The following is a 141,175-nucleotide window of genomic DNA, read 5'->3' on the forward strand; positions in this document are numbered from 1 at the left end:
AACAAGCCAGCAAACAGAAAAATATTCATTTTGCCTTGAGACCCCCTGTGGCAGTGTGGATCGAGGCACATGGTTCTCCGGATAGACGTTCTTTGCGTTCTCTCCATAAGATTAGTTAAATAGGACTGTGGCTTTTGGCTTTTGGCTTTCAGTACAGTAAAAATTGTTCTCAGTTGTTCTCAGCCTTTGACAAAGAGACACAGAGAGGAGGGCATGTTAAACAAGACATAATACTATAGGGTGAAAACTAGTGTTGCGGTCCCACTCATTGAATGGCTTTGGGTGCAACTGTAAAGGTAAAGGGACCCCTGACCATTAGGTCCAGTCATGACCGACTCTGGGGTTGTGGCGCTCATCTCGCTTTATTGGCCGAGGGAGCCGGCGTACAGCTGGTCATGTGGCCAGCATAACTAAGCCGCTTCTGGTGAACCAGAGCAGCGCATGAAAATGCCTTTTACCTTCCCGCTAGAGTGGTACCTATTTATCTACTTGCACTTTGACGTGCTTTCGAACTGCTAGGTTGGCAGGAGCAGGGACCGAGCAACAGGAGCTCACCCCGTCGCAGGGATTCGAACTGCCGACCTTCTGATCGGAAAGTCCTAGGCTCTGTGGTTTAACCCACAGCGCCACCAGCGTCCCGCTGGTGTAGCTGAGGAGTCCACTAATACAGGAGGGGGAAGTCTTTGCCAGCCAAGGGACACATTTCCTTCCAGGCAACTTTCCAGGCATCAGACACTGGTGGAGGGAGGGGCCAGAGGTGAGGAATGAAGTGAATTTTACTTTTCCATGGTAGGGTGATTTCAATACACACTGGATGGTCCTCCATCCAGGCAAACCAAAAGTATTATGACTATGATTACCCACTCTTAATTGGAGGCCCCAGGGCAGGCTGCAGCCATTTAAAATCCAGAAATAATAACAGTTGGAACAAATTAAAGTCACAGGAATAGGGTGCGTTCTGAAAGCATCAATATCAAGTGTCAAAGGCAGGGTAGAGTTGTGTCTTCAGGATTCACCAAAAGCTATAGAATGAAGATGTCAGATGCATCTCTGTGGGGAGGAAATACCACAATTTAGGGACTACCACAGACAGGTATCAGGCCACTACCCTCCAAATCTCTGTTGATCTTAGCACCTGAGAGGTTCAGTAGGGAAGGAAGACACTTCCCAGTTATTTGAGGCCTAGGTCATTTACAGACCCTCCAAGTGCCACTATAGTTCAGGTACAGTCCCAGATTTACAGAAGCCATCCCAGTTTCTGATTTGATTCCGAAATGCCCCACTTTTTCGTAGGGCACCCCTATTTTCATTGGGAAAATGTTGGTGAGTATGGAGTTATCTGACCCCCCCCCGAGCCACCTGAAAGCAGTCCTGTATAGGGATTTTTTTTAATGTTTAATGTTTTATATATGTTGGAAGCCACACAGAGTGGCTGGGGCAACTCAGTCAGATGGGTGGGGTATACATAGTAAAAATATTGTTAATAAAATTATTATGGAATAGGATGTCCCTATTTTCATCAGGTAATTTAGGGCTTTAAATGCTAACATGAGCACCTTGAATTAGATCTGGAAATCAACTGGAACTACACTTGGCAACACTCTCTTGGCCAGATGTCAAAAGCCCATTCACCCCTTGGAAAAACTCTGGGGAAAAACAGCTACTTAGAGATACAATGGTGGTGGAAAAGTAAGCTTTCTTTTCTGCTACCACTACTACTTATTCCAAAACGCATTCCTGCCAGGCAAAAATACTAAAGAAGGGTCCACAGCAAAGTCAGTGAGAGGTGAACCTCAGGATGGGGCCTGGGCTGGGAGGAGTCCTGACAACCATTTAGACGGCGCTAGGGGCCCACATTTGACCTCCAGGCCTGAGATTCCTCATCCCTGCACTAATGTAATAGGAAGGGAGGGAATCTTCTCAATCCCTCCTCCCACTGTCCCCTTATAACTTGTTCTGTAGGTTCCTCCCCAACCTTCTGGACCAGATTGTGTTCCGGAGCTATATTGGGAAGAGAACAATTGCAGAAAATTGCCTCCCATCCTTTTATGCTTCTTCAAAAACTCATAATGTGAGCAGGATAGCAAAATTGGATTTCACCCATAGCTTAAGACAAGCCTTTCCCATGCACGTATTCACTCACACACACACATTGTACATTAGTGCTGCACCCAAAATCAATTCTTTCAGTGAGTATTCAAGCACAATGCAGAAGTGCATGCTTCTGGGAAGCAACTTCTTTTTAAAAAGAAAAGAAAAAATCTCTCCAGGGCAGGCAAGATTACATACTGAGATAAAAGGATAGTTTACAAGACAACATTGACTTAATGATGTTAATAAAGAAGAGCTATTAGTTCACTTATGAAAGTAGGCCATCCCGCCAAACCTGACAAGAGAAGATGATGAATGTAGATAAAACAAGCCTTCCCTTGCTTAGTTTCCAGATCAAAGAGCAAAATGTATTGAGTCCATCTGACTATCAGCAGCTTTGATTGATTACTTCTGACTTCTATGGTCAGCAAAGAAAATTTCCCTGTATCTATGGATGGAAATGAAATGGCTCCAAGTTAAAGTTTATTCTCGATCTAGTCTCATGGAGAACAGGTAGCATTATATTTCTGAATATTTGGAAAAATACATGCTGTATCTCTATTTAATCAATATTAAGACTGCCACACTAGAAATTTTAGCTGACAAATAGATTGGTTATTGATTAAATTAACATAAATTTGCATATAAAAACAACAGCTTTTGGGGGAGCTGAAAAGGGCTGAAACACATGGTACAACTGCATTGCCTAGAAGAGGCATGACCTTCCATATGTAAGACACAGAAGCATTTGTAAACTATTGCATTAAGAACCTTAACAAAACAGTCTGGTTATATCAGGGCCAGCTTATTAATAGATTGAAGCTGCAATCCCATTCCCACTTAACTGGGAGCAAGCCTCGTTGAATTTAGTAGAAGGTCTTCTGAATAGTGATGGGTAGGATTACTCTATAATTAACTAAACATATAATCAACTAAACATTGTAACCCTAATCAATATATGACAGAATACTAACAAAAATGTAATTTGTAAACCGACATTGGTTTTCATAGTATTAGTTAATACAAGTCATGACTTAGCTGAACTGTTCTTGTCAGAACTCACTTCGTGGAAATAGCTTCCGTAGCAGATTGACATTGACACTAGCAAATGTCTCTCCATAATTAGGGCAATCTGACAGGTGATATTTCAGACAAAAGCATTCTGCAATCAAAATGAAAAGCTTCATTGCCCCAACAAACTCTGGACTGGGCAGCCCACTGCCTAGGACAGTCAATCTGTCTTCCCGGACATTTGAAATCGCATAACAGAATATAATGAGCAGTGCGATAGGAGAATTGATTTAAAAGAAGGTCATGCTAATACTGCTTGCACGTAATTTTCAAGCCCACCTCTGTTTGCATCTTTGCACGTGAGGGAATTCCAATAACTGCTGTGCCCTAGCAATTCTGATTTGTCAGGCAATCTTACAGCAACTGGCTCAGCACTTAGGGAAACCTGTGCATCATCTTCAGGGCTAACCTAGTTTGGGATCTGAACTGCTTGACCATACATGAGACACAATATCTTGATTAAAATTCTACAAGAGCAGATATGAAAATGTCAATTCATATCTTACTTTAGCAGTGGTTTTGCTGCTACAAAATCATTTCCCTATATCTTGCTCTCAGGCTCCACTAGTAAATAATGCATTTCATCATCTTCATCATCATCAAACCTTTATTGGCATCATATACAAACATTCAGAATAAATAGGCCAGTGCGATCTCGTCACCATTTCAACAGTACAGTCATTTGCCAAAGGGAAGAAGAGGCGAGCAATCTATTTCATCTCTGTGGGTCTTCAGCAAGGACAGGATCCTGTAGCATACTTTGGCAATAAAAAAAAAAATCAAATAGAGGAACTTAGCTACTGTCTTGGTGAGCTCCTGGTCTCTCCCCTGTAATAAGAAGCGTATAACCTCTGTCTCTGGTTTCCATGTTGGAATACATAGATGGTCTAGAAATTGTTGGCGGAGATCGTCATAACATTTTACATTTAAGGGCCATGTGAGATAGAGTTTCCACCAGGTGGGCATCGCATGGGCAGATCCTATCTCCTTCTGCCAATAATGCATTTCAGCTCGTTGCATGTTGTTTCATTTCCGTGTGGTTTCTTGGATATGTCAGTATTCCCATGCTAGCATTAGCAGCCCTAGGTAGTCAACTAGGCTTTACTCAGAGTAGACCTACTGAAATTTATGGACCTAATTTACTCATGACTCCTTTGCAACTTGTGTTCCCTAGCCACTCCAAGCAGCTATGAGGCAATGTAGTGCAGCATTTAGTAGGAGACCATAGTTCGAATCCTTGTGAGCTTTCTCAGTGTAACCTACCTCAAAGGTTTGGTTGTGAGGATAAAATGAGGAGGGGAAGAACTGTGTATGCATATTGAGCTCCTGGGGGGAAAGGCGGGGTATAAATGTTATAAAATGAATGAATGAATGAATGAATGAATGAATGAATGAATGAATGAATTTTAAAGGCAGCTATCAGATCGCTTCATCAGATTATAAATTTATTTCTTTTTTGAGAATAGCATGCAGAGATAGATAAAAAAGAAAGAAAGAAAGAAAGAAAGAAAGAAAGAAAGAAAGAAAGAAAGAAAGAAAGAAAGAATCTGCACATTAACGTGCAAATGGAATGGAAATGAATCATAGAAGAGAGTTTGAATGGAACATTTTTAGAAATGGTACTGACCAAATTTAGACTGATCTGTCAATCCCCCCCCTCATTATTTTTAAAGCTATATAAATGTGATAGACTGTGTGAAAAATATTTCCCCCCCAAAAAAAGTCTAGTTTATACATTGAATGAGAAAGCATTTGAAAACTGCATGAGAGATTAGCAAAGGGGTGTCAGAACTGTTGGAGATCAAGTGTTGATCAGAAAGAATGAAAGATCTGAGAAAGACCAAGGGCTTTTTGGTGACACTGCAGAGTTGGATGAGGGAGTTAATATGGTGCTCAGGATCAAATAATATTTTTAAAAAACATTTGGGAAATAAGAGAATACAAGGTCAGCTGTCATGAATATAAATGCTGAAACTGCTCAGGGTAAGGAGATTGATAAAGAACTGGGCAGGATAATGAGAAGAATTTAAATGAGCAGCTGTGAGATATACCAGCACTGCTCAGGTATTTTAACACATGTACAATGAACACCCTTAGGCTTGTATGTGCTTCCTGGGGATTTGCAAAAAGCACAGTCCCACAACTGCACGTATGACCAAATGATGTATTTAGGCATGTTGGAAAAATGCACATGAATGTACATATGGTGGTGGCAGAGCTTTGTCACAATTATCCTACTGACCCAACATGCACATGGACAAACACTGTAGCGAGACACTAGAAATGGCATAGAAACCATTCTTGAAGATAGGAAAAATAAATCAAGGCACACATGGGGGTTTTTCCCCCTCAGAGTGCAGCATGCTCAAAGAAGGTTCACCAGGTCATTGGTTCAGATGCTTACAGGGCTGGTACTACAAGACACATAATAGGAACTTGCCTTACACCTAACTTACGTAGTCCCCAGCAGCCTACAAGCCCCAACCCTTTCAAGTACCAGTTTTAGCAGACTTACAAATCTCAGGAGCTCTCCTTGTTACTAGCATGTTTGCAACCCATGCACTGCCTGCTTCCTGCTCCACTAGGATCCTCAGCCAATATCAGCCTCTCAAAAACTTCTTTGAGAGACTTGCCCTTCCCCTGTTATCCCCAAAGCTCATCTTTGACATTTCCTTCCCTGTAGGATCTCCTCTTGTCACATTTCATCCTTATTTTGTAAATGCTGCTGCACGTTTTTGCAAATGATGAATTAATGTTTGGGTATGATAATGGTGCTTCGCCACAAGAGCAGGTAGCTTTTGACAGTAGGCAATATATAAAATGTTGGTGAATCACTTCGATATGACCTAAAATGCCATGAAATCTCAAATCTCATCTCAGTTTTGGTATTTTTAGGTATGCTGTTAGCTTTCATCCACACACCATACATGAATAATAATACTTGCCTACTTTATAAAAGAAGCACTGAGATAATGTATATTCAATCCTTCAAGATTCACAGACTGAATACTAGCACACACACACCAAAATTTCATCCTAAATATGCAAACCAAATGATACCCCTGAAATGTAGTGCCTCTGAAATAAAAGCCATCCATTGTGTTGTCCAGTGGCGTAGTGTGGGGGGTGCAGGGGGGCCAGCCGCACTGGGCGCAACATCTGGGGGTTAGGGTTAGGGGGGCGCAAATCCACGGGTTAGGGGGCGCAAATTACTTGCCTTGCCCCGGGTGCTGACAACCCACGCTACGCCACTGGTGTTGTCTAAGAGTTCTTACATTCTAGAAATATGGGGCAATCATTTTCCACTGGGGGGGAGGGAGAGCAAGTAATGTTGTAGAAGGAACTTTAAAAAAGAAAAAAGAAAAGAGTAAGATGTCCTTCCCACCTGCACTCCAGCTTGGCAGACACACTGGTTAGTCACAAAGCAAATCAGATCAAAGCTATTAATGTCAAATTAAGGCAATTCATTATTTCACGGAGCAAATAATCTTTCTACAAAAATCTGATCCCTCATGCATTGTAATGGAGTCAGTCTTCTGCTTTTCTCTGTAGTAGCCAGTCCAGCAAACCTTGCAATTCTTTGAATTTTTATACAAATCACATATTAGCATAGAACCAGGTGAAGCATTGCTCTGAGAAGGTGACTGGTGTGATTTTTTAAAATATTCCCTATTCTGAATGGTTCCATGCTGATCGCACAGTCCTTTGAGCAGCTGACCTAGTACTTACACCGCAAATTAGTACAGAGTTTGCTTTTAAATATTATTGAAGGTGAGCACTTCTGTTTGTTACTAAAATATACATTTGATTCCTCTTGGAACGTGTCAGATTAACAACCATGCTTATAAGAACAGGATTAGATCTTGGTTCCCTTAGAGTATTTTCATTGTGCTTGGGAAATCCATAGGTGATTTGTGGTGGAGCAGCAGACTAAGGGGTGAAGATGCTGGACTATAGATACAACATACATGAATATATCTTTAGGAGGCTCGTTGCTGTTACTCCTAAATCACTTTTCTCCTCTCACTCTCATGCACTCACTGATGCTCTCAGTCAGCCATGTTCTAGGCTGCATTGTAGTTGAAATAAAGGTTGCTGTTCTTTTAAAAGCTTGGTACTATCTGCCTGGTTCTTCATTCTGTGGACAGACTTTTGAAAGCTGGTCTACATATGACCCACATAGAAATAATAATATAGTCATAGGCAGCCTGGCCAGTGGCCAGTCAGGGCTTGGACAAGCAAGAGAATAAGAGACAACAATGGGGGCCAGTCTTAGCTGTACCATGTTAGGCATCAATGAGCTGACCAGATGAATGAAGCCACAATGCAGCCTGGTGCAACATCGGAGTGTGGGGAATATCTTAAGCTGCCATGCTTCTAACTGACAGAACAGCTTGTCAGTTGGAAGATCCCATTCTTTGGCTCCAACCATTTCTGGAACAGTATTTCCTGTCTTAAAACACTTCAGTTTTCTGAGCATTCATCTTGATTTGTTTGCAGGGAGGTTTAGATGGTGCCAGTTGTTTTTGGAGCATTCACACTGATTTGTGTATGAGGAGGTTATACAAAAACATGTCGAGCAGTGTGATTTGCAGTTGCTGCCTCTACACTTTCCAGTACTTTTCCTTATCACAATAAGTCTGAACCGGGGCGGCGGAGGGGTTGTTGTGCAAATCAGCTTTCATTGCACAACTCAAATGTGCCAGAATGAATCCCACCTGCAAATAGTGACAGTCTGGAAGTGCCCCTAATCTCCCCAGCAATTTTTATAGTCAGGAATAACAGAAAACTGTGTGAGTAAAAGGGCAAACACCTCTCTTGCTTGCCAGGCTCCTCTTGTTCCTCCTGTTTCTGGCTTGGGGTGAGGGATCAAGGAGAACATAAGAAGAATGTGCTGGATCAGGCCACATGCCCATCTAGTCCAGCACCCTGTTTCACAGTGACCAACCAGATGTCTCTGGGAAGCCCAAAAGCAGGGCCTCAGTGCAACAGCGCTCTTCCCATTTGTGATTCACAGCAACTGACATTCAGGGACATACTGCCTCCAACAGCAAAGGTAGGATGCAGCCATTGTGGCCAGTAGCTACTAGCCTTAGCCTCCATGAATTAGTCTAATGCTCTTTTAAAGTCATCCAAGTTGGAGAGAATTTCACTGTTCAACTATACACTGGGGAGCAGTCAGGGCAGACAAGAACATGGAAGTTCTGGACATTTCTCTTCATCCATTCATGGTGCTTGAAGAAGGGGAGCTAGCAGCTGTGAGACGGCACATAACTCTCCCCTCAAGTGGCCTGACTTCATACATAGGTTGTCAGCAGCCAACATTTCTGTTTTATAAAGACCCTTTTGCCATTTAGGTTTCAAAGTATTCCTGTTTGGGCTTTTGTAAGTATACTAGATATTGTCAATAAGACAGAAATTTATAATGAGTGTGAAGGAATTAATGTGATCTCCAGCATACTGTGGTACCTCGGGTTAATAACTTAATTAGTTCTGGAGGTCCGTTCTTAACCTGAAACTGTTCTTAACTTGAGGTACCACTTTAGCTAATGGAGCCTCCCGCTGCTGCCGCGCCACTGCCGCACGATTTCTGTTCTCATCCTGAAGCAAAGTTCTTAACCCGAAGTACTATTTCTGGGTTAGCAGAGTCTGTAACCTGAAGCGTCTGTAACCCAAGGTACCACTGTACCTTGTTTTAATGACTTGGCAGAAACCAGAACTGAAAATAGATGGTGAATATTATCACTTTCATTGCATGGAAGAATTAGTATAGCTAGGATTAATCTTAGATTAACAATTAACCCCCTGAGCATTGGCCTATATATGTAATTTCATTATTGTTTATTGCTGACATTTTGGCTTGGCAATGTTTTGGTGCAACCACCATTTCTCTTCATTAATGGCTGTGATAAGCAGCTCGGAAATAAATATAAAACGCTATTTAAAGACTCATTGTGGGCTAATGCTGCACTGAATGTTCAGTAAGATTTTATGTGTAAATTGGTAAAGTTCCAGGTTGTATGGTTTATCGTTCAGTCTCCTATTAGTCTAATTCATTGCAGTTTTTGCTTGTAAGCATGCACTGGCATACATAATTTTTACAACACGAGGATGTGGGATGCCATATGTGAAACGGCTTTGAGAAATCAAGTCTGTGACACAGGGCCTAAAGCAGACCTGATCAGAGATAGATATACTTAAGCCCATTGATTTAATCTGACACACTGAAGCCCATTGACATCAATAGACACCAGCATTTCTAACTCTGCTATGCCTAAAAACATGTAACTAACAGGTTATATAACAACTAAGTTATACTCAGAATATAATTGAAATTAATTTCAATTGGTCTCCTCTGAGTAGGACTAGCATAGTGCATATTAAGGATAATTGCATACAAAAATGAGGACATTAGGCAAAATTCACACATTTTTTTTCCTTTGGAGCAGAAAATTGCAAACCGATATGGAAATGGGGTCAACTACACTTAAGATTTTAAAAAAGAGAGAAACTGAGAAAAAATGAAATGGGACAATCTGTCCCTTCCTGCTTGGGACCTAATTTTGCTGGAAGGAGTATGCTAATGGCCAGATGCAGTCACTGCTTGTCTTAAATTGTGCTAATGCTGATGACTGTCTAGTCATGGTAACACAAGGCCAGTAGTTTATACCTCAATCCCTAATTCCTTCCTATTAAGGGCTTTAAAAAGATGAGAAGAATGCTATTGACTTTTACCTGAGCTGTGCTAGAATAAATATATGGCCATTGGCCAAACACTGAAATTCCCAGAGAGTCCTATAACTCTTAAGTCCTTCAAGAGGCATGTAATCAACGAGGCCTGTCAAATGCATTTTCAGAACACACTATGCCTAATATTAGCCACATAAAATATAATGTCTAGCAAGCTCATGCCATTCTTTGATCTAGACCTACAAAGGGGGAAAGCAGTGTGTTTCACATGAGCTCAGCTATTTCCCAAATGGTTTGCAATTCCAGCAGTCCAGTCAATGCTTTTTTAAAAACAACAGCAACACTAATCCAATTAAAAAACAAAATATGGTGTCAGCCCTTAAAATCTCTGCAGCCCAGGTTCATCATCCTTCTAAAGACCAACTGCAGTAATTAGAATGTTGTTGTTGTTGTTGTTGTTGTTTTTTTAATATAATTTTTATTAAGATTTTCCAAATTAAAAACAAATTAGATCCAATTCATACACTTTCTTCCAAAACCAAAGCTAGGACTTCCCCTTCCCGCCCCCAATTGCGTTCCAAATCTTCCGAATAAGCAATTAAATTCAACAAGTTTTTATCCCATGACTCACTTAACATCAATAACCCAATTTTTCCAAATTCCCATCCCCTAAGATCGATTTTTTCCCTTCCACGAGTTCCCCCTTTCAAAATTTTATAAAAAAAGAAAAAAAAGATATAAAGATAAAAAAATAATTTTACAACCTTTGGATTCCAAATTTCCCTCCCCCCTTTCTCTGTTGTGTTCCTTCTATCCCTTCATCCTAATGTCTTCCTGAAGTTCCTACCCACTTAATCCATGTCCCTCTAGTAGTTTGCCAGTCATATTTAATTACAAATGTCCAATCTTGGAAGGAGTCTGTCTCAAAAAGGGGCCCATTTTTTCTATCCAGATTTTTATATCCAGGAGTAAAAAACTCCCATTTAATTTCCATAAGCTTGTCAAATCTGGATGTCCCAAATGTTCCCAATTCTGTCCAGTTCATGATGTTTCCATATTCTTGTCATTCTCTCTCCTCCTTCTGTTTCCCTGTTTTCCCGCAAAAATGTTCTTTTTCCATGACCTTCTTATTTTCTGCAGAGGCTTGTTATTCAGAAGCAAAACATTATGTCATGTCCCTTTCGTTTTCCAACTAAAGAATCCATTGTTTCCTGTAGTTTGTAGCCCTCTGTAGACAAAACAATGTTCCATTTCTGCAGTTCCCAAGAGATTAAAAGTTACAACTGTTCAGGTTTCCTGAGAAAAACACATGCAATGTCGCTCAGCTCCTCTAGGTGGATCGCAGTAACTATGTTCCCTTCCAGATCGAATCCATTAGACCAAATAGTTTGTAAATCCTTATTTGAAACAATTTGTATACAATTTAAAACAAATGTAACCGGCAAAGTCCTCAAAGCAAAGTCCCTGCTTTATTCTTCCGTTTTGACAGCCTTTGACAGCTGTCAAAACTCCCGATGCTCTTCCCCAGGTAGTTTCGCGGATCACTCCAGGGATTCCGGGGGGGGGGTTGTTTTTTTAATACAAATTCCACTTTTCTCCTCCAGCACAGTCTTATAATTTTCCCTCGCGAAGTTGCTAGTTCATGAAGATAGAGATACGCTCGATCTTAGTCGTTCAGTCCTTTGTTTTGGCTCTTCTACAATTAAGGGGTAGGCTGACTTCCTTTTTTACACCTCCCCCGTTCGCTCCAGATTTTAAAAATTTATCCCTCTTTTTTAATCCATAGTCCAATTACTCACGGGTTCTTCTTTTAGGTCCGAATTTTCAATAGAAGAAGTCAGCGCTCTCCGCCGGATGGCATGCGGCTTCGCTCGGCAGGGATAGCAGAGAACTCAAAGCACCACGCTTCTCCCCGGCGCCCGATCCGTAGCCTTTAAAAAGGCTCCTTCACGAGCCGGGAGGGCGCTAACGGTGCCAGCCGAGTCTCCATGTCCACGGCCTCACTCTGGCCGTGGTTTTTGAGGGTCCCCGCATCGCCGGTGCGGTAGGACCCAGCCCCTGCCGAGCAGGCTCCCTCCGGAGCTCGGAGGGAGCCCGCCATTCGGCGATGGCGCCGACCCGGAAGTCCTGTTGTTGTTGTTGTTTAGTCGTTTAGTCGTGTCCGACTCTTCGTGACCCCATGGACCAGAGCACGCCAGGCACTCCTGTCTTCCACTGCCTCCTGCAGTTTGGTCAAACTCATGTTGGTAGATTCAAGAACACTGTCCAATCATCTCGTCCTCTGTCGTCCCCTTCTCCTTGTGCCCTCAGTCTTTCCCAACATCAGGGTCTTTTCCAGGGAGTCTTCTCTTCTCATGGGGTGGCCAAAGTATTGGAGCCTCAGCTTCACAATCTGTCCTTCCAGTGAGCACTCAGGGCTGATTTCCTTAAGAATGGATGCGTTTGATCTTCTTACAGTCCATGGGACTCTCAAGAGTCTCCTCCAGCACCATAATTCAAAAGCATCAATTCTTCGGCGATCAGCCTTCTTTATGGTCCAGCTCTCACTTCCATACATCACTACTGGGAAAACCATGGTTTTAACTAGACGGACCTTTGTTGGCAAGGTGATGTTGGCAAGCTTTTTAAGATGCTTTTAAAGATGTAATTAGAATGGTTACCTTAATTGCATAATATTGGTAGTGTAAGTGGCACTGGGTTATCTAATATCAAATGGGAGCACAGAGATGGAAAATTAATATAAATTAATTAATTAGTCAAATTAATATAAGATACAATCATATCTGCTTTCTAGGGATGCTGTTGGAGCGGGTCATGGCAGGGCACTTGCAGACATTCTTGAATGATATGGGTTATCTAGACCTCTTCCAATCTGACCTGACCCTTGAATTGAATCAGCCTTGATTCACCCTGATGGATGATCACTATTGAAAACAGAACAGCCTTGCTCCTTATTCGTAATATCTCTGCAGCCTTTGATGTTCTTGACCATGGTATCCTCCTGGACTGGCTCCCTGGGATGGGAATTGGAAGCACTGTGTTACAGTGGTTCTATTCCTACCTCTGTAGCTGAGTCAAGCAATTAGCTTTGGGGGTCCACTGGTTGGTAATGGTATGGAGTGCCACATGTTCTGGGGTGCACATTTGGTTTGAAGGAGCCCTGTTGGACTTCCCACCCCCACAAATGGTCCATGTACTGAAAATGCTAGAACCTTTGCTCCTACCCTTTAAAGCAGGATTCTCCAACTTGGTGCCCTCCAGGTTCCCCCTCCCCCCTACTACACACACACACACCTAGCCTTCTTCCCCAGAACCACATTCCATAATACACATATTAATCATATCTACAAATGATTTAAAATGATTTAAAATGATTACATTTAAAATGTGTTTGTTATCTGTCTGCTGTTTCACAGAAATGTCTAACTCATCACAACTCATTGTGCCTATCAGAGGCATCCAGATTCTGAAGAAAAGTAGCTAACATTATTGGTTCCATATGAACAGGTATTCCGTTGGGATATTCTGATCTTGCTATATAATCAATGAAGTCAGATCAAATGATGTAAAATGTGTCTTTTTTCTAAAGTCAGTGTCTCTGAAAATGCCAAAAACCATACCCTTCATACCACACCTCTATAGAAAAGCTCTCCAAATATTTCCAATAGCTAAAGATTAATATTCTTGCAGCCATAAAAAAACCTGACTAAAATTTTACTTTTCCCATTTTTGTTTTGATTGCTCCATATACCTACAAGTGGCAGTGAGGGCACTGGCAACAAGTCATGTGCTGCTGTTTGGTTGATTTCAGTGAGCACAGATTCCCAAAAGAAGACTCTCATCCAAGAAATTCTCATCCAAAGGTGGAAATATGGTCATTTATGCTACTCACCAATAGTTTGGGGAAACTGTTTTAGATATTTGAGTCAGTTGTATGGGGTATAGGACCATCATCATCATCATCATCATCATTATTTTGAGAACAGCTTCTTTGCTGAAATTATATTCATCATAGGGTTATCCGAGATTTTTCTCCATTTGAGAAATGGTTTCTCCCATGTCACTTTCCTGGCACCCTTTTAGGTTCTGTAGATTGCCAGAGTCACAAGACAAAAAAGACAACTGGAGACTGGTTGTGCCGGAAGTGGTGGCTGGGCTTCTGGAGCATTCAGCAGCACACTGTGAGCAATTTGCATGGCGCTATGAGGATAAAATAGCTCAGTGAATTAGACTGGTAAAAGCCATTCAGAGGGGCTTGACCCAACGTTGTTTTGGACGTAATTGGAGTGGGTAGATCTTCTGACTATGGAATGGCTTCAATAAATGCTCTTTGAATTCTGAAATAGCATTCATGACAAGGCAGAAAATGATACAGTATTTTGAAATGATTTTGTTCTAATCCTACAGGTTCATTGCTAAGTTTCCTCAATAGACCTTTAATTCAGAAAGCGGAGTATTTTATCATATGTGGTGGGATTGTAAGGTAATTAAAAAATTTTGGGAAATGATATACAACAAATTGAAGAAAATGTTCCATTTAACATTTGTTAAAAAACCTGAAGCATTTTTATTAGGGATTGTAGGGAAAGATCTGCCAAAAAAGCTGAAAAACATCTTCATGTATGCGACAACGGCCGCGAGAGTTCTGGTAGCACAAGGATGGAAGACTAAAGAAACCCCAACCAAAGAATCATGGCAAGAAAAATTGATGGACTATGCAGAATTGGCAAAACTGACATACAAGCTATGGGACAAGGATAACTGTGACTTTAAAGATGAATGGGAATCCTTTACAAAGTATTTGAAGATACAACAAAGCGTACTGGACTCCTTGGTTGGTTTTGAATAAACATTCACAAACTTTTTATTGAGCTAAATAGTTTGAGGATTTATACAACTGTGTATCATGCAGAAAACAGCATTTTTAGAGAAATCAAAGACTGGAACTGAGGGAAGTCGGGGGTGGGGGTGGGTGGGTTCTGTGGGGGGAGGGAGGGGGAAAATGGGGGGAATAAGGATGATATGTTTCTGGATAATATGTTTTGTTTTAATTTTGAATAAAAGTTATTTAAAAAAAACAGAAAGCAGAGTATTTTTAAACTACAAAGGCCTTTAGAAGTCTGTGGAAACTAGCAGATTCTTGAATTAATAACATGCAAAATACTCACCTGCACTTTCTGTATTTGTGCATATCATTAACATATAAAATGAAGCCTTGCCATCTCCCATGTGTGGAATTGAATGTGCTATGCCTACACAGTGAATACCTACACCTCCCTGTGGGGGAGATAGGGAGTCCCTGCTTCAGGCATTAACAGTATGTGCAAATGCTGAAGCATGACTCATGCTTCCAGTAGCTATGCATATGATTAACATCCTAACCATTCTCAGAAACAAGAGGAACCGAGTTGTTTGCTATCTGGCACTGTAAATGATTGGCTATGTGGTGACTTGCCTGTATGCTCAGTTCTGGAACAGGAGAAATTAAAAATAAAAAGCAAAAACCACTTTCGTTTTGACCTATTGCTATTCCAATTGATTTAGTAACTCTGCAGGCCTCCAATATAGCTTGTCAAAAATCCTGGTTCACTTTCCCACCCCTTTCCCTCCTTGAACTTGTATTGTGCAAAATCAATGTTTCCTAAACCTTTATTGCCCCCTGGTGGAATTTCCTAAGTGAACACCTACCAGCAGGCATGTCCAGCTGTAAACATCTGCTGTTTGATACAAACATACATGGAAAACTAACAATCATCTAATCCACCAATAAATATTTCAAGCCTTCCTAAGAAAGGGGATCTTCCAAAATGAGCACTAGTCTAATCCATCTATTTATTTTTATGCAATTATGGATGACAGCAAGGATGTCCATTTGCACAATGGAACTTACCCACCCTCCCTAAATCTGTTCTGGGTTTTCCCCCAACCATTTAAAGCAGATTTGGGGAGGGTGTGGGGTGCCGAGAAGGGGGACGTTCCATTGCTCGAGTGAAAACCCTTGCTCTGATGGAGCCACTTAGTTGAATACCACTCATAGTCTCTAAATGCATTTTTCAGACTTTTGTACAAAGCACATTACAAATCTGAAAAAAGACAACGATATAGCCTTAAACCCCTAACTTCACCCTCCTGCTGAATTAAAGTAACTAAAACTAGGTCAGAGCCATAGCTGTCAACTTTTCCATTTTCTTGTGAGGAATCCTATTCGGAATAAGGGAGTTTCCCTTTAAAAAAAGGAAACGTTGACAGCTATGGTCAGAGCACATTCATTCCTCAAGGCATGCAACACACACATAACCAGTAAAAACAGATATTAGCTTTCTTCAGTATACAGTGGTACCTTAGTACTTGTGTGGCTTGGCTCCCGAACAAATTGGCTCCCAATTGCCACAAAGTGTTCTGGTTTTCAAACATTTTTCTGAAGCCAAATGTCTGATGTGGCTTCCACCTGAGTGCGGGAAACTCCTGCAGCCAATTGGAAGCTGCGCCTTGGTTTTTGAACAGTTTCAGGAGTCAAATGGACTCATGGAATGGATTATGTTTGAGAACCAAGGTACCACAGTAATGTTGGTTCATTTATTTTATGATCTGAGGTTAATTTTAGTATTTATTTGGCATGGTCATGTTCTGTGCTAGGCCCATGGGGCCAACTACTGGGGGCTGAGGACACTTTGGCCTCCCAAATAAAATATTTGAGGGAAGCAGCCCCCCCCCCAAGTTGATGGGCATTGCCATTCAAATGGTGTGTGTGTGCCATGTCATGTGATTGTTTATGGGGGGCAGAGCTTACCTGTATTTTGAACCATACAAATTGAACACTTGCCAGGCAACTGTAGAAATGTCCATGACAGGGTCATAGATGAAGATCATTATTCCATCAAGCTGTGTATTGTTCACACTGGACCTGGGATCTTCTGCATGCAAAGTACAGTGGTATCTCTGGTTATGAACTTAACTCATTCTGGAGATCTGTTCTTAACTTGAAACCATTCTTAACCTGAGGTACCACTTTAGCTAATGGGGCCTGCCGCTGCGCGATTTCTGTTCTCATCCTGGGGCAAGGTTCATAACCTGAGGTACTACTTCCGGCTTAGCGGAGATTGTAACCCGAGGTGTTTGTAACATTGCTGTCAACGTTTCCCTTTTTTAAAGGGAAATCCCCTTATTCCAAATAGGATTCCTCGCAAGAAAAGGGAAAAGTTGACAGCTATGGTTTGTAACCCGGGGTGTTTGTAACCCAAGGTATCACTGTACAACCTTCCCCTTGCTAGGAGACCTTGCCATTAAACATTTTTCATCTCTAAAAGGCTGGCAACAATTCACAACAATTCGCTACTTTGCTACCTACTATATCAACAAAAAAATGATTGCCGAAGTGCCACCCATTGCAAACAAGATTATAATATTATATTAAACTCAGACAAAAAATCGCTGCAGACTTGTTTATGCTTGGGGAGTAAGAGTCTTTGAACAAGAGGCTACCTCTGAAGGAAAAGAAGATATAGGAATGAGAAATTTGTTAGCAGTTACTTTTATAGATGCTTTCTTGTGCAGCTCATACATGTGCAGTCCTGCACCTTCTTTGCACCCCCACTTGCAATCAATAAAATGGCTTTTTTAAGTGCCCTGGACACTAGCACACTTGTGAGGAGCAATTCTCATACGAAGTTCATTAACATGAGAAATTTAAATAGCAAAGTGATTCTGTAACAAATAAGCTTGTTTTTACAGTACTCTTACTAGGAATATGCAGTTAGGTATTAATAGCCACAATTGTTTGACTCTAAATAGCTGGCAACTAACCACCAGCTGTAATGAAATCTCATTTTCCTCTTTTGATCATTACGCATTAATAGCCAAAGGGAGGTGATAAGGACCCGAGCTTGACATCAACTTTTAACGATCTATTTGGTCATTATGCAGGCAACACACATAAGAATGACTCACTAATGGCTTCTGCTGTGAACTGTATGTTTAAACAATGAAAAAGACAGTTTACAGTGCTAGATGGCTTATCTTGCTTTGATGGTGGCTCCTTTTACACTTGTAAGATGGAATTCCAGGTAATTTGATGGCAGTCTTAATGGCAGGTTTTCTGTAAGTCAGAATCCTGCTCTACACTGCTGACCTCAGCACAGCCAAAGGTATATATGAGGAAGGGCTGGAAGTCGGTGACAGAGCATCCATTCCACAGACAAAAGCAGAGGAGTTCCCATGGGTTGGTGAAACCAACCCCACCAGGAGCAGAGGGAGTGAGATCAAACTCCTTGATGATAACATTAGCTATATGGCATGGTGTAATGTGAGCTGCGCTGTGGGTTAAACCGCAGAACCTAGGACTTGCTGATCAGAAGGTCGGTGGTTTGAATCCCCGCAACGTGGTGAGCTCCCATTGCTCGGTCCCTGCTGCTGCCAACCTAGTAGTTCAAAAGCATGCAGTGCAAGTAGATAAATAGGTACCACTCCAGCGGGAAGGTAAACGGCGTTTCTGTGCGCTGCTCTGGTTCGCCAGAAGCGGCTTAGTCCTGCTGGCCACACAACCCGGAAGCTGTACGCCAGCTCCCTCAGCCAGTAAAATGAGATTAGCGCCGCAACCCCAGAGTCGGTCACAACTGGACCTAATGGTCAGGGGTCCCTTTACCTTTACCTTTAATGTGAGCTACAGCCATACAAGCTTACTAAAGTCAAGCTTTTGGGGATAACATAGTAAAACATGTTGCATAGCCCCCAACATTTTGGGAGGGCAATTCAGGGCACCCCCACACACCATCCCGTTGCCCCCCGTCATTTGCCCTCTTCCTGCTGCCAAGCCCTTCCTCGCCTGCCCACTCGCCCCCTACCTTTGTCCGCTGTCCTCCTCCTCCGCAGCCTAGGGGGAGAGTCAGGAGATGCTGCAGGGAGAGGCATGGCCTACTGGAAAGTTGCACCAGCCTGTGCAGTGTCCGGAGATGACGCCACGACAGAAGGAGGAAGAAAAGTGGTGATGCACAGGGTTTTCCTTCTGTTTTTTGGTCCCATGCTCTGGAGTGAGCCAACTGATTTGCACCACAGCGCAGAACCCAAAAACACCCATCTTTTGGTCCTGGCATGGCCAGAGCACGAGAGCCAAAATAGGACATTCAGGATGTGGATCAGAAGCCAGGGTGGCTTCTGTCAAGTCTGTGATGTCCTGCTTAAATCAGGACACTTGGAGGGTATGTTGTTGGTGCTTAACATTTCCAAATATTCATGAAGGTAACAGGTGATCTCAATTCATATCCATTTTTGGTTATGGAAGAGAAGCAATTAATTGGAGAATCTGCAGAAAGTCAGAGGAAGGATATGATCCCCTTGATATATTTCCAGACTTCCCAGAAACCTTTGATATTGTTAACCATCAAATCCTTCTGACTTTCCAGGAAGAGTACCAATCGGGTTTTCTGGTTTTGCTCTTACACCAATAGGCAGTTCTGTAAGGTAGTTTTTGGACCAGTTTTTGCCAACCCGGTGCCCTCCAGATGTCTGGGACTACAATTTCCAGTGTTTCCCATGCACTTGGGTGTTTTGTTGCTTGTCTAGGATTCCCTGATTAATGTGCATTGGTTTCTTGGTTTAATCTATGTTATTAATGTCACTATGTTTTTTATTAGCTCCATGCTGCACACTGCCTTAAGCATAATTGTGGAAGCCTAAGATAGGAATGTAAAGATGAATAAATAAGCCTAATCCATAACTTCATCTCGCTTCACCCTGCAGCCTCAGCTTTATAAATGGTGAAATGGCTCTGGTGTTTAAGCACAGAAACAGCCTGTGAGTGAAATGGCTCATGCATATTGTGTTTTGTAAAACACTCCATGTGGTAAATACCGGCATTGTTAAATGGTGGTGTTTTATTCATTTAATATACAGCAAGGTTGCACACTTTACAGGCCCAGAACAAGAGGCTGATAACTGATGAACAGGTTAGCACACAACTATTTAGGAAAATGAAAGTAATCACAAGCTTAAGGATGTTGTCTTCGCTCCAATCCATAATCACTGGACATAATCTTTTACTCTTTAATGACTAAATACTACAGGCATAATAGAATTGCTTTTCAGAGTCTCTCACACACACTTCTGAGTGGATTAAACTACAACATGCTACTACTACCTTTTTATGTGCTTTACAAGCAATTTCTTACATTCCTGCTATCCCTAGAGAGTAGTTCTTAAATGACTCTGTTTCAGCCTCTGCAGTATTGATCCTGCATTCAATTCCCATATTGAAATTTGCCTCAGATTATTCATCTATTTAGCTCGGCACTGTCAACATGCACTGGCAAACATTCTCCAGGGTGGCAGAGAGGAGTCACCTTTTCAGCTCTTCCTGGGTTTACCAAGAACTGAACCTACGTGTATAGCACTTTTTATTATTATTGGTGACCTCAGCCCCCTGACATTTGCCCTGTCTACAATGCCCTTGATAACAGAGCTTGTCATTTCAGCTTCAGCAGATATCCTTGCTCTGTCAGTGTGTACTCCCTGCTCTACTGGTGAGTGTTTACCCCTGATTTTAGTGGCAGTGGCGTAGCGTGGGTTGTCAGCACCCGGCAAGTAATTTGCGCACCCTAACCCGTGGATTTGCACCCCCTAACCCTAACCCCCAGATGTTGCGCCCGGTGCGGGCGGCCCCCCCTGCACCCCCCACGCTACGCCACTGTTTAGTGGTGCTAATAAAATATTCCCATTTTACCTATTCTCAAAATTCTGGCACCAACATAATCCTATATGCCAAATTTATACCAAATCAGTACAATCTTCCTGAAATCTATAGCAATGGATTACTGGATTACTTTAGTGCTCTCCATGTGGGGCTTCCCTCACGCTTGATCCGGAAGCTGCAATTAGTGGAGAATGCTGCAGCGTGATTGCTGACAGAATTGAGGCCTTGTCAGGATCCCTGTGTTCAGGGATCTGCACTGGTTGTTTGTATGCTACGAGGCCAAGTTCAAGGTGTTACCTCAGTATATAGTAACAACTTTACAACTTGGGACCACTTTGCCTATATAATCACCTTACCACATTTGACTGCTCTAGTTTGTGGAACTGGCCCTGTTACAGATACCACATAATGCCTGTTCTGCATTTGTAAGAATGCTATCTTTTAGCGTTCTTACACTCTTTTCAGCGCCTGCTAAAAACATTTTTTTGTTTAGACAAGCCTGCCCAGAAATTTAGAAAGTTGATGTGAGTTTTAATCTGTTTTTAGTTTTTGTTATTTTAACTTTTTGGAAGTCTTAAAATTATGGTTGTTCATTCTTATTGTTAATGATATTATTTTGGGGTTGTTGTTTTTTGGTTAAGTACTTTGAGGATTGTTGTTGTTTTGCAATCAAGTAGTGCACACATTATTTTATGAACTAAATACACAACAGCATACAGTTGTCTGAACACGTTTATTATTTATTTAATGAGTTAATGAAATGGTCATTTACGCTGCTCTTTAACCAAAAACAAAACAAAACAAAAACTTCCAAGTAAGACAATCCCTGACCTCAGGCCTGCATTCTAAAAAGGCATAACACGGAAGAAAAAAGGGATGGATGGGTGGGTGGGGGGAATCAGGGCCCAGTCCTTAAAATTACAGTTCTTATCATCTCCAGCTAGGACAGAAACATGATGGCAGCCTGATGAAATGGCTGCAAATGGGTGACACTTGAAGGAGGACTAATGGCATCTGGCATCAATAGAGGCAATTACTGCTTCTTTTTTCTCCCTGCACTCTGTAGCCTGATAGAATGGTACCAAACATGTAATCAAACCTCAGTTAGGCGCATAGGCATTAATTTCTAGGAAAGGTGCATCCTTGCCAGAAGGCTGTGTCTGCCTGTTCAACAGCCTTTCCTTAATCAAGAAGAAAAATATACTCGGGTAGATTTTGACCCGTTGTAATGGACAGTCAGGGAGACATGTCCCTACACAGCACATTTCCCCACTTTGAATTCCATTTTGAAAGACTTTTATACACGCTAAGCTGCCTTCTGTTGTTTTCTTTTAGTGGCATTTTGAGGAGGAAGCTTGAACAGTAAGGGCAGCTTGTTTTGACCAACCTAAAAAGCCCTTGTTCTAAAAGTGCACAGAATATTGGGTAGGATCTAGCCAATGTTCAGTGCTTTTGAATCTCATTATTCAATGGGGAGTTTAAGCAGTGAGCTTAAATATATTCCATGGTAATCAATGGGACTTGGAAGTGTCTCAACTGTGGCTATTGTTAACAGAAATCAGTGCAAAACGAATGCTATTTAAAAGAGGTAGGAATGTGAAAGCGTTTAAAATATTTGGAAGCCTTGTGCAGCATGTGGCCACATTGATAACAGCTTGTTTTTAAACTTGAAATCTGATTAATAGCCAGTGTAAGTACAGCTATAAATGCACTACCTGCCCAGATTGCACACTTTCCTTGTTAATCTGTAGGGGCCCAATATTAGTTTCCTTTCTCTCTTTTTTGTTTAATTTTCCTAAAATGTTTTAAGGAAATAAACTGAAGGACAAAGTTATGAGACTAAAATATAGGGTTTTTTGCATCACACACCAGGCTCAGCATGCATTCTTTGGTGCTTTATTGCATTTCAAGGAGGCAGACTTAATGAAGGCATATTAAAGCAAAGGCTATTATCTAGTCCTAGAGATCTCATTGATCTTGGCATCAATTTATTACAAGGGTTCTTGAAATTTAAGCTAATTAGATGAGAGACCCTGCTCTCTCAGGGTAAATCCCCCCCCTTTTCTTTTTCTTTTATATTACAATCAAAGGCATAAATATGAAGTAAGGGTTATTAGAGAAATTTCATGCCTACTCAAGCATCAAATAATCAGCACTGTCCACTAATGAATTAATAGTGCTACTGAACTGGAGTTCCTGGTCTTCAACCCTTTTTGTTCATTCCTCAGTTCATTAGATGCAATTAGCATATATGCAGCACTCCAAAATATTCCTTTTGAGAGAACTGGTTGAACTGTGAAAGAGAATATTCTTGACTAGAGATGCCCACCCAGAGCGATGCAATTTACCAAGGGACAGAGCAGGAGAAGGCAGTGGTGGGTTTTCATAAGACTCAGAACAGCTTCTTTTCTTGCTGGGGTTGCACCAGAACTGGCAGGAACTGGCACAATTTGTGACAATTCCACCCAGGATAAAGCCCTGGCAGAGGCTCTGGGAGTGGAAGATGCTGTGTGAGCATCCAGCCCTCTTGGGACAAGCTCTGGGGGTATAATACTGCTTGGTACAGGAATGGAGGGTTAGCACCTTGAAATCCCATTGATTTCAATGAGAGAGTTAAGCATATCAGTGTGGCCTGATTCTATGCATGTTTCCTCAAAAGTATCACCTGAACTCAAGGGGACTTGAGCAAACATGTGTACGTAAGATGGTATCCTGACAAACATTCAACTTTGGCTGGATCATATCCAATCAGCACAAATATGTCCTCCTAGTGGTGCAACAAGAAAACTGCTACCACTTTTGCAAGGCTAAGCAGGGTCCAGTATGGTTTTGAACTGGATGGAGGACCACGTGTTGATATTATAGCATTTCAGGGGGTTGGACTAGATGAACCTCAGGATCCTTTCCAACTATACAATGCTATGATTTTAAGCCCTCTCAGATGTCAGGAATGCAGGACAATATTTTAAGCCTACACTGATGTCAGCACGGGTTCTGTTATTCCTTGGGTTATGCACCTGCCATGGAGCGTTAGAAATGGAATATATTAAGATATATGAAGCACAGAATGCTCCATAAGTCCAGCCAGACTCCTGCTCCTAAGGGGCAACGTTGCATTTGCTGACCTTCCAGTCATCATATATGAGGAGTGTGCTTTGCTTCACCTTTGACACTGATTGTGTATTGGCTCAGACTTGCCTTCCCATATTTCTTCTATCAGAGAGCTGTCTCAGTCCCCTGGGCTATCGTTTACCTTCCAACATTTTGCTCCTTTTTTCCTCTGCAATTTTATGCTTGCTGTGTATGTTAAAAAACCTTATTTTTTATTTTTATGATTCTGTTTTTCAGTTTTTCAAATTAACAATAATAATAATCAAATATGATGGCACGGGTGGTGCTGTGGGTAAAACCTCAGCGCCTAGGACTTGCTGATCGCAAGGTCGGCGGTTCGAATCCCCGCGGCGGGGTGAGCTCCCATCGTTCGGTCCCAGCTCCTGCCCACCTAGCAGTTCAAAAGCACCCCTAAGTGCAAGTAGATAAATAGGTACCGCTTTATAGCGGGAAGGTAAACAGCATTTCCGTGTGCGGCGTTGGTGCCGGCTCGCCAGAGCAGCTTTGTCACGCTGGCCACGTGACCCGGAAGTGTCTCCGGACAGCGCTGGCCCCCGGCCTCTTAAGTGAGATGAGCGCGCAACCCTAGAGTCGGACACGACTGGCCCGTACGGGCAGGGGTACCTTTACCTTTACCTATGATGGCATACATAGTTGTTTAGACTTCCCTCCTCCCCTTCCTTGGTTCCCTATATGAGCATTTGCAAAGCTGCATCTCTTCCTTAACTCCTTTTGTTTATTCCTCTTTATACTTCTTCCAAAGCCACCTTTTAATTGCTAGATTTTAAATTAATCCTGCTAATGTATTAACTGTTTACATTTAAATAATAATAATCCACATATCCACAATAATCCCCCATTCTTTGTTGAAAATTCTTTCTTCTTGATTTCTTAATCTTCCCGTGAGTTTTGCCATTTCTGCATAGTCCATTAACTTTACTTGCCATTCTTCCTTTGCTGGGACAGTACCTTATTTCTTGGTTAACCTGCAAGTTCTGAACTGGGGCAAAGGGGTGGGTGGGGATCTTGACTAATCTTATTTTACACCGCATTAACGCTCTCATCATCTTGTCCAGTAACTAAGGGAATTCACTACACGGAATACATAGGCTTCACACCACCGTAAAACTTTGCTCCTAAGACACACAGGTAGTCCAGCAGGATGCCATGGTAAACAACATCCAAAGCTGCTGAGAGGTCCAGGAGAAGCAACAAGGTTGCACTCTCTGGTTTCCTTCTTTAAAAAGTTTGTACATCCAGGCAACAAAGTCCAACTCAGAACATCTGCATCTGAACCCCCACCCTCTCAATTATCTTGCCCCCCACCAAGGGTGTGTTGGTGACTGAGTGGAAGTTGGCACAAATCTCTGTTTTCATGATGTTTTTTTCTCCCCTGGAATGGCCACACCTACATCCTCACACAACAGGCACCAACCCATAATGTGCTTTCGCCACACCCTAGATCTACCCAGTCAAGAGAGCATATAGGAGGCCACACAGCTGCAAAGGTCCACAATGCTGGGCACCAGTAACTTAAATCAAACTCAAAATCAGATAGGATGGCATATCAGACACTATCAGGGCCAGCCCTCAAATCCACATGGAGACAGGTGATTTCATCCTCAAAGTCCCTTGCAAAATCATCACAGTGGGCTTCCATTAGCTTTCCATTAGTTTCATCCCCTGCCCACCGCCCCCGGCAACTCATCCACCTTAAACCAATTCCCCTCCTTGCTTTGCTCTGTACCTTTCACACTATGTATGTTAACTTCCAGCCAAGGAGGAAAAGGGATAGACTGAAACTTTAAAAATTGGTGCTCATGCTTGCCTTTCTCCTCTTCCGCCCCCTTCCCTTTTTCTTTGTGTCATGTCTTTTAGACTGTAAACCTGATGTCAGGGACTGTCTTACTACTAAGTTCCAGGGTGGAAGAGCACTTATGTGGGTAAATAAAGCACTTATGTGCTTTGAGGCTGTATTATGTCTGAATGTGTGAAGCATAGCTGGGAGACCAGGGTTCAAATCCCCGCTCAGCCATGAAGCTCACTGGGTGACCTTGGGACAGTTACTGGCTCTCAGCCTAACCTCACAGGGTTGTTGTGAAGATTAAATTAGGAGGAACAGAACTATGAGGTCCTTGGAGAAAAAGGTGGTATAAAAATACAAGTATGGAAACTTAGCAAAACACAAGTTTAGAAATCTTAATCAGAAAGTGCATACAGTGGAACCTCGGGTTGCGAACGTGATCCATGTGGGAGGCACATTCACAACCCACAGCATTCGCAACCCGCAGCACCACGTCTGCGCACGTGCAGGTCGCGATTCGGTGCTTCTGCGCATGCGCAAAGCGTGACTTAGCACTTCTGCACATGCGCGAGTGCCAAAACCTGGAAGTAACCCATTCCGGTACTTCCAGGTTTGGCACAGTGCGCAACCCGAAATTGCGTAACCTGAAGCATCTGTAACCCGGGGTACCACTGTATCTAGTCATGATAAGAAAGTTTTAACATCCAATATTAGTGTTCTGTTGGGTTTCCATGGTAAAGCCTTGTGTTTCTGAAAGTCAGGAAAGAAAACAGAAGATATGACCTATTTTAGACTCTGCCTCAGATGCATCCCAGGAATAATGGCATGCTTTTTAACTGTTGTACCGATTATGGCTTTCCATATGTACAAAAGAAATCTGTGATGCTGTGATCGACAAGGTCTTTGGCTTTACTATGAAGTCTCTTCTCCACATCCTTTATCCAGGTTCTCTTCACTCTGATGTCAAAACAAGCTTCCCCCAGTCAAGAAGGGCAGTCAGCCATCTGGAAAGCTAATGACTCCAATCTCCACTCTGCTAGCTTTCAATATTGTTGGCAGAGAATCAGAACTCCAGTTAGCCTTCTGTTCTATAGATTTTTAAAAATGCTTTTAAAAGAGGATTTCAGAACACCGTACAAAAGATTCTCAGAATAAAAATCACATTCAAATCTGGTATCTAATACACATGTGTTAATTTTGGATGTCTTTAGTTGCATTTTATTCCTCCTTCCCTCCAAGGATCTCAGGATGGCATACAGGATGGCATACATTTTATCCTCACAACCACCATCTAAGGTAGGTGAGGCTGAAAGACAATACCTGATCCAAAGTCACCCAGTGAGCTTCAGGGCTTAGCAAGTATTTGGCCCAGATCCTAGTCTAATACTCTGAGCACTACACCACACTGCCTTCACATTTGCATAAGCTAGCACACTTCCCTCCACTGCAGCAAAAGATTATCCCAATGTGCTTCAGGCTACTGAAGCATGGCCAAGTTTAATGGTGGAAGCCCCCCATGATGCCATTTGGGGCAAGAGTAGCACCATAGGGGCCATTAAACCCTGAGTGTGCATCTGTGTTACAGCTCCTGAACTGGCCTCTCTTCCTCCCCAGCATGAACTCCAACATACAAAAATTCTCGAGAGTTCTCTGACTTGTGCACTTCAACTGTTTTCTCCCTCTTCCTGTGTCTTGGCTTGCACATGGGAGCGAGCAGCTGAGACTCATGATAAGGGGGAAACTGTACCAAAGCATCTGTTTGGAAGGGCTATAGTTTTTTACACCTCCAGGCAGGGCCAGGAAAATTCCTTGTCTGCAATCCTGATGACTTCTTTGACCAGCAAACAGCCCCACACAATCCAAAGGCCACCAGCTGCCAGTGTTCCTGTGCCACTGCTCCCATGGAGGGGACAGCTCTTTGAGGAGTCTCCGGGGTGAGTTAGGGGGCAGACCCATTTGAACACTGCTGGCCCTTGTTCAGTTTAAAGTGTGATCCCAGAGCCTGCAGTTGTGAATGACCCAGTATACATCAGCAGCTGAGACAAGGGAGGTTGTATGAATGCAAGTTGGCGTCTGTATCTTCGGTTCGTGTCCAGCTTACCGTTGCATTAGTAGAAGCCAGTACAAGGATTCCCACTAGCACAATGGGAATCCCCCTCCCCATGTACCCCATTCCCAAATCTGCTCTGGAGGGTTGGGGAAACCCCAGGGCATATTTAGAGGGCACACAAGGGGAGGAGAGGGGCGAAGTTTCTCTTGACAAAGGAAAATCCTTGCACTGACAGAACTTTGGCCGTATAACTTTGGCCGGAATGCAAGCCGTGGTTATTTTTAGCATGTGGTTTTCTAAGCTAAGGTTGGAGGCAACCTTCATTTTTTTGAGAATCTCATCAGATAATAATTAACAACCAAGGCTGATCATAGAGATACACAAACCTTTTCAAATTCTGCTTGCCATGCAGCTGCTATAACATTCACATCTAACAATGTTGCTCATTTAGCAACTACTATGAAGTGATGCAATCAAAGTATATATTGTTATACAACCCCCCAAAAAACAACCCACCACAAATATAAATTCTGTGTACCTAGGTTGCACAGGTAGCATTTGGAGGATGCAAAACAAGCAAAAATGTAGACACAAGTCCTTCTAAAACATCCAAAATTGAGAAGAACTCCGTGACAACATCACAGTGATGCTGCTGACAGTACAAAGTTCCCCGTCTAACACTGTTGCAGAATTTGAAACTATTATTAACTGATACAGTTAAAATATAAACCAGTATACATAAATACAAGTGTAAATGTTGCAAACATAGCTACATTATTGAGGGAGTGGGTGGGCTCAGTGACATACTATTGTCCTCATACTCTTGGGCTCTCAACACCTTTCCATGGTTAACTTGCTCTGAAATGATGTTATTGGCATCTACAGTTGTTCCAGCTCTATGGTTCTTTGGTTCTCTGATTATGTATTTAACAACTGTCAATATATTATGTGAACTCAGGCATTCATTTTACACCTGTCTCCTGATTGCACAGAGGGTATATTCTTGCTTTGCTTCACCACAGTCACTTTGCCAATATTGAATGAGCATTTGAACCCATAAAAGGGGGGGAAGTACAGCGCCACTTTTTATGATAGGTAGAATAAAGCTGATTCTGTCAGTTCTCATCAAGTTGCTTATCTATTTGTGGCATTTACTAGCAGTTTGAGCTTGGCCTTACTTCTCACTCTGCAAAAGAACTTTGAACATACTTAAAAGTAAATCATCACATCATAATAAATCTTGCAAAGGAAAACGGTTATCAATATCTCATTGATGTTGCAAACGATGGCCTTCGAAAGATAAGGAGATCATGCTTTAAAGAAAAATAGGTGGGCCTCTGAAAAGCTGATCCGATTCAAAGGACTGATATTCTGACAGCCAACAGCAAAAGATTCCTGCATTGCAGGGGGTTGGACTAGATGACCCTTGTGGTCCCGCCCAACCCTATGATCCTATGATAATAAGAATAGTTGGTGTGGGCGCTCCTTGACCTGCCTACCAATTATATACCACTGATATATAATTTTATGGAGTAATACCATAAACTTATATATCAGTGGAAAGATAATTCAATAAAGAATGTAATGCAACAAGGTTTGTTCCATTATCTGTATTCTATCAAAAGATATAGCCAAATAACCAGAAATAGGAGTGTTAAGAGAGCCAAGCATCTTGTTTTGGCTGTGATGACTCATAACACCACTTTTTTCTTTTCTTTTTAGTAATACCATAAAATTATATATTAATGGAAAGATAATTTAATGAACAATGTAATGCAATAACTTTTATGAACGATTATTTATTACAACATAAATAAGGAGGGCATTTCTCAGTGTGTTATTATTAATAATAAAAAAGGGGTGTTAGGAGCCATCAGACCTCAGAAATACACTTTCTCCAAAAGCATTCTACGATTTTGCCCACTAGTGTACAGAGGCTGGGCTGATCTCGCCAGTTTGGGGACTTCGCCCTCTTCCTTTCCCGAGAAGGGCCTGTCTGGCCAAGAGCAGCGCAACGCCCCGCCCCCTTCCCCGCGCCCTCCCCTTGGGCACCAACCTTCTGCCCTGATTGGCGGCGCCGGCGAGGGGGCGGGGCGTCATAGAGGGAGACCCAGCTGGGAAGTTCCCAGGGCTGCCGCCGTGGCCGCTTTGCCCGAGTGGAGAAGCCCGGCGCGGGCGCGGCGCTGACAGGACGGGAGGCGCGCGAGGAGGCTGGCGGCGCCCGGAGCTGCGAAGGGCACAGCAGCAGCAGCAGCAGCAGCCATGAGCCTCGACTGCGACGTGGTGGTGGTCGGCGCGGGCATCTCAGGTGGGTGAGCTTCCCCGCTCTTTGCCCGCCCGGGTGACCCTTGTGAGGAAACCGGCCTGGCGGTGCTGCGGGAGGCGAGGGCGGGGAAAGGGTCGCGGGAGACCGGCTGGGCGCGTTGGGGACAGTGGTGGCCCCGCCGGGAAAGGCGTCCGGGGTGAGGCGAGCTCGTGAGAGGAACTTGGTGGCGGAGGCTCCGGAGGCGCCTGGCCCCCGGCGGACAGGGACTCTGGCCCCGCCCCCTGTGAAGTCTGCCCAGGGCCCCCCGAGGCTCGGCGCTGGCTGCCTGTCGCGGACGGAGCCGGCTTCTGCTCGGGGTCAGAAGGCTGGTCACGCCGCGCGCCCCCCACTCCCTTGGGGCTCGGGGTCCGGAGGAGCCACAGGGGTTTTGTCAGGCAGTTTGGCGACTGCACCGCGAGATGGAAGTTCTTGCGAGCCGAGAGAGTGCAAGGGGGTTTCGTTTTCGCAGTGTTTCGTTGGTTCGTTTCTTGTCCCGCCGCGATCGGCTTTACTCTGGTCTGCTTTGAATCCAGGAGCTTGCTCTGCCCATCCCCGCCCAGCGCGCTTTGCACCCAGACTGATCATAGCAGCAGTGAGAGGAAGGCTTTCGCCAAAGAGGAGAGGGCAGGACCTGAGCAGGTGCTAGGGAAGACTTTCTCACGATGAGATGCTGTGATCCATTGTGTGTGTGTGTTTAAAAGCCTTCACTGACGGATAACGAAAGCAATACATTGAGCCGCCCCTTTAAAATACATACACACAAATTACCAAAACTGTTGACTTGCAGCGTTGCTCCCAGGAAAGCTGCTGGCACCTGTTCAGTTCCTCTTCTGTTTCTTTTCGCACCTGACCTGAGGCAGACACTGATATGGAATACTTATATCTCACCCAAGGGGGTTGGCATTTTTGTGGGCAATCCTACATGTGCCTACTCTCAGAAGTACGTCCCACTCAGTTTGGCAGTACAGTTATAGTTGATTGGCAGGTCTTGTGCAAAACACATACACTAGACTAGACTAGACACGTGCATTAAGGAAACTTACAGGAAAATGCACTGGAAAGTGTGAGGTAGCACTTGTTTTGACACAGCCATTGAACAAATCAGAATCAATGCTCTTTAAATAGCTGGTATCATCTAATTCCCATGCAAACAAGTCTGGATGGATGCTCAGTTAACAGGTTGTTTGAAAGCACAGTGCTTACCCCTGTTGCACAATATGTGCTCCCCAGCTACTGTGTGTTACATTAAAATTAATTCCCTTGGACACTTCAAACACATGGCGTCTTTTTTTGAGAATCACTCGTGTGCTAGAAATATAACAATGGAAGAACTATAACCCACTTACTTGCCTTATAACAAAGAGACATGCTCCCTGCAGGCGCTAACAGTTCTGTCCTGTTTAACAAGCCTGCACTTGCAGAAATATAATCCAGCTCTTGTATTACATTTTCAAGGATGTTCAAAAACGAATGTTGTCCCAAAGTGAACGCCCATGCCATTCAGACCCTATGTAGTGTTTTTACAGAATGGCAACATGGGCGTTTTCAAAGCAAATAATATACATATACATAGGAGGAGGAGCCTTTGCTACAGCCTGGAATTGTAAAATTAAGATCACAAAACACATCTATAGGAAAGTAGTATATAAACAGAATAAGGAAGGCCATGAGTCTGTGTACAAATACCAGGAAGTACGCCCTACTGAATTTCTTCTGAACTTACTTCAGAGTTTGCATGCACAATTAGGCTACACTCTTGCACACACTTGCCTCAGAAGTAAGTGCCTTTTGAATTTTGAAGGGAGGGGGTGCTTTTGAGGAAGTCTTCCTAGCATAGGGGTGCAAAGCTTCCTTTATTTAGCTGTTTCACTTTTTTTCTTCCAATGCTTCAGATTAGAAAAGAAAGGATGTGTTAGCTAAGGGAGCAAACACGCATAGTGCCAGCCTTGTTCCTGTTTTTCAGTAGCAGTTGGCTGTATCATATTGCTTTCTTGGATGCTTGCCACAGCGAGAGCATGTGGAAAACCTTTGATTGACCTCTCTCCAAGCCTCTATCTCAGGAAGCTACCAAAAATCAGACAGAGCCCTTCAGACTGAGAGCAGCATTATTATTCTAAATTAAAGGACAGAGGTCTCTTATTAAATAACAGTGGGAGTGGTGCTTATTTGTAGCTAGAACATGGCTGCTGAATTTGTTTTCAGGGCCCAGATCTCATGTGGAGTAAGAATAAAGGTGGTGCCTCTAAGCACCCTAAGAAGGTGCTTTCTACATAGTCCAAATGAATAGCTACAGCCAGCCCCAAAACAACAGGTTTTAAGGCTGTAGGGTTTACAGAGCATAACTTTGAACAACCTGGAGTCCCAGTCCACTTCATCTGAGAAATTTAGCATGCAAATCTCATGGATGGTAATAGGCAACCACACTTAAATGAACATAAAAGGGGGCCTGTTAGATCAGGCCAGTGGCCCATCTAAGTCCATCATCCTGTTCTCAAAGTGGCCAGCCCATGGGAAGCCCACAAGTAGGAGCTGAGTGCAACAGTACCCTCCAAAGCTGTTATTCCCAGCAACTTGTATTCCGAGGCAGTGGAGGTAGAACATAGCCATTGTGGCTAGTAGCTTTATCCTCCATGAATCTGTTTAATCCTCTTCTAAAGAGAGTGCAGTGGTACCTTGGGTTAAGTACAGTGGTACCTCGGGTTAAGTACTTAATTTGTTCTGGAGGTCCGTTCTTAACCTGAAACTGTTCTTAACCTGAAGCACCACTTTAGTTAATGGGGCCTCCTGCTGCTGCTGCGCCGCTGGAGCACAATTTCCGTTCTCATCCTGAAGCAAAGTTCTTAACTCGAGGTACTATTTCTGGGTTAGCGGAGTCTGTAACCTGAAGCGTATGTAACTCGAGGTACAACTGTATAAGCGCTTGGCTTATTATTTGATTTTTGGCTTCCTCCCCCACATGGTGCTTGCCATTCCCGCGACCCCCACCCAATCTAGTTGAGTGAAGTTCCACACCTACATCAGCAATGTCACACCCATTCATCTGGATAGAATAAGGCAGGATGTGCAAACAAAAAGTACAATATCCCATCCTGTTGATGTTGGTATCTTACAGCAGCAGAGCAATGCTTTATTAGAATTAGAAGTAACCTGTTTTGAAGCAGGGTGAGGTCCAAGTTCCATGTTATAATGGGAGATCTGTTGTTTTGTTAAATGCAGCTGGGGGAGCAGGGAATGCTAATTTGATCAGGAATGCTAATTTGATCAGGAAGTGGTGCCTTTTCCAGGTTAATATTGCTCCATGCTGGGGGGGGTGTAGGGGGATGGGGGAGAAATATAAGTCCCTTATTTTCATGTCTGAATTTTTATTCAAGACAGAGCAAATGCCATGTGTATGTGATATAAATTGGAAGATCAGTTCAGGGGCATGGGTTAAATACCTCAAGCCCTTTCTATTTATCTCCAATCAGATTAGTACCTCTGCTCTTCCATGGCTGACTTTTTTTTATTAAAAAAAAAAAAGCTTGGGAATCAGCTAATCATGCATCTTTCAGCCTAGCCTGTAGTTTGGCCTTGGGATAAGAATTCAGCCTTCTTTGTCATTTATGTCCCATAATTTCATTATTACTCTATGCTGTATTTTTATGGCAGCAATTATAAGTTCAGTGAACTGATGAAGGTCTTGAGACACACAGTACCAAAGATGGCCCCAGCCGTGAAGACTTACAATCTAACATCTCAGTCTCTAAGCACATTTCACATGACCCTCCCCATGAACCTGGAGATGAGTATTTCAAATCACTTTTGAACATTCATCCATCAGAAGGGAGTTCCAGATTTGTTAGGGGCCAGGACCAAAAAAGCTTTGTCTTAATTGTCCTTTCCACTACATGGGGTGCAGAGCCATCTCACCCACTCCCTCCAGCATCCCCATACATCCCGTTAAGAGAACCAGCTGAGGTGCTTAATTAATAATAGTAAAAAACCCCTTCTCTCCAAGCATTACATATTTCCGAGAGTTCTTATCTGCCTGCTGTACATTTTATTCATGTATTTTGTGTGCTAGTTTGTGTTGGTGCAAGGGAAAATAAATGCATATAGAAAGGAGAATTCCCTGGATGCCAAGATCCAAGTTTGGGGCAAGTACCCTTGGGTGAGAGAACCCAAAAAAGTTTAAAAATCACAAAATGTGTAAAACCTATGCATGCTAATTAGGGTTGTTTTTTAAAAAACAACAACAACACAAGGAATCTCCATAAAAATATACAAATAAAACAAAAAAAAATACCAGGGATAAGCACCAGGAAATAGGTGCTGCCTATTTATTTATTAAAATACATACATTTATATTTTGCTTTTTGAAAATAAAGTGTTTTGGCCACTCATATCCTTATTACTGGAAACCCTTACAGCAAACTTGGCTATTGTTAGTAACTCTATATTACAGATGGGGGAGGTGAACTAAGAGCGAAGATGTGTGGCTTGCCTAAGACCAATTCATGACTGAGGTGAAATCTGAACTAGGTACTTCTGACCTCATAACATTGGCCACTAACCACAGATCTTAATAAAATGCATCAACTGGGAACTTGTATTGATCTCTGATGGGATATTGGATGATAGTATTCCTATCATTCATGTATCCCAACTTGAGTTGGGTGGTGGTATTGATTATTTCCACAGTACAAATAAAATGGAGGTGAATACTGGGAAATGTTTCAATAATTTTTCCTAGTTCTGATCCTGCAGCATCAGCTTGAGTCAAATGTTATATAGCAGATCAAAGTACAGAGGAAGTTAATACAGGCCACTTCCCTGAATAATATTGGAGAAGAAGGATCTGAATGCATTTGTGGGCTGCTTTAATCATGGTCAGGATTCTGTGATCTTGTATTTGTTCTAGGGGTTATAATGGAAGTATGTAAGCAACATCAAAAAGAACCCTGCAGTCAGGTATATCTCTAAGTAAATTTAAGACATAGGAAACTAAGCTATGTTCATAATAAGCATCATCTCATTTAGTACAGAGGACTCTGAATATAGTAGTAAGTGGTTTGTTGCTTGGAACATCAAAAACATGTTGCCAAGAAAAGTGGCTTCTCAAATTTGCTGGTAGCAGTGGGAAATGAAAGTGCTTCCTATCATCTTTATCTATCAAACATGACCAAGTAGTTGAGAAGAAAAAAACTGAATCCTATTCCATTTCATAGAATTGCTCATCCAGCTAAATCATGATTTTAACTAGTTTTCAAATATATGAAAACAGAAAATATAGGTGTGCTTTGTGAATTCTGCAATGACAGCATCTGCAAATATCATATATGCTTTGCAGACAGGAAAAATACTCTGGGGTAGAAAATACAGACTATAGTTCCAAACATTTGCTCTAAGCTTGGGAGAAAGCATAGCCATGTGGGAGGGCGGTGGAGGGAGAGAAAGAGAGAGAGAGAGGAAGGAAGGAAGGAAGGAAGGAAGGAAGGAAGGAAGGAAGGAAGGAAGGAAGGGGAAGAAGCTTCATTTTCTTCCTCATGGAGGTAAGGGAAAGTGACCTAGTTTAGGAACAGAACATACCCCTTATACACTAGCTAGCTCTCATGCATTGCTATGTTTGACTGCAATTTCCCACAATATCAAAGTCATCTTGATAGAATACCAACAACTTTATTTACTATGCAATTACTTTTGTGTGATAAACATGCTGCCTATGGTCTTTGGGCTATCCACAGTGTCTGTTCATCCTCATGACTGGTTTATCACTGGGAATTACCGTATTTTTCACTCTATAGGACGCACTTTTTCCCCTCCAAAAATTGAGGGGAAATGTGTGTGCATCCTATAGAGTGAATGCAGGCTGCGCAGCTAAGCCCAAAGGCAGAACAGGGAGACGGAGCGCTGTGGAGCGCTCCGTCTTGCTGTTCGAGCTTGGGGGTGCCTACGCGGCAAAGCCTCTCCAGGGCAGCGGGATGAAGGCACCCCGCTGCCCTGGAGAGGCTAGCAAGGCTGTTCCCAAGCCAGAACAGCGAGACGGAGGGCTCCGTCTCGCTCTTCTAGCTTGGGGACAGCTGTGCGCAAAGCCTCTCCAGGGCAGCAGGGTGCCTTCACCCTGCTGCCCTGGAGAGGGTATCAAGGCTCTTCCCAAGCCAGAACAGCGAGACGGAGGGCTCCATCTCGCTCTTCTAGCTTGGGGATGGCTGTGCGCAAAGGAAGGCTGTTCCCAAGCCAGAACAGCGAGACGGAGGGCTCTGTCTCGCTCTTCTAGCTTGGGGATGGCTGCGCGCAAAGGTTATAGGGATCTTTAAGGCTGGCGGTGGGGGAAAGCAGCGCTTCTCCCCACCACCAGTCCCACAAGCTCGGGTGAATGCACCTTGAACGCACCTTGTTTTAGAGGGGGAGAACAAGAAATTTTTTTCCCCTGTTCTCCCCCTCCTATGGTCTGGTGCGTCCTATGGTCCGGTATAATCCTAAAAAGAAAGGGATTTTGACTATTGGTGGCTACCTAAAGATGCATTGGAAAAACAAGTCTAGGCCATGCATTTCAGTAAGCTGCTCTAACAAAATACCATTAAAACACAACTGCATATTGGAAAAGGGAAGAATGGGCAGGAAAGTTTATCCCTGGGGGGATTTTAAAAGTATTATCTGGCCCATATTGGCAGCTCCACATTTTACTTGGCACAGAGATTCCTGTTTGACTAATGAGAGCTGAAGTTAAGATGGGCCATTGCCAGATTTCATTTCTCAGTTGTGTGTAAGAATAATTAGATTCCCCATCGAGGAAGCAGTGAAAGTAAATCATGGCAAAAGTGCATCATTATGGTGGAGCTCTAATGTAATAAAGATACATCGATAATTAGCCTTATTTACCACTAACTGATGTGGACAGTGAATAAGAAAGGAGAAATGTTGGGAAATAAATGCACAAATAAAATGCAAAGACAAGACCATAAAGGGATTTTCTGTGCTTACTGTTCAGTGTTAACTAGCAAGGTGACTGCTCTAATAGGCCAATAACTTTTTTTTAATGCACCACGATAACCATAATCTCATGGAGGATGCTTGTGTTATCATTCTAGCATAAAGCTCATATTCGTGACTTATTTCTTTAGCTGTTCATTACTTTAGCAGTTTAAAAAAAATCTTGCTTAATTAGTAAAGAACTACACAGGAAAATCATATAAACCACCTTCCTCCTTTCTTAGAAGTAACCATTGATTTTATTTATTTAACAAAATCTATATGCTGCTCGATTCCAGGGAGGCGGAGGCGGCTCGGCGGGTGGAAGGGAGGATGTGCATGCATGCTCCAACAGCCCCGACACATGGAGGGGCCAGGCACCCTACCCCTCCTTCCCTCTCCACAGGCCCAGGGTCAGGGCATGCTCAGCATCCCTAAGCTGACCACAAGAAGAAGGAGGCACTGCTAGCACCCTAGCCCCTAAGGCCTGACCAGGTGCAGCTTGCCTCCCCACGGCTCTGAGTCTCCTCCCACCTGCACAGTGGGAGCCCCAGCAGCCAACACAGTCCTTGGTGGGTTAATCCTCTCCCCCCAGAGCTGGTGGAGAGGAGTGCTACATGATGTTTCAATGTATATTATGCACGCCTTTCGGTTAGTGTCCCATGCACATCATATATGAATAAGTGTTTTGACTTCCTTCTTGTCGACTTGCACCTTGCTACATCTCTACAGGCTTTGACATAAATAAATACATTTAGAACAATTTCTAGCTGAGAGATACCTGCACATATTAAATAGTTATTGTGAGGAGTATTGCAACAACAGCCCAAGTTTCACATGTTTGGATCTGTTGAGTTGGTTCCAGTAGGGAGCCTTGCAAATGGAATGCAGTTAACTAACAGTTTACACATGTTTTTTAAAAGTAATGCTAAGATAAAGCCCTCAGTCTATAGCTTGTTTACACAAGAGAAGTCAATTTAATGTGAATGGGGTTGCTACAGACCATATTCTGGTCTGCAGCCAAATGGATAGTTTCTACTTAGCACTCACGGTTCTTCACACACTTAGGATTTGTTGGTGATGAGAACAAGCAGCTCTTGTAGAATTTTGCTGATGTTTTGTTTTGACTTTTAGCTAAATTTGGGGGCAGCTGGGAAGAACTGGCTTGTAATCTTTAGCCTGACATTGGTTTATTTACCTTTTTATCATACTGGATCATAGCACAAATTGTATATATATCGCTGTGCATCTGTGTTTGGATGCAATGAGATTGAGGGCTTTTTCTAAAAGTAGGTCAGTTCTGGTGCTGAATGTGGCAGTTGCAGTTTAGTGTCTTCAAATGCACTGTAGAATCAAACTGGGATGCAGGTCCCCCCCCCTTTTTGTAGCACCTCCAAGCTTGAGTTGAGTTGCTATGGAAACGCCTGGGCAAACTGTTCAAGTGGCTATGACTTTTTTACCCTGACCAAATAATAAGCAGACTCTACTTTGCTAGGAGCTTGCGAATAAGTCAAATTTGTGATAGTAATGTTTTGTTGTGACTTTTGGGTGGAAAGGCTTAATTTTGTCAGAAAATGCCAAGGTCTATAATAAATTGTAATGGCATGAAGGTTTCTGAAACTAGGACTTTGTTTGGAAGACATGAGGGATACAGCTGAGTACTGTTCACCACTGCTGGTGAAGGAAGGAAGGAAGGAAGGAAGGAAGGAAGGAAGGAAGGAAGGAAGGAAGGAAGGAAGGAAGGAAGGAAGGAAGGAATCCAATCCCGCCGTTCCTCCTGAAGTTACCCAGGGTGCCAAACACACAATTAAAGCATCTAAAATTCCAACACAGTTGCAGACTGAGAACTATCTGTGCTAAAAAGTCATGTTGAAAGAAGAAGGGGTTGTATTCAGTGCAGTGCTTGCCTTCTCTCCCCCTCTTGGTGGTCTACAGCAATGTGCAGCATTGGGAAGCCAGGAGAGCAGTGCAACCCCAGTTGCACAGCCCCACTGGCCACTACTGGGAGGGGTAATGGTAAAATGCACCTCTCTCTGTAGCCAGACTCTACATGGTTGTCACCTGCTGTGTCCAGCTGCATTGGAATACTTGGAACTCTGCAAAAGAGAAACACTGTGGCAGGCAAATTAATTTGGAAACAGAAAAAGAGCTGGCGGGGAAAGGATAAAGCCCCATCCTCCTCTCTTCCTGCTCATCCACTCCTGAAGCTGCTTTTTGATTTTAAAGAAACATCACATGCACCTGTTTCTCATGTGTAGCTTGCTCCCCTCCCCTTCAAAGTTGGAGTCTTTGTTCTCCATGGAAAAGGCAAAGTAGTGTCTTACTACTTGGAGTCTCCAAGAACTAGTGAGATTCTGGAACAGAGGAAAATAAGTGGCATAAGGATAAAATTCCAAAATTGCTTGCTCGGTTTTCCTGTTTAGAACTCTGGGTTGTTGTAAGACTGCACTGTGTCACATGAGCCTGAGGTCCTTTCTAGGTTTGTGATGCTAAGCCTTGAGACTAGACATATGGGGCTCCAAAGAGCTTTTCCTTCCCTCCTCTGTGCTAGCTGATAGTACAGAGAGCCAATTGCTGGATTACATATAAGACTGGCAGTACACCTATTTCCTTCCTCAGATTGTTGGGAGCACTGAGACCTGCACATATTAAATTTGTGTACTTCCTCCTCACTCATAGTATATTCCTAGCTAATATATGGCTAGTTAACACTTTGCATATCCAGCCATTTTTGTATTTAAGAAGGTTTTTGTATTTTGAGGGGTTCTTTGTGTTACTTAGCTCTATCCACATGCAGTTATACATTTAAAAAGGGGGAAAAATTAAACCCAGTTCGAGGGTGTCCATTTGCACATTGCCCAAAGGGAGAATATGCACCATAAAAGGGGGGGGGGAGAGTAGGGCAGAAATTTGCATTAAATGTGCATTTGCCAGATTTTATTTGTAGGTACAAATTTAGAAATAATTGCTAGAATTTAAATTTAACTGCAGGCAAAACAATTTATTTCACTTTGAGATTACCCCAAAAGAGTTCATTTAATTTGTTTCTCACCTCCCGATCAAATGAACTGTTCAATAATTTTGCCCGGCATCATTAGGTCAACCATCTTAGGTTCATCATCCACAACTGCAGTGTGTGTGTGTTACGAGGTGGCCAGGGGATGGCGGTCTTTTGGGTTTTTTTCCTTCCTTAATCTAAACCCCAAAAGGCAAGCTGGGAGCTCAGCAACAGGTGTTCCCAAACCACAAATGACCTGGGAATTGGAAAATAACCCTCCTGGGTTCATAGGTAGCAGCCTTTTCTTTTTCCACATTTTATGGAAATGAAAGTACTGTAAGGGTACATCATTCTGCCAGGTTGATTTCCATTTTCCAGGGACAATCCAGATTGCTTCCCTTTGGGCATCTTGCAGCACAATCCTAGAATACCTGCTCTGTAACAAACACCATGGACTTCAGTGGGACATAACTATGACTGCAGTCTTATATACACTTACTTAGTTTAAGTAAATTCAATGGGACTTACTTCTTAGGAGGTGTGTGTGTGTGTATCTATATCTATCTATATCTAAGTGGTTTCAATAAAAACATTAACATTCAACATTTCATAAAATTCCTAAAAACCAGATTAAAATGACATACAAACTGAATGCTACTGTATGTCACAAATCAAACTGAGTAGTGTATAAAATGGAAAATTAAAATTAAAAATTAACTGAGTCCAGGAAAGTTTGGGTAAACATAAAGGATTCTAAGATGTGTTTAAAGGTCATTACTGTCTCCACCTCAAAGAGTTGTTCTGTTTGCACTTATTCAAGAAACTTCTCCTCCCCTCCTACTCCCCCTCCCTCCATGCACCCCACTCCCCAAACCTCTACTGGGGTTTCCCTGACCCTCTGGAGAAGATGCAGGAGGCTTGAGAGGACAGGGAGGAGAGGAGGTCCTTGCATGAAAGGAGCAACTTTGTTGGAGACAACCCAGTACTTTTTAATGGTAGAGGAAATAAAATAAAATACTGTTTTGTCTTTGTTTTAGGTCTGTCGGCAGCTAAGTTGTTGTCTGAATCTGGAGTTAATGTTGTGGTTTTAGAGGCTCGTGACAGAGTTGGAGGACGGACTTTCACAGTTAGGGTAAGAAACAAGTAGCCAATAACCATATTTTATGTAAATGTAGCATATGACATTCTTGAAAGAGGGTGCCAATTCTGCTAAAGGTTGTGCTTAATCACAAAGTTGTGTAGAACACATAACTGTGGTTCTAAGTTTGCATGTGTGAATTAGGCCTAATTCTGAGGTGGATCTTTGTTTGCTGCTATGAAACATAAGCACTTCCTGGTTCTTCCAGTGTGGAACATTCAGTAGGTTCTGTTATTCCTGCATTTTTTCCTCTTTTGACAGAACAAGCAAGTAAACTATGTAGATGTTGGTGGAGCCTACGTGGGACCTACCCAGAACCGAATTCTGCGCCTGGCTAAAGAGCTTGGCATAGAAACATACAAAGTAAATGTAAAGGAGAGAGTTATCCTGCATACAAATGTAAGAATTACATTTTCTACATCTCCTTTTGGCAGCAGTGTGCACAGGAAAACATTTGATGCATTGTAATATGAAGGACATAGATCTCTTTTCTGTTTGTTTATTGACAGTTGAGTGGAAATGTTTCTTATGCATTCTTTTTCTAATACAGTGGTACCTTGGGTTAAGAACTTAATTCGTTCCGGAGGTCCGTTCTTAACCTGAAACTGTTCTTCACCTGAGGTACCACTTTAGCTAATGGGGCCTCCTGCTGCCACCGCACCGCTGCCACGCGATTTCTGTTCTCATCCTGAAGCAAAGTTCTTAACCCAAGGTACTATTTCTGGGTTAGCAGAGTCTGTAACCTGAAGCGTCTGTAACCCGAGGTACCACTGTAATGGATCACATGGATGATCCATGAAGCACTGCTGAGTGAAGACAATTGATCAGGACTTAATAGATTCAGGAACCTGAAGATTTGCAGAACAATTTTTTTATTGCCCTCCAACAAAAAAAACCCCAAACTCGAAAACACTCATAAGAACATAAGACAAACTTGCTGTGTCCTGCCAGTGGCCCATCTAGTCCAGTTTCCTGTTCTCACAGTAGCCAACCAGATGGCAATGGGAAGCCTGCAAGTAGGATCCAAGTGCAAGAGCACTTTCCCCTCTTGTGCCTTCCAACAACAAGCATTCAGAAGCAGAATGCCTCCAACCATAGAGGCAGGGCATAGCCATCCTGACTAGCTGCCACTGGTAGCCTTTACCTCTATAAAACCTCCATGCATTTGTTTAATCCAGGCATAGGCAAACTCGGCCCTCCAGATGTTTTGGGACTTCAACTCCCATCATCCCTGACCACTGGTCCCGTTAGCTAGGGATGATGGGAGTTGTAGTCCCAAAACATCTGGAGGGCTGAATTTGCCTATGCCTGGTTTAATCCTCCTTTAAAGCCATCTAAGTTGTTCACCATTACTGCCTCCTGCTGTAGCAAATTGCATAGTTCAACTTTGCTCTGTGTAAAGAAATATTTCCTTTTGTCTGTTCTGAATCCTCCAGCATTCAGCTTCTTTGGACAACCACAGATTTTAGTGCTATGAGTTCTCGTGTTTCCAACAAAGCAAAAATGTCCCATCTTGGTTTTAGAAATTAAAGAGAATGCTTATCAGTGGAAATGCTTTCTGTGGAGGAACTGTCTCTTCATTCCATAAAACACAATCTTTAAAAAAAAATTGAATAATTAAATGACAATTACTAATAGCAGCAGAAATCCAGGTTCTCACTCCTCCAAACAGCCACTGAAATAATAGGGCTGTAACTAGTCACCTAAAAGTAGGAGGGTTTGGGGTTGGGAGAAAGAGTGTGTCAGTTTAATTCTTGTTTCCTTATATACACATTGTATTCTTGAAAATCAGTTACTGGATAGAGAAGAACCGAACAAAATCCTGCACTTGCATATCTATGCATCCTTTGCTGCGAGTGTGTTCAACAGGACACGGTGGGACTTACATCTGAATAAACAATCATGGGTTTCCATAGTTACAAGGCGTGATCTCCCCACCCCCCAATACACTGTAGACAAAAACAAGTTTTTGGAAGCTCAAATGTCATTAAAAAATAATAAAGCAATAAAGTGTGATAGCCAAAATTGCATGCAATAAAAAATAACTTCTGTCATGCCACCTTGGTTACGTTACATGCTATTCTCAACCTTCAGACCATAATTCCAGTCACTGGTTTAAGCACAAGTTCACTGTTGAGTTTTAAATCTGAATGCAGAGGACTTAGAAGATACAGCAAAATGTTTATTTCTAACTGTGGAAGAGAAATTGCTTTCTTGATTGATGATGTTTCCCCCCCTCCCTCTTGAGTGATATGGGAATGGTCATGTTCCTCCATTCCCAGAAGGTGTGTATCTTGTGATTATGAGCTAAGAAAGGGTTAGGACGTTTCCTACTTGGCTGTGATAACTGGACAAGTTTTCTCATGCTTCTGTAAATCCAATTGGATTATCTGTGTTACTTTGGATAAAAACTTGCATTAGAGCACTGCCACTCACATTTATCTCCCTGCCACTCTGAGCAGCAACACAGGATTAAGTGCCCAAAAGTCTTCTGCAGTTTTCTTATTTGGTTTCCTTACACTATGTTTATTTAGCTACAACAGTAGTTTTGGTGCCTATTCAAACACTGCGTTTCACATCCATGCAATAGGGGAGCAGAGATCTAGAAGGGAGTTCAGTGTTGCAGCATCTGCCTTGCATGCAGAAGGTTCCAGGTTTAATCCTCGGAATCTGCAGGTAGGGCTGGGAATTCTCCCTGCCTGTAATCCTAGAGAGATGCTGCTAAGCTGTGAGGACAGTGCAGAGCTAAATAGAGCAATAGTCAGACTCTGTATAAGGCAGCTCCCTATGTACCTTATCAGATCCACCCTCCTGAGACCAGTGTTATAGTGACCCTGCTGTCAGGAGGGTGACTTTGTTGCTCTGCCTCACCACAGTGGTTTTTATGGCATCCAGGGAAACACGGGACATGGAATTAATAGGCAAAGCCCTAATTTGTGCATGCTAGCCTGCTTCTCTACTGAGGTTTAGCAATTGGCAGGATGGGTGGGGCAGGTCTCTGTAGTATAAGAAAGCAATTCTATTTGCTTAGGAGATGAAGTTTTCAATTTTGGGTGTCTGTCCTAAAGACCAAACTGAGTACAGTTTGCAAAAGCAGAATGGTGAGAACAGCTGGAGAAAGAGAAGAAGAAGAAACTCTGCAGGAGATTTTGTTTCTGCAATACCTAGAGGTCAGAATACTCATCCCACAGTAATCATTAACCTTTATTTCTGAGGCAGTTGGACAATGAACTTGAGCTTTGTTTATTGCATTTATTATGTGTTCTTTGATTTCAGTTTGTTGGAGTGGATAAATGGGGTTGTTAGCTGATGCTTTATGAATATTTGAAACGTTCTGCTAACCTGTGCAGATGGATTATATAGAGCACACTTTTAAATGTTGCTTTTTAGAGCCGTTTCAAGAGCAGTTTCGATCTGATGAGCTACATGGCATGAATGTAAAGGGTTTACTCAAACATGCGTGCAAATCAGAACGAAGCTTTTTCTTGCCATAGCCTCAACCCAGATTTTGCAATGCATTTTGCTGACATTCTGGACACACACGCCCATATCACAACTTGGGGACACAAAATTAAATCAATTGGCAGTAGATTCAGCAGCAAAAAATTATGTTCTTCTCACAAGACACGAGAGCATTCATGCAGTCAGCAAAAGAAAATAGCAGACCGTAACCCTTTCACGCCCTTGTGGTCCTGATCCCTATAGTCCTAAAGTAAGAAGGGTGGCATTCACTTAAGAATATTCATGAAATCACATAAATGACATATGATGCAGCAATATTTGCATCCTGTTAAATATTTATTGATTAATCTGTATGTAGTGTAAAGGGTTTGTTTTGGGATCGGTCTGGCTTATATTTGAATATTATATTCTCACTAAAAGGAATACATTTCCTTTGATTTTGACTGTGGTGTAACAACATGTAGAAAGTTTAATTCCACACACCCGCACCCCGGAAATGGACATTACATTTTGGAATCTTCTGTGTATGAAAGCTACCTTAACTAGCTTTGCTTATTGGCTGATGTCTTCAGAAAAATCCATCTTTTTCTATACTTGGTGTTTATGGTGTTTATTTCCAATTTTGTTTGTGGATTGTAACTGATATGGCTGCTATGGAGACCTCAGATCCATGCCAGGAAACAAATCCATTGTTCCATATATTTATTTGTTTCAGGGAAAATCCTATCCATTCCGTGGTGCATTTCCTCCAGTGTGGAATCCTATCATATATCTCGATTTTAACAATTTTTGGAGGACAATGGATGAACTGGGAAAAGAGGTATGCTAGAAACAATGAAGGGATACTATGTATCATTATCTGCAATATTTCTAAAAGCTCATATTAGGGCTACATGAAGATAGCATTCAGTAAGAATCCATCAAGAATCAAAGAGAGTTCTTTATACTGTATAATCATTGTGTAGACATTGAAATCTTCAATTGTGAAATGCATTGGCTAAATGAGTTGGTGTCATCTGGCATGATTAACAGCCAAGTGTGTTTTACTTCAGGAAAATAAATTGTGCCAGAGGCACAGACCTGCCTTTACAGCACTATCCTAATAATGAAATACAGATAGTGGAAATCTCTTGTGTGTTCAGCTTTGCTGGCTCTGTTGGATGTGACCCAGCCCAGCTTCACTCTATTTTGCCCAGAAGCAGAGTTAGTGGTGTATAGTTTGTCCAAGCCAATTTTTCTTCTTTCCCTCCACCTGATAGTTTTTTGCGACAGCAGCAAAGAAGGGAAAAATAAAACAGACATAGTGTTGGGGTTCTTTCGGTGCATGGATGGAAGTTCACTTTTAACTGTGATGTATGTAGTCTGGCGAGTAAGAAGAGTGACTTATTTCCCCACATCCCACCTCTGGTCTTCAGATTCCAGCTGATGCTCCCTGGGATGCACCACATGCTGCAGAATGGGACAAAATGACAATGAAGGAATTCATTGACAAACACTGCTGGACCAAGTAGGTGATTTGATTCATTTTGAAAGTTTACCTTAATGTGATACTTGCTTCTTTGCTTGCTGCGTGCCATATTCAGGCTACATACATCAAAGCCTTATTCATGTTGCCTCTCTCCTCTAGTCATAGAAGAACCAATCACACATATACAGTGTGGCTAGAGAAATACATTTGGGAGCAGAAAGTAAAAAATGTAGAATATACTTAAAGTGCGGAACATGCTTGACAGATTGACCTTAGGCATCCATCCTGATTTGCTTGTGCAAAGCTTATGCACAGGTTAGACAATACCTAGTATTTACTGAGCATTCATTCTGATTTCTTTGGCGGGCAGTTATACAACAATGAGAAGTCATTCTGATTTGTTTTCAGGGTGTTCACACTTCTTCCCAGTAAACTTTGGTCCATCTCACACGTTTCAGTGCTTTCCCCATCACTTCCATAAACTCTGGTTTTTTAAAGTGCATTCATTGCGTCAATGAATAATAAACATGAATAGTGGAAGATGTATAGAAAACACGTTCCTGATTCTGAAGGTGAAAGGAGGGGCTTTGGGATATGGTATTATAGTACCCATTACCATTCCCCACAGTCTAATAGGTAGTTCCACTTGTTTCCCCACGTCTCAATGTATGCAGGCATTGAGAGACAGGAATAGGGAGAACTTTGGTGGACTTCAGGGGAAGACTCCTCACAATGAGGCGTATCTGCACTGCATGTGGTGGGGCAAAGCCACCCTCCTGCCATTGACGTCATTGCTGCTTATCTTGGCAGGGCCATGGTGAGGTTGGGACTACATGGTTGCACTGGCAGAGCTGCTGGATTTGTGACAGTGCTGCTGCTGCATGCTCCTGGCCTCACTCCAGCCCAAACCTGTCCAGACAAGAAGCCATGACGCCCCAGCCATGCCATGCCCCCCCACACACACCAGGACTGAGGGTTCAAAAGAGATGCTGAAAACCTTTTCAACTACATAAATGATGAGCTTAATGAGGCTCCCTTGGAGGGCAGAGCAAACATCACCACTAAATATGAAATACAGTTTTCCCCAAAGCAAATATTAATCTTTGACTGCAACCATTGAATAAATAAGGCTACAGTCCGTTGAATCCACAGAATTTGTACATACATATTGCTTTTGTAGACTAACAGCCTAGTTGGGAGCTACCTCAGATCATCAGCTGGTCAATTCTGGTCTAGACCAATATTAATATGCTATCTGCAGTTTTAAGGTCTTTGCAATTAACAGAGATTTTGGACAATTTATTTTTAGTGGAAAGTGATAACATCTAGGAACGTAATAAAGGCAATAAATTGTGAACAAATCAATAGCAGTACAAAATTAATGAACAAAGGAGGAGCTGTCGCTCATTCAAATGATCTTTCCTCATCAGATTAAGAAAACACTTCTCTCTCTTCTATTATTATTTATTAGATTTCTTACCTATCCTTCACCATAAGGACCCAGGGCAGGTTATAATGGCAGAAACAATAGAGTTTAAAACAAATGAAAACCAACCATCAAAAATAATATTTTAAAACCATTACATTAATTTACAATTTTCAGGTGGGCCACAATAATACTATTCAGTTATCAAAGCCCTGGATAAATTAGTGCATCTCCAATGTGTGATAAAAGCCAAATAATGATGTTGCTGGAGGCGCACCTCTGTTTGGTTGGAATTCCACAGTTTATGGGCTACTCATATCTCACACTGCCAACCCTCAAGCTTCCGAGGGTGACAGAACTACCAAGAAGGCCAATTAAATAGAATCTTTGTTTGGTCTCCTAATAAGAAGAAATAAAAAATTGTAGAGAAAAGTACTGTTGATAATCGCAAATTAATATCAATAGCTCTCAATCTTTGTTGTCTCTACCTCTTCATTGTATAAAGAACCACTAGGGATTTTGCTACACTCTTTGTTGATATCAACGTCACTTCGGAGTCACACATGGTCTCTGCTCTCTGGTTCCTGTGGTATGTGAAGCTGTGTGGAGGAACAACCAGGATATTTTCTGTAACCAATGGAGGGCAGGTATGTGAAATCATACATGGATTCTTCCTTGTGAGAAAAATGTGCTGTTGCATCTTCTCTAACTGACGGAGAAAGAGCATTTGACAAGAACTCAATGTGCTGGAATAAACAAACAGAAGACCATGCTATTTTGAACATTTAGACTCATGTTGAAATTAGATTAATATTATTTTCTTTCCCACATTCACACACCCCATAATATTATTTTCTCTTCCACATTCACACACCCCATACTATGGAGGCTTTACTGTGCTATTGTGATAGTGATCCAGTTTCGTTTCTATGGTTACTAGCCAGTTACTGTGTTCTTAAGAATTCTGTATCTCATCACCACCACCTCCTGCCCAGAGTCTCTAGTTTAATAAACATGCACCCAAAGTACAGTACTACTTATTGCCTGACTTAATCACAAGGGTCTTTGGGAAGGTCCCTCAATTAGAGCAGAATTTATAAAATAGTTTGTATAATTTCTGAGAACATGAAAGTAATAAAGAGACAATATTTCAAGGAAAACTTTGTCGGGAGCTCTGCTGTCCCCAGTAAAAGCAATATTTCATAAGTTGGAAGCTTTATGCTTTCCCTGTGCTTGTATTAATTGTGAATTCTTCTGACCTAGAAATGATAGCAAAATACTGTCTATGATTACCTCTTTCATAATTATACTAAATGTATTAGAGATACCATATCCCATAGAAGAGAGCTAATGTGCTTTTGTCCAGATATGTTTCTGGTTCAGGGCTGATGCTAGTAGTCAGCCAGGTCAAGCACATGTTGAAGATGTTTGCTGATTTTGATTACTTGGGAAATTCAGCTTTCAATGCCTTTTTCTCTCAAGCTTAAATAAAGATGGACTACACCATTTAAAAAAAACAACCAAAAACATTGTTATCTTATTTCTCTGATGGTGCTGGTGTTCCCAGGAGAGGAAGTTTGTTGGGGGTTCTGGACAGATAACAGAGAAGATAATGGCACTACTCAAAGGCACTGTGAAACTGGAGAGGCCTGTAATCCACATTGATCACTCAGGTGATAGTGTCATTGTGGAGACACTGAACCATGAGACATATAAGGTAATCCAATAAGAATAAAACATAGTATGCATTTAATAGGGGGCATGTCCGCTATAGCTTTTAAGCCAATGTAATCAGCCCCACCCTTGTGTATTACTCTGCTTCTCTCAGTACTGAGAAAATCTTTGAAATCTATTTTATTGATCTATTTATGAGAGCTTCATCAGCCTCTGACATTTTCCTGTCCTCACTGTCACTTGCTTCCTTCCTTTTATATTTATGTCACTGGACTGCCACTACAGTGCTCACAGCTTTTATCCAGTACAAATGTAAATGTCAGAATGATTGAAGTACTGAGCGAACATCTCTCAAAAGTGTGTAACATTTCCTCGTACAGATCTGTATGAAAAGCTTATGCCACGATAAATGTTACTCTTTCAACATTTAACAAAGCAGCGTTAGCCTTTAACTGCCATGGTTGCTCTTCCGGGATACGCGTCTTATGTTTTCCTGTTTACATTTTACAGAGCAAGTACGTGATTAGTGCCATCCCACCAGCCTTAACCACAAAGATCCATTTCAAGCCAGAACTACCAACAAAAAGAAACCAGTTAATCCAGCGTATTCCCATGGGCTTCGTTATCAAATGCATGATGTACTACAAAGAAGCCTTTTGGAAGAAGTCAGGTATGTGTGCTTTAAGAATTGATTCATTTATATCCCACTTTCTGCTTACTAAAACAGAGTAGACCTTGGCCTTTCAAATTTGAGTAGCACACTGTGCAAGGTGAAAATCTTGTGCCCCCCACCCACCTCTCACCTTCCATTTTGCTCAATTCACTATGTCATACTTGTAATGCCATGTGGAGCCCCCTAGGCTATAAATCTAGTATAGCAGAACCACTTAAAGAGTCACGGACGACTTTGGAGTTGGGGCTCTCATCTCGCTTTACTGGGCGAGGGAGCCGACGTTTGTCTGCAGACAGCTTCCAGGTCATGCTGCCAGCATGACTAAGCCGCTTCTGGTGAACCAGAGCAGTCTACGTAAACACCATTTACCTTCGTGCCAGAGCGGTACCTATTTATCTACTTGCACTTGACATGCTTTCAAACTGCTAGGTGGGCAGGAGCAGGGACCGAGCAATGGGAGCTCACCCCATCATGGGGATTCGAATCGCCAACCTTCCGATCGGCAAGCCCTAGGCTCAGTAGTTTAGACCATAGCACCACCCAATTATGCTGCCCTAAATCTGCCTCTGGTAGAGCTCAAGAAAGCTAACAACATTCAAAGTAAAACTGTAATAAGGGTGGAGTTAACAAGCATCTAAGTTTCGTCTGATGGGTACACAAGTTGTGTAATCCTGTCAATATGTACAATCACTAGTGTTGATGCACTTTCCCTTTCTAACCCATATTAATCACAACATAGATATGCAGTGTATTATCTCAGTAACTGTGTTTAATATAATTATCATTGTATATGACAATGGGAGACAGGGAGGCATATCAAAGAGTTTTTGAATATTGCAATGAGCAAAAAATGATTATTGTAAAGAATTTAAGATTAGAAAGTGCATTCCTTGGAAGATTTATGCAGCACAAGAGTTCTAAATGTGCAATGGCTAACAGGATACTTAATGTTAAAATAAATGTACATTTGTGCATGGAAATAGTACTCCACACTGAGTATTTCTGGTGGCCATTCTATTTTTCCTTTCAGATTTTTGTGGTTGTGCAATGATTTTGGATGAAGAGGCTCCAATTTCAATCACCTTAGATGATACTAAACCTGATGACTCTGTGCCTGCTATTATGGGGTAATGAAGCCTGCATTTATATATTAGATGCAAAAAAATATTGACAGAAAGACTTGTGCAAGACCAGCTGGTGTGAAGTTATGGAATGTATGCTAGGTAACATTAGAGAACCCTATAGAAAAATGTATTTATGCCTTGCTATTAGTTCCATCATGCATGTCCTGAGCTCTGTCCTTCATTTCACACACATGCAAACATTATATTTTAGCACTTGTTGCTGTGCCCACAAATCCCCACATACCACAAGGGAATCTACATCCCATTGCAGGAATCCAGTATTGAAGTTACCAATAAGTATAAGACTAGTTGCATGTAGCTCTTGCATATTGCTGTTCTTTTTTTAACATTTTGGTGGCATGTATTTTTTTCCCAATTGGTACCTTTGTGTATGCAATATTGACATGTACTTTCCTCCCTGTTTAGCTTTATCCTTACAAGAAAGGCATTTAGACTAGCAGATCTTAGCAAAGAAGAGAGGTAAGAATAAGCAACTGTTTGTATTCTCTAACAATAACTAATTCTTTATCATTGTATAGTGGTGCATTTTTAAGATGCAGAAGTCAGATTTTTAAGATACATACAATCAAACCTAACTTCATGGTTGTTATGAGATAGCACCTTGGACAAGGTAACCTAACAAGCTGAGCAGCAACTAAATAGCATGCTCCGACTCTCTGGAAGAGGCGAAAGTCTGCCATCTTTGTGCATGAACTTCAGTTTAGTACAAAAAATGTAGTCTTTTGAGTAAATACACTCACTGGAAGATTTGAGTTCTTCAGTGGTTTTGATAGTTGTTTGAAATCTTATTTTGCTATCCTATTAGTTTCAAAAACCTGATGATGGTGGATTTGGGCCCTTTCACATTTTGTCTGTTCCTTTTCCTTCTTCATGTAGGAAGAGAAAAATCTGTGAACTCTATGCAAAAGTCTTTGGATCAGAGGAAGCTTTACATGTAAGGAAGAAGAGCATCTAAAATTGGTGGAGTATTAATTATTACAACTTATGGTTTAGCTATATGAACATTTGAGGTCTATGTTCATATTATGATTTGTTTCTTAGGTGAAAAGGTAATAGATGACAACTATTTTTATCCCTTGCCATCTGAATGAAATCCTTAAATGTAAATATCAGGTGATATCCAGTCATATTCAGAGCAGACCCCTCAGAATCAATAAGGGAAAAATGCAGAATTGCATGCCACAAATTAGGAGATACAGGTGTGTTAAGTAAATTATCACAATCATTACGGGTGGAATAGGGTATGTGATAACAATCTTTTTGAAAATGAATGAAGATCCTTTTATATTATATTAGAATGCAAGACAAAATAAGGTGCCAGAAAACTCCCCTTTTTGTGAAAGCATTCTTTTCTTTTTATTTGGAAATATATATTTTACAGCATGTAATTGATTAATGTAGTGTTCTTTTGTTTATTTTTCCTTGTAAAGCAAAATACAAATCTAGCTTGAAAGCAGTGCTTCTGTTATAGGGAAATGTAATTTATCATATCACAGCAATCTTGTTAATGGTTTTGATTAATGTTTATGTGCCTATCTTGCCTCAAATGGGTGATTAGCAAAAGAAGCTTGATGGTCTTTAATTATTTAGAATCTCAGAGGCAGAAAGAGGCAGGTATCTTTGAGGAATGTTGTTTGGGGATCTGATGTAGGAAGAACCATGTAGCGATAGTCAACTACCTTTTAATCAGAGTTGCTCCATTGATATTTACGTAAGAACAAAGCTAAATTAAGTTTATTAATTTCAATAGGACTACCTATGAGCAAAACTTAGTTGGTAAAATTTACTTTTACTTTGGATCTATGTGGAAGCAACCATAATCTCAATGGCAATCATACCAATCTCTATACATCTAAAGATGATCAGAGCTTGTTTGCCTATGTTACAGACTATCCAAAGGCAACCCTGAGAGGTGGAATTATGCTTTCTTAAAACATGTTAACCGTTACTCTTAGAACATTGTTTCAGAAGGCAACTGCCATATTCTTTTGTACTGTTGAAACACTCTGTTTACGAAGCATTGCCTAATCCCTTGTATCCCATCATTGAAATCTTCAGAGGAGTCACTATTAACGACTGTCTATGGCTTGGATGAAAACAGCTCATATCCACCAAGAGCTGTGCATTCAGCATTGTGGTTCCAATCTTATGAAATTCCCTTTCAGCTGAGGTCTGGCAGGCGCCCCTCCCCCGTTGAGCTTCTAATACCTGTTGAATACCTTTTTTTGTTGTTGTTGTTGTTCCAAAAGACATTTTAACTGAAGTCTGGTTTTATAGTTGTAGCACATTTTTATATTTTCTGTACTGTATTCCTTGTACACATCTTAGAGATGATTATAGTTAAGCAGTATATAAATCATTTAAATAAATAAAAATAAGCCAAATCAATAAAGTTTAGAAAAAAGTAGATTCTGTTCAATACTGATAGGAACAAATTAATGCAGATTTTTCCCATTTGCATGAAGACTCTCACTTTTTCCTGGAGGGGGGGAAATTGCAGGGGGGGTCACTTCTACCAAGGACCGCACCCGTGGGGTTGAGGAGCATAACCTATGAGTCCATACCATAGGACTGTAACATGTGAAAACAATGCAAGTTCTGGAAATTAAAGTTCTGCTCCATTATTACCATTTCTTCATAGACATACTGCAAGAATAGTCATTTCTCTTACCTACCAATCCTCAAAGCACTCGGCTCTTCGGAGATATGAATCAGGATTGGTGTTAGAGAAATGCTTGAAAAATCACAGCCTGGTTCATATCCAGTAACAGTGAAACCCAGTTTAGTCCAAAGTATTGAGTCAGCACTGTGAAGTAGCATAAGCTCCTTCTCTGATTTATATGAATTGTATTCCGTTTGTAAATTAACACACCTCCCTGTAATCCAGTAATGTAAATATCCAGCATTTACAATGTAAATTCTGCCATGAATCAATGCCTTAAAAAACAAACAAAAAAACCTTGTTTGATTTATTCCTGCAGCCAGTGCATTATGAAGAAAAGAACTGGGGTGCCGAACAATATTCTGGTGGCTGCTATTCAGCCTATTTGCCACCAGGCATTATGTGCCAATATGGAAGGTACAACGAGCTAATAATATACTCTTGTTCTGTTGTTGCTAGCAGAAATTTGTTGAACCATAAAACCTTCTAGATATGAAGCCTGCTACACTTAGGCATACTAATACACTATCCTAGTGAGAAAAATGCCAGAAAACTGAAGCTATTGCCAGCAGGCAAAATAATAATATGCTGTAAAGCACTCTGTAAAAGCATTATAATCTATTTTAAGGTTGTAGATAACATGCTCCTGATTTAGGCATCATTGAGGAGAAACAATTCAATTACAGTCATGGGGCTTAACTACAGATTGCTAGCAAATATGTGGCTTGGGACCTCTGAAGGAGAAGACAGTTGCGGGGGGCAGGGGGGCAGTTTGGAGATTCCCACCCCCGAAATGGCCCACATATTTCCAGTTCCCTTTGTCTGATTCCTATTAATAGATGTTGGATATATTTAAACCTCTGGAACTGGGGATTACTAGTGCTGAGGCAAAATGGGAAGGCTGCATTTCATACAGCATTTTTGTTTCTTGCAGAACACATCACCCACTACTGTGTTAGGTTAGATGGTATGTCACCATTGGCTAGGCAACTGGACCCAATGTTCTCTCCTTCGGCTCCAGTCACAATTCGCAGAATATTTGGGCTAGAATGTGGACAGAGATTCACATCTGAATGTTCAACCAAGTCCACATCCTGCAACGATTAGTACTGCATGATTAGACGTGATAATTGGAGGCAGGGCAGAGTCTTGCTGCACAATACAAATTGACAATGATGCTGTCAACAGAACAGTCAAGGGTGGAACAGTTGGGAAGCAGAGATGCTTTCCATCTGAAACAATAGCCAATTAGGGTAATGGCGTAATCATGAATGGGGGGGGGGAATGAACAGTGAAGAGGAAGGTTCTGTGAGTTTTCCAAACATTTGCACCTTCCCTGAAACAACTTTCACAGTGTTACTGGCCACCCCAATCTCTGCCAAGCAGTGCATGAGATTTCAGAGGGTCTTGGTACTCAACCAGGGTCTGTGTTCCTTTGGAGAAAATGAGACACAGTGGAGTCGGCAATGTCTTTGAAATCTGATTTATTTACACATGTTTACACATATTTATACCAGATCTGTAACAATAGCAAAAGTTGAACATCATGAATATTTGATGCTATACTGCCTGCTACTGTTCAGTAGCCTAAATCTCTTTGCTCTCAGTGCCTACCAAGTGGGACTTATGTGTTGCAATGTTTGTTTTACAGGGTCATTCGTCAGCCAGTAGGTAGGGTCTACTTTGCTGGCACAGAGACAGCTACTCAGTGGAGTGGCTACATGGAAGGTGCAGTGCAAGCTGGAGAGAGAGCTGCCAGAGAGGTAAAGAGAGCCAGAACTCACTGGGCATCTTCATTAAAGACCTAAATGATATAGCTGTACCAATGAGATTTTGGGTCTTCTTGGTATTCAAATTCAATGTCACTGTGCTAAAGAGAGAATTCTCAGCAAATCAGAAGGACCAAAGAAGAACAATAGAAACTAACATTCTTTTATAACAATCAGCTGCTAATGAATCCGAACTATTGTTGTTTAATGTATCCTTGAAATGCCTGAATCAAAGTTTTTATGTAGAATAGGATTTTTTCAAACAGAATGCTAATTAAGCCAGAATAAACTTGAATGGCGTGGAGCAGCTGCTTTAATTTAAACAATCACTCTTTGTAGTCAAATGTGCACCATTCAGCTATCAAGTAAACCACTTCAGATGACTCAAACGATAAAGGTATTAGGTGTGTGTCAGTTAACTTCCTTGTGACATCTGAACCTCTTTTGTAAACATGTTGTGGTATTTTCTGTATAGGCTAGATATTGAGGACTTGGATCTATGAATCTTCCTAGCTTGCAGTATTTGTGGGAAGTAAACATGGAACCAATTCGTATCTCACCTCATTGTCCTACTGAATTATGAGTTGCCCTTGTGGTGTGTTTATTTTTCCACATGGTCTGGTTTTGCACCACCAACATACTGGTAATGTTTGAAATTCGGATAATTTAGGATGGTCAGACAATGTGGTGCTTACCACATCAGTGGTGTACCTTCTGGGAAGCCAAGAGAGTTAGCATGGAAGTTAAGTGTATGATCTGTCTCTGATCTTAGATCTGATCTTGCAATGTGGGATTCTAGTATGTGGAAACAGTGTTGGGACACCATGTGTGATGCAGGAAATGGCCCTCAGTTGTCTTTATCTCATTTCTGCCTTCATGACTTGCATGGTGATGAAAAGAATTACTGTTAGTGGGATATCATTTTCTGTCTTCCAGATACTGTGCAGTATGGGAAGGATTTCAAAAAATGAAATTTGGGCGACAGAACCAGAATCAAAGGCAAGTATGATTTCTCATGCTCTTTTTGTACAGCTGAACCCAACATTTCATTGTCTGGCCTATATGACTGCATCACTATAACTGATTGCCATATTATTATGAGGATACCTGATAGAAAAATAGCCATGAACTTAAAATGGAAATCTTGGCCTAGTTTCTAGTGTGTGCACATAAATAGTTTCCAGTTAGTTAAGTACAGTGGGAAAAGTCATTCCTATGCTTTGCAAGTCTCTCATTCTGCTCCTCAAACTGCCCATCTCTATCCCATAGTATCTGTCTCCACCTTGTTCTAGTTCCTGATAGTCTTGTAGTCTCACTCATTTGCTTACATACCAGATAGGGGTTCTTCTAGCTTTCATCTAGCAAGAGTTAGTTTCAGGCGCCCTGTTTAACTGCATTGTACAGTTGCTTTCTTTGTTGTTGAAATTGCTGTGCTCTAAAAATGACTGCCCATTCTACCTAGGATGTCCCAGCTTTCCCAATCACTACTACGTTTTTGGAGAGGAACTTGCCATCTGTCCCAGGCCTCTTGGGGTTCCTTGGATGTTCTGCTTTCCTCACCTCGCTGGCTGCCGCTGGACTTCTTGCTTATAAAAAGGGACTTATCTTCCGAGAATGCTTCTGAAGAAACTGTTTCAATTTCGCCCTTCATGCTGGGTATTGTATTTTTATCGTGGGAGCTGTATTTTTATCTGTTGCTTTTATAAGTGGCCTTGAGTGGGTGAGTTTTACCCATAAAGGTTGCCTATAAATATTTTCAATGAACAAATGTTGTTCTTGGAGAGAAGTATCAACACATCAAAAAGAGTTTTAGTGTCCATTTAAAAATCAAGTAGTAGTGAAGCAAAAGTTCTAATTTCTAGTTCAAGCCCCATGTTGGGCAAAAGGATCCTGCATAGCTGGGGGGTGGACTAGATGACTCACATGGTCCCTTCCAACTCCACAATTCTATCATTCCTCACTTACTTTTATTGATTAAAGTCAGTGGCCTTTTATCCCTTATGCCTTTTGAGAACAAGCCAGAACAGATACTTTGCACATTTCACAATGCTTTTGGGAAAATTCTGTTTGTCTTAATTTTTTTTTTTAAATCTCACAGTGAACAAATCAATGTTAAAGGCTTACTCTAGTGGCTCATTAAACTAGATGTTTATGCTGTCAAGTGCCTGTTGTACTTAGTGTACTGCCATTTAAAATGACAAAACTGTAATTTTGTAAATTTTGTAACTGTAAATGTAGTTACAGCTATTATAAGATATGAGGTTCAGCATGGATTTGACTAAAGAGAAATAACTAGCATTAAGTGCAAAAGCAAGGTAATAAAGTTGGCAAGAGAGATAATTTAGGATTCCCAAGGCTCTATAAATAAAAGTGGGGTTACGATACGAGATGTGTGTAATTATTTTACATGTATTACTTTACAGAAAAAGGTATAGAATCCCTCACTATATTCTGAACACATAAGATGTTGCTTTGCCATTTTTTAAATAGGAGTGACTTACAAACCCCTTAATTAAAAATAGAAACTAAGGAAGTAGAGTCACATTTGTGTAGAAAGCTAGACAAAATGTTTCCCTTCTGACACAAACAAATAAAAATAAATCAGCTAAATGAAAATGGGTTGTATTCTGCTAAGCGTCCTTATTTCTCATAACTCTGTGGGATAGTTTAAGTTGACAGTGAGTGGAATTAAACTAAGTTTCTCAGACTAGACCAATTGAAATTGATGGGCATGACTGAGTTAGATCCATTACTTTCAGTTGGTCTGTTCTGAGTAAAACTTAGTTGACTGTCCCCCAGAAACTGACCCATCGTCATCTAGTGAGCATGGTGGCTGGACAGGCATTTGAACCCTGTTCTTCTCAGCCTTACACAGTACTCTACGGGTAATCAGTGGCTACTAGCCATGATGGCTATACTCTGCCTCCACCATGATTCTTCTGAATATCAGTTGTTGGAAATCACAGGAAGGGAGAGTTATCTTGTGTTCATGTCCTGTTTGTGGGTTTTCCACAGGCATCTGATTAGCCACTGTGAGAATATGTTGCTGGACTAGATGGGCCACTGCCCTGATCCAGCAGCTTTTTCTTATGTTGTTAATGTCCAATGATAATGTGACCAATGGTTCCCGGAAAAGACAATTTACTTCAGGCAATGTTATACAGGTATGTAGATAACTGACAATTTGGTGATAAGGGTATCCAAGTCTGTTGGGTGCTCCTCTCATCATTAACTACCTTTATAAAATGGTAGATACGATTTGTGCCTCTTATCTGTGTAATTTAGTGAAATGTGCCTTTGAACATTCCTTGAATTGCCATTAAAGTATCCATTTAAAACACTCCAGATCATTCAAGCTGTGTCATTTTTATGTCTATTGAAGGGCAATTTGTCTGCTGCAAATTACACCCTCCCTGCAAATGCATATACGCACAGCTTTTAGGAAACATTTCAGAGCTCTGTAAAAGAGGATGTTGTGACAGCTCTAGATGCTAATGACCTTGGTGCAGGGAGAGAGGGAGGGAGGCGTTTGGACAGAAGGGTGACGCTCTCACAAGTGCAGCAATGGGTGCACACAGAATTTTGCTATGTTTGTGGCTCTCTGAATTGAAGCAAGCATGATATGTGCACAACTCTGGGGGAGTTGGGTGCTCAGATTCTTTCTTGGGGTTGGGTGTTAGAGGAGGGACAGCCAAATGGTAATGTGGCACTCAGGAATGCCCCGGCTCTTTCTGAACTCAGCAGGAGCCAGGGCATTCCTCAAAACAATGCTGCTTACCTGGCTTCTCCAGCAAGGGCAGGGAAGATGAACATCTATGATGCATGCTGGAGAGCCTCCCTCTCGACAGTGGAAGTGGTGGGGTGGGTGCTTCACCACGACTCATGGGTGGGCTGGCTCCGGCTCCAAGAAGCATTGAAGAGAAGACATGACTTTGCATCCCCAAGATTAGTATCCATTTAGAAATCTCTCTCTTTGGTGCAACTTCATGTTGAAGTTCCTGTTGTGTGTTATGGCTCCAATGCAGAATGGCCTTTTGCATTGTGCAGCCCACTTCTTCTGCAAATGGATCAGCCTTGCTGGTTTGGGGCATTTAGGGGGAACCTTTTATTGGCTTGCGAAGTGGTTGTACTGTTCTGCAGCTGCTATCTTCAATCACTTAACATTGCCTTGTGCTGTGTTCCAAAACTTCACACAGAGAAAAGCACTTCTCATGACTGTGGGAGCTGCAAATGGGATTTCGACTAAAAGACTTTCATTAAAATTGGCAGTATCCTGCTGCTTGCTGACATGATGCTCCTGCTGGAAGCAACATCTTTCTTTTGCTGCGGAATAAATTTATACATCCAATTTCTTCCTACTTTTTGATGTTTCTGACAACCAGCTCAAACTTAACAGAAGTAAACTTAAATCTTTCTGTAAAGTAGATACAGTGAAGAACATGCTGAGCTTTAGCTGCAAGGACAAAACCATTCTTCTCAGAACACTGGGCTGAATCCAAGTACTGTTGCCATAGAACTGCTGTTTGTGAATAAGTGCCCTGAGTCAGAGAAGATGTGACACTATGGATCTGTTGTTTGAAAAGCCAGCAGTATGAGCTGGAACTTCTCAATTTCATATTGTTTATCTCTGCGAATAGGGATATAAATAGCCCAGGATTTCTTTCATTAATTCTGTTGACTGGTTCTGTTTTTGCTGAAACCAGGCTATGAACAGGTGTAAACATTACAATTCCAAGGCCGTTGTGTAGCATATTGGTTACTAGATATATAATTGGTTGCAGACCATTGTGTTGCATAGTAAATGTTGGCTTCAAAAATACTCTACAGTGACATTGCAGGGCTCCTCACACTCATCAGGATATCAAAGAACTAGAAAAGTTGCAAAAATATTGGCAACCATCAGCAGTAGACAGCATGGTTGGCGGGGGGGGGGATGATGCTCATCTGACCTCTGGTTCGTCACATCCCTGCCTTTTAGGGGGAAGGGAGAGGCAGTGGCAAGTTCAGCATGATGCAAAGACACTGCCTGGAACACTGCAATGGTCTGCACCATGCTGACCTTGCTGCCACCTCTCCACCCCATTATGTAGCTGTGATGCAACCAACCGGAGGTCAAATGACTGGCATCACCCCACCATGGCATCCGCTACAAGCATCTAAAAGAATCAGGCAGATGTAGCATCTTCTCTAAGAGGAAAAGCTATGATATTCAGGGATCTTTCATTTAGAAAAAGGCAACTTTGTGAACTAAACATGCATGAACTGGGAGAATTATAGTTTTGCAGGAAGGGACTTGCCTCAGCAACAGGTGAGGGAAGGGTCAAATATTCTCACCCGCCACCACCCACCTCTTCTCTACTTTGCATTGCAAGAGCAAGCTGTCAAGCTTTTACAAAATTATTTGTTACCCAATAGCAGTGCAGACTGGGGTGGGGTGGGAGCTGTCGTCCAAAGGGATTGGAAAGCCACCAAGAAGGCTTGTTTCAGACTCTCATAGAGATCAGTGCTAAGACTCAGATGCAGGCTTGGCCTATTTGTTTTGTGTATTTACGGACGGGCTGGTGGCATCTGTTCATAGTTCATGTTCCCAGAGTCAGCTTCTTGCTAGGCATGGCTGAGTGTTTACTCTGTCAACACTGTGAAAAGGGGTAGGCAAATCAGTCTGTTCCAGTAATGCCTCTTTCACATTTGTTGATGCATAAATCTGTCTTGTCCCTTTTCTACAGTCAACTGTGTTTTAAATCCACCCTTTAAAACATTTTAAACACATATTTTTGCACATACACGTTTCTAAACTTATTTTGATAGTCTCTATCTTTTGAGCAGAGAACTGCACCAGAACATTCTGTAGAAGAGCCAGGGGACAACTTGGTCCCAATCCACACATTAATCTGGGAGGGAAGGGTCAGATTGGTTGCAGGTTTTTCTGTCCTATTTAGGACACCACTGATTTTTGTGGTGATGATTAAAAATATATATATCCAGCCCAGCTCTCTGAAGGGGAGGCAAATTGTCCTTTCCCTCATCAACTGATGGATAATTTGATGGACGGGGAGAGGATGATACTGCTCTCCTTGGCTGATCCATGCAGATCAGCTGTGGAGGTGGGGCTCCATGCTTCTCTGTGGACTTGCCTGTGTACTTGCATGAGTGGTAACATCTACCATTGTCATGTAACCCCTAGCAGGTTGGCCAAGGGTGACAGAAAGAGTCAGCCACCCCTGCCGTAAGCAACTACAAAATATGAGTGATATCCACCTCATACAGTAAACCCATTGATATCCATGGATGTAAATGCATTGGGTATCACCTGTTAGGATTTTTATCTATCCAAGCTGCTCCAGCGAGTGGTACTATGATTGTATAAATCATGTGAGTGTTTGAGAGAGCGTGAGAAAGGAAGTCCGTATTATCTTTTCCTTCTGAGTACTATTGGAAGTTAGTTTCACTTCTGTGTGCATCGCAGGTTTCTGTACTGGTGTTCAGAGAGCACAGATGTACTGATGGAGTCTCTGTATATAAGACTGTAAATAAAGTAGTTTTAGAACTATGATTGAATCTTTCTTCTGCTATGATATACCAGAAGACTGGCGTGCTCTTTTCAGGAGAGAAGGATCGATTATTACCAGCTGCTCTGGACTGAAGGAGATTTACAGCCAGAGAGGGGCACCGGAGAGACGCTCCAAAGACTTGGGAAGCTTGCAGCCTTCCCAGGGCATTTTTCCAACATCACCCTGTGTTCACACCTTGACCAAATCAATGCACCAATGGAATGCAAGGACTGCCAAAAATTAAAAACAACAAAAGACATTCAGTGTGGCAATGTTTATTCCTTTGAGTTGAACTTTTAAAAAGGTTCACAGCTGCCAGATAAAAATATCTAGAACAGAAAAAGGAACATAATAAGGGACTCAAGACGAGATAGCCACCACAGAGGCACTTAAGAAAACGCCACAATCATGTAAGGCACAAACAAACCATGACTGACTGAATCCATATCTTGATACTGTGATGTTACACTTGTACAAAACAGATACGACGACTAGTACTAGTATGTGATCAAAGGAAAAGAAAGCTCAGCTGCAGGTTAGGTCAGTATAATTTATTTAATTTAAAACCCCCTTTTTAAAAACTTGCTTTGAAGATTGTCACTTTTATTTCCACTGGAACAGAAGCTCAGCCATTAATAAAGTTTCAGGGAAGAAGGTGCTGGAAGGAATATTATGTTTAATCAATGGGTACATTTACTTAGGGAGAACTGTTAACTTTTAATTGCACTGTTCAAACTTGCCCGGGTCTCCTGCGGATTAGCTCTTCCAGTTTTCAAGCACACACTTTCCTAGTGTGTTGTAATTTCTCCTTTTCTGTGAAGCAAATATTTTATTTCTCCACTCTTCAAAATAGGCTTAAACTTTAGAAGCCTGCCTCTGGACACAGTTCTTATAGCACAGTAATATTCTAGACTAATGTTATGCTAGTTTCAGTTCCATAAACTGAAGCTCTTGGGGGAATGGGACTTTCCAGAAGATGAAATCAGCTAGAGGAAGTAGAGTCCATCCCTTTAGGATAAAATAGAGCCCTTCTCTTTCTGAGAGTGTTAATGAGCATGGAGGACCTTTCTGAAAAGTGAGCCACTATTTAAAAAATCCCTGCAGATTTGGACAGGCCAACATCCAAGACGGTGGATGTATTAATTCTCATGTGCATGTGTTTTTGTGGCCAGAATGCATGCATATAAAGTTTTTAAAGTTTACTTTTTGAGTTTGAAAAACTGAAATTTTACTCATGGACAGCTTTTTAGTGCCCCAGCCTTTAGGAGATGCATGCTAAATGTTCTTCAGATATCACAGTATTGCAAATTTTTCTGGACTTCTCCATATCTGCTGCCGGGATATTCCTACCAGAGAAAACTTAGTTAAAATAATTGAAAAAAAATATAAGCGCCATGCAGGCACCACTGCTCATATAGGCCCTGCAGAGTAGATCCCCATGCAGATCAGCTGGGGCCAGTACAACTTCAACTCAGTGTGGACACGCAGGGATCAGACCTCAAAGACAGATAAGAGTAGACATACTTGAAGCTGGCTGCTTATAGGTATGTTAAGTTAATCTCTATGCAAGCAGGTCAGCAGTTTTAAAATGTTGGCATTGGTCTTCTCTCCAGCGCTTAATAATCTGCTTGATTTCCACTGATAATTAGAATTCAGGTGTTATCTTGGAACAGGACATCTTGCAGCAAAGATGACAGTGTTTCTAAAGCCTTTAACAGGGTATTGCCAGAATATTCATCTGACTCAGTGCAGAGAGGGGCCCTTTAATGAACTATGCATCATTTCTCACTGCCAAGTGCAACAGCTGATTTTTCTGACCCCTTTGACATTTAAAACAGCAATACAATAGTTACAGCTCTGCAGTATATTAACAGATACAATGGCTTTCAAATGCATTGATATAAGGGGCAATTAGTGCACACTTAGCAGCACCTTTTTCTCTTCATTGTCTCTTGGACTCTCTGAGTTTCTTCCCCTCCAATTTTTGCAACCTTATCTTTAACCTGTAGGGCAGCACCATAGTCATTAACAGAAAAGATACAGTGAAATGTTGCCGTGCTCCTCTTATTCAACAGCCTTCATCGACATCAATGGTGCACGGAGTCCTTAGTTCACTATGTCCTAAGTGTCACATTCCCACAATTTGATACATATTGATCTGAGTACAGTGGTACCTTGGGTTAAGAACTTAATTTGTTCTGGAAGTTCGTTCTTAACCTGAAACCATTCTTCACTTTAGCTAATGGTGCTTCCTGCTGTCGCCGCACGATTTCTGTTCTCATCCTGAGGTAAAGTTCTTAACCAGAGGTACTACTGTACTTCCGGGTTAGTGGAGTCTGTAACCCGAAGTGTTTGTAACCCAAGGTGTTTGTAACGCGAGGTACCACTGTACTGCAATTGACAGTGGGGGTATGGCTCTATGCACTCTATGCCAAAATAGTTGTATTCATTATCCACAATACACACACACACACCCCTCAATAAACAAATGAAGTGATGAATGGATTGCCTCCCTCAAAAGATGCTGGCATTGTAGCCAGCTGCCCATTCCAGAATTGGGCAGGTACACACACACGCACACCCTTTGGTGATGTGTCTCAACAAGGCCCATCCAAACTGTGGCACTAGGGTTAACTTACAATAAGCACCCTGGTCAAATAAAACACTGACCCAGACATTCATTAAAAAATATTGTAGCCATAGCAGCATACATGCTGTCTTTACTGAATCACTGAAGTGCAGTTTTAAAATTGTGTCAGATTTCCAATCACATATCACAGAGAGTCAAGTGGCACTGCACAGAACAAGCACTTACTTTAAAATGTCATCAAACTCCATGCTGTGTTATGTGCCTTACAGTCCTATAATGCCTTTCAGAGGAAGTAATTAAATTCCTAGGGTGAAGGGAAATCTCTGTCAGGCCCTTCTTGTAAGCTCCACAGAGGTACCTAGCTAACCAATGGAGGCTGCAGTCCTATATCCACTTAAAAAGGTAAAGGTAAAGGATCCCTGACAGTTAAGTCCAGTAGCGAATGACTCGCTTTACTGGCCGAGGGAGCCGACGTTTGTCTGCACACAATTTTTCCAGGTCATGTGGCCAGCATGACTAAGCCACTTCTAGCAAAACCAGAGCAGTGCACGGAAACGCCGTTTACCTTCCTGCCGGAGTGGTACCTATTTATCTACATACACTTTGAGGTGCTTTCGAACTGCTAGGTTGGCAGGAGCAGAGACCGAGCAATGGGAGCTCACCCCGTTGCGGGGATTCGAACTGCCGACCTTCCAATCGGCAAGCCCTGGGCTCTGTGGTTTAGACCACAGAGTAAATCCCACCAAACTCAGTGGCACTTACTTCTAAGCAGACATGTGCAGGCTTGCACTACACATTGATAGAGTACAACCTTAGATGGACATTTCATCTGAGGATCCAAGCAAGGCAACCTCTGTGTTCTTTTCCTGTAATGTTGTATGACACCATACACATTTTTGTCCATAAACAAGAAATAGGATTCTAGTTAAAGTATGATGCAAAATAGTCGGTTGTAAGTTAACAAAACACACCTCAAAAGATTAAGACGCTGTCATTTTATGAAGTCTAACACAAGCAATTTATGAGGTGACAGCTTAACAGTTTGCACCTTCCTTCTCCCATCTGACCCTGATTTTGGTTCTGAACTCTCAGAGAAGTTTATAAATTCATGAGAATAAAACACTCTGCTGTTCAAGATGTTGGTCCTAGCCTGGTGGGTGAGTGGGGAATTGCAACATGCTGAGTGCCCAGTATTTGGCTTGTAAAACCTTCCTCTTCTCCTTTCCCCACATTATCTTAGGTATGATCAGCATTTATCAGCTCTGAAAGATTAATCACTTGGTAGATAAGAAGGTTGAAGAAAACATCATCCCTGTATTGACCCCAGTTCTTGTTTTCTCCTCAGCCAAAGAGGTGATTGGAGATGGCAGGCACTTTAAATTCTTTGCATGGTGCTGGAGCTTAGCGGTACCCGCACCATGTGTTGGCTTGGGGTTTTCCCATAGCAACCTTTTATACTGTTAGTGTAAATTCATGCCCAGGAACCTGTTTCCATTCATGGATTGATGTAGAAGAAAGTTATATTGAAATATGTGGGACATGCTTCCAAGAAATGTTGCTGAAAGAACAGAAGTTCAGCAAGTTCAACCTCTTGCCTAAAGGCAGGAGCATTCATCCACCAAATCTCATAGGCCAACTTCCAGACCCGAGGTAAGACTTTAATGTGCAACCGATTTCTGTTTCTGAAAAGCAGTTGCACCCCCCCCCCCTGCAAAGCTCCACATTCTCATTTATCTCAAGAAATGAGGAACTGAAGTAAGCGGGGAAACAAAACATTTGTGGAAAAGAATGATTAAATGGAAGAGCTGAGGATTTGTTGAGAGTATTTGAGTGCTTTTTTGAAAACGATCAAAAAGTAATCCACAACCCACCTTTTCATGCCTGATGGGTGAATTTCTATGACTGCTACATCATAGCTTAGTTAGAACAGAGGAAAGGGGTGCAGTAAAGGAAATCACATTTTGCATAAAATGTGCTGTCTTTGTTCCCCACCTCCCTCCATTCTGCCAAATACTTCTAGGGCTGCATGCTTACTTACAACAGTATAAGGAAATGCTTCTTTATGGGATACTAAAGCAGAACAAACCACATGCAGCTGTATGTTCACCTTCCCCTCCTCTCTATAAACTAAATATTACAGGTGCTACAGATCCTCTCATACTACCTGAATGGCCATCACTGACACCCAAGTTATACATAGGAAGAAACCCAGAGCTTCTGTGGTCTCGTACCTCTTTCCTCTCCATTCTTTGTAATTTCTAACAAAACCAGTGTATAAAGCAAGGTTCGGGGAGCCTTTGGCCCTCCAGATGCTGCAAAACTGCAATATTGCTGGTGCTTGCTGGGACTGATGGCACTCATGATTCAGCAACAACTGGAGGGTGCCCCATCCCTGGTATAAAGTGACCTCAGGTTGGTCATTTCTTTGACCCCCTGCCTCACATTATTGTCAGGAAAACTCAGTGTGCTAAAATGTCACATCGCATCATATTTTATAATGTCTAATACATTACTGAAAAACAAAACAAAGCCAAAACCAAACCCAGATAGCAAAGAGGCACACAGTTCCCTCCCATCTCTTTAGCCCAAAGACAAGTGTTTATGATGCTTCCAAAAGATGACTGGACTGTGGCAAAGCTCTGAGAGGATGAACTATGAAGCACAAATGTAAAATGCTTCATGACAGACCCTGAGGGGAAGAGGCCATTGCTTGGTGGATGAGAAGATGCTTTGCATGCTGACGTTCAGGTTCACTCTCTGACACCTGTAGCTAAAATGAATTCAGATACCAAGCTGCTACCAGCCGGAGTGGGCAATCCTGGGATAGATGGACCAGTGATCTGACTCTGCAACCTGTTATTATCACAGACTTGCCTTCAAAGACCCAACTGTGTGATACATTTTTGCATTTGGGTGAAATAATAATCAGACTTTGACATCCGATTACCATAATGTTCCTTGTTTAGAAATATCAATCTGACAAGTGACATTTGTGGAATTATTATTACTTAAGAAAAATGTTCAATTGAATTCAGTAAGATTTAGTCCCTAGTAAGTGTGCAAAGGAACACTGCCTTGAATTACTAATTTCTTTAATAATTAAAATGGAATTAGCTTCACCACTGTTTTGACGAACAGATTCTAATTAGTGATAAAGCCAAGCACATTCTGATGGATTAAAAGAAGCAATTGAACAGTGCTGATGAAAAGAAGCAATTGAACAGTGCTTGCTCCCTCTGTGAGAAAAAGGGAAGGATCTAGAATTGCTGGCATGGTCCCAGAACCCAGCACAGCCTTCAGGAAGATGAGGATATACAGGCTGTCCCGCTCGGGGGAAATCTTTAGCACCACCTCCTACATCATCCCAGCTTGAGGATGTGGTCCTTCCACTTTCCTTGGGTTCCAAATCTCCAGCAGCATCTCCATCTCTTCCATCTTGTAAACAAACAACAATAGTTCCAGAACACCGCAAGGGTCAATTAATGGAGCACAGCCAGGTCTTCCAGGGAGATGGGCAGACAGAACAGACCTTACCAGCTTTCATAATGCTTCAGCCCTTTGCTGAGATAATATCCCTCCACTGCCTGAAACTGGGAAGAGTACACTTCTGTCAGCAGCCCTTACTGGGTGTTCTCTGTGTTTCTGATAAGGCCTACCTGAATCTGGATATTTCTGGTGCAGAACCTGACATGACTCTTACCTGATGTGACACTGCTTACTAAAGTGTAATATGGCACCTTAATAGAAAATATTTAACTTAGGTAAGGTGGCAACAGGTAAAGTCTGTGATTGCTTTCACATGAGCCCTAAGCCCTGGTAGAACATGATAATTTCAGAACTCCAGTGTTCTTTAAGCTAGAGGTAAAGAACTTTTGGCCTACAACTCCCATTATCCCTGCCTATTAGCCATGCTGGCTAAGGCTGGTGGGAGTTGAAGCCCAAAACCAATCAGTGACCCGTGCTTTAAACCTTTTCAGTTTCAAGCCAGGAGCCACAAGGCTGGGTGGGAGAGAGGCCACACATAGACAGGTTGACTTCTCATTACTAAAAACCAACATTTACTACTTAAAAACCTGCCCCTCAATTGCCTGTTTGTTGTGGGGGAAGAAGGGAAAGGAGATTGTTAGCCGCTTTGAGATTCCTTAAAGGGAGTGAATGGCGGGATATCAAATCCAAACTCTTCTTCTTCTTCTTGGGAGCCCCCTCAGGTTCTTGCTATTGCCCTAAAATTTCCTCTGTACCCACGAATAAATTGTGGAAAAGTGATCCATTATGAAAAAAGGGAAAATAACTTCATAACAGCAGCCCTGGGATATTGTTAACAAACCTAAGTCTGTCCAAAGAATAGAAACAAAAAACATAATACCACCCAAAGGAAGAGGATGGTAAATTCATCAGGCCAAAAGCTAATAAACCTTGGCATACCATTTTAGTCAAGGGATGTAACTTGGAAGTTGGTATAAATATACATATGTAACTCCCAGGGAGTCACAATGCCATTAGTAAAAGGTAATCCTAGTTTAGAAAAAAATGCAAAACAACTTGACTTGGAAATCTTTTTGTAAGAACATGACTCTTTCATAATACCCCCCAAAAAAACATCATGTCTGTCCTATAGCTTGTTCCTCTGTCTTTCAAAGTCCTAAGAGATGCTCTCTCAAGTTAAACGGATGCCTTCAGTTCACAGTGGCACACTGCATAGCCAGAGCACAGAGAAACAGCCTAATTCTTGCCAGAGGCAAGCAACAGACTTCCCAACAGATTGAAATCTGACATTCTGAAATGTCATTCTAGTTGGCCGTCTTGATTTCATTGGAGCTACTTGAGCAGCAAGATGTTGCAGTTCCATTTTGTGGGTGAAAAATGGGCTTCAAGACCCTTCCCACAGTGTACTTCCTATGTGCCATCTCATTAGAAACCATGCAGAAGCACCTTCACACATAGAAATAATAAATCATTTTAACCAGACGAGGATGTTAATATCAGATAGGAAGTAAACATAGATTTTAGACAACAATAAGTGTTAGTTCCTACTGCAAATCCAGGAAGTGCAAAAGAAAGCTAGTATCATTTTTATACACTTTTAAAATAATGGATCTTCAAGATGATGCAAGTATGACAAGGTTCTTGAAAGGACCTTTCCCATAGCCTCAGAGGTAGACATGGACTCCATGTTATGTTTTAAGATACCTTTCCATATGGTACGGTTGTCAAAATTCAAAGTCAAGTATCTATTGCTGAAGCTGGGATCCTGAAACTCATGGATTCATTTAAAAAATAAGAAGCAGTAGTCAAGTGTCCAGTACTCATATAGAAAAGCTTAGAAATATTTGGACGCCTGCATGTTTTTAGAAACCAAAAATCTAAAAGGGAATATCTAGGGAGCTGAACTCTTGTACCATGCACAGTTCTTTGTCCATCTCAATATTATTTCCTCTCTTTTGCCCACTTACTGCTGGAGTTCACGTTGGCCCCTCCCTGCGTGAAGTGCAGCACTAGTTTTCTTTCCTCAGCTACTCACAATGCCAGGCATTTCTAAATGCTCAGGGTACACAAGTCTTCATAACACTGCAGTGGTCAGATTAAGATGACAGACAGGAATCTTTCACAATTCACAAAACAGTGTCAACAAGTTCCATGTGATAATCATCACAATGCTGTTTTGAGAGGCCATTGGCTGAGAGCAGGCTTGCTTGGGCTGTAGAAGCTCCCAGGTTACACCTCCAGCTTAAAGATCTAAGTTGTTGGGCATCTACTTAAGAACCAGAACCTGTTGGTAGATATTACTGGGCTAGATGGACCAATTTTCTGATTCAGTATATGGCTGCTCCTTGTAGATTATCATCTTTGGTAATTTATTCCCTGATTTGTACCACCAAAGACATGAGAAAGGAAAAGCAACACTGGAAATGAGCCCTAACTGGGATTTGCACCTGTATTAAGCCTGAGTTGATAGGTTCCTTCTTCGGGTGGAAGGATGTGTCCATTTTGGTCTCTCAGGTTTCACATTTCCCCCGTCTTAAATTCAGTTCTCAACATTTTGCAGAAATTTGCCATGTTTTAAGAAATACTCATGAAAATTCACTGGCATGTTAGAGCGAATTTCTCCTAATAAACACAAAAGCTTTATGCAACTTCGGCTACTGTACACTTTTTAACAAACCTATTTCCCCATCTGCATTTTAAATGTTATCTTTTTTTTTACTAATATCTTCCTCCTAATACCTGCATTATTGTGAACATTGCTTGATTGTACAAGTGCACCACAAAATGCAGGGAACTGTGCTCCGATTCACATACAGTCTCGGAAAGTCCAAATCTGAGTGCATAGTGATTTACACTTTTCCTCCATTCCTAGTTCTTCATAATGCCACGAGTCAAAGGCAGGAAATGGCAAGGGGGAGTCCCAACAGTATCAATGCCCCCCAATCCCCTCACATGCTTGAATCTGGTCCTGGTATTTTTAATGACCAGATTAAGGCTTGGCCATGTAAAATAAAATATTTGCAAACAAATAACTCAAGCCTTAAAAATGTGTGTTTTCATTTGTTGAATGCTCTTGCATTCTCGGAGTTAACACATGGTTGAATAGTAGGTTGCCTATGTGTTCTAGAAAATGTCCCATGGAGTGCGGAATCCTTAAAAAAAGAAGAAGAGAGAGACCCCTTCCAGCTTTTTGGCAACCCTTCTCTGCAAAAAAACAAACCCCAAGAACAGAAACCAAAAAGTACTTCTGAAGAAATAGACCCCTAAATTTGTGTAGAATGTTGACCCTGGAATTTATTCTCTCATATAATCTCTTCGTTTAATTATCATTCTCCTAAAACATTTGGAGGCAATGGAAATGTTCCATCAACTACTTTTCTCCCACTGTGCAATGATTTTTGCTTTGCACTGTGGTGAGATCAACATACATAGTAGTTGATTTTGTAAAAAGGGAAAATGTCATGGCAATACACTGGGCTCCACCAGAGCACTTTAAAAAAAATCCCAAAATAATAATAACAACAGCAGCCCACTTTGTACTGGCCTCAGAAATACATATTGGACCCTTTTGCAAGATAAAGTTTCATAGGAGAAATACATGGGATAATTGAGAATTGCATTCATCACTACCTGGCAAGAGTAAAATGACCGTGCAAATGCACACACACCTGCCAATTCTTATTAGATTCACAGATCGATTTTCAGTTTTTCACCAGAAGTCCCCTTTTAAATGTGCAGAGCCCAACTGCAGTCGCTGATGTCAAGAGAGCACAGAAGCCAAACAACTTGAGAAGTCCAGGTACAGAAGGCAAGTTCCTTTCCCAAAAGGTGGTAGTGATTGGCAGGGCTGGGACATCCTGGATGAAAGAACATTCGCTATTAGTGTAAGGCAAATGTGATGTTCTTCTTAGGTGGCAATCTCAGTCACATCTATTTGGGTATAACTAACAGCCATGGAATTATGCAGGACTTGCTTGTGACAAAACATGCACAGGTTTCACTGTTAGTTACAGATCCTGTATAAAGCATGTCACAAAATGGTTGATAAAATTAATAATAATGCAGCACTATTTCACCTTAAAGGAAGAACTGCAAACTTACGAGTGATTCTGGTTCTGACTTCCAAATTTCTGCTTCCGAAATCTTCCCCATTGAGTGCAATATCTAAAAATGAAGATAGCATTTACATGGCTTTCTTTTATTTCCAAATACGTTGGTAAAGGCTTCCCCAAAATTATACACTAAATGCACGCCAAGGTTTCAGATCTTTCTGAAATGAGTGGGAGGTGCACAGATTCACACGTAATGCAAATTTATCAGAAAGGTCCAAGATTTAAGGGCATATCAAAACAAGCTAGGCAAAACGTTGCCCCTACCGATGCTGCCATGGGAATAAATCCTGCATCTGCATACCAAGTAAAGTTTCAACTGACTTTAAAATGGACTATTGCCTGGGAATAGTCCAAAATACTGCAGGCCTGCCCTAATCCCTAATATCCAATTTCAAGCTCTCTTTCCAATTTTAAAATGTATTCCATTATTTTAAGCACAGTTACAAACAGAGAATGTGTTCAGCAGTCTGCAGCCATCAGAGATTCAGCTGGTGAGACAGGGCCTATTCAGTTTTGGCACCCATGTTCTGCAACCCTCTCTCAAGGGAGGCTCTGCTTTATTAGAATTCCAGTCCATTTTCCTTTCTTTTGTCGCATTTTGGGATTCATTTGACCACCACTACCCTTCCTTCTGTGATTTTATGTACTGACTTTCCCACTTTGGTGGCTTGCTTGTTTTTGTTGATTATTTGCTTTTAATGGGTGTCTCTTAAATTGCTTGGCCAAATCGTGGAATACAAATATTTTAACCAGCAAATACAATTGCCCTTTATTCAAACATATCAGCAGTGCAATCCTATATGCCCCTATGAAAGAAAAAAGGCCCATTGAGTCCAATGTGGCTTACTCCTAGATCCGTGACTATAGGATTGCAGCCTCAGAAGGCCTTTTTACTCAGGACTCACTGTACCTCTCTGACGGCTCTCTCTCCAGCCTGCACTGCACCTTCCATGTAGCCGCTCCATTCTGAAGCCGTCTCGGTGCCTGCAAAGAAGATTCTCCCAACTGGCTCACGAATTACCCTTTAAAAGAGGCACAGAATATGGAAAGCATGAGGGACCCATTTCTCTAAACGTAAGTCAGAGACAAGAGCATTCCTAATATCATTCTACCACATCAGCATTGCAACCTGTGGCAGATTGTTTCTGGCCCCCTTTCCCAACTTTATGAAATCCTTTCTGAGGAGAGGAAAGGTGACTAGAATTGAGTAACAGTCTTCTGATACAGAAAGTTTTCAAGGCACAGAAATCTGAGTTCACATACAGAGCACCCTTGTTGGGCAAAGGCATTGAATTCCAACATTAATTACGTAATTTGTTAGCTTACTCCTTTGATTTATTAGAGACATATTATAAACTCAAGGGTTGTAACTGAATGTTAATCAGAGCTGTTATGTATGCAAGGATGCTCTGGGCTGATGGCACTGATATAAGTAGCAACATAAAACCTTTGCTTCAGATAATATGCTTCAGATATTTCCAAATAATAAATGCTTTATCTTGAGTGAGGAAGTTACTTTTACTGAACACCTGCAAACTCTCACCAACACTTAGACGTTCTAGTACCCCTTTAATTAAGGATGCACACTTTCCTGGGATCTCTTGCATAGGACCGAGCTGTTTGGAGCTAATTAACTCATTAAAGGCATGGTCGCCAATCAACAACAAAACATGAATCTGATTACAGTTTTTATTAACTGCTGAAACAAACGCAACCTCCTGCCAGTCATCGCGTAATCACAAGCTGGGAATTGTATTTCAGGTGTTATAATCTCCTCAGGTTTCTTTCTGTAATGAAACATCCTTGCTTATTGTTAACATACCTTCCAAACTGAGTCATTATCCCTGGTGGGAAATAGGCTGTATAGCACCCCCCAGAATACTGCTCTTCACACCAGTTCTTCTCTTCATAGTGCACTGGCTAGAAAGGCAGAGTTAACAGGGTTAAAAGTAACAGAGGAAGGTTAAAAAACAAAACAAAAAAATCAGAAAACTTATTTCAGAGATCTGTGAGGAATACCCAGCGATTTCTCATGTCACTTCAAAATTTACACATCTATTTACAGATAAAGCCACTCCAATTTGAAAATACAGGTCAGGTAGCACATTTAAAAGTGTAGGTAAAACTACTTTAAAAGAGAAATGGGTAACACACACAAACTTTAATCCCTTTCTGCCCCACCACTTTGTTAAAGGTTTCTTAGAAATGTATAATAACAAGGTACGAAAAATATAGCAAGTGCTTGCTCTTCTCAGTCCATCTTTGAAAAAATTGAAATGCAAAATACATCTTTGAAAACCCTCACGTGGTTGACTGAGATCCACATGTGAAATATTCCCAAATACCAACACTCAAAGTGAACCTACTGGTTTTCTGAGGTCATGGATTGTGTGTCCAGCTTCACGGACCATGACCTCAGAAAACTAATCCAAGATGACTAGTCTTATAAATCTTCCAAAAGATGTTCAAGCACTGTCCTGGGGCCTCAGAGGAAGATTTGGTGCCAGATTATTGTCATACAAAAAAATTACTAGGATTCATCTGCTAAAGGAGGAGAATGCATGAAGCCCTGCTAACTGTATCATCAGAGCTAATCATTAATAAAAACAATATATATTATCCTCTTACATGCAAGGCTTCCTGGGATCCCAACACCTTTGCATAGAGCTCACAGATCCTTCTTTTCCTATAGCAGAAGTACAAGAAAAAACATATTGCTGAGCTTACGTTTCTGAAACAAACTATAGTTTGCTCTGAATCTGGATTTTATCACCTCAGTTTCTAAGATTAATATTTACAGGGATTGGTGCTATACATTCTAAAGGCCCTGATAAACATAATGGGCCTGAGCCTGCTAGGGACCACCACCCCACACAAAGTCTGCATACAACATCAGCAGCAACAAGGCTAGCCCTATTGTTAGGCTGCTGGCCTTCTGAGTGAGACTGCAACCTGGGGCAGCTTACTGGAGTGTCACAAACAGGCAGCAAACATTACTGTTGCATTTTTAAAGTGAGGGAAGGGAAAGTGGTGCTTGTGGGATTTTCTGCCTTGGGTACCAAAATAACTTGGCCAGCCTTGGAGACTCTGCCTTTTCTGCTCTTCCTCAGGTAGCAAAATTTCTCTGGATGGCCCTACTGAGTACCCACATGTGCAAACAGATCCTATGTGTGCCGTTTGAATAGATGGACCTGTATGCATGGAACAATTCCTTTAAAAGGCTAAAACAAAGCTTTGCCAATTGCCTGTTCATAGGAGGATACAAGCAAATGGAAATGACCCCCTTTCCTTTCCCCACCCAATGGCCGATCAGTGGGATTCTCACTTTTAAAAAAATGCATAACAGGCTGCTCTGTTGTACAGGCTGAATTGTATCATATCCCCTGTGCTTGCTATGAGCCAGTTACACAAATGACTCCCAGAAACTGATTGGGCACATACTGAAATTGCACAAAGGCACGGTGTGGAATCCATGCATGAAAATAAGCTTCAAGGCATCGTTGGTGGGTCTTCTGGACATGAAGGGAGAGGGAAGGGTTGTTTCCTATATATGCTCTCTATATCTTGTACCTTGTACTTAAGAAGGATTTTCTATATTCTCTGTACCTGGGATCTAAGTAAATTTCTGAGCTAATTTGACTTCTGCAAAAGAAGGTCAAATTAGCAGCTAGCAAGAAATAACCAGACCTGCAAAAGAGGCCCCTCGCTTTCCTATTTCAGGAATGTAAGATAAGAAAGACACATACGAGACGGGAGGACGGGATGCAAGACGCTTAGGGAGGGGGCTGCTTAGAGGGCTAGCAATATAGACATGCCATTCTATATTAAGAAATAAGTTGAAAACTTTCCAGCTGATTGGGGAAGTTTTTCTTGGAGGGCGTTTGGGAGGAGGGAGGGAGCTTTCTCAAGGTATAAGAATGTTTGCAGAGGCGTTTTTCTGGGCAGCCAGTTTTCAGAAGTGATTCTGCTGGCTGTCACTGTGCACAGATAATAAACTGCTTTCCTCCAAAGAAAGGATCTTTCCTGGAGCTTTCTTTCGCTCTCTCTCCGGATCTGGGGACGCGGGCCAACGATTCCCTGGCATGGACTAGGTTCAGCCTACATCTTGGTTCCCTGACCGGGAATCTGCCCCACCCCAGAGGACTGGGGAGAGCCAGGCTCGACCTCAGGTGAACAGCTCTGATCGGCGATTGCAGGCTCCACGCGCACCCTGCCAATTTGTGGGGGGAACCAGCCACACCGCTCCGGAGCAAGGACCCAGGTCGAGGGAGGAAAGAGGACTGGCCAGGGAAGGGAATCCGCAGCTGCTGAAAACGGTAAGCCCAAGGGAAAGGGCGTCGGCCCAAGGGAAAAGGGTGTGGGCCCAAGGGAAAAAAGGGAGGCCTGATCAGCCTCACCTGGTCGTGTAGTGGAGTACCGCCAGGAAGGGGAAAAGGGTGTGAAGGAGAACTGGGCGTGGCAGGTGTGCCACCAGTAAGGTTTGGTAAAAAGGGGAACAGAGGGGAAAATTATTTTGGTGTGTTTAGTGTGTTACATGTTGAAATTATATTGATGTGTTTTGTATGTTGTAATTTTGGTGTGTTTAGTGTGTTACATGTTGAAATTATATTGATGTGTTTTGTATGTTGCATGTTGCATGTCAGATATTTTAGTGACTGAATTTTCAAGTGTGGGCCAGGGCTTAGTGTCCCCCTTGGCCGAGCGATTGTAGGGCTGTAGTGTGTGGAGTGTGAAAGAATTTACAACCTGTTAGGAGCAGATTATCTGAAAATGGGGTCTGGGGCAAGCCAATGTAGTCCCCTGGAATGCTTTTTAAACAACTGGAAAGCAGCCACAAAAAATGATGACTGGGGAATTAAATTAAGAAGACAGAGAATGAAGACATTATGTGAGGTTGACTGGCCCTCGCAGCAAACTAACTGGCCCCCGGAGGGGAGCTTTGATTTGCAACTAATCAGCCCATTATATCAGAACATCTTGAATGTCCACCCAGATCAGATCCCTTATATTTCTACTTGGAAAACCAATGTAGAGAAGAACCCACCATGGTTGAAAGCCTGCCGAGGCGACGCCCCACAAAGTACAGTTTGTGCAGTTCGACCGACAGGGAAGTCAGAAAAGCCCCCAGTGATATCAGAAGAAGAAGAGGAGGGGGAAGTCATTAAACCACCTCCACCTTATGCTCCACCAACTGCCCCTCCCCTGGACCCAGGTCCCCAGGCCCCGGGAGGAGCTAGCCCCCAGCCTGAACCCCCCAAGGCTGATGAATCAGAAGAGGAAGAGGAGAATGATGAGGAATTTGTAAAGGGATTGGTGGAGTTAGCAAAGAAGGGGAGAGAGTGGACTCAGTATCAGTCTTTGAGATTGCAACAGTATGTACAACCCTATGCAGAAAAAGTGGATGTTAGCCCCCATGTGTTGGCTGCAGCAGGATGCTCCTCAACACAAGGGAAGAAATGGCAGAGGGAATGGATAGAAGCAGCAACCAGGGCAGCCTTCCATAAGTCCCATGAGGCACAGAAAAAGGGTGGGGCCGGAGTAATGCCCCTCCGAAGGGTTTATGACCCACCAGGACCTCCAGGGGCTAATGGAGCGGCAGCAGAACGGACCTACACGGTCCAGCATATACCCTTTTCAAGTGCAGATGTCTGTAACTGGAGAAATCAAAACCCATCCTTTGAGGAAAACCCAGCGAAAATCATAAAGCTGTTTGAAGGGATTTTTAAAACTTATAATCCCACCTTTGATGATGTGCAGTATTTGATGGATGCGCTGCTAACCACAGAAGAAACTAGACGAATCCATGCTGAAGCCCGAGCACACCTGAGAGCGCAGGGAGTGCAGGATCCAGCTATGGCAGCAGGATATCCAGAAAACACCCCGAATTGGAATTATCAGACTGTTGATGGCCAGAACACCCTCACTACCTACCGCCAGAATGTGTTAAATGGTATGAGAAGGGCAGCTAGGAAACCCACCAACTTTGTGAAGGTTAGAGAGATAGTGCAGGGGAATGAAGAGGCCCCAGGAGTATATTTAGAACGCCTGAAGGAAGCCTACCGCCAGTATACTCCTGTGGACCCAGATGAGGCTGCCAACGCCCCTATCATAAAAGCTGCCTTTGTGGCCCAAGCGGCGCCCGATGTCCGCCGAAAGATCCAAAAACACAAGGGGTTCATGGGCCACACCCTTGAGTGGATGTTAGAACTGGCTCAAACCACTTATAATCAGAGGGAGGAAGAGGCACAAAAGAAAAAGGAGAAGTACCAAGCAAAGAAGTTGATGGCGATACAGGCTACCGCACCCACCCCTCAGGAAAGAGGAAGTGCCCGGGGAGGAGGGCAAGGCCGTCTGGGGAGGAACCAGTGCGCCATCTGCCGGCAGGAAGGGCACTGGAAAAGAGAATGCCCACAGGCTCACTCAGGTGGAAGAGGACGAGGAGAGCGAATCCCAGGCCCAATCCCCGTGGGACCTGGACAAGAACTGAGACCTTGGACATCGGCAAATACAGGCAGGGGTAGAGGACGTGGACAGGGACCTCCCTGGCACCCTCCAGCCCAAAGACAGCCCGCCGCGATGAGCCTGAGAGAGGAGGAGGAAGAATACTAGGACAGACCGGGCCCAACTGATTTAGGTTCCCGTGAGCCCATGGTCAAAATACAAACAGGGAACCGAAGCCTCTGCATGAGTCAACCAGAGGAACTGAAAAGGACCCCTTTGTGTGGGGAGAAGAGCAACAGCATGCCTTCAAGGATCTGAAAAAGGCATTGCAGCAAGCACCAGCGCTGGGCATCCCAAATCCTGAGAAGCCTTTCTCCCTATTTGTGGATGAAGACCAGGGAACAGCAAAGGGAGTGCTATGCCAAAAATTGGGAAGCTGGCAGCAGCCCGTGGCATACCTATCTGAGCGCCTGACGCCTACAGAACAAGGTTTACCGCCATGCATGAGAGCAATAGTGGCAGTAGCCACCCTACTGAACAAAGCAGACAAATTTACCTTTGGCCAAGACACTGTTTGTGTGACCCCGCATGCAGTCCCAGCCCTGCTTGACATGAAGGGTACCTATTTCCTCTCCCAAGCAAAAATGAGAAAGTGCCAGATGCTATTGTTGCACCCGCGTTTGAAGTTTCAGGTTACCACCGCCCTCAACCCAGCTACCCTGTTGCCGGTAGGAGAAGGTGAGGAGCAGATGCACGATTGCATTGAAGTGATGGATGAAGTATATTCCAGCAGACCTGACCTAAAAGATGAGGCAAACCCCCACTGGCCTTCATGGTTTGTAGATGGAAGCAGCTTTGTTGAGACTGGACAGCGGAAAGCAGGCTATGCAGTAGTAGCCCTGGAAGACCAGGTGATCGAAGCAAAGTCACTCCCACCTGGAACATCGGCCCAGCTGGCAGAGTTAACTGCGCTTACCAGAGCCCTGAGCCTGGCAAAGGGACAGAAGATAAACATTTATACAGATTCTAAGTATGCATTCCTGACTTTACATGCCCATGGAGCCTTATGGAAAGAAAGAGGTTTGCTTACCTCCAGAGGAAACCAGGTGGCCCACCCACAAGCCTTATTGAACCTTCTGGATGCTGTATGGGAGCCCGAGGCAGTGGCAGTTATCCATTGTTATGGACACAAGACTGGACCAGGGGAAGTGGCCAGAGGAAACCGATTGGCAGACAGAGTAGCCAAGAAAGCAGCCCAAGAACTGGCCCCCGCCTCGGTTATTGCAGCACTGGTCCCAGAAGAGATTTTAAGCACTACTGACAAGCCAGCTTATACGAAGCAGGAAAGGGACACTGCGGACGCTCAGGAGTTGACGCTGTCCAAAGAAGGATGGTACCTTACCCCTGATGACAGGATATGGATTCCAGAGTCCCTTTCTCGGCAGGTCACTCAGAGATACCATGATTCAACCCACATAGGACCAGATGCTACAACCAAGCAACTGGAAAAATGCTTCTATATAGCCCACCTCTACCAACTGGCAGCCCAGGTCTCCAGGAAATGCCTGCTGTCAAAAGAATAATCCCAGAGCCGGACCACTGGCTCCCCCAGGGATTCAGCACAGTGGAACTGCACCTATGGAAGATCTTGTCGTGGACTTTACTGAATTACCCCGTTGTGGACTGCACCGCTACCTGCTGGTAGCAGTGTGCACCTACACCGGATGGGTCGAAGCATGGCCCACAAAGACTGAAAAGGCATTTGAAGTAACCAGGTGCCTGCTTAGGGAAATCATCCCTCGCTATGGACTGCCAAGGTCCATAGGATCTGACAATGGACCAGCATTTGTTCATGCAGTCCTACAGGGACTGGCAAAAGCGCTCCAGATCAACTGGAAGCTGCATACTGCTTATAGACCCCAGAGTTCTGGAAACGTAGAGAGAATGAACAGAACTCTAAAGAATCAGCTGTCCAAGCTGGTACAGGAGACCGGGTCTAATTGGGTGACCATGTTGCCCTTGGCGTTACTCAGGGTCCGCAGTCTCCCGTCAAAACGGACCCATTTGTCACCTTTTGAAGTTATGTTTGGGAGACCAGTTCCATATGTTAGAATGTTAACTGCATATGCTAGCCAAGATGTGCAATTGAATAACTATGTACAGTCACTCTCCCAAGTTTTCTCTTATCTCAATAGGTGGACCCAGGCTCGCACCCCATGTGTGTTAACTGAACCGTTCCATCAGTTCGAGCCAGGTGACGAAGTGTGGGTGAAAGACTGGCAGCGAGCCCCCCTACAGCCCTGCTGGAGGGGACCTTACACTGTGCTACTCTCCACACCTACTGCTGTGAAGGTTGCTGGCATCACCCCGTGGGTCCACCATACTCGAGTGAAGAAAGCCATTTCCGACTGGACAGTAACACCAGATCCAGAGAACTCCCTTCGGCTGACCATCTCCAGGCGCCCGGTAGACGACCGCCCTGCTGGTATCACTCCGGAGGCTGATACCTCTACGCATGGCTGAAGAATTGGATGGGAGGGGCGCCTGCGGGCAGCGCTCCCAACGTACCTGCTCTATGAACTCACCCACCTGAGAATATCCTACCACAGTACAGGGACAGAGTGAGACTTACAATAATTTGGGAAGGGGACCACCCCATTGGGCATTTGACTCCTCACCAGGCTAGAGTTTTAGCAGCAGTCTATTCTTGTGGGTGTGTTGCTTTTTATTTCTCACCAAACCCCCCTCCAGGAGGTGCTTCTCTTTCTCCCACTCATCGAAGTACCATACACCCAGTGGGCCTTAGAGAATTGGTTATATTCTTGGTTGCCCGAAGGTGGATGGATGGGGAGGATATTTACTATGGTGATAGGTCCAATAATGCTTCTATTGCTTTTTTGCTTCTGTATGCCCTGCTTGATGCAATGTATGCAAAATATGATGGAGAAGATGATGTCTCGCATGATGGGACCTCGCGTGATTGCTTTCATGAGAGATTATAGACCCCTACCCCAGAACGAACCTAAGTATTAGGTTGTTCATAAGAAGAGGAGGGAGTGAAGGGAGAGGGAAGGGTTGTTTCCTATATATGCTCTCTATATCTTGTACCTTGTACTTAAGAAGGATTTTCTATATTCTCTGTACCTGGGATCTAAGTAAATTTCTGAGCTAATTTGACTTCTGCAAAAGAAGGTCAAATTAGCAGCTAGCAAGAAATAACCAGACCTGCAAAAGAGGCCCCTCGCTTTCCTATTTCAGGAATGTAAGATAAGAAAGACACATACGAGACGGGAGGACGGGATGCAAGACGCTTAGGGAGGGGGCTGCTTAGAGGGCTAGCAATATAGACATGCCATTCTATATTAAGAAATAAGTTGAAAACTTTCCAGCTGATTGGGGAAGTTTTTCTTGGAGGGCGTTTGGGAGGAGGGAGGGAGCTTTCTCAAGGTATAAGAATGTTTGCAGAGGCGTTTTTTCTGGGCAGCCAGTTTTCAGAAGTGATTCTGCTGGCTGTCACTGTGCACAGATAATAAACTGCTTTCCTCCAAAGAAAGGATCTTTCCTGGAGCTTTCTTTCGCTCTCTCTCCGGATCTGGGGACGCGGGCCAACGATTCCCTGGCATGGACTAGGTTCAGCCTACAGACATGTTCCCACATACACAAAGACTGCTGCAGGAGGAGCTCCCCCGCCCCCGCCCATAGAGCTCATCATCTGTTGCAAGAGCAAGGCTGACTCCAGGCCCAGCCTCTCGCACTATGTTGTCATAGATGTTATGACTGTGCATTTCATATATCAATTTCTGGACTGGGGAGTTGCAGTAACTACGTACCGAATGAAGTACTTTAAACTTAGCAAATACCGGGTTTGCCCTGCCGGACTTGAGGTTATATTATGAATCTGCAGCCCTCTGCTGGTTGAAAGATTGGATTTTATTGGAGAACACCGATGTCCTCGACCTGGAAGGATTTGATAATGCTTTTGGGTGGCATGCATATTTGTGGTATGACAAGGTTAAAGTTCATAGATCATTCAAAAACCATATTGTCAGAAGGGCAATTTTTATGGTCTGGTCAAAATATAAAGACTTATTGGAGAGTAAAACTCCGAGGTGGCTCTCACCGATGGAGGCCAAAGCACGGAAAAGACTCAATATGGAGGCCCACTGGCCTAAATATTGGGAAATAATTGAAAAAATTGGAGATAATTGGAGGTTGCAGAGTATGGAAAAGTTAAAAAACAAGGTGCGAGATTGGTTACATTATGCTCAAATTCAGGAAGTTTTTAAAGCGGACAAAAAAGTGGGTTTCCAGGAGGAAAAGTCGAAATTAGAGACAGAGCTGCTTGAGCCAAAATCTAAGTTAATTTCGAGAATGTACAACTTGTTGCTTAAATGGAATACACAGGATGAGATTGTTAAATCCTCCATGATAAAGTGGGCGCAGGATTTGGGGCACAACATTATGTTTGAAGACTGGGAAAGGTTATGGAACACCGGAATGAAATTTACGGCATGTAGTGCCCTGAAGGAAAATATTATGAAAATGACATACCGGTGGTACATGACCCCAGTCAAGCTTGCAAAGATATATCACCTGTCTGACAACAAATGTTGGAAATGTAAAGAGGAGGAAGGGACATTCTTACACCTCTGGTGGACCTGCCCGAAGGTGAAGGCCTTCTGGGAGATGATACATAATGAACTAAAAAAGGTGCTTAGATTTACCTTACCCAAGAAACCGGAGGCCTTCCTCCTGGGCATGGTGGACCAGAGGGTGGTAAAGAAAGATAGAATTTTCTTTATGTACGCTACTACAGCAGCAAGGATCTTGATGGCAAAGCACTGGAAGACACAAAATCTACCCACATTGGAAGAATGGCAGACGCAGCTGATGGACTATATGGAACTGGCTGAAATGACTGGCAGAATCCGAGACTCGGGAGAAGAAGAAACGGAGGAAGTTTGGGAAAAGTTCAAGGATTATTTGAAAAAGCATTATAAGTTGTATGAATGTTAAAAAATGCTCCTTTTTAGGAAATTACAGCTTCAGCATCGGTTAATTTTTTGAATTGGAAAATAAGGAACAACAGGACAGAAGTGGTGTAATGAAATAATTTTATTGTGTTGAAACTAAAACAATGGATTTGGACTGAAATGTTTAGAGACCAGATATCACGATAAAATGGAAGATATATTATTATGTTTAAAATAAGTTAACAATTTGCTGAGGTTTTAAATTTACAGAGAATGCAGTGTTCGGAGGATGGGGGGAGTCCACTAGATTTATGGAAATAAGTGTTTGGAAGTTGGATTCTGTATACTATAAACTTAATAAAAATTATATTAAAAAAAAATAAACTTAGCAAATACCAAACAGCATTAATTAAATACCAAACAAATTAATTTTGTCCTGGGAGTCAAAACCTATATGAAATATATTTGCAGCCAAATCATTTATTTGTTTATTTACAAAGAATATTTGTATGCTGCCAACTCATATAAAAGATGTAAAGCAGTGCACAATATATACAAGCACAACAAAACACAAAACAATACCCCCCCAAAAAAAACCAATAAAATGAATGGCTTGTCAAGAAAGTTTAAGCAGCTGCATAGACCTGTTAGCGCATAAAGGTCTTTGCTGCTGAGCTTTACATGGGGCAACACTGGGAGTAAGGAGGAGGAACTTGACTGGCAGTGCAACCAGCTGGTCTGGCTGTAAGTAAGAAAGAAGGGAGGCAAGGGTTGGTTGAGGCCGGTGGAACAGTGCTCCACTTGCCCTAGTGAGTCAGTCTCCACTGATTCTACCACCATATGAATGAATGAATTTATTATTTCGGTCACAGACCAGCTATAGCTCACATACAAAATCAGGGAAGTCCATATGGGAATGGAAAGAAAGGAACATCTTGGGCTGCCAGAAAAAAATAATCCAGAGGTTTATTGTTCATACCTTTCCTCCGCGGTGAGGTGAGTCAATTTTCTGCATTTCCGAGCAAGGATAAAACTAAAATACAATAATATAGAACAGACTCTTACTTCTATCATCATAATAAAATCAATAATAATTTTAGTTTAGATTAAGACCATATGATGCCGGTGGTTTTCAATCATGTCCTAAAGTCCTTTTTCAAGACTTATGCAGACTCCGTCAGGTAGCATCTTTCCACGCGATGTGACAACACAGAAACACCAGCCGTCTCACTTTGTCTCTCCTTCCATGACATTGTGGAAAAGGGGAAGCATGGATTTTTCTCATGGAAGTGCCCAAGGGCACTTGACACCTGGTGGGCACAACTTATGCATTGTATACAATATACAGGAAACAAGAAACTCCACACTTGCCTGTTACCAAAAAATGTGTGAAAGAATGAGGGACCCATTCTTTCTCTTCCCATACTTCTACATAACATATGAAAAGGTATGCAGGTTATAGACTAAATAGGTGCAAACTCAAACATAATAATAATAATAATAATTTATTATTTATACCCCGCCCATCTGGCTGGGCCTCCCCAGCCACTCTGGGCGGCTTCCATAAAAACCAAAAATACAGTAAAATCACACGTTAAAAACTTCCCTGAACAGGGCTGCCTTAAGATGTCTTCTGAATGTCAGGTAGTTGTTTATTGCTTTGACATCTGCTGGAAGGGCGTTCCACAGGGTGGGCGCCACTACCGAGAAGGCCCTCTGCCTGGTTCCCTGTAGCTTTGCTTCTCGCAATGAGGGAACCGCCAGAAGGCCCTCGGCGCTGGACCTCAGCGTCCGGGCAGAATGATGGGGGTGGAGACGCTCCTTCAGGTATACTGGACCGAGGCCAGGTAGACTGACACAATAATTCTTCTTCACAGACAGCTTTTTATACCCCTACAGGACATATAAAACCAATGCCCTGTATTATGGTTGCTTTTCTGTAAAGAATTGTGTTCCAACTGTATGGTACAGTTGCTCAAGACAAACATGTATGGTACATGCTTAAGTCAAAACACAAATCATATTCTCTTCACATTTCATTTCTGATCCTCTTCCTCTCTTAAAAGATTCAAAAGGTGGCTTTTCAGTATTCCTTACCCAATTATTGCTGGAAAACTTCCATCGGGTTTAGTGTCATCTAGTGTCAAACCAATAGCTGCATCCTCATCTTCAATTATCATGGTGCCACAATAATCTGAAATGGGAGTGAAAAGTGAATCCATGTATCAGCAATCTAGATAGTTATAACAACTATGTCACTCTCATGCCTCTAAATAATATATCTTAACAACATCTCTTGACAACAGGGGCACCACAGGAACATTAAATTTAATGCAATGTATATGCAGCAATTTAAAAGTCACAATACACAGCTACTTAAAGTGGCTGGGAGAAACTACATAGCGAAAGGGCCTTTAGAAAGCCCTCCTAGTAGGTCCCAGGAAGAATTATTCCCGCCTAGACTAATGGGACTTGGGTGGCGCTGTGGTCTCTAAACCACAGAGCGCAGGACTTGCCGATCAAATCCCCGCAACGGGGTGAGCTCCTGTTGCTTGGTCCCTGCTCCTGCCAACCTAGCAATTCGAAAGCACGTCAAAGTGCAAGTAGATAAATAGGTACCGCTCCGGTGGGAAGGTAAACGGTGTTTCTGTGCACTCCTCTGGTTCTCTAGAAGCAGCTTAGTCATGCTGGCCACATGACCTGTATGCTGTATGCTGGCTCCCTTGGCCAATAAAGAAGGTGAGTGCCGCAACCTCACAGTCGTCCTGACTGGACCTAATGGCCAGGGGTTCCTTTACCTTTACCAACACTAATGTCCCCGAGATCACTTAACTGTGGATATATATTTTTGTATTTTAGGTATTATTGCACTTTCCTCCAATGAGCTCAAGTTGGCATGTGTGGTTCTGCCCCTGTCCATTTCATCTTCACAACAACCCTGTGACATAGACCAGGCTGAGAGACAGCAACTGGTTCGAGGGTACCCAGTCAGCTTCCTGGCTGAGTGGTCCCTCATTCTAATCACTATACCAAATTGGCCTTCCGGGAGATGCCAAGAGTTGAGCCCTAAGAGTGTCCTGAACAGCCATGCACCACCATTATGTTTGGATTTCTAGAAGTTTCTGAGATTCCTATATTGTACTCTGCAACTGTGTGAGGTAACAGCAGGCTTTAAAAAAAAGAGAGAGAAATGGATAGTCTTTGGGTGGCAGCCAGATTCTGGGTTACCATGGTAATTCTTCAGGCACAGAGAATATCGACATCTCTTTGCATAAGATCTTGTTCTCCATAGTGCACCACATTAATCATAAAGATAAAAGACGTAACCCCATCTTCAAAGCACCTTCCCCAGGGAGGGTCCAGTATCTTTTCGGCACTATTTGCTCAGGCCTCTTAGACTCCCTTTAAAATGCTGTCTTAGTAAGGGTTGTTTGCTGCCTTTGGTTTTAATATGCTTTGTCTCTTCACGGCTGTTCCACCATCTTAATGTTACTGTTTGCTTTAATTGTTAGCTTTAATTGTTTGCTTTTAATTATTAGAATTGTTAGTCACTTTGGGATTCAAGAATACACACATTTTATGCATCTATTTCAACATGTGGGATGGATCCAGACCCATACTGCTGAAAGGGAATGGTGGTGGAAGACAACTTTATCCACTTCCTCCCTTCCCCTGAAGTCGCCAGAGGATTGGGGGACCCTTTGGAACAGCATGGGAGGGAGGGGAGTAATAATAATAATAATAATAATAATAATAATAATAATAATAATAATAATATCACCTCCCTCCCTACCATGAGCAGGATCAAAAACCTTCAGTGAAGGAACCACAGACAGCAAGATTGTGCCTGTCTAGTCCTCCATCTATGTGTCTAACTCTCTAAGATGATGCTGAAGAAGACAGCATGAGAACAACATGTGAGAAAAAGTATAATTTAGGGCAATTCTGTATGTGCCCCTTCCCTTCAATCAGCATGAAATACCTTTTTTCCTCCAGAATGCTTCCTTGTAGTATACTATGCATTTGATGACTGATCCCATAGGAACCCGGCTGATCAACTGATTCCTCATCGAAGGCAACGGTGGGTTAAAGTGAATCTTCATACAAAGTGCTGGAGGGATGGCACTAATAACATACCGGGCCTTGAAAAGAAATACAAAGAAAAATCAACTCTATTTTCACAGGATACTTGAAACTGCTTGTGTTATTCTAGGAGACTTCCGATTACATTTCAATGAAAATTTGACTCACAAAAGAGGATACAAACTTCGCATCAGGTTATAGGTCACAGAAATTTAAAGTGACAAGCAATTTTTCCAATGATGACAGAAATGCACCTTTGAATTTTTCCAAATGGCTGAACAAATTGTTGAAAAGTCTCTTTGCAACACAAAGAACACAAGGGTAGTTTTAGATACCATTTAGATACCCAGGCGTCTCCTGGGAAAACATATAGGACAGCAGCCACAAGGAAGGAGTACAGTCACAACAGTCAAGAGAAATAATTAAAAGTAAGAAAGTAAGAAAGCACAATAGCATAAACTCATTAAGGAACTTGCAACCAACATGCATTTAATTACACATTAGTACTTTTTCTAAAAAAAATTTTTAAAGGGGACTGAAAGGGGGTAAAAAGGAAGAAATACTTTGGGATTCCTGCTTGCTATTGAACCCAGTGTGTTTTGACTATACATGATTTTGGTTTTATGCACTGTCCCCAGAATGTAACCCCCACATGAGTTGCCTGTACCAAATCAATTATTGCATTGAGATATGGCAATCAAGCCATGGCTTACACACACTCTTCTATCCTTTCCTGCTTCCTCAGGGTATGAAGGGAGATTAAATCTTGAATTCTTGGTTTGCAGCAACCTGCTCACAATTTTGTTGTCCAAACCTGGCAAACCATGGTTTGTGCAAACTCTATTTGCTTCTAAACCACAATCCCAAACCATAATTTGATCTGTGCTTGAGATCTGCTTTGTGGGTAAACTATGAGGAAGGAAAGTTTATCATCTCTTCTCTCACAAACAGAGGAAGGAGAGGGGGAGAAAGTGTACAGGTCCATGGCATAATTTGTTCATGTTTGTAACAGCAAACTGTAGATATTTAATTGAACACAATCGTTTGAATATTTTTGTTTGTTGGGATTCTTCGCCCAACTAACAAATGTCCTTGATATCCTCTTCTCCTAATATGACGAAAAGAGAATCCTTGTATATATTAGAACTGTAAGCTTTTAAATCACCTCGTATGTTTCATGATCCAGTGTCTCCACAATGACACTTTCACCAGTCTGATCAATGGAGGTAACAGGCTTCTCTAGTTTAACCATCTCTCCTAGATATTCCATGATCTTCTCGCAAATTTGGCCAGAACCTCCAACAAATTTCCTCTCCTGGAAGATAGAAAAAACACACAACATAGTTCAGCAGACCAAATTGGTCGCTTAAAATGATACCCAGATGGAACAGATAACCACAATAGAACCCCCTTCATATTAATATTTTTCTTCTGGCTGGGCTACACACACCCAGCACCTTCACATGTTGAGCATGAAGGTCTAAAGGTGGCTTCTAGCCATGTCTGGAAGCCTCTGTGCAGCTACGAATCCTGTTATCAGGGCTTTCAAGCTAGAAGAGGCTACTAAGCACATTCAGCCCCCTTCAGACCATCCAAACAAAAATATCAATGTCAGAGATGGTGTGGCCAGTGCATGGAGAACATGGAGGGCATATTCTGCCCTCTGGGGACATTCAACCCTCACTCAATCAAGCTGAACATCTGAAATTATTGCCATAATTATTGAACACAAATAACCGGGGGAGGAGGGGTATTTGTTCACTATACCTGGCCTCCATTGGTTGTTGAAAATATCCTGGATGTCCCACCGCACTGTTTAACATACCACAGGAACCACAGAGCGGAGACTTCATGGGGCTCAGAGGTAACATCAACATTGACAAACAGAGTAGCAAACCGCCTGGCAGCACTGCACACAAATCCAAAAGAGAGAGGGGAAATGTTGAGTCTGGCCTCTCCCCCTGCCCCACCTTCATTATAGGTGTGGAGGTGCAGGATTCTTGCTGGACAGCTCTTACTGCATGCACAGGGAGGGGTGGCTAATATCTCCATTTTCCCTTTTCATGTAATGGTGGCTGGGGGATCTCAGTTCCAATCATGGTGGGAGGGTGAGATGCCTTCCCAGTAAGAACTGGGATACACCCATGCCTGCTGAGTATTTAAAGAAAAACAAGATATGCCACTATCTCCAGGGCACATCATGAAAAGACAGCAAATGGTTAGTTAATTTATAGGGAGGGAAAGAGGTGTTTTTCCTGCCTCAGGTGCCAAAATAACTTTACCATGCTTGGGTATTAATCACTTTAACATGGGGAGGGGGAATGCTCCACTTTGGCAGTCCTAAGTTCAACAGCTACTGAATGGCTCTGTGTGTGCGCGCGCATACATGTACATGTATACATACAGTATGTACCTATATGTGTGTATATATATGCACACCCACACCCCAGTGGAGTGCAGCTAAAGATTTCTATCATAGCTATAAATGCCCTGTTGAATGGTGCTTTGAACTTTTCATTTACTATTCCACTTGAGACTATCAAATAATTCATGTATTGAAAGGAATATTTTTTTTTATAAAAAACCCACAGCTTTATAATTTTAATTCTTTTATAAACCAAGGGAGCCAAGAAAATGTCAAATAAGTGAAAACCAATGAGAAAATATTATTCAGGCAATGTTATTTTTTCCTGATTAGTTCTTTCCAGAAACCAGCATGCCCCATTTGTTCCTACCTGAAAGAGCACACTGTGCTTAAGGAAAGTGTTGGCCTCCAGGGAAGCCTGACATTTTGATCTTTTTGTGCATTATTTTGACAGCAGAGTATTATTTCTAAATGATCAACCACTGAAATAGCAACACTGCAATTGCATGCAATATTTATCACATGTTTTCACATATAAATCTGTTACTGTTCCTCACCTTCTTGAGATGCCTCAAACAAACAAGGCAATAAATAAGTGACCCAAAAAGGCTGAGAGTTCTTTCCATGATATTTGAAAAGCAAAGGAGTGAATTAAATATTTCCCTGGCATATAGTCTAATATTCTGTTATGAGAGAACCATAACTGGAAGCAATAGACTAGAGGTGAAAATTTTCCCTTGTTCATATTTTGATAATATTTAGTATTTTAAGAAATTAAGAGGAAACAAGGAATGCTCCAGTACTACCATCTTGGCAAAGGATGGGGACAGGATACAAAAATCCCCCTTAATGTTATAACCACTGTAACCATCAATGATCTGGACACAGAGTCAGAGGTGACAGGGACACCAGATGGGGAGTCAGCAGAGGGCTCAGAGCTGATTGCTGAAGATAGGGAAACCATTGCACCTGAGGTGATTGGACAGGAGGCCCCAGAGGAACTTCCCTATAGTACTCTCATGGGCATCTTCCCCTGACCCTGGAGCACTAGTTGCCTCCTAATGCACATCACCAGTCCAGCAGCACAGGCAATGCACCAGGAGAGAAGCTATGGAACAGGTGAGAAGTGACTGTGCACAGGCCAGAGAGTTGGGTCTTTAAATCAGTAAAGCTCACTCAAGGGAGCGGAAGCTGGAGGAAGCAGTCTGGAAACAGAGGCATAAAAGACCCCAGTCCGCTCCCAACCTTTGTTGGAGCAAGTCGCTCACTTGGAGCTGTCCATGGTCCAGTTTTGATCTGCCTTGCCTCCTTCTCCATGGAATCTGACATCAGACCAAAGCAGGGTACATAAGTAGTGCACAGTCCTGGTTTCTTTCAATCTACTGTTTCTGGCACAATGTTGGAAGACCCGCCCAAATCTCCCCCATGTTCAATATTTCAGAAGTGGGTCCTCAGAAGCACCTCTGAGCACACCATGCATCACATGCAGCTCTGTGGGTTCTGTCCTAAATAACAGCAGTCTTCAATCCTAAGTAGGTTAGTGGTACAACACATGCTTTCAATCTGTGGCATGCTTACAATCCTGAGAATATCCAGGTAAGGCTAGAAAAGACTCATATGAACAACCCTAGAGAGCTGCTGCCAATCAACATAGACCAGGAGTAGCCAACGTTGTGTCCTCCTGATGCTGTTAGACTATAGCTCCCAACAGCCACAACGATGATGATCCCAATGATCAGGGACAATGGAAGTTGCAATTCAACAACACTTTTGGCTGGATTGGCTATCCCTGGGCAGACAATGCTGAGCCAGATAGACCAGTGATATAAACAGCTTCCCGTGTTCCTTTGACTTCTTGCTCTTATGTTCCAATCAATCCAGAACTAGTGCTGTGCCAAAATATTTCTCCAGAGTTTTATTTCCCTGTGAAATGAGTCATTTTTCCCTGCCTTATTGTCAGGGCACTTCAGCATTTCTGTGGGTGTAGGATTTTGAGCTTGCCTTATAGTGGTGTGTGCATCTTTCCAGAAAACATTTATTCACCACTGTGCAGCCTCCCTGGCTGCCCCTGTTTCCTGATCTGAAAAGCCCCATGGAATGAGTTATCTTATGATGTGTTCCCCTAGGCTTTAATTGAAGCATGGGTACCTGGGCAGGCTGCAGAGTGCAGACTACTGGTGAGATGATTTGCAGAATAAAAGAAAGGACACTCAAGCTCACCCATTGGCCACCTTGAAAGCAAGGTAAGCACAACAAAAACCCTGTACACTATCCATGAAAATTTCACCAAAACCTTCTCTCGGGTTTGATTATTTTTGAATGCAATTTCTTAAGACTTGCTAGAGAAAGTTTAAAAAGTGAGAGAGAAAATTAGCACAGCACTCATTTAGAACATCAGTGCACACATGCCATGGTAGAGACTGCATGCACGCACTCCATGTCTCTGGAAGGTTATACTTCCATGCCTTTAGAATTAACTATACAGGGAAATGGATGGCTCCTTCTATTTTATTTGTATGTAATATGGCCCTTGTGTGATTCATCATTTGAAATATGTAAAGTTTATAGGAAATTATCAAACACACATAGCTTTCTGGCTGCATTAGAGCTTGCCAGACCTAACTAGGTACCTAATATATGTCATGCATCTCATTCCAGCATGCAATGCCATATAAAGGCAAATTTGTTCAATTTGTCAACAGAATGGAAGAAAAATGGAGATTACCCTTCAGCTCCATTGCATCCTAGAGAAGGGAAGCCATTTCAAAAAACATAAATCTTGATCACAAAGGCAGATCAAATGCATAGAAGTACACGAAACATGCACATCGATAGGCTTCTAATAAGAGAGAGAGAAATGAGGTTCACCCAAAGGTCTTTCCTGGGGCTTAATATGGGATAGGACTCAGTTTGTGTAGGAACCATTGGTTTTAATTCATTTTATCTAAACCACATTCTCCCGGAAGCTGAAGAAGAGTGGGAGGTCTCACAACCCTCCCAGCTGAGCATTAACTTAGGAATGCTCACTGCAAAAACAAAACAGTTAAGTGCTAGAAAAACAAATGCAGAAACAGAAACAGAAAAATAAAAAAGCCTAACACTAAAGTAGGGGCAGTGAACTGGATCCAGTGGGAGAGCAAGATCCAACCCTCCACAAGCCACTTCGACAGGCTGGCAGGGGCACCCATCTGTCAGTTACCAGGTATCATATGACACCAGGTAATTTAAAACTTTCATGAAGAACTAGGAGCACCTTCTGGGCCAGATAGGGAGGCATGGGCAGACCACCTTAGCCCATGGCTTGTAGGCTCCCCACCACTGATGGAATGTTGCTTGTGCTGTCACTGAAGAGTTCTTAGAAATGACCTCTGGTAGAAAATGGGACTAACAAATTGACCAGAGTTGCTAAGAGAAAATAAATGAATCAGCTCCCAGATTTTTTTTTAAAGGGCTGTGGCTTTCCAGATGTTGCTTGGCCATTGTCCATGCTGGCCAAGGCTGCTTGGAGTTGGTAAAAATCATACTTCGTAAACCATGGGTTGCTTAACCCCAATCTATTTCCCTGTTGCTAGTTTTATGGTGGCAGATAACATTTTTATTTCTAGGAGCATTTGAAGTCCTTTGAATTGCTGTTTGGGGGTTTGAAATTTTCCACTGCTAGTCTGTTTTGTTTATTTATTTTTTTACTCTTCCTAAACTCAGCAGAGCTTACATGAGTAGACATGTGTATGATCACACTGTCAGAGCAATATAGGCACATTTCCACATGCACATTATTTCACTGTATCTCCCAACTGTGAACACAATTCATCATTCACTATGATAAAGATTAATATTACTGTAGCAAATAGATAGCGTTACTTCTCAACTTAGGATAGAGATGTTTCCTCTAGGTACTATTGCTATTGAGCTTATCAATATGGAATGTATAAAACTGCATCTCACTTTGTCCAGCACACTTTGTCTATCAATTCTTGCATAGTCATTTTGTCCCATTCCTCTGCATGGGGCGCCTTCCATGGCGCTTCATTGGGAATCTAAGAGAGAAAGAGAGTCACATCTCAAGAAAGAAGCCACAGATCTCCTATGTAGAAATCATTCACTCTCTTCACTGGCTCCATTGCTTTCTCCACAGGAGCGCCATACTACTTCACTTCTAGACTACTTAAGACTTTAGAAGCAGAATACTAACAAGATTCTCTAGAAAAATAAACTAAAGTTTCATTTATCCATGACACCAAAGAGTTTTCACCTTCTGCAAAGCCCTCTGCTTCCCAGTTTAGTAAAAGAAAATAAAGCCTTTGTGCTTTGGGAATTTGTTCTGCCTATCAAACTGCAGTGTTCAATGGGCTGGACAGATTTTTCATTGAAAATCTTATAATACTATATAGCATATTTTAAATTAATTAAGTCCTGTACTCTTTTAATTGGGTTTCCCACACAATAAACTATTATTAAGTCTGCAATGTTATATACCCTTACATAGGAATAAGTTCGAAATAGCTCATTGAGAAGGTATGGACACAATGCTATGGATGGAATACTGAACTGAGCATCATGTGCATAATGGGCACAGGCAGTCACCTCTAGTGAGGCTGCAAGAAAGAGATAAAAAGCATTTCCTCCCATTTCAATTGAACATGGCCTGCCATTATGTCCAAAGTAGATAAATGCTGTTTAGTTTGAACTTTGATTTATCCTAACAAGCCAACTTCCAACCATGTCTTATGGACCTTGCTTGTTCAGATAAACCATAATTTAAAAAACCAACTGCACTTCCTAGTCCAGACCTAATATCAAGCTGTGGTTAGGTGAAATGGAAGAGGACACTGGAGGAGGAGAGGGGCGATAGGAGCCCATTCATTTATTGCTAAACGTGAAGACTCATTCTAGGTTTTTGTTTTGGAATAAGCCATTTAGAACTACGAAATGGATTGGCTTTTATTTGTCTTGCTTTATTTGTGAATTTTTGGAATTCTTATGCTATTTGTAGCCTATATATTTATTTCGTCCTACATAGTTCAATGAGACCTACAATCAAAGACCTACAAATGAATGCTGCATAGGATTGCAGCATTTATTGTTTGTTAATTTTGATTGTTTTTATTACAACCCACCCCCTCAAAGGGTTATCTTGATTATTTCTTTATCTTGAAATTAGATTTGTATGTCTGCTTCCCTCTAAGTGACTTGACCACTTCCAGATAGCAGAAAAATACCAATCCAGCAGTGCAGGAAAGGGGTCAAAGGCAAATTTGTACTGCAAAGGGGTGAGAGAGAGAAAAGAGTGTATTCTGGAGCAGGATGGAGAGCTGCAGGGGTCAGCAAACATTTTCAGCAGGGGGCCGGTCCACTGTCCCTCAGACCTTGGGGGGCAGGACTATATTTTTTGGGGGGGGGGATGAATGAATTCCTATGCCCCACAAATAACCCAGAGATGCATTTTAAATAAAAGCACGCATTCTACTCATGTAAAAACACACTGATTACCGGACCATGTGTGGGCCAGATTTAGAAGGTGATTGGGCCGGATCCAGCCCCAGGGCCTTAGTTTGCCTACCCATGGCTTATGGGCACTGAAGCTCAAATGAAAGGGTTCTGATAGATGTCACCAGTCTGGACAATAAGCTGGCGTTTACCTCCTTCCCCATTTCATCCATTGTCCTCCACAAATTGTTGTAATCCAAATAGGCAATGGGATTCCACATTGGAGGGAAAGGGCCTTTGAACGGATAAGATTTGCCCTGCAAAACAGAAGAAGCAAGAAAGAAAAAAAACCACTCAAATCCATTTGCTTATTTTACTCTATTTTGATTGAAAAAAGGATGCAATTCAATATAGAAGATCCATTTTAGAGAACAGATCTCTCAAATGAATATATAAAACAAGTCCTTGAGATTGCCATTAAAAACACACACATTCTGTCCAAGTTGATGCAAATAACTCTTCTTTGAATCATACATGTAGGCAGCCAACCAGGGCAGGAGCACCTCCTCCACCTTTTTGACACTTGCAGCTGACACTGGAAGAGGAGGAGAAAGTCCTCCATTACTCAACTGACCTTCTTGAAACTCCTACAGATCATCTTTGATGAGCTTTCTAAATGGCAATGATAGGTGCAGCCTGGATATGTATCACACTAGCCAAGCAGTTTCCTAAGATGGAAAACTCTGAGCCAATCCGTACCTTATACCTTAAAGGCCTTTGGAGAAGGGTCATAGCTCCAGGGTACTGCACCTGTTTTGCATGCAGAAGGTCCCAGGCTCAATCCTCAGCGTCTCCAGGTAGGGCTGGGAGGGACCTCTGAAATCTCAAAGAGTTGTTGTCAACAACACTTAACTAGATAGACTTCACTTGGTAGAAGGTAGCTTCCTACAGTATGCTCCAAACCAACTTATTTACATATCCCCCAAACTTCCCTTTAACATATAGATCAGCAACACTCTGTCTGTGGCAAAGGTGAAGGAGGGAGGTCTGTCTCTCTGACAGCCCTTGGAAAAGACCCAAGGGCTTCCAACTTCTGGCACTGCTGCTGGTGAATGCAGGATGGATGGAGACCTTTGGGCAGGGGGTGAGCCAGGAATTCTTCTCCGGTTTGGATTCTAAATCTGAAGCAGAATAATTCAGGAACTCGTAACACACATCAGTGAGCTTTGCTGATAGCCCCATTTATTAGTTTAAAATATTCAGGGCATGCACATAAAGGACATAGCATTAGAAATGGACACATTAACTAAAATCTGTACTGTAAGTCGGTGCAAAAGGGTTTAGGCTAGGTTGGCCTCTCTGCTTCCATCAAAACAGCCAAACTGCCACCCGCTTTTGTCGTAATTGGATTGTAGATTATGCCACTTGTGTGCATGTAATATCAAATTTTAATAAGTATTTGATTAAGTGTCCAGTTAAACTGGCAAATTAATTGAAATGAACTGCTACACAAGCAAGATAATATGATTTAGAATGTTAATAGATTGATCACAACAGGAATCATTTGATAGGAGAGATTTTGTGGATCAGTGTTATGTCTCATTTTATTTAGTGTCTTTAACAATAATCTTTGGTGAAAGGTAGCCAGCATATGTAAAGTGTGCAGCTGTTACAATTCATTGCCTTTCCAGCTATTTCTTTAAGAAAAGCCCCTGAGAGGCTAGAAATATCAACTCTACATACAGCACATAAAAAGCAGATACATTTTTTTATTAGCTTAAAGTCTTTAGAAATTGAATTCAAAGGAAAGTAGTAAAAGCAAAACCATGGAGACAAGGAATAGCAAACCTGGCCTGCTTGAAAAAGTACACAGTATTGGAAAAGACAAATTGAATGACCTGAAATAATATGTTCTACTTTGCTGAAAAAAATACAAGTTCTTGGAACATCTTACAAGAATTTTATCTGTCTAGCACTGTTTGTGGAATGAAAACCACCTTAGATGCCCCTGTGGGTGATCTATTCCCAGAGCGAAATGGGGAGGGCCTGATGAGGTTGAACATCTTAAATTTTTTATTTCATGATGTATGGCTGGACATGGGTGGCACTGTGGTCTAAACCACAGAGCCTAGGGCTTGCCAATCAGAAGGTCAGCAGTTCGAATCCCCGTGACAGGAGTGAGCTCCCATTGTTTGGTCCCAGCTCCTGCCCACCTAGCAGTTCAAAAGCATGTCAAGTGCAAGTAGATAAATAGGTACCTCTCCGGTGGGAAGGTAAATGGTGTTTCTGTGTGCAGCTCTTCCAGAAGCGGCTTAGTCATGCTGGCCACATGACCCGGAAGCTGTCTGAGGACAAACGCCAGCTCCCTCGGCCTACAGAGCGAGATGAGCACCGCAACCCCAGAGTCGTCCGTGACTGGAGCTAACAGTCAGGGGTACCTTTATCTTTACCTTTACTGCCTCTCATATCAGTCTGCCTCTGAATACCTGAGTATCAAGTGGGGAAGCTCTTTCTGATATCTGTTTGGCCACTGTGGGGACAGGATGGGGCTCTGGTCGGATCCTGCATAATTCTTTTTATATGCTCTTATTTTCAGCTTTTAGAAAAGGCCTTAGCCCATGTTCCAGTGGCTGGGGAAAACCTGAGAAGGATGACAACATCTTAAGTCATCTTGACTCTAATATTTATGCTTTAATTAGAACAGGTCTCCAAAGAAAAGTTTGAAAATGAAAAACGAAAGCAATTTCACCCACTCATTTAAAATCCATTTAAGCTGTTCTACTCTGATCTCTGCACATGGAAATGGCCATTTATTTTGTGGAGCATGTCAAGGATGAGAATAAATCAGAGTATTTAACTCTTACACATGTATCTCCAGCCATAAAAGAGATGCCACAAAATTGAATGTGTTCCAATACAGCAATCACGTACTTTGGGGCTAATTAAGTCTGAATGCTCCAGCTGCTTTGCATATTTTATTCATAAACAAGAAGACGGCAAACAACATTTTAATAAACAGTTCCAGAGCAGGAATGAAAATGAACAAGGCTTGAGAGAGCCTTGCAAAGTTGTAATTCAATGGTTAGAGCCAAGGAAGAAGGTAGGCTATGCACTTTACATAGAGACAGATTTGTGGCCTTGGTTAATATTTTATGGGAACCAAAAGAGGAAGGGAAGAGGAAAGTCAGAGAAAATAATAACCTACCCTCTTAATTAAGAAATATATACATGTTTGCAGATAAGATATTCATCACCTGATGAAGAATACATTTTGAACTGATTGAGGTGTTAATTTCCCCCCATGGTAAGGTAGGTGGAAGGGTGCAGAAGGCAAAAAAAACCCCATATTTTTATTTCAAAAGTCCCCAGACTACCACATGCCCTATTCATATTCATGAAAGTGTATGTAAAATTATATTGCTTCCCTCACCCCACTTCTCTGAGCAGCAAGCAATTGCCTGCATTTGGTTTCCTTTGGAGGAGCCCACTGGTGACTTATGCCGTTTTGTGATGTACAAATTTACTTACAACTACATAGGTGGAGCATAGGAGACATCAAATGGCCAAATCTCCAGCACAGAATCATCATAGTCCAACCCTCTGCAAATAAGTTTTCCAAATCTAAATACTGCGACCAGAGTAGCCCACACTACAGTGGGCTAAGCAAGAACACAGATACACCATACCCAAGCATACCATACCCAGAAGATCAGTCTTATAAAAACAATTGTGCAGCTGTAACTTATTTGTTGCATTGGAACCAGGTATCTTCCCTCCAATGCTTTGTTGCTTGATTATTTCTCCCCACTAGGATTCCTGTGAGGGCAGAGCAGAATGTGGTTGCAAGAATATCACCATCACAAGCTCCTCCCACTGGATAGGGACCATGACTTCATTAGCTGAGTGACAAAAATGTCTTGTCACACACACCCCACTATGTACATTTTAATTATCTGAAGAAGCCTTCTCTGAATAAAAAATGTGTTGTGTAGTGTGTTTTGTTTGTTTGTGTGTGTTTGTGTGTGTGAGAGAGAGAGAGGGGGGGGAGGGAGGGAAGGAGGGAGAAAGAATGAGAGGGAGAGAGAGAATAATCTCTTAAGAAAAATCACAGTGGACCCTCCTATTTGCCTCCACTCAGCCGCTTATTCCATAGCATAATAATTATTTTCTAACATACAGTCCATCCTGGTCTGAAATTTTTTTGTTAATTGGTATTAAAAGTAATTCATACTCCTTGAATTAAAGAGGCACCTCAGTTAGTGAACTTAACCAACTCTGAAGTATTCACCATCAGAAAAGAAACAGAAAGATTTTTATACAGTGCTTTTTAATAAGAAAAATAGTGCTGGTACCCACCATGAAGTTATTACACTGATTGCCACACTTTTAACATATGGTGGGAAAGGTGAAGGTTGCATACCCTTGAATACCCCCAGAAAAAATGCACTGGTTTTACATGACCCTCATTAAAACTTTCAAAGATAACATTTCTTGCTAAGGCATCCACTAATGTTTTAATCTGAAAGTATGACATCATTCCCATATTGGATTGTCAGACAGGCAGTACTTTTCTCTGTGGGTACGCAGGGGTACGCATACCCATAAAAATTTTGTGGATCTTTGAAGTTTTGTCCATTTACTGTATTTATTTTCCCGGATTTGAACTATAAAATGGTGATTTTCTTGAGTCAAAATGAGAGTACCCCTAAACTTTTTTTTTTAGAAAAAACATTTTGCAGGTATGCAAAATCCTGCAATACCCTTGTTATTTTTAAAAATAAATAAGGTAATTATTATTCCAGTTATACAGATGTAAAGTAAGCTTAATATGATGAATGACACTCTCATATCTGAACTAGAAATGAAGCCCATGTCTCCTAGGTGCAATCCATTGATTGCAATGCCTTGGTGCCAGTTAGCAAACAACACTTTTCAATAATTTGTCTCATATTTATTGATTAGTACACCAATAAAACATCACTTAAGGGCCAAAACACATAAAGCCAGCCCCATGTAGAATGCTTAACATCCCACACATATCCCATCATGCACTTGCTACATGTCGGTGGGCCTACACGCAGTATTACCAAGCCAGTAATTCCTGGCCTGCTGATGTGGTGATGATGGAGCTTAAATAGTAAATGTACTTAAATGCACTGGGGTATGCATAGAACATTTACTTAAACAAACATTTTACCTGTAATATACCAGTATGTATGTTATAGTGGTTTTTGCTTGGAAAACAGACTGATCATAGTTCTCCCTAATAACTCTTTGCTCCTATCAATATATATTGACCTTTCGGTAGACACTGTTTTGTTTGTTACTTTAAGTGATATTTAGCTTTTGTCATTCCACCTAAAGGAAAGAACTGCTATAACCTAATCTATACTGGATTGCGCTCAAGGCAGCAAAGCCTCAGATACCAATTGGCTCGAATGTTCACAAATATTCCAACTGCTCAGAGAACTAAACTGTCAGAATGGAAAGCTGTCTGCCTGCCTGGGATTAAATACTGACCCACAGGTCCCAGGAAGAGAAGTACTTATGTGGGCCAGACTAAAAGGAAGGGAGCCAAGGGACACCAGACCTAGACACAATGGGACTAAGAGAAATGTGCAGATTAGGCAGTAGAGTAAAAAACAGGAAGATGAATGAAAGTGCTATTTGGAGGCAAATGGACAGCTGAACTTCACATTTTGAATTTTGAACTTGCCCACCATATTTGCAGGCTCCTGTTGCTTCTCTGATGCACAAGATCCAGATTCAATATTCCTTACTTACAGCAAGCATTCTGCCCAACCACAGGCCTGAACACCCAATGCAAAAGTGAATGACCAGTTCAAATGTGAGTCCATCTGTCTACTTCTACCTTGGGCAGCAATTGCAATATCTGGGAAGCCAGAGGGTTTATAAACCATTTCCATTCAAGGATGATCACTATCTGCCCTTATTGCAACTGTAAAAGTTAGTGAGATACTGCCAAATACAATGTAATGTAATAACATGATGATTAATATTTCCGCCCTTATCTGACATACAGGTAAAATGGTCCAGGCGGTCATCATTAACCTTTCCCCATTCAAGAAAATGAAACTGAATTCGTAATATAGTAATCAGGCTGGCCCATGCTTAATCATTTAGCATTATATGCTGGGATGGCCTTTGAGACATAATTAGAAAGCTATCCAGGCATTAAAATCTCCCAGTATAACCAGGTCTGCCACTGGGCATTCATCTAAGAAAAAACCAATTAGGTTTTCTTCTAAGGCTCACTCAGATACAGCAGAGCTGCGACTGGGAAACTACACTTGCACAGCACTGAGGGGAAGGGACACTTAAAATAATAAGATAAATATTGCTACCCTTTACTGCAAATATCCCAACTAGATGATGCCAGCATGTTTGAACTGCCTGAAATTCTGCATCTAACAGAATTTTGCATATCTCTTTAGAAGGCATTAAACACTTCAAAACCCAGGAAATAACAGCCACCTCATTGCTTAATTCTGCATCTTGGTTATATACCTGATCAAATTTCAACAGGGTATCACTACAGTTAATCATATTATTTAATATTGCAATAATCCATCAAATTATTTTGATTCCACAATCAGATTAGATCACTTGATCCAGTCAAACTCCCAACTTCTTGCAGAAAGAATGATTATACATAGCCCCAGTTAGGCTTAAACATTGATCTTTATCCTATTTAGGGATTCCAATAAAGATGTTATGAGCCACCATCCTAATTCCAAAAACATACACATTCAGAAAAAAGTTCTGGTCATACCTTGACATGGTGAATGAGATGTTCTACTTCATTCACTTTATAGGTCTCTAGTCCCAGCTCCTTAGATAGTCGCAAGACACGGTTTTGTGTTGGCCCCACGTATGCCCCTCCTAGGTCCACATATTTGACATGCTTATTCTGGCAGAGAAGGGAACAAAGGAAACATTCTTGGCAAATGGCTATCAGACAATACTTGTGATTCTCCATTTTTCCCCTCAATACTGTGCCATGGGATGAAAATATTTTTTAATGTTGATGGAAGAAGAGTTTCTTTCTCTCTCTCTCTCTCTCTCTCTCTCTCTCTCTCTCTCTCTCTCACACACACACACACACACACACACACATACACATGCATACATACATACATACATACATACACACACACAATTTCTGCAGCAGTGAAGTGGAAAGAAAGTTGTGATACAACTGTGAAGATGGAAAGAAAGTTGTGATACAACTGTAATAAATAACACCATGGGAGAGGAGTTTTCAGCTACTCCACCTCCTGCCGCTGGAAGCCTTGTAAGAAACTGCTGCAAAAGGGGAACTGTGAACAACATCACGGGACTGGGGTTTCTAGTACCAGGAAACAGTGTTAGACTCTCTTGTTATTTTTGCTGTTTGCCAGGAGGTGTAACACTGTTAATGTAATGGTGCTGTACAGTACTGCAATGTTTTTTGGAGTTGCAATATTTGCTATTGTGTTGCTGTTTTATTATGTTATTATGAAATAGTTTGCAATGTTTGATTTTGAAATGCATTCTTGTTTTCTTTGTTGTGAGCCAATTTGAGCATCATTTTGTGATGCTTTGTGAATGAATGAATAAAAGAGATAAGACAGGAATACTTACTCTGACTGTGAATGTTCTACCTCCAACCCTGTCACGGGCTTCCAGGACCACAACACTCAATCCCGAGTCAAACAGCAACTTGGCTGCTGATAGACCTAAAGAGCAAACAGAAGGATGCATTACGCTCCATCCACAAGGCAGCGTACTCCCAGCTACATGAAATAAGAGTCAACCTTGAAAATGGATTTCATTAAATATTTCAGAGGTTTAAACCTCCCAATTACAAAGACTGAATAGTGAAGTGCTCCTTAGCCAGTGTTAAAATGCCATTATGAAATCTGGAATGCTATTGCCATGGATGGACATAGTCAATTGTTCACCAGATGGTGTTCACTTGAGAATACATCATTGTCTCACTCACGTCCTGCTTACAGGCTTTTGCATGGGCATCTCATTGGCCACCGTGAGAACAGACTGCTGAACTATATGGGACCTTGGCCTGATCTTGCAGGCTCTTCTTAGGCCCTTATTGTACATAATTCAGGGCAAGTGCTTGGGAAGGTCTTTGGACTCCAATGATGCAGTGTGACAAATGAGAGCACTTCGTAGCTATGCCGCCTTTCTTATCTATTTGAAGGAGAATAATCATTCTAATATATTACATGGCAGGAAACTAAATGCATCTCCCATACCTAACCCTAATAATAATTTCACACATACACAATATTAGGGCACATGCTCTCTGGCATATTTTTCTTGTTTGATGGTTGATATTTAGCAATATATTGAGATTACCTCTCTTAGCTTCAGTTCCGCAAATGGAAGTTAAACATGCAATTTTATGAAGAACAGTGAAGCAATCACATAAAAATATTCTGTGCTTAAGTTCTATGCAGTATCTCACTGCATACTCTCTTAACTGCTTTTATTTTTGTTTCCAGTTCCAGTGCTACAAAATGTTACTTTCCTCATTGCATTACCCTATAGATCCATAATTTGCACAGTAAACCATGGCTTGGCGTGATGTCCAAATTTAGCCATTGTGTGCCCTGTGGCAACTCAGCAGCTTTAACTCAAATTTCTCCAAGAGTTGCAGTGGTAGCAAAATTAATAAAAACAACTAAGAATTGACAAGGATGGATCTTATTTGCACAAAGGGCACTGCAACATTTAGAAAGAGGTGAAGCAAGGGAAATGCAGTAAGCCTTCATAAGTAACTATGGCAACCTGCTATAAAATTGCATCCCCTTAAAGACTGGCTTCTAAGGGCTTTTACAATGGAAATTTAATCTGCAAAGACTGCTTCCCTATCACAGAATAATCTGTATTCAAATTACTGTCTGACTGAAATGTCAGCAATCATAATTATTAACCAAGCTCAGATTTTGGCCTGTTGTATTCCTAGTGGTTCATCTTTCATCAATCAGAATTTTAGATTCAATCTACCCAAAACATCAGAAAGATAAAATAAGATGAACATTACACGGGTTCTCTCAGTTAGGCTCACCTTTAAAGATGAACTTTGTGCAGTTATAAAATATAAAACTGTAAATGATATTGCTGTATATGAAGGGAACTTGAGAGAAAGTTTGGTTAGTGAAGTATATACACATGTGATCTGACAATATCCATTCATTCCCATGGCCAATATTTTCTACAATTTTAACTCAGCAATCATCTTCTCCATCCATCCCTTTGATTGGAAGCTTCCTCTTTGCGCCTTTTGCTTGCCCATTTGCCTCCATGGCTATATGAGCTCCATGGCTCATCGAAAACCATCTTCTTCCCTTATGCCACAGGGCCTTATTCTTAGCATATGTGACCTATTAGTGGCTGCAAACTCCTTCACCAACCCCAAACAGATGGTGAAATGAGGTCAAGGAAGGCCTCAAAAGGCATGCTGAATGGCACTTTTAGAAGCAGCTTTTCAAGCATGAGTCCCAAAGACTGGGACATTAATGAATTAGACTAAAAACCATTTGCAAAAACTAAGATGCTTGATTTTGGGGCCAAGAACAAGCATTTCCTCTCCTCCACCCCACCCCCCTTTGGATTAAGAGCCCGTCTGGAATTTCATCTTTCCAAACCATCCAAGGTCAGGGTCACATAGCTGCTTCATACTTTCCAAAGCAGCCTGGGGGGGGGGGGAGAGAATACAAATCAGTGGTCCTTCCTCTTCCCACGCTTCTTGAGAATGTCAGAAACGGCTCCCAGGCATCTACCTCTGTAAGGAAATCAGTCTGCATTCACTTCTCCAAGGAAAGGGAAGCACACAGAGACAGCCAAGGAGATGCTAAACAAGTGTGGGAGGAAGTGCAGTTCATTTGTGTGTGTGTCCCCCAGCTTGTTCTGAACATCCAAGACAGTTTTGCCCACAGATAAAAATAGAAGTGTTTTCTAAAAAGCGCAGTCAGACAGTATACAACACTAGAATGTCTCAAAACGTTTAAAGACAGTTTCACGCAGAAGACTTTCCTCCAGATTGTTTTCTCTCCTAAGCACTCTAGAGAACAGCCACTTCAGGCCTAATTTGGAATTCTGAAGTAATTTCACAACTAAATCATACTTAACCGAATATTTGCTGCTCAAGTGAGACATTAAAAACACCTCTAAAAATTAAGGTGAACTGGGAAGCTACACTCTCACAATCACCACAGTGGTGAAAAGCTTTACATACTCAAACCACAGAAAGCAAAATAATTGATAATCAAATAACCGTTGACTGTGGAGCCATTGAGTTTATGTCCAATTAGGTAATGTACCCACTTTAGATATACACTGGGAAACCAGCTTGTGTTCTGCTACAATTACTGGTACCTGTTTGGTAAGGCTGGTCACAGATATTTTTGCAACTATTCAGAATAGGTCATAGTCAGACCATTGAATAGGTCATAGTCAGGCCATTGAAATTAATGGATAAGAGCAACTAAGGTCAGTTACTTCAATGAGTCCTACTATTAGTAAAACTTAGTTAAATACAGCCCAATGTATGTACTCCATATAGGACTGTCCTGCTTTAATTAATGAACCTAACTTAGTTTTGTCCATTCATTTCAATAGGTCTATTCAGAGTATGATTTAGTAGGATGACACCCTGTGTTACTTACTTATGAGGCACCCTCATCAGCAGACTGAACAAATGCCTCTTTTGGGAAGTGGATAGGCCAGCCCAATGCAGCTGTTTTTTCTTTGAGTTCAGATCAGTTTAGTCCATGATCAAATCAGACCCTTGTTATTTACAGGCTAACTTGCAAGTCAAGCACTTTCTTGAAAGCATAAGCACAATAAACTTTGCAGTTCACTAGAATATAGAGAGACAAACAAAAAATTATGTGATGCACAATGAGGGAACTAGAAAGGGTAAGCCTCTTGTGTTCACAGCTAGAAAGCAATTTCCCCAAGCTTAGATCTCCTTTCAAAGCCCCAACATTCTGCTTATTGCATTACTTTGCCTGAAACTTGGATTTAATAGCATTGGGGTCATTAGAACAGTCAGCACAATATAAACAATCTGATTACTGGGTTTCAGCTGAGATATTGAACTTGGCATCAAGTACTTTGATCTCTGTTCTTACTCACTGTCAGTCAGCAAAATTCTGTTAATAAGGTTGCACTGAAATTGCTCAACTGAACAGTTTCACATGTCTTTGAGTCTTCCTTTCATTTCTCTAACTTTGACAGATTGTTTTGGGGTTCTAAATTGTCTCTGTGTTGAACAAAAATCATGCAGTAGATGGGAACTCTGGAAAAACAGTGTTCTATGTAGATTGTCCCGGTCAATGTCTATGGCACATTTGGTATTACGTATATAGACTCCATGCAGACATTCAACTGAACATGTTGTATGTTGGAGGCAGAGCCTATTTTCAATCATCATCATCATCATAATTTATTATTTCTACTCCGCCCATCTGGCTGGGTTTCCCCAGCCACTCTGGGCGGCTTTCAACAGAACAGTAAAAACACAATAAAACATCAAATGTTAAAAACTTCCCTAAAGAGGGCTGCCTTCAGATGTCTTCTAAAAGTCAGATTGTTGTTTATTTCCTTAATGGGAGGGTGTTCCACAAGGTGGGCACCACTACCAAGATGTCCCTCTGCCTGGTTCCCTGTGTAACCTCACTTCTCTCAGTGAGGGAACCGCCAGAAGGCCCTTGGTGCTGGACCTCAGTGTCCAGGCTGAATGATGGGGATGGGCCGAGGCCATTTAGGGCTTTAAAGGTCAGAACCAACACTTAGAATTGTGCTCAGAAACATACTGGGAGCCAATGTAAGTCTTTCAGGACTGATGTTATATGATCTTGGCGGCCACTTCCAGACACCAGTCTAGCTGCTGCATTCTGGATTAGTTGCAGTTTCTGGGTCACCTTCAAAGGTAGCCCCACGTAGAGCGCATTGCAGTAGTCCAAGCAGGAGATAACTAGAGCATGCACCACTCTTGTGAGACAGTCTGTGGGCAGGTAGGGTCTCAGCCTGCGTACCACATGGAGCTGGTAGACAAGTGCCCTGGACACAGAATTGACCTGTACCTCCATAGACAGCTGTGAGTCCCAAATGACTCCCAGGCTGTGTACCTGCTCCCTCAGGGGCACAGTTGCCTCATTCAGGACCAGGGAGTCCCCCACCCCCGCCCACCCCACCTCCCAAAAACAATACTTCTGTCTTGTCAGGATTCAACCTCAATCTGTTAGCTGCCATCCATCCTCCAACTGCCTCCAGGCACTCACACAGGACCTTCACAGCCTTCACTGGTTCTGATTTAAAGGAGAGGTAGAGCTGGGTATCATCTGCATACTGATGAACACACAGCCCAAACCCCCTGATGATCTCTCCCAGCGGCCTCATATAGATATTAAAAAGCATGGGGGAGAGGACGGAACCCTGAGGCACCCTACAAGTGAGAGCCCAGGAGTCTAAACACTTATCCCCCAAAACCACTTTCTGGACACAGCACAGGAGAAAGGAGCAGAACCACTGTATAACAGTGTAAACAGCCCAAACATTTGCATAGGTCTAGGGAACACAATATTTAGTGGTAAAGGCCACACAGGTCAAGAAAAAACTGAAGCCACTTTCTAGATTCACTGCTCAGGGTTACAATATCTAGTTAGTTGTCCCTCAGAGATATTGGAGGGTGAGATGCCCAGAGACAATGCACCATTTTGAGAACACAGCTTTTTCTTCCAAAACAATAAGAAATGTGATGCCATAAAACCTGAATGTATTTTGTTGCTTCCGGTAATTTGACTTTCATAGCTGTATCAAAAAGAGATTGTGCAAGTTGTCATACTAGATATTTCCTTGGCAGCTACCCAACGCTGAAACCAAATTGATATTGTAGCATTATGAGCTATTTAGGCAATTACAGCATGTTGCACAAATTGTTTAATCAGCTGCTTCAGAGGCTGCAAACTCTGTAGATTGGATTCAGAGCCTTATCTGAAACTTGATATCATGTATAAAGAGGAACTGCAGGTGATAGACAAGAATGGGCTTAATGCTGTGCTAGAAAGGAAGGCCTGTGCGGTTCAAATCTAAAAGAACAAGTTACCCGAGATGCTAGGCAAACTATGTGCCCATATGAAATAAGAATGCCATTCATGCCATTTATGGCAGGGATGAATTTGCCACAATCCTCCACCCCTGGAAAAAGAAGAGAGGTGGTACCTCCCTAGGGGAGGACAATGATCCGAGGGCAAATTTGCCCAATGGGGAGAGAGGTGGTGACAGGCTATTTAGGCCTACTCCACCCTGCACACTTACCTCTTCTTTATTCAGCACCCTCCCTCCATTTTGCCTACAGGCTAGTCATCTGTTTTCCAGGGGCTGAGTAGGATTTTTATTTTTTTGAGACTGTAATTGGCTCGTGGTCTTCTCTTTTTTTACTGACTCCACACTGTAGGGTGATGTTTCTTGGAGTGCTGTTCCTTCAGTTTGGTTAGTTGGCATGTAGACAGGTGAGAAGATTTCAGAAAGAACAGAACACGTACCTAAGGAAGTGTTGGGTTGTGGGCATCCCTTGGTCACTGTTGTCAGGCATGGCTTGCAGGTGCTGGGGGTGGGGTGCCCTTTGGCCTGGCAGGCACAATGGGGTGAACGCTGGTCAATGGGCCACAATGGACCTGTTTGGCTCTTACACTCAAGGTCCAGGCAGTGGGGAGGGAGGAATATTAGGAAACCTTGCTGCGTGCACACAATGTGCAGCTGTTATCTTGCCCAGATGATGGGGATAGAAATTGCCCCCTCTATTAATGAACACCTGTCCAGAATTAATTTGATTTGGTTACATTGGCTGAATGTGACTAGTTAATTTGTTTTGCAGATCCACAAGTTGTTATATTTAGTAAATATAACCTATTTATCCACATTTGGTTGTCTAGACACTTCTTCTTGGTGTGCTGGCAAATTACCTTATTTTTCGCTCTATAGGATGTGTCCTATGGAGCAAATGCAGGCTCATTGGCTTCAGCGATAGCAACGCGAAGCCTCCAAAGGGCAGAGGGAGCGCTCCCTCTGTGCTCTGGAGGCTTCGTGTTGCTTTCACTGAAGCCTGGAGAGCGAGAGGGGTCAGTGCGCACCGACCCATCTCGCTCTCCAGGCTTCAGAAATAGCTGCCTGAAGCCTTTGGAGTGCAGCAGGACCTGTGCTCCGCATACTTCAGGTTCCTTTTGCTGAAGCCAGGAGAGCAAGACTCTCCTGGCTTCAGCAGAGAGGGAGAGCTGCGCAGCGTCCCTTCAGCCAAATGGGAGGAGAAATGTAAGGGGCTCTGTTTCTCCTGCCGCTTTGCTGAAGGGGTGCTGAGCAGAGAGGGGGATCATTTTTTTTTCTTGTTCTCCCCCTCTACAACAAGGTGTGTTCTGTGGTTGGGTGCATCCAATAGAGTGAAAAATATGGTAATATGCTGCATAGATATTCTATAGCAGGAATGATTGATCTGTGCTTTCCACCAAAGGAAATAGTCTTGTACAGCTGCATTAGCAGCATTAGTGAAAACACAGCATACTTGCATGAGCTCTCTGAAACTACCAGATAAATGAGGTTGTGTGAATTTTCACAGTATGGGTACTTGTGACATCACAGAGATGCCTAAAATTGAATGTTTCTACCAGAATCTGCCCATCAGCAATATAAATGACAATATAATTGGAACTGATGCAAACTGCTGAGTAGCTTATTACCCACAGAGTGATAATTACCGTACCTAGTTTCCATTCCAAGCACTGGAAAGGTTTCCTCACCCACCGGTACCCTTAAGGAAAAGGCCAATTAAGCAGAGATCAAGGGAGCAATCAAAGATACCCCACAGTTCAGAAACAGTCTGTTACCCATGACCAGTTGGAGGAAAGGTGTGTGTGTGTGTGTGTGTGTGTGTGTGTGTGTACACTATCACAATCTCCCTTGTTCTTGTTTCCCATAGAATGAAGCACAGTGGAGACTGTGGTGTTTTCAGGATACATGGTTTATTTACACATATATACAACCGTTTGCAGCATTGACACCCCAAGTGGGCCTTGCTTCCCCCATAGCTGCAACCTTGAATTCAAACAAAAATCAAACATCACACTGTCTCTCTCAGTTCCTATTGTGCTGCTTAAATTCTGGCTCAAATCACTGAAACTCTCTGCTCTCTGCTCTGCCTTTGTCCTTCTAACTATCTGCGAGTTGATGGAAGGCCCCACTCATATGCCATCTCACACAGAGCCCCTTTCCTTTGCTCCCCTTAATGGCTCATCACCCAGCTGACTGCCTCACCAGGAAGCTAGCCTCGCTTATAGTTTAACACCTGCTGGATCCAAGGGTTAGAAGGGTCCTTGTTCCCAATCACAGTGCTCTCTCTCTCTCTCTCTCTCTCTCTCTCTCTCTCTCTCTCTCTCTCTCTCTCTCTCCCTCTGGGGAAGGTGACAAGAACAGTTCATTTTGTTTAAGAAATACTATTATAAATTATTTGTAAAGAGAATGCAGCAAATAAATCTTTCAAAAATGTTGCCTGGCTACCTTACCTAACAGCACAAAGTGATAATAGTGTGAGGGTGTTTACAGAGTGCACAAACATTGTGCGAGGCTCTATTTGCTGTATTGAGCAAGTTTAATGTTACCTGGAGTTTTGCCTTCAAAATGCAATGTCAGCCTTTGAACAGTAGCCATTAAAAATGCTGACAGATTTATATTTATGGCCCAATAAGGTGATAAGAATGCAACTGTCCTGTTATAATTTCCCCAAGCTTAGATCTCCTTTCAAAGCCCCAACATTCTGCTTATTGCATTACTTTGCCTGAAAATTGGGTTTAATAGCATTGGGATCATTAGAGCAGTCAGCATAATATAAACAATCTGATTACTGGGTTTCAGCTGAGATATTGAACTTGGCATCAGGTACTTTGATCTCTGTTCTTACTCACTGTCAGTCAGCAAAATTCTGTTAATATAAGGTAGCACTGAAATTGCTCAACTGAACAGTTTCACACGCCTTTGATTCTTCATTTCGTTTCTCTAACTTTGACAGATTGTTTTGGGGTCCTAAATTATCTCTGTGTTTAACTAAAGTCATGCAGTAGATGGGAACCCTGGAAAAACAGGGTTCTGTGTGGACTGTGGTGTTTTTAAGGATACATGGTTTATTTACACATATATGCAACCTGAGCCTACAATGGAGGGGTTCGCAGCATTAACACCCCAAGAGGGCCTTGCTTCCCCCATAGCTGCAGCCTTGGATTGAAACAGAAATCAGACATCACTCTGTCTCAGATCTCAGATCACTGTCAAATTTATATTCATGGCCCAATAAGATGATAAGAATGCAACTGCCCTGTTATAATATTTAAAGACTAATTAGTGGTAGCAGGACATCTCACCCAGTTATATCCAGTTTTCTTTCCAGAAGGAAGGAAGGCAGGCTGTGGTCAATGAATACATTGGGAGGTTCATGAATTAGAGAAGTGCTCTCCTGTGAACAGAGTTGGTGCTATTTGAACAAACCCACCCACCACTGAGTACACAAATGAGTTTCACAGCTCACATCAGCCTTCCTCAAGCTGATGCCCTCCAGATATTACTTGGACTGCAGCTCACAACATTCCGGCCTCTTGGCTGAGGCTCATGGGAGTTGGAGGCCAGCAATAATTGGAAAGTTGCCTCTCACTATCAGGCTGCAGCCAGAACCATGAACTGAACTCTACTTTTGAATGAAGGCTAAACCTGGAAATGGGCAGGGAACCATGGCTTCTCTCCACACATTTAGGTACAGGTCCTTCGTAGGTCCTTCAGACATGTTTCCTGGCTACCTTGCAGTCACCTAACAGCACCAACTGATAACACTGTGAGGATGTTTTAGCAGAACACAAAGCCACTTCCAACATTGTGCAAGGTTCTATTTGCTGTATTGAGTACATTTAAGGTTACCTGAAGCTTTGAGTTTAAAACCCGAAATCAGTCTTAAATTTAGGTGGTTTGAATAATGACAGAGTTGCCCAGCATGCTTCTGGTGACTGAAGCTTATTAAGTCCATTCTTTGAGAGAAAAATGTCAGCATTAGAGTCAGATACGGGGGCCACTAGGGGGCGCATCTGAAGATGGCTGACAATAACATCTCTCCGACCCACACGAGGTAATTTGGAGGCTATGATGGGAGTAATTAGCCTCCCTACCCCCCCCCAGGATGGTGGAGGGGACTGCCCTTGCCTGCTGTGCCCTATACCACCCCCGAATTTGTGGGGATGGGGGCACCAGGCACAAAGCCCTCCTGTGGGATTCCGGCACTCCTGGACACCGTCCCTGATCTGCGCCACTAGCTGCAAGAACTTCAAAAGAAACAATTTGGATGAAGGAATGCACAGATCTCAAGGAAGAAGGGGGAGTAAAGACTGCTAACAGAAGAGATCTCTGATAAAACAAGACAAGAATAAAACATGAGAAGATACGCCAAGATACGGTATGGCAAATGACTGATGGGGGAGGGGGAAAAACTTTCCTTTCTTTCCTTATGTGATTAAGCAAGAATCCCCTCCCCTCACAAGTCAGAATTGTCATTTTAAGGACTTAAGCTGTGGATTTAAGGCTGTGTGGAGATAAACTTTTGAACCAAAGCATGTTTTAAGAAGGGCGTGGAATGTATAAGAGCTTTGGAATGACGCAGTTAAAAATGCCGTCGTCATATTGGGAAGTTCTGTCGGAGGTCTTGAGTCTGGGAGGAGAAAGAGAGAAATAGAGCTGTTTTTATATTGTGGGTGAAACTCCTCAGTGGGACTTAAGAGCGACAGTTTTACGAGATCAATTATGGAAAGAGCGATGTTATCTATGAAGGTGATGATATATGGAAACCATCTCGATTTGAGGATTGGAAGAACGGAAAATTCACACAGGATTATTATCGGTGTTTATTGGCTTAAGGAGACTATCAGAAGAGATCATAAAGAAAAAAGAGAAAATATATGAACAAGATGTGATGTGGAAACAGCAAGATAAGACTGGATAGAATTATGAACTCTGTTTGGACTGATTTGGATTGATTTGGACATTAACGCAGTAGCAAGAAGATGACCAGAATCCCCCTTCGGCTCTTGAAATATGGGTCCCCCCAACAAAATTTAAAATTCGGCTTTATAATTCGGAATTTATGTGATGTGATTTAATTTGATTTGATTGGCCAGTTAATAAAAATTATTTTTTTTAAAAAAAAAAAAAGCATTAGAGTCAGATACTACAAAAGGGATTTAGGAAAGTTAAATGCTCTTCCCACACTGAATGATAAAGGACATCTGATGATATTCATGCCTGGGAATCTGTATGTCCTGAGCCAAAGGGACAATTTGCTTAGAAAATGTTTTTCCCTCACATTATTTTTGGAATACCCAAAGTCAAAACATTAGGTCCCTTATACTGGGAAGTAAATATGTACCTAATTTTGAGAAGTTGGAGATGGCGTTTGTAAGTGGTCCATGTTTCACAAGCATACAGTAAGGTTGGTAGTACAATAGCTTTGTGAGCAAGCATTTTGGTTTCCCTGTGAATGTCCCGGCCCTCAAACACTCTGCACTTCAATCAGAAGAAAGCTGCACTTGCAGAGCTTAGGCAATGCTGGATTTTGGCAGCAATGTTGACCCTTGTGGAAAGATAACTGCCTAGGTAGGAGAAGTGATTGACATTTTCCAACGTTACACCATGGAGTTGGATTAGTGGCACTGCAGAGGGGTTATTTTGTACTTGTTGGCGTAGCGCTTTGGTTTTTTGGATGTTGAGCGACAGACCAAGCTTTCGTAAGCTTCTGCAAAGATATTTAGGATGGTTGGGATATCTCTTGGGAAGACAGGCGAACTAATATCAGTGTACTGGATGAAGCAAAGATCACCAGTGTTGAAGCAATGATTCTTCAACATCAACTTCGTTGGACTGGTCATGTTGTGCGGATGCCTGATTATCATCTTCCAAAGCAACTACTCTATTCCAAACTTAAAAATGGAAAGCGTAATGCTGGTGGTCAACAAAAGAGGTGTAAAGACTCTCTCAAGGCAAATCTAAAAAAATGTAGTATAAACACCGACAACTGGGAAACACTGACCTGTGAGCGCTCCAATTGGAAAACAGCCTTTACCAAAGGTGTCATGGGCTTTGAAGACACTCAGAACTCAGAACACAAGGGAGAAACGTGCTAAGAGGAAGGCACGCTTGGCAAATCCACACTGTGATCAACTCCCGCCCGGTAACCAATGTCCCCACTGTGGAAGGATGCGTGGATCCAGAATTGGCCTCCACAGTCACCTACGGACTCATCGTTAAAACCGTGATTATGGAAGACAATCTTACTTGGCTACAAGTGATCGCCAAAGAAGAAGAATGTAACTAATCTGTGAGGGAAAACACACACTTTTCAATCTCCTTCACAACAGTCCAGCAGTAACTCTTCACCAAGAATGATGTGAATGATTACCATCTACTGAAAGCTTGCTGGACTTTTTCTTTTTGCCTCAGTTCAATGAGCAAACATCCTTCCCTTAAAGGCATATCAGGATATGAGCACATGGCTAGCTTGTTCTTGCTGTCTGGATGCATGGCAGCTGGTTCAACAACCACAAATACAATTTAAGTTGAAGTAAGATTGCGGTGCAGTTGCCCAACTAAACCTTTTCAACAGCTCATGCATCCATGTTTCCTCTATTCCTCATCACTTCCCATAGCTCAGTCAGTAGAGCATGAGACTCTTAATCTCAGGGCCATGAGCAAAAGATTTATGCATTGCAGGGGGCTGGCCATTCTATGAAAACAGTGAGAAAAGAAAAGTTGCCCCAATACACTTTAATCAAACCGAAAGGTGTTAAGTCTCCAATATACATTTAACTCTTTCAAGCCATTCCCATCACCTCCAAACATCCTGCCTGCTACTGCCTCAGACAGGTCTTCAGCGCATAAAGGCTGCATACACCAGCAGGCATTAAAGCACATTATCCCCACCCCCTCAAAAATATAATTCTGGGAACAGTAGTTTGTTAAGGGTGCTGGGAATTGTTGCTCTGTGAGGGGTAAATTACAGCTCTGATGATTCATTGGGGGTAAGCATGTATTTTTAACGTGCTTTGAATTAATGGTGTGCCATGCTGCCAAAGTCTACTAGAGTGGGGTAGGAGAAATTAAAGTGGGACAAGGGTTGAAGTGTCTGACATGCACCTGAAACTACTAAACAGAGCTGCTGACTGAACTGAAAAGTGCATACTATACTTCATCATTCACCTTCAAAAATGATCCTTTTGTTCTCTTAGCACCTGCTGGAACATTATAGGAGCATGTAAATCTGAAATTGCAAATCTTAACTTCAAAGACTTTTTTGTCGGATGTTGCTCATTAACCCTCACCACCCATATCAAACCTCTAGCCTCCTTCAGTCAATATAATAAAAGGATTTGTGCTTTCAGAAAAGTGTTAGGTGTTATAGGTGGTAACCTGTTGCTTTGATAGTCAAGATTTCTGCCAAAAGTGAAATACAGAAGATTTGAAAGAGCGGTAATGGTAGACAAAGTTTCTGAGGCGATTTTGCCACAGAAGTGCCAACCTTTTATTTAAAAGTTCTGACTTGGTGACTGCTGATATTAGAGGCAGAAAGAGAAGCCAACTCTTTGCCTATGTACATAGACAGCATTTAGCTCAAATTGGCAATAAAATATCTGGAGAAAGAAAGGCCAGTTCTAGTTTTCCAGACTAGACTTTTGAAGACAGAAATCGCTAAGCCCAACAAAAAATACAAAGCTATAAATTTGCCCTTGTGGTTGCATATACGGTAGCCATTTTTATGACAAATGGCCTATGTCTTTTACCAGCTGCATGGCAGAAATTTGAAAGGCCTTCCTCTCCACCACTGCATATCTCACCTGGGGAAAGTTGCACCTGTTGAGTTTTGACCTGTCATGGACCTGTTAGAGCCACAGAAACTGTCATAAAATGAGTTTAGAGAACAGTAAATGCATGACGTTAGGTAAGCAGGTTCCTTGGAGTTTTATAGCACATTATCATGCAGACTACAAAGTAACAAACCCTAATCTGAAATTACAATATACCGTAAGCCTAACACAGAGACAAATCAGCAAACAGTCACAAATTCCAGCAGGTAAGTTAGTAGTGGATAAAACAGATCCAAAAGCTCTCAGAATATTGGGGGGGGGGGGAACCTAACTAATTTTTTGCTTATAAAAAAGCAGACATCCTCTACTGTAACAGATGGAGATAAGATTAGAAATGTAATAAGAGCGTGACACTACCAGTGCAGTACTGTGCATGTCTACTTAGACGTGAGCACCACTGAGTTTGATGGGCCCTACTTCCAGGTGAAACCCTTAGCTGGGAATAAATTCAATTTAACTTAGTGGGATTAATTTCTGAGTAGGCATCTAGATGATTGCACTGTGACTGACCTAGAAAAAGACCTTGCTTCACTTCAGATTGCTGCCCCACCCTAATCTACAGTTTTTAGGCAGGAACATCTCAGCCCCCCAAAAAATATTCTGTAGAGGTAAGAGCAGACAGCAATCCATTTCCCCCCCTACCCCTTAACAGTGTATAAGTTTTAAGCCTCATTCTCTCCTTAAATGCCTTAAAGGCATCTCTCCATCCTTTCCCTTCAATAAGCCTTTTCTTCCTCACTCTAGTGCTTCCCTTTAAGAGAAGAGGAAAACAGAATTATGGAAGTAGCATGGAGGCACTTTTCTCACTGCTCCTTCTGCTTGCCTCTTTTGATCTCATCATCACCATCTCGTGTTACTACTGATGCTACTGCGGGTACAAAGAGTGGCAATTTGGGTCATGTTACTAGTGGTGGCAAATGGATCCACTAGCTCCAGCGGAGCTAATAAATAAAGGCACAACAGGGATCTGCCTCAAAACGTCTCCCGTCTGGCCAGATCTCCACTCTAACCATGCAATTAATTATCATCTTTAATTAATTAAAGGCTCCCAAAGGAGCCCAGGGCAAGCATTCCAAGCCGCTTATTTGGTGCTTCCGCAACAGGGTCTGGGGCAAGACAGTTTGCCTTCCTTGCCAATGATCCCTTTGGATCTAAGATGACACGCATCTGGGTACCACAAAACACGAAATGATGGGCACGGCCTTGGGAGTGCTTCTGCCCAAAATAAGGTGCCACCGGCATTAAGCGAGGCTAGGATATCCCCAGCCTGCAGACATCCTTGTTGAGGGAGCCAGACAGATAGTCCCTGGTGAGAAAGAGCAGTCGGGGGACGGGGGGAGCCGGCGCCCTTCGTTTGATATGGAACAGGCTGCCTGGGCGGCTGCTGCGCAAGAGCGCGTTATCCAACCATTCGGAGAAAAGAGCAAAGTCGTCCGCGTTCTGGCGGGCACGGGGCACCCGGCAGCTTCGCCAGTCTCTGCGAGGGATATTAGTGTTTCCCAGCCAGTTTAAGCCAGTATAACCCAGCGACTGGATTGGGGACAGCCCTGGCACGACCCGAGCGAGGCGCACGCCCCTTCTCCCTCCGGCGCGGAGATGCTTTCGCGCTCGCCCCGCCACTGACCTGAGATGCCTGCCCCGATCACGACCACATCGCACTTCTGGCTGCTCATGGTGGCCGCCTTCTCTCTGCCCGTCGGCTGGCTGGCTGGCTGTTCTCTCTGGCGGCCGCCGAGGCTCCTGGAACAATTGCCAGCCGGCGGCAGCAGCAGGAGCAACAGCGCGAGCTCGGCGCCGCCCCTTCGTTCGGCCTGGAGCGGAGCCCCGCCCCCTGCTTTCCTCCTGCCAAGGCGGCTGATGGAGCAGAGGTTCTCCATGGAGCTCAGCCTTGGTCGACTCTCTCAGGCCAAGAAAGAGGCAGCAAGAAGGCAGCAGCTTCTTGCCCCTGTGCAAGAGCCAGGGCCATTAAACAGGTGCCACCTTTATTGGCAGTGGGGACAGGTAGCCCCTGGGCCTGTGGCCAAGGAGGTCATGTAGGCAGGGGCAATAAGGTCATATGTGTGGGACCAAGAGGCAACTGTTTAATGACACAAGAGCAGGGACAAGTAGTTCTGGTTTTCTTCCCATCGTTCTCTCCCTTGCAAAGGTGTGAACAGGAAAACACAGGAGCTGTTTAAGCGCCTAGCACCTATCTCAACTGAAAAGTGTCTCACCTTGGTTTTGGAGGGGTCCCTGCTGTCACACTTTCTAGTGCGGGTTGATGTCACAATAACCACACTCAGAAATAAGCCCCACTAAATTCCATGGGGATGGCACTCATAGACGACTACAGCCTGAATGTGTTAGTTAGTTAGTTGTTGTTGTTTTTAATGTTTATTTGCTTTTCTGTTTTATCATATCATCAATACATAATATGTTACAGTCAAACACTTGGTAGTAAGAAGGAGAAAAGGAAAAAGAAAGGAGAATAACATATATATATAAGGTAAAGGTAAAGGTACCCCTGCCCGTACGGGCCAGTCTTGACAGACTCTAGGGTTGTGCGCTCATCTCACTCTAGAGGCCGGGAGCCAGCGCTGTCCGCAGACACTTCCGGGTCACGTGGCCAGCATGACGAAGCTACTCTGGAGAGCCAGAGCCGCACATGGAAACGCCGTTTACCTTCCCGCTGGTAAGCGGTCCCTATTTATCTACTTGCACCCGGGGGTGCTTTCGAACTGCTAGGTTGGCAGGCGCTGGGACCGAGCAACGGGAGTGCACCCCGCCGCGGGGATTCGAACCGCCGACCATGCGATCGGCAAGTCCTAGGCATTGAGGTTTTACCCACAGCGCCACCCGCGTCCCCATATATATATGTGTGTGTGTGTGTGTAACTTAACTTATTCCTCCAATTTAATGTGTTAGTTTTAAAGGTATCACACACAGCTGTTAACAAGCCAAACCCAGATTACCAAATAAGCAGAGTAGGCACTGGCCTATGAGCCCCATTCCTTTTAGGGGGCCCACAACAATGGATCAAAATAAATATTGTTTCTTTCGTGTAGTAAAATTGGTTTAATAAAATTGTTGGTAAGTAAAATAAAAAATGTATTAGGAGATAATTTGTGAGGGCTCCCCAGAGATTTCGACTGCCTAGGGGCCTCCACAGGGTTTAATCTGGACTTTCAGACCTTTGGACAACTATTATCACCCACCCACCCCAACTTATTTACTTCCATGGCTTATTCCACCAAGTGGGAAATGGGACATGCTGCCCCTGATCCATAAGCTTCCAAGGCACAATGGTCAAACTGAGTTCGCAAAGGGAAGATGCCAGTCCTAGTCAGGTACAGTCATACCTCGGGTTACAGACGCTTCAGGTTGCACATTTTCGGGTTGCAAACCTCGTTGAACCCGAAAGTACTGGAACGGTTTGCTTCTGGGTTTCGGCGCTCACGCATGCACAGAAAGGCTAAATCGCGCTTTGCGCATGCGCAGAAGACCAAATCATGACCTGCGTGTGTGCAGACGTGGCGCTGCGGGTTGCAAACACTGTGGATTGTGAACGTGCCTCCCACACGGATCATGTTCACAACCCGAGCGTCCACTGTCTTTTTAAAACATCATGGAAATAGCATGTGAAAGGACTAGGATGGTCACATTCCCCAAAAGTCATTCCCTTCAGGTTCCATGCACAACGTCCCCACTTTAAGGGAAAGATCCAAAGGGGGGGAGTCTTCATATGTTCAGCTGAATGCACTTAGAATCCTCACTGTGACCATGAATTGTGACTATGTGCACTATATAGTTTGGAAGAGTGTCTGAATAAGACTTTGATCAGGTAGTGATCTGGCTAGGAAAGTGACCTTACTTCAGCGCACCAGAAGCCTGCTTCAGTGATATTTGCATCTGGTTAGACTCAGGGGGAAAAGAACAAAGCACCCTTCTCCTCCCTTTCCCAGTCATTACACCTGCATGAAATGATCCTGCTCAAACAAGACTGTCTTTCAACTAGAAATCACTTCCAGATCTGTAGGGTATTAACAGGCTGCAGACCGGCATTGCTATCAGGCTGGCTTGGGTGCTTAGCAACAATCTAATCCGCAGCATCCATCCCCAGGGCTGTGGCTCACATTACATTGTCAAGATACAGATGCTCTTTTGCCAGACCCACCCATGTCTGCTGCCTGGCAGAAGAGGGAGTTGCTGCTCCTGTCAACCCAAGCAGGAGCATGCTGAGCAGGACCCAAGCAAAGCAATGGGGGCAGGTATCAGGACAGGGCTCTCTGCAGATGGCCGATCAGTGCCACATGCTCATTATTATGAGGAGATGAGATGAGATTCTAGATCATGCTTGAGAATATCTTTATGGGGTGTCCATATCTTATAAGATTTGCTAGAGTCAAGCAGACCACATTATGAGCAGTGTGCTGCTTGCTCAGGTCCTCCTGGAGAAGAAAGAGAGAGCAGGGAGAAGCTTCCTTAGAACAGCTCAGGGAGTATTTGCTCACCTAGCCCAATAATAATAATAATAATAATAATAATAATAATAATAATAATAATAATAAATTTATTATTTATACCCCGCCCATCTGGTCAGGCTTCCCCAGCCACTCTGGGCAGCTTCCGACAAAATATTAAAATACAGTAATGCATCAAACATTAAAAGCTTCCCTAAACAGGGGTGCCTTCAGACGTCTTCTAAAAGTGTGGTAGTTGTTGTTCTCTTTGACATCTGGTAGGAGGGTGTTCCATAGGGTGGGTGCCACTACCGAGAAGGCCCTCTGCCTGGTTCTCTGTAACTACTACTGTGACAAGACAATTTTGAGGAAGGTATGAATGCAGTAAGTGCCTTAAATCAAATCAGACCATTGGCCCATAAGAAGTTGCTTTATACCAAGTCAGACAATGGTCCATCTAGTTCAGAATGGTCTACCCAAAGGGATCATCCATACTTCCAGTTGTCTGCTAGTCTCATGCTTTCTAGACATGGGTCCAAGCAGTTTTGCGTTTGCCTCGCACCTTTCTCCTGGAAAACATGCTCTTCACCACTAAATTGGAACAAATGGAAATCTGCAGGAAACCCAAGTGCCATTTGGTCCAATTCAATGGCAAACTGCAGGTTTCTGCCAGTCATTTCGGCCAGTTCCATATAGTCCATCAACTGCGTCTGCCATTCCTCCAGCGTGGGTAAATCTTGTGACTTCCAATACTTTGCGATAAGAATTCTTGCTGCTGTGGTAGTGTACATAAAGAAAGTTCTGTCCTTTTTTAACACTTTCTGGTCCACCATACCCAGAAGAATGGCCTCTGGTTTCTTGGGAAAGGTATACTTAAATACCTTTTTTAGCTCATTGTAGATCACTTCCCAGAAGGCCTTCACTTTTGGGCAGGTCCACCAGAGGTGAAAGAATGTCCCTTCAGCCTCCTTACATTTCCAACATTTATTGTCAGACAGGTGATATATCTTAGCAAGCTTGACTGGGGTCATGTACCACCGGTATATCATTTTCATAATGTTTTCCTTCAAGGCATTACATGCTGTAAATTTCATTCCGGTGTTCCATAACCTTTCCCAGTCTTCAAGCATAATGTTATGCCCAATATCCTGTGCCCATTTTATCATGGCTGATTTAACTATCTCATCCTGTGTATTCCATTTAAGCAGCAAGTTATACATTCTCGAAAGTGTCTTAGTTTTTGGTTCTAACAATTCCGTCTCTAGTTTCGATTTTTCCACCTGGAACCCAACCTTTTTGTCTATTTTAAAGACCTCTTGAATTTGAGCATAGTGTAACCAATCTTGCACCTTATTTCTTAGTTTTTCCAAACTCTGCAACCTCCAATTGTCTCCAGTTTTTTCAATTATTTCCCAGTATTTTGGCCAATAGGCCTCCATGTTAAGTCTTTTTCGAGCCTTGGCCTCCACCGGTGATAGCCACCTCGGGGTCTTACTCTCTAATAAGTCTTTATATTTTATCCAGACCATAAATATTGCTCTTCGGACGATATGATTTTTAAACAATTTGTGAACTTTTACCTTTAGTCTTTCCTAGGCCTACCCAGAGATGCCTTTTGGATGCAAAGCATGTTCTCTGTCTTTGAGCTACAGTCCACGCTGATCACCTGGTACCCAGTCCCTTTTTAACTGGAGATGCCAGAGATTGAAACTGTTTAGATTCAGCCCTTTAAAAATTGACTGCAGTCTAAGCAGCTGTTTTAAGAGCAGTGGTTTATGCTCCTCAGCCTTCTAAAATGGCTGTTTAATAGTGCACTCCAACTTCCCTTTCCCCCCTTAGCAAGTACACAGATCCAAGTGCCACACAATCCTATTAACTTCAGACATTGGTAAGCCATGCTCAGACAGGTGACTGTGCTGAACAATTTGCTGCTCTTCAGCCAATTCCTTCAATTATGCTTTCCCTATGTGACATTCTGTGTTTCCTAAACATTCAAAACCACAAAATACTCTGTTTAATCCAAGACACTGATAGACAAGATTAAGAGTTGAAGAGTTAAGGTTTCTCAGCTAATTCTCAGTGAGAGTTCTCACATTCTACTTCTCCTTTTCCTCACTACTCCCCAAAGATGTTCTCACATATTTTAAGAGCTACTTTTTCTTCTAAATGCTTTAAGTAAGTAGTATCCGTATATTGTATGAAAAGTTTTATCCTCTCTTATATACACTGGGCTGGAATAATGTGCTGAAGAACAATGAATTAATAGAATAACACTGCCCTGGAATCTTGAGCAGTTCAGAAATTTGTATTTATAAATAAAGTAATTAAGTGAATCACCTTGCTCCATTGCATGAAAGCAATCAGATCCATTCCCCCTACAAAGTTTCCACCGATGGATGACTATAGCTTCTTCTGACTGAGCTTCGATACCTAGCTGTTGTCAGGATCCAGAGTAGGGATAACCAGTGGCATTCATTTCTCAAGATGGTAAACCAAGGTCTGAAAAATTTTATATGCATTAAAGTAGTCATAAAGTTTCAGACAGGTTTGTTATTGGTCAGAACAATTTCTGTTTAATCAACACTTCGTTAACATTGGTTTAATATTATTATAACCCACTGTGGATTTTATGACTCAATAAACAAAACTGTGTGTCTGCACAGCCTGCAGCAGCCTTTTTTTCTCAACCTGGCATGCTCTAGAAAATTTAAGTTCCAACTCCCATCAGCCAAGTCAGGGCAGATGTGCTGGTTGGAGCTGATGGAAGCTGTAGTTCAAATCTTCTGGAGGGCACCAGACTAGGGATGGCTAGCCTATAGTTTCCCATGTACGGTGGTACATCGGGTTACATACGCTTCAGGTTACATACGCTTCAGGTTACAGACTCCGCTAACCCAGAAATATTACCTCCAGTTAAGAACTTTGCTTCAGGATGAGAACAGAAATCGTGTGACGGCAGCGCAGTGGCAGCAGGAGGCCCCATTAGCTAAAGTGGTGCTTCAGGTTAAGAACAGTTTCAGGTTAAGAATGGACCTCCGGAACGAATTAAGTACTTAACCCGAGGTACCACTATATTCGATTTACATGGTCAGTAAGGCTCAGGAGTTGACATGTCACACTGTGGTTATATGAGAGGAAAACATGGCTGCTCCCATCTGTAAAATTATTTTTCTTTTATATTGTCGATGACATCTACTTGTCGTTGTGAACCTAGCTTGCCTGACATAGGGATGGAGGAAAATTTCATTCCATTTCTGAACTGAGCTAATGCACAATTCCTTGTTGGAACCCGATTATTCTGTAAATTTCACTCCAAATTTGGTGATGCAATTCTATACTCTAAGCTCACTCCAGCTCCTTAATAACGGGGAAGCGCATACTTTAGAGGGATAAACATAAAAAAGGCATATTTGGGGGGGGGGGAATGTGTACAATTTTAATGCAATTGTTGCTACAGTCTCTTTTCTGGAAAAAGAATAGCAGAAAATGGGATTGATCAGACATATGATTACTTCTGTAAAACTGACACATGCTGGAAATAGGGTGATCCATCTGTCCCCAGTCTGGCATGATTATGATGCTTCCTAAGATTGAAAGGAAGAGAGGGGGTGCATCAGCCATCTACTGTCGAATAGCTGCTCGTGTTGATTTTGGCACAGGCGACAGGGCTGCCATTCGCTATTAATCTTTCTGAGCAACTACTGCATGTTAAATAGTGTAGCATTATCTTTAAAAAGAATGACTGGCTATCTAGACACTTGTGTACAATTTGGCTGTATCCATTATGCTAAATGAGCCTGCATAGAGCAGTTGCCAGAATAATTCACAGAGATTGTAGCAAGCCAGATTTTCCATGCCATAAAATTCTGTTTCTAAGTCATTTGCTATGGGTGGGGAGAGCAAGGATGATCTTTGGGCAATCCCAGATAGCTAAGCAGTCCCCTGAACAATGGGGGCATGGAGAGGCTTCTGGGAGAAAGAAGAGGTGGAGGCTTTCCTTCTGTGAGTGTCCTCAGATCTCCAGATCTTGGGATCTAAGTCTCTGGCCCAGTTCACCCATAATGCTAAGCCAATCCACAGCTCAAAATGAAGGAGCAAGCATGCAGGCTCCTGGAAAGTAGAATGTGGCTGTTTTGCTTCACTTCTAGTCCTGCTGCAACTGCACTAAGCCACAGAACAAACCTGGGTTACAGCTCAGTGTTTCTCTGGAGCAAAACAAACCATGTACCTGGGTTTGGCTGTAATGCTGAGCTGGACCATAATGTAGCAGCAGAGAAACCAGGGCAGGAGCATAGCGACTGCAATCTCTGCTCCAGGAACTTGCGCATTTCTTGTTCACACCGAAGTTAAAGGGTATCTTTTGAGTAATTTTACAGGACAAGAGACCTCTATATCTTTTGAGTACATTTCTTCCTTTATGAACTTTCTCCTTTTTTATGTCTCTGAAGGGCTTCCCTACACTACTCCAATGCATTATATATTTTGCTCAGAAGTATGCCTTTAGGGTTATTTCAGCTGCAAACCAAGATGGAGAAAATGTCATTTGGAATATTGCCTGGTGATTTCAAATACCCCAAGCTCATTATAACAGTAATTACTTCTTGTCTTCTAAAATGTCAAGAACTAATTGGCCACTAGAAGTAATATTCTGTAAGTAAATAAAGGTAACTGTGTAGCTTCCAGACTATGGCCAGGAAGGCGGGCTGAATTTGAACATGTCATATTTTGCAGGAACTAGTAAATGTTCCTTAAAAAGAAACACAGAGAGTAAAGCCCAACCAGAGGAATGGCAAATGTTTTCTTTTAACCGTGGTTACACAGTGCCTGGATTCATTCAATGTCACCAAACTATTCTAAGAGTCAGGCTACAATTTATGTTAAATGTATTTTGGCATTTCTCACTGGAAGGACAGATCGTGAAGCTGAGGCTCCAATACTTTGGCCATCTCATGAGAAGAGAAGACTCCCTGGAAAAGACCCTAATGTTGGGAAAGATTGAGGGCACAAGGAGAAGGAGACGACAGAGGACGAGATGGTTGGACAGTGTTCTCGAAGCTACCAGCATGAGTTTGACCAAACTGCGGGAGGCAGTGGAAGACAGAAGTGCCTGGCGTGCTCTGGTCCATGGGGTCACGAAGAGTCGGACACAACTAAATGACTAAACAACAACATTTTGGCATTTGTTTATTATGTGGTGGTTGATTTTTAAAGCAGCCACCTAAGGTCCTGGTCTGGAATAGTCATGCAGTATGGGTTCTTAGTCCTTCCCCTAAACGGTGATCATTGTGAAAATCACACACCACACCCTGAAGCTATTTGGCCCATGAGAGATGCTGCTATTAGAAGCCATAGCAGATTTCCTCTGGGACAAAGAGGAGCTTTAGAGCAGATTTTTAGCAGGACACCAGCATCGGGATAGTGGTGGTAACTGAATTCCCATCACCTGCACTGTGGTTCAGCCCAGATCAGGACTACTCCAGGGTGTGCGCGTGTATGTGTGTTTAAAGCACACCCATATACATATTCACACATTTACAATAACTCATATTGGATCTTAGGGCTATGCATTAACCATTGCTTTTCATTGCCAGGGCTATGCACATTCATTATTTGAGACACCATTTTGGTGTATCTTATTCAGAAGCTGTATCCTAACAGATCAATCCATAGTGTCCCCATGTGTAGAATTTCATTTGGGGCCCTTGTATTATTATTATTATTATTACTACTACTACTATTACTATTACACATCCAGGATGATTTGTGCTCATGATGGTATTGAGGTAGTTATATGTGACCCTGCTTTCTTTTCTAAATATACTTTTTTATTTTCAAAGTTGACATTAATCCCAGAATAAAAAATTCCAAATTGTAACTTAGAATAAACTAAATACAGCATACGGCTGTATATATTCATTGCGTTTGTTATTCTGGTACAGCAAGAGAACCCATTTCCCCATAAATATATGAGGTTGATTCTCCTACAGCAGGTTAATTTAATCATGGCAACCATAGACCAAATATTTTCAATTCATTCAAAACTAGAAGGAGGTTAGGAGTATTTTTGTATTTTGCAATTACTATTTTTGCTGTGGGGATCAAATTAATTTCTAGCTCAGGATCACTGTCCATAATAACATCTTTTAAAATAACCCAGCAAAAAATATCTCAGACTCCAAAGGAATATAAATTTCTGAGATAACGTTAGATACAGAGTTCTAGAAGGTTTATGATCCCACTTTCAATGCTGCTTATGCCTGAAAATGTTTCAGGGTGGACATACTGCTTCTGTGTGTGCAGTTGTGCATATCCTACAACTTCCTGCTGAAATCCTCTAACTTTTCATGTCACTTTTTCTTGGGGGGGGCAGGTGGAGTTCCTGCTTTTATTGCACTGCAGCACAAGAGTGCTCTCCTAGTGGCAACAATGCAGTATCATTCTGGAAGCACAACAGAACAACAAATAAAGTGGAACGATGTGTAGACGATCAAGTTTAATTCCACCACTAAAGCACTATTGTTGCATCAATGACATGTTGTAGAATACACTCACAAAAAACACAAGGTCGGAGGGGCCCTTGGTGTCTTCACCACTTGAATAAAGCTATACCACCGGTCCATAAAACCAGCAACATAGCCAAGGTAGCTTCTTGTCTTGTGCAGTTTTCTATCCATAGTTACACCATTCTTATATCAAACCAGCATCCTCATCCTCCCGGTAAGACTAGGAATCATGAGCAAGATTAATCCACTGTAGATGTGTGCCATAGACAGATGCCATTATATCTATGGGGATGATTGTAGCCAAATGGAAATATTCAGCCGTTAACGTATAAGAAGAAAGAACTAGGAACAGTAGCTATTTGTTACCTATAGCAGTGATAGAGCATTCGTGCCTTTATTTATTACTCTTCTTTCCATTCCTCTGTGTTAATCATTTAAATAGTTTGCTGCTTCAAACGCTCCATTTGTTCCAAATGCTTCAAGGTACATCCTTGAAATGATATTCTAGGCAATTGTGTTATCTCAGCAAACATTGTTTATCATTAAGAGTGATAAACGGCTGTGAGAATGCCGGGATGAGTACGCAAGGGTCCTAATAGCCTTTTTGTACAGAGAACGGGTCCGGGAGACATCATTGTAGCAGCAAGCAGGAACAAAAGGGGGTCTCCTTTCAATATTCAGCAATGCATTAGCACCACCTAAAGGTAGATTGTATGTATTCCCATTTGCAATTACTGTGAAATACGAAATATATATATATATATATATAAATGTCCAGTAGCACTTTAGAGACCAACTAAGTTTGTTCTTGGTATAAGCTTTCGTGTGCATGCAAACTTCTTCAGATACGTTGAAAGTAAAATACGCTGAAAGTAAATGCTGAAAGTGAAATATGTTGCAAGTGAATTGGAACCTGTTGTAGTGACAGCAACTAGCAGGAATATTTTCATGCATTTGTGCAATATGCCCAGTTTCCTTCCAGTAAAATACAAGTCCATTGGCAAAAAAGTCTTATTTCTTTGACTAGTCATGAGAACCTCCATACCAAAAGAAAGCAGAATTTTCCATCCTGATTCTGTGCTGTCTGCATGAACAATATCATTTTTCTTCATGCAGCAATTGGCTTGGGTGTCATCTAGATTTACTCACCATCCTTTCAGTTTTGCTTCTTGTTTTCATTTTTAATCCATTTTATTTCCTTATTATCTACCATGCACTTGGACCCCATAAAATTTGCTTGTATTGCCTGGAAAAGATACTGCAACCATAGCGTAGCAACTCCAGAGTTTCCCCTGCCATAATTATTGCATTTATTTCTAAATCATTAGTTTATTCTTAAATATATGACAAGTATTGATATTTATATATAATGCAACACATGCTACAAACCTATCATAATGATATGAAACTAGAATAGCAAATACATTCTAAGACTGAGTCTAATCATTTCTTATATTCGTAGTGCAAATATAATACATGGAATTGCTTCTGAAGATTGCCTGAAAACTTGTTAGTTTCAAATGCAGCTGGTAGGCTCCTAATTGGGACTGACCATTGAGAAGACATTTCACTAGTTCTTAAAGAACTTCACTGACTCCTGGTCTGCTTCTAGGCATAGTTCAAAGGCTTGGTGCTAACTTGTTAATCCTTGAGTTCTTGGTGACTTGAGGAAATGTCTTCTCCCACCCTGAGTGCCCCTATCATCAGTGGACAAGGGCTGTAGCTTAGTGGAAGAAGAACTGTTTTGCATGCAGAGGGGTCCCAGCTTCACCCCCCAGCATCTCCAGATAGGGCTCAGAAAGACCCCTGCCAGAAAGTCAATATACACCATATTGATCTAAGCGGACCAACGATTTGATTCAGCGTAAGGCAGCTTCCTATCAGCACTGGATTTAGGGCAGTGTGGGTGGTTCCCCCAAACAGGGTACCGAGCCAAGGGGGCACAAAATATCAATAACTGAGAAGATCCATTTGGGGGCAACAAATTTTGGCTTCACTCAGGATGCCATCTTACCAAAAATTCCCAAAGTCCTCCCCTGTCCCTGTGTTATCTTTGCATATCCTCCTCTGGGTGCATCCAACACCCAAGGTGAAGCAGATGGTATCTGGAAGGGAAACCTTTTCAGAAGCAGCTAGTACTTAGGTTGACAACTTTTCAGTGTCAAGTAAGGAGTTTTATAGTTCCATAACTTGATAAGATTTTATGCTGCTCTTTTTATTGTCCTTTTATTGACTGTTGCTTAATTATTTTTTGTTTTATAACTTTTTAATGTAAGCCACCCAGTCTTATGGAAGTGTGTGTGTGTGTGTGTGTGTGTGTGTGTGTGTGTGCATTTGTCAAAGTAATATTTACTCATTCAAAACTTGGTTAGAAGAAATAAGAAAGCACTTAATTAAAATGGGCACAATCTTTCAACCCTCTTTTTGCAGCTCCTGCAATCATACAAGGAAGGCCAAGCATCATGCAAGGCCAAGCAACAACAGATTTTGGAAAAGCCATTTTGCTTTTGTAGCATTTATGACTCACAGAAGTGCACTTACACTCACTCAAAAGCTGTTTAATCTCCTATAATAGCTGCTCTGTTTGAAAGGCTGCAATTTATTACATACTCACAGTGTACCTGTTTCATGAGATTACATATTTATGATGTTGCTTGTTCAAGTTAGCATTCTTTTTTTAAAAAAAAAAACCACAATGTTTTAGTCTTGCCCATTTAGGTTGGTTGTTTTTTGTCTTTGTTTTAATAAAGGTCAGTGTGGTTTTGTAATCATGGTTTGACTCTCTAGCAAAGCACCGACCACTGGAGATGAAGAGCCTTTAGCTCTGAAAGAAATGGTCCATGTTAGTCAATCACACCTGCTGGTTAATTGAATAAAACTTTTAACAAGCCTTGAAAGAGAGCAATAGATAGAAAAGAAGTCTAAGAAAATTAGCAGATAAAGGAAGATGTTTCAAAAGTATGAGAATTAACTGGACGGAAATTCAGACTTTTGAGATTAATTATACATATAGCAAGAAACAAGATGCCCTCAGAAGAGGTGAGGAAGGAAGGGGAAACACATTGAATAGATCTAAAGTTTTCAAAGAAAATCATGCACCAAAATCTGTCTACAGTTCCAACCACATCTATGGCTGATGAGGGTTATTATTATTTTTTGCCAACCTTGGCATCATCAGCCATAGATGTGGTTAGAACAATGTCCACATTGTTACACTACATCCCATTGCACTACCGTCAACCTGAACCCCAACAGCAGGAGATGCCACATATCTCTATGCAATTTCCACCTCCCCACCTGTCATGCAAACCCCTTCCTTTCTTCCATCTTACCAGAGAATTGCTGAAGTTCCTAGAATAGCTCTAATGCACACAGAGGCAGAGATAGGACAGCATAACCGGTTCTGCCACACTGGGCGCTGAGCCTAGGGGGTGCTTCAGGGCATCACAACTATGATGTCGTTGTAGTGGGTGGAACAAAACAGGAGGCAAGAGGTGGGCAGTGTGCCAAATTTTGACATGGTGCTGCTGCTGAAACTTGAAAGGCCAAAGTCCACCCTTAATGTACGAGGACAGCCAAGACTGACTCTTGCAACTCTCCAGCATATGTTGCTTTGAACCAGGTCAATGGAGACCCCAGTCATTAATGAGCATAAGCCAGGGAGGGGAACATTTGATCCTCCAGATGTTGTTGGACTGCCACTCCTATCATCCCTGCCCAGTGGCCATACTTGCCTGGGCACTTAGAAGTGGCAGCCAGCAATACCTGAAGAGCCCCAGGTTCCCGATCCCTGATTTAAGGGCCAGCTTGAAAGCTATTTTCTGGGTCACTTAAAATCAACCTCACAATAAGCTTACAGCCCAGTTGCTGTATCAGTATAGCCTGTTAACAGGCAGTGCTGCTAAGTCTAATGCTTGGGGAACTCCAATGCAAGTTTGGTTTCAACCTTAGCTCTCACCAGCCATTAGAACCAATGCTGCTTTTAAACGAGTCTTTGCCAATTTGCCCCTCCTACAACCTAATGAGCAGGCTGCCCTTGGCCACGGGCACATCTGAATGGCTATGCTGCTGCTTTTTCATCTTTAAGATGCTTCCTATATCTCCAGTTAAGCACAACTGGGGCCAGCCCTACCATTAGGAAGAATGAGCTACCTCAGGCAACTAATTCTGGGTGTCATATAAGGGGGAGCAAGTTGTTATTTCATTTATCACTGTTGTATTCTATTCTATTTTTACTGCCAGGGAGGGAAAGAGACACTTGTGGGGGTTTTCCAGCTCAAGTGCCAAAATAACATGAGTGACCATGCGTACTTTGGCTTTGGCGATGGCGTGGAGAGGTGCCATTTCTTGCTCGCAAACGTCTTGGGCTGACCTTCAGCATAATATCCAATGTGCAGTGACATTTTGGATGCCTTTCCCCTATGTACCTATGAAGCATAACAAGAGGAATGGCCCTGAACCTCAAAAGAGGGCATCAGTGCCAAGAGGTCTTGTCATGAGCGCCACCTAGAGAGGCCTGTTTTAGCTTGCTACTTCTCTTGTTGTTGACTAAATGAAATCAGGCAAAGCTTGGGAGAGAAGAGGGAGGTATTGAAAAAGAAGCATTGGCAGAGAGGTGCTGCAGATAAATTCTGCCTTGAAGGAGTCAGAGTGAGAACTCTGTGTTCTGAGGGATTCTGTTTTGGAAGTGTGGTTTCGCTTAGGCTCCACAACTGATTATACAATTTTCTGTCAAGGTTGCCAAGTAAACAGGACTCTCCAGAGCTGTTTCTGTTCTGACCAGTTGATCATGGCCTTGTTCCATTAACTCTCTGGGCCGAACTAGAGATTATAAGAGGTAAGGCGCTGCCGCTGTTGCTCTCAGTATCTTTGCTCCCTCTTTCTTTTAACATCTACTGCAATATAACATGTAACCAACCTGTTCATGGCATTTCTTGCCCCGGTTAGAAAGTGGCATGAGACGATGTGGGGGGGATGTGAACAATGCAAAGATGTTAAGTCACACTGGGGATGGGCAAATCTGTTTATTTCAGCTACTCTGTTTCTCGTTTAAGTTCTCCACATTTCCATGATTTTTTTGGGTGGTGGGGGGGGGGAAGTCCTCATGAAAATTCACCAGCATACCAGTGTGATTTTACCCTAATATACACATTTTTGCAAAGCAATTTCTAAAATATAAAGCATTTTCATGTGTTATTTTCACTAATATATGCATTTTTGCACACATTTATTGACTGGAGAACTGCATTGCAAATTTGGGACAAGTGTGAATTTTGAAGGAAAGCTGCTTTTCAGTTCATATATCATTTCAGGAAGTACAAATTAGTTCAGTTCACCATCGATTGCATCTGTTTATTTATTGTTAAATATCTATATGCAGTTCTTCATTTCTCAATTCCTACATGGTTTGCAATGAATTAAAAACATAACAAGAACACCATAAAAACTTCAAATTAATGCCTGACTTTAAAAAAGAAAAATCCTCAGCAAGTTCCCCCATGCCTGGGTTCATAAAAAAGTTTTTTGTTTTGTTTTGCCAAGCTTGTAAAGGATAAGAGTTTTGGCACCAGGCTAGTGTCCTTGAGGGGGGCATCCCAGAATGAAGGTGCCATAGCCATAGAGGCTCTTTTTTATGGTTGCCGGCCTCACCTCTGCTGGGGAAGCCCATGGAGAAAAACCCCAGCTCATGATCTTACACTGCAAGTAGGGTGACAGGAGATTAGGTGCTTTTTCAGGTAATGGGATCTTAAGCCATTTAGCGCTTTAAACACCAGCATACCCCTGAAGCTCTTTCAATACTAGAGTAAACAATATGAACAAAACAAGCAGCGCCTGTCAAAACTCTGGCCCTTCTGCATCCGGTGCTAATTGGAGCTTCCAAATTATCTTCAAATGTAGCCCTAAGCATAACACATTGCAGTAATCGAACTGGGAGGTTTCTGGAGCATGAATAACCTTGAGCCAGAGAGCTCTGCATTTCTTAAAATGTCTTACTCTGCCCTTTGACTGTCTCCATGACTTCTGAGAATTGGAACTTCTTATGGTCATCTTTTAAGACTTTCTGTTCTTCTCCTTCTCCATCTCTCATTGGTTTAGAGACGCTAGTAATGCATTAGTTGTTCTTAGCTGTGTCTGAAAAGAAATCATGTGAAATGCCCCGGGGCCAGGGTTTTTTTAAAAAATCATTTTGCTTTGAAGCTTTGCAATTTATATTGGCGTAATGTAAGATTAACACAAACATCATTAAAAAATATAACTGTGGATAATTTTCATAGCTGTTTGCAGACATGTACAACCCAGTTAGAGCTGCAAGTGTGCACAAACACAATTATACACACTAAAGGGATGTCTGTCACTGAAGGGGCAGGGGGCAATGAATTGGTCCCTTTCTTGTCTGCCTCACTGCCTGCCAGCCAGCCCTCCTGATGCTACTATGACCAGCTACCCATCCAGCAAGGCTTTCGCCTCTCTAGCCACTCTGCTCACTCTGAAGAGGCCAAAGGAGTTATCAGAGCAAAGCATTCTGAGTGAGGTGGCCAGGAGGGCACCTGGACTGCCACCATGGTTTGCCACAGTGGCTAGAGATGAAGTTTAAAGTCACTTTGAATTCTTAAAGTTTAAACAGCATTTCTAGCTGCTGCAGCAACACTACAGGCACTCCCCTGGCCACTTCACCTACAATGCCTCACTCTGAGGAAGCAGCACCTCAGCCCTTCCTCAGAGTAAGGCAGGAAGGGAGACAGAGGAACCACCACTGGTGCTGCCAGTAATGTTGTGGAGGGGTGGAGGGAAAGCCAATGGGAGCTGGGGAGAATGTGTGGGCAATAGCTATTGTACAGGGGAGAAGGAGTTGGGCTGTAGCAGAGCCTCCAACTGCCTCAGGTAGCAGAATCTCTTGCGATAGCCCTAATGGCCCAGTTTGGATGTTATATCCAATTAAAATTGGCTTGTTTCAAACAAGCCATATTTAAGATTAACCAAGGTTGCTTGGGATGGCACAAGAAGCTGTGGTTAAGCGAAACTGACGGGGGAGCTCAGGGCCGACTGCAGCTTGTTCTCATAATACAAAGCTATGGTTTACTGTGATGGCTAAATATGACCAGTGAATGTCAGTCTGTGTTTTTCTCCACTTGCTTCCCTGTCTGCCATCTTCCCTCCCCCTTCCTCCTAGTGTGACAGATCCTCCTGCTTGTCCTCATTGCAGCTCCCTTTGGTTTGGCTTCTCAACTCTCAGACCTGGTCTGCAAATTCCCATGGATCATCCCAGTGCTCCACCAAAACTCCAGTTTCAGCCCCAATATGACTTGCATCTTTAGCGTCTCCACCCCCATTGTTCTACCCGGACACTGAGGTCCAGCGCCAAGGGCTTTCTGGCGGTTCCCTCAGTGTGAGAAGCCAAGTTACAGGGAACCAGGCAGAGGGCCTTCTCAGTGGTGGCACCAGCCCTGTGGAATGCCCTCCCACCAGATGTCAAAGAGAACAACAACTACCAGAGTTTTAGAAGACAACTGAAGGCATCCCTGTTTAGGGAAGCTTTTAATGTTTGATGGATTACTGTATTTTAATATTTTGTTGGAAGCCACCCAGAGTGGCTGGGGATTATTATTATTATTATTATTATTATTATTATTATTAACTATTTTGTGTTTGGCTGCATATTTAGCTTTTTGTGCCTTTCCCTCAAGGTCAGAAGTCATATGTTTGTGAAGGGAAGATCTCTTCCTTCTTCTTTCACTAATCTCCCTTTGCCACCTTCCACCACTGCAACTCCTCCTCCACCCAGTATGAAGGAAGGGATGGAGTTGGCATTGCACAATTGTATCTAATCTAGCCAGAAGGGTTAATTCATTTCTCTCTCCCTTGTTACTATGCCGCATATGCAGCATACAGTTGCTACTGTATACGTTAAGGAAAGTTAGAGGATTTAGAAGGATTACCTATGCTCACTGGAGTCAAGGATATATTAAATCTTTGTATTCATTTTCAAACACCTGTTCAAATGTCTGTTGAGGCTGGCTGTGTTAATCCTTAAAGCCCATACTTGTTTTTCACTTGAGATTTCACACCGTGGTTTTTTTTTTAAATCATTTTAATCCACTGACCCTGTGCAGGCTTATTTTTGTTAGAGTGAAATGGCAAATATCTTGCTTTCCGAAATGATATGTTTATAAAATGGCATAACAAAATAAAAATAAAAATTTCCTTCCAGTAGCTCCTTAAAGACCAACTAAGTTAGTTGGTCTTTAAGGTGCTACTGGAAGGAAAAAAATTTTTTTATTTTGTTTTGACTATGGCAGACCAACACGGCTACCTATCTGTAACTGATAAAATGGCATGTTTAGGAAATTTGTATTTCTAGAAAATGCAAATTGTGGAAAAAGTCCAAATAATAATAATAATAAAGTAGCTAGCCCACAATTACTGGAGAATATATTGTACTCAATTTCCTCACTGCCTTTTCTTCAGAGGCCAGCTAATCTGTACACCAGACTTGCCACCACTTGCCTCCATTTGCCAGCCCTGTTTCTTCACATAGGCACATTTAGCCTTCCTTCATGAGAAGGAGGTGGGGTGATGATGAGCTTCATCCACTGGAGGAAGTAGTGACTGGGCTTCTGTGCATGACTAAAATAGAGCCTAACCATAATTTGAGGTGACATTCAGGTACCTCCACCCCAAAATGAATAACACAAGCAGTCATTTGGAACACTGGTATTTTAGTCATGCCAGTGAAAAGAATGTGCAGTCCTAGTCTCCTGTCCCCAAATTATCTACATCATTGCACAAGATCCTGGGTTATATCCCCCCTCCCCGATCATTTGCTTCTCACGGTAGCAAAACATTTTGCTCTGTCCCTGAGCTCATTTGCTGCCTGCAAAGGTTTTTGAAGGGTTATTCATACAGTGTCCAATACCCAGGAACTGTGCTAGCTATGTGATTTGGGGAGTCTTTGGACAATGCTCCCCTCAACCTGGAAAAGGTAGTGCTGCAACCCAAGACTTACCTCTGACCCCCTTGGATGCTTCATGATAAATATTGTCACCAAGACTGACAACCTTGGTGGGGCTGTGATATCTTGGCTCTTCTTGGGTCACTGGAAAATACCTGAACTTGCCACCCTCTGGATCCCGCTCAGGTTAGAAGTGTGATCTTTATAGGTGAGTTGTCAATTTTTCAAAGATCTACTGAATCAACAAAGGAAATCAAAACTTCCTTATAAAATGTCTTCCTGTGCACCATTGTTCCAGTCTCCTGCTGTGACTCTGAATCTGTGATGCCTTTTAGCTATTCTCTGTGCATCTCTGTTGTATTTCCAAAAACCCTGCCTCTGCCAAGGAAAGCTGTCCTCCTGTTATTAGGACTCTATCCTGTTCTTGCTGTGCTCAGTTGCAAATATCCCGCCAGCTTTAATGGCAAACAATCACACACTGTAGTACATTTTATTTTACAGAAAATGATACATCGTCATTTGTTCCCTCCAAGCAGATGTTTTCCTCCTTCTTTATCAGATGTTGCTTCATTCATAAGTGTGAAGGCAGTAATAAAAAGGGGCCCAGGTGCAAATAGAAGGACATTGGAACATCCCCAATTACAGCCAGAACTTTGCCTTTTAAACATCTCTCTTGACTAGTCACAAAAATGCTACCTTTAACTATAGCAAATTTCAGTGCCTGGCATAAAAATATTGGCAGGATTTGCCATGCCTCCAAACACCTATCTGGAATTGTGCAATGTTGCCAGTTGGCAATTCAGCCAATGCTCATTTTGTGCAATTTAGGTTTTGTTCCCCAAATGGCTTGTAGCCCCACATCGTGATAAACACAGGAAGGCACAGAATCTCTATTTCATGAATGGGTCCTAGAAGATAATTCAAAGGAAGTGTTAAGTATGTTCCATGTTTGTTGGTGTCAACTTTAGCAGAGACGGTTATAGGGTGGCACAACCAATGTGGTCACACTATGCTGCAGGGGGCACTAAAACAATGTTGTTGAATGGAGCGCAAGAGGCGGTCATGCCAAATTTTAGCATAAGTGCTGATCCAAAGCCTTTGTTTAAGTTAATGGGATCAACGAAGGCAACACTTTCTGTCCTTGTGTTCCCTGAAAAGAAGTTCAATTAGCCAGATGTTAAGTAGAGACTGATGCACTGGGAAACATCCACCACTAACTGAAAAAACCACATTGCGTTACCATCTTGGCTCCCTGTATTCACATGTGAAATAATCTTTTCATTCAGCCTTTCCTAGCTTTGTACTCTTAGTATAGATGTATTGGACTACAATTGTCATTACAATTGGTCATGCTGGCTGTGAATGTCCTGCCTGGGCCTCAACTCCTGAATGAGATATGGGAGGTGTCCTTAAAGCTATAATCACATTTCTCCTCACAGAAGTTGTAGCCCAACAAGAAGTGGAGGGCACCAGATTGGAGAAGCCTGCTTTAGTTGTTTTCTTTCTATGACAGCTGATCTGGCAAAGCAGTTAAGCATGGAGGGGAGAACTTTAAGCAGCAAGCAGTCCCACCAACAAAGCAACATTTGTGCTGAAATTATTCATACGAATCACTGCCTTGCTGGACCCATGCCCTAGCCTTCAAAGTTTACTAGACGTTTAAATGAGCATTGTGTTCTGGGACATCACAACCTCCTCCTGACAGATCATGATATAAAACATTTTACTGCACTCCTTACAAATAAACAATACCAGTGAGGAACTTGGTTATATTATATGCTGTGCTCAGAGTTCCCATCTCTGACCAGTTGGCCTTCAGAACACTCCCAACTCTCATGAAATTGTTAGTTTATCTTACTGAAATTTAACTGTCCTTTTGCTGGACAGAAAGCTAATACCATCCACATGGAACGGCAAGGCGTTTGATGAGAGGTGTACATGCGGAAGAGACTGTTGTTGTCAAGCTACATGAGCCGAAAGGAAGAAGGGGGAGGCTAATGGTGGTTTCACACAGCCAGTTTTCTCATGCTATCAAATGATTTGTTTTTCAGACCCCATGCAGAACAGGACCATGGGATAGGGGTTTGGTATATATTCAGATCATGCGGCAAGATTAGTTTAGAAAACTGTATTTTGGGGACTTGCCCAGATAGTGTTTATACAATATCTTCAGGTTGTGTTCTGCACAGGGACCAGTTCTCTTGTCCCCCAAATCGGTAGAACTCTGGAATATTAAATAATATTACATGGCAGTATCCAGATGTAGCCTAGCCTTCACAATGTCCAACCACATGTACGTGGTTAGGGCAGTAAGTCTCCTTAAGAACAGGAATTTATTGCATTGAATCAAGAATGTGCCACATAGACACTCAGAAACATAGAGTTGGAAGGGACCACAAGGGTCATCTAGTCCAACCCTCTGCAGTGCAGGAATGTTTTTGCCCAACTTGGGGTTCAAACTCTCTTGCTCTACCAACTGAGCTAATGCAGCAGCTCTTAATTGTTCTGAATTCATAAAGCCACTCCTGACATAAGGAGGGGGGGTTGCGGGCTCACGCCCCACCTACATCCTCGCGGGGCTAGCTCAGCCCCGCAGGACTTGGGTATCCCGGGAGTCATCATTCACCACACCAGCCAATTGGCTGGCAACGGGTGCGGGCTTAGGAGAGTTCATTTAAGGTTGGGGCAGCCCGTGCTCGCCCCTTTCTTTTCTTTCAGCCAGCTGCAGTTTCCTACCCACCCACCCTCTAGGTTGTCATTTGGACTTTGCTATGGGCTTCGGCAGGTCGCCGCAAGGGGCCTGGTAGGAGTTTTTCCATTTGGCTAATTGGCTGTATTTTGGAAGCCACTTGGTTTTTTCGCCTACCTCGTAGCAAAACGTCACAACACCTTTGGTTTTGGAGGTTAGGCATTGGCAGGGGTATTGTTATGCAAATGAGATGGGGAGGAGGAACACCATCACCTCCCCCAAATGTTGAAGGGTAGTCCGATAAAGGACTCCGAGGGGCGTCGCCTCGTCTGAAACCTATGGAGGCCAGGGCCCAAAGCGTGCTCCTGAGCCGTAACCCCTCTGGGAGTGCCTAGGGATGTGCATGTTGGGGGCTCCCCCTGTTGGTGCTTAACCCTTCCCGGTTTTATACCGGTTAGTCTGATAGGGCCAATGCCTAAAGCCAATACCGCTCTTACCTGTAATCAATAAAGTTGTGGCCATTTTTCGCTCATTAACCTAAATTCTGGTGTCCGGTGTCTTTATTTATTCCATCTGTGGGAGGGGGCGGGAATCGCCACGCAACGATTGACTGTGACTAGAAGTAGCAGTATTACTTTCATCCTAGGGTCCCAAGGTGAGTAACAACTATTGAAAAGACAGCATGCAAAACAGTTTAAAGCAACTCCTTTTGAAACAGCATCTCATATCCCTCTTTGGACAGACATCTCTTCAAGTTATCTTCTCACAGCCACGTAAGCCCTGCTGTTAGTTTTAGATCATCCGCCCATTGCATAGGCAGTTAGCCCTTTGTCTTTTAAATGCATAGTGTCATCATCGTATCACAGCTTTATTCCATTGACCTGAATAACCTTTTGCCACGTGTCCCACATTAAAAAAAAACAACTTACAATGAAAGGATAGACTCTAAAAAGCTACACCCCGGGTGTCAAAGGCCCAGGTAAAGAGTTGTGTTACTTAAAAATAGGGAGGTTTTGGAATTGGAAGGTTGGGATAAAATTTATGGATGGCATGGCTATTTATTTTACGGGAAAATACAAGTACATAAAAGATGTACGAATCATTTAGTGAGAAAGGCCTTATTTGAAGAATAGGAGAGAACAAAGGAGAAAATTATAGAAAAAACTCCGTGGTGGACCTCCCCAGTAGAGACAACCTCCACACCTAAAAACAATGCAAAAAAATCATGGCCAATCTATACAGAATTGATGGAAGAAGTGAATGAAAAGCCTAAATTAAAAGAGTATGAAGAATTAAAAGAGACGGAATAAATTGGCTGGAATATTTTCAGTTGAAAGTGACAATTGAGAAAGATATAAAGAGTAGAGGATTTGAAAACGAAATATCAGTTAGAAAAAGAAATTTTACAAAATAATAAAAAACTCACAAAAATGTATAAACCATTAAATAATACACAAACAGATCAAGAAATTAAAAGGAAAAATATGCTAAAGTGGGAACAAGGTTACGAAACTGATTATAAAGATGGGGGGGAAATTTTGGACAAAAAATATAAATTTTACAGCCTGTTACCAATTAAAAGAAAATTTTATGAAGATGCACCATAGATGGTATTTGTCTCCAGGCAGGTCGGCAAAAATGAATAAAATGAGTAATAATGAGTGTTGGAGGTGCAACAGAATGACTAGCACTTTGTATCACATTAAGAAATTTTGGAATATGATACATGAGAAAATTTTAAAAATTGATAAAAAATATCTTACAACAAAAGAGCAGAATCATATTTATTAGGAATCTTGACTGGAGACATCCTGAAAGAGAAAATAAAGATTTTCCTGTATGCAACAGCAGCAACAAGAATGCTGATAGCCAGCCATTGGAAAGGAAATCACATCCCAACCAAAGAGGAATGGTTGAATAAACTATGCGAATATTTAGAATTAGCAAAGTTAACTGATTTAATAAGACAAAAACCAAAGAGTATAATTCAGGAACAATGGAAATGTTGAAATGATTATTTATACAGACAAGGATCAAATACAAAGTTTTGGTTGTGTTTAGAGTAGACTTGTGAGAGACCCAGAGAACTTAGCGACCTGATTAATTAAAAGAGATTCTTTGGGAGAGAAAAAAATATGGAATAACAGATACAATTATGTTTAAAATGTCTATAGGAAGTGCAGTGTAAGCGGTGGAAGTCATTCAGTGAAAATTTATTATTATTTGTTTATTGAAAAACATGTAGAAGAAATTTGGAAGAAATTTGGAAGAAAAATTCTTTCTTTTTTTTTCTTCTTCTTTCTTCTTTTTGATTCTTCTTTTCTCTTTTATATTTTTCTTTTTTATTAACAGCATTATGGAGAATTGTGGATATATGTATGTGATTGTAGCACTTTGTTAATTGATTTTGATTTTGTAATAGTTA

General features: G+C 42.3%; 2 protein-coding genes across 2 annotated transcripts; one reads left to right on the forward strand and one right to left on the reverse strand.

Moving 5' to 3' along the window:
- Window positions 1–29,639: 29,639 nt before the first annotated feature.
- MAOA (monoamine oxidase A) lies at window positions 29,640–58,512 on the forward strand. The gene is made up of 16 exons (XM_081908992.1): window positions 29,640–29,690; window positions 29,725–29,809; window positions 40,793–40,887; window positions 41,155–41,292; window positions 45,071–45,175; window positions 45,771–45,862; window positions 47,755–47,896; window positions 48,817–48,966; window positions 49,434–49,593; window positions 50,627–50,723; window positions 51,147–51,200; window positions 51,618–51,675; window positions 53,723–53,820; window positions 55,055–55,166; window positions 56,109–56,171; window positions 56,635–58,512. The coding sequence occupies exons 2-16, from the start codon at window positions 29,764–29,766 to the stop codon at window positions 56,794–56,796; spliced, it is 1,572 nt and encodes a 523-aa protein (XP_081765118.1). The 5' UTR covers window positions 29,640–29,690; window positions 29,725–29,763; the 3' UTR covers window positions 56,797–58,512.
- A 12,555-nt stretch (window positions 58,513–71,067) lies between these two features.
- LOC309368623 (amine oxidase [flavin-containing] B-like) lies at window positions 71,068–118,141 on the reverse strand. The gene is made up of 15 exons (XM_081908843.1): window positions 117,794–118,141; window positions 102,845–102,939; window positions 101,994–102,131; window positions 95,413–95,517; window positions 93,719–93,810; window positions 89,176–89,317; window positions 88,574–88,723; window positions 87,308–87,467; window positions 85,423–85,519; window positions 84,305–84,358; window positions 74,540–74,597; window positions 73,734–73,831; window positions 72,822–72,933; window positions 71,901–71,963; window positions 71,068–71,656 (listed from the first exon to the last, which is right to left on the reverse strand). The coding sequence occupies exons 1-15, from the start codon at window positions 118,044–118,046 to the stop codon at window positions 71,501–71,503; spliced, it is 1,773 nt and encodes a 590-aa protein (XP_081764969.1). The 5' UTR covers window positions 118,047–118,141; the 3' UTR covers window positions 71,068–71,500.
- Between the last annotated feature and the right edge of the window lie 23,034 nt (window positions 118,142–141,175).

The sequence above is a fragment of the Podarcis melisellensis genome (assembly GCF_964234715.1).
Source record: "Podarcis melisellensis genome assembly, chromosome: 4".
In the NCBI taxonomy this organism is placed as follows: Eukaryota; Metazoa; Chordata; class Lepidosauria; order Squamata; family Lacertidae; genus Podarcis; species Podarcis melisellensis.

Bases quoted from the DNA above. Each gene is read 5' to 3' on its own strand.
- MAOA (XM_081908992.1), top strand. From the start codon at position 29,764: ATGAGCCTCGACTGCGACGTGGTGGTGGTCGGCGCGGGCATCTCAG. The intron at 45,863-47,754 runs GTAGGTGATTTG...CATTGTATAAAG, and splicing joins GACAAACACTGCTGGACCAA to AACCACTAGGGATTTTGCTA. The intron at 51,676-53,722 runs GTAAGGAAGAAG...TTATTCCTGCAG, and splicing joins GATCAGAGGAAGCTTTACAT to CCAGTGCATTATGAAGAAAA.
- LOC309368623 (XM_081908843.1), bottom strand. From the start codon at position 118,046: ATGGAGAACCTCTGCTCCATCAGCCGCCTTGGCAGGAGGAAAGCAGGG. The intron at 93,811-95,412 runs GTAAACGCCAGC...TTTCTCTCTTAG, and splicing joins TGGATGAAATGGGGAAGGAG to ATTCCCAATGAAGCGCCATG. The intron at 74,598-84,304 runs GTATGAACAATA...CTTCTGCTATAG, and splicing joins CACCTCACCGCGGAGGAAAG to GAAAAGAAGGATCTGTGAGC.